The sequence below is a fragment of the Stenella coeruleoalba genome (genome assembly GCF_951394435.1).
Source record: "Stenella coeruleoalba genome assembly, chromosome: 3".
NCBI lineage: Eukaryota > Metazoa > Chordata > Mammalia > Artiodactyla > Delphinidae > Stenella > Stenella coeruleoalba.
In genome coordinates, this window is record NC_137148.1 from 41628778 (window position 1) to 41772956 (window position 144179).

Below are 144179 nucleotides of genomic sequence, written 5' to 3' on the forward strand. Positions count from 1 at the left end.
CTAATAATCATTTACTCAAGCTTAACAAAAATCTTTTTTTCAATAATGACCACTGTTCTCTTCAGAGGTTCTCAAATAATTAGTTGGAAAGAAGAATTAAAATGTTGGTTCATTATGCTGGCTAATAGCTTAGACATTATATTTTGAAAATAACTCTGTGTTAGCAATTGAGTTGGCTAGATGTTCTCCACAAAATAACAGAGCAGTATTTTAAATTTGAAAAGTAAATTATTCTAAGTAACTATTTTTTTCTATATTTCCTTAGCATTGTTTAATATATAAGAGCATGTATGTTTGCATGTATATGTTTATAAAATTCTGTTTATTAATGTTTTCTAACTTCAAGGACAAATACAAAAAAACACATTGTGGTAAGATAAAATGGTCTCTATGATACCATTCTTTGTAATTTGTTGAGACCTCTTCATGACCCAGTATGTAGTAACTTTTCTTAAATGCACTATGTATATATGAAAATAATCCATGTGTATATTTTCTATTTGAGAATATATATGAACAATCTCCTAAGGAAGGAGACAAAAGCAAAAATAAACAAATGGGAGCTAATTAAAAGCTTTTGCACAGCAAAGGAAATCATTGACAAAATGAATAGACAACCTACTGAATTGGAGAAAATATTTGCAAATGATATGACCACTAAGGGGTTAATATTCAAAATGTATAAACAGCTCATACAACTCAATATCAAAAATACCCCCCAAACAACCCAGTTAAAAATGGGCAGAAGACCTGAATAGAGACTGCAGTGAAACCTGAGACAGCGGGCATGGGAGCAGGGGGCAGGCGGACATCTTGGGATCCGAAGAGTGGCCAGGCCGGCTGAGCAGGGGGCTGCGGACACCAAGTCTGTTCTCAGAGAGATGGGCCATGGAGACGAGCTGCTGCCATGACTGGAGGCTTATTCATCTATAATCACAAGGGTGAGGTACTCATCGCCCAAGTCTACCAAGATGACATTGGGAGGAACGCAGCGGTTGCCTTTCGGGTCAATGTTATCCATGCCGGGCAGCGGGTACGCAGTCCCATCACCAACATCGCTCGCACCAGTTTCTTTCACGTTAAGTGGTCCAACATCTGGCTGGCAACTGTCACCAAGCAGAATGTCAGTGCTGCCATGGTCTTCGAATTCCTCTGTAAGATGTGTGACATAATGGCTGCCTACTTTGGCAAGATCAGCAAAGAGAACATCAAGAACAATTTTGTGCTCATATATCAGCTGCTGGATGAGATCCTAGACTTTGGCTACCCAGAGAACTCAGAGACAGGCGCGCTGAAAACCTTCATCACCCAGCAGGGCATCAAGAGCCAGCATCAGACAAAAAAGAGCAGTCTCAGATCACACTGGGCAGATTGTCTGGTGGCGGGAGGGCATCAAGTATAGCCAGAACGAGCTCTTCCTGGATGTGCTGGAGAGTGTGAACCTCCTCATGTTCCCACTGGGCCAGGTGCTGAGTGCCCATGTGTCAGGCCGGGTGGTGATGAAGAGCCACCCGAGTGGCATGCCCGAGTGCAAGTTTGGGATGAATGACAAGGCTGTCATTGAGAAGCAGGGCAAAGGCACAGCTGATGAAACAAGCAAGAGCGGGAAGCAATCAATTGCCGTTGACGACAGCACCTTCCACCAGTGTATGCGACTCAGCAAGTGTGACTCGGAGCGCAGCATCAGCTTCATCCCACCGGACGGAGAGTCTGAGCTCATGCCATGAGGTATGGCATCACCAAGGACATCATCCTTCCTTTCCGAGTGATCCTGCTAGTTCGGGAAGTGGGACGCACCAAGCTGGAGGTCAAGGTGGTCATTAAGTCCAACTTCAAGCCCTCACTACTGGCTCAGAAGATTAAGGTGAGGATCCCAACCCCACTGAATACCAGTGGGGTGCAGGTGATCTGTATGAAGGGGAAGGCCAAGTACAAGGCCAGCGAGAACGCCATCATGTGGAAGATCAAGTGTATGGCAGTCATGAAGAAATAGCAGATCAGTGCTAAGATTGAGCTTCTGCCCACCAACGACAAGAAGAGATGGGCTCGACCCCCCATTTCAATGAACTTTGAGGTGCCATTCGCGCCTTCTGGCCGCAAGGTGCGCTACTTGAAGGTGTTTGAACCGAAGCTGGACTACAGCGACCATGATGTCATCAAATGGGTGCGCTACATTGGCCACAGTGGCATTTATGAGACCCGCTGCCAGCTGCCTAGTGGCAGCTAGCCCGCCTCCCCACCACCCCCGTTCCACAGGTCTGGGTGCCCTCTACCACCACACATCAGTGTCTCCTCCCTCCTGCTTTGCTGCCTTCCATTTGCACCAGCCCGAGTCTAGGTCTGGACCAACCACACTGCAAGCGGGGCTCCCTGGGCAGGGTGGTTTCTGAGGCTTCTGTTCCTCCATGCATCTGCCTGCCCCAGCCCAATGCCAGCCTCTGAGTTCTGCGACCAAAGCCAGGTGGGCCCCATCTGCTCCCCTCCCCTGTGGCCACATCTCTCTGGAGTGGGAGGATTGGCTGCCCCTCACCTTAGAGCTCCCCCAAAGGCAAGAAATGGATCCCCAGCCCTCAGTTCCTACTCTGCTTTGGGATAGGGTGAGCTTCATTTTGTACACGTGTGACTTCATCCAGTTATAAACCTAATAAACTCTGTAGAATGGGAAAAAAACAACACCACCTGAACAGACACTTTTCCAAAGAAGACCTACAGATGGCCAACAGGCACATGAAAAGATGCTTAACATTGCTAATCATCAGGGAAATGCAAATCAAAACCACAATGGGATATCACCTCACACCTGTCAGAATGTCTATCATCAAAAAGATCACAAATAACAAATGTTGGCGAGGATGTGTACACTGTTGGTGGGAATGCAAATTGGTTCAGCTACTGTGGAAAACAGTACAGATGTTCCTCAAAAAACTAAAAATAGAATTATATGCTACAGCGATTCTGCTTCTGAGTATATATTCAACAAAAGCAAAAACACTAGTTTGAAAAGATACATGCACCCTAATATTCATAGCAGCATTATTTACAGTATCCAAGATATGGTAGCAATCTAAATGTCAATCAACAGATGAGAGGATAGAGAAGATGTGGTACATATACACAGTGGAATACTACTCATCCATAAAAAAGAATGAAAGTTTGCAATTTACAACATGGATAGACCTGGAGGGTACTATTCTTAGTGAAATAAGTCAGATAGAGAAAGACAAATACTGTATGTTATTACTTATATGTGGAATCTAAAAAATAAAACTAATGAATATAACGAAACAGAAAAAAAACCCTCCTTGTATTATCTAGTAATATATATTAAGATCCCATATTAGAGAATTAGAATTTGCACATACCACTTAGCAGTATCCATTTCAAAACATATCTGAATAACAAAGCTTTTTATATTTGACATCTCCCCTCGGTTTTCAAAGCTATTCTTTCCCAATAATTTTCATCAGAACTTAAGAACACTTGGGAGATGCTCTACCAAATGTTAAAACATATTGTCACGCTATGATAATTAAAACACTGTGTTATTGCACAAGAATAAATTAATCAATGGAACAGAGTTGGAAACACTGAACAGAATCCCATTATAAAAATTTAGTTTGATAATGGTAGCTGATAAAATAAATAGGAGTATAATTCAATATATGCACCTAAGATAACTGTGTAGTTATCTAGAAAAATTAAATTAAAAGCTTATCCTTGGGCTTCCCTGGTGGCACAGTGGTTGAGAGTTCGCCTGCCAATGCAGGGGACATGGGTTCGTGCCCCGGTCCGGGGGGATCCCACATGCTGTGGAGCGGCTGGGCCCGTGAGCCATGGCCGCTGAGCCTGTGCGTCCGGAGCCTGTGCTCCGCAACGGGAGAGGCCACAGCAGTGAGAGGCCTGCGTACCGCAAAAAAAAAAAAAGCTTATCCCTATTACGCACTACAATCAAAAAGAAAAATTACAAATGAATTTTAAAAGTACCAAATGTAAAACACACACAAAATGCCATAAATATCCACTGTGCTGGTTATTCTTTATTCTCTCACCTTTCACTGCCCTGTTCTGTGCCCCCAGGGTACAGCTCTCTGGTTTCAAGTTGGATTTACCCAACTGACAGCACCAGCAAGACAGCAGCCTATGGAATGACAGACAGATTGGAGTATTTTTGATCTTTGACTCTTGCTGTTTCTATTCCAGGTTCTGGCAGAGGTTGCCTCCGTCTGTCAGCAGCTCTGATGAGGCTTCCCTCTCTCCTCTGGCTCCAGCCCACAATGGACCAATAGTTCTGTTTCCTTTTCCCTATTCCTCAGGCTCAAGCGGGTAATGAGTTCCCATTGTTACTGGTCTCTGGGTGCCTATAAGTCTGCATCAATTCTGATGTGTGGGAGTTTTTCCCATATCACCAAGCAATTCTGCCATGCCAGCTGGGTATAATAAAATTCAACTCAGTTCTGACACTATCTACCCATAGATCCTACAAGTTAAGGGGTCAGCCCAACAAGATTGCTCCCCTAACCCCAACTTCAGACATCAGTTGCAATCCCAGGTTATTACCGGTGTTTCTGATCAACTGGCTATAGACTGGCGATTCCAATGACCCCTTCCTTGGGTTGGATTAATTTGCTGGAGCAGCTCAGAGAACTCAGAGAAACATTTTACTTATTAGATTACTAGTTTATTATAAAAGAGTATATAACTCAGGAAGAGGCAGATGGAAGAGATGCATAGGACAAGGTATGGGGAAAGGGTGAGGAGCCTCCATACTTTCTCTGGGTGCCTCTCTCCTTGAACCTTCACACGTTCACCAACGTGGAAACTCTCTGAACCCCTTCCTTTGGGTTTTTATGGAGGTTTCATTACATAGGTATGATTAATTAAATCCTTGGCCATTGGTGATTGAATTCAATTTCTAGCCCCTTTCCTCTTCCAGGGATGAGGACTGAAAATTTTCCAAACCTCTAACCACATGATTGGCTCCCCTGGCATCAGCCCCCATCCTAGGTTACCAAGGGGCTTTCCAAAAGTCACCATTAACCTAACAAAAGACAACTCTGTGACTCTCCCCACTTAGGAAACTCCAAGGATTTTAGGAGTTCTGTAACAGAAATGGAGACTAAGACCAACTATATATTTCTTACTAGAAATCCCAATATCACAGTGCCTCAACATTTATGTTGGTCCCTCAGCCCTGCCCACATCTCTGTAAATAATCACTTTATTATATATTTTTTTAAAAATCCAAGCTAAGTATGCTTTTTGTTTCCCCTCGGAACTCTGAATGATGTATCCACCTATATATTCTTCATTTGGCACAAAAAAGGCATCTTTAAACAAATAAACAGAAAGACAGCAAAAAAATAGGAGAACATAAAAGGAAATTTTTAAAAATTAAGGAATATTTGCAATTTTTTGGATTTTTTCTAGTCTATGTTTGAGACTAAAAAGTATGATGATATTCAGTGTTGCTGAGTATGGTAAACAATACCTCTTTGTTGCTGATCTGTACCATAAATTAGCACAATCTTTCTGCCAGATAGTATGTTAAGGCTCAGTATAATTTTAGAAGTAGAAGAGTAAGAATTAAAGAATTTACTCTAATGATACAATAAAAACTTGCACAAAAATTTGTGAGGCATTCTTTACTTTGAAGTATTGAAAATGTAAGAAATTTGTTAAACTCTATCCATATAATAAAACACTATACTGTCAATAAAAATCATCTTCCAGAAAAATACTGAGTGAAGTGGAAAAATGCTCACTAAATTTAAGGAGGGAAAGCAGTTACAAAAGGTATATAAAATTCCCACCTTTATTTTCAGTGGGCATATCTCCATGTCAGTAAGTTTTTGTTTAGGATGTGATTCTAATGGCAGTATTGTACTTCATAATATGGATATGCCAAAACTTATTGTACGCCGAGAAGAATCAAAGGTTAAGTTTAAAAATGTCAAAAGAGGAGAGGAATCAAGATGGTGGAGTAAGAAGACATGGAGCTCACCTCCCACCATAAACATATCAAAGATATATCTGCATGAGGAACAATTCTCACGGAAAACTAACTGGAAACTGGCAGAACGCCTACACAACCAAGGCTGCAAGAAAGATTCCCCCACATATACTGGGATCCCCAGTTCCAGCTGAGTAAATAAATGCATACCTATCGATAATTACTTTAAATGTCAATGGACTAAATGTTCCAATCTATAGACATAGGATGGCTGACTGGATAAAAAAAACAAGATACTCCAATATGCTGCCTATGAGAGACTCACTTCAGGGTAAAAGACACACACAGACTGAAAGTGAGGAGATGGAAAACGATATTTCATGCAAATGGAAACAAAAAGAAAGCAGGAGTAGCAATACTTGTATCAGACAAAATCGACTTTAAAAGGAAAGCTATAACAAAAGACAAAGAAGGGCATTACATAATAAAAGTGATCAATACAAGAAGAGGGTATTACACCCATTGACATACACGCACCCAGTATAGGAGCAAAACAAATACTAACAGACATAAAGGGAGAAATTGACAGGAATACAATTATAATAGGAGACTTTAGTACTCCTCTGATATCAATGGACAGCTTTCCCAGACAGAAAATCAATAGGCAACAGAGATTCTAAATGACACAATAGAATAGTTGGACTGAGTTGATATCTATAGGATAGTACATCTGAAAAACAAAAAAAGCAGAATACACACTCTTTTCAAGCATGCATGGAACATTTTCTAGGATTGACCACATACTAGTATACCAAACAAGCCTCAACAAATTTAAGAGGGTAGAAATTATTTCAAGCATCGTTTCTGACCACAATGGTGTGAAACTAGAAATCAGCCACAGAAAGAAAAACAGGGGAAAACAAATGATTACAAGGAGACTAAATAACATGCTGCTAAAAAACCAGCGGGTCAACGATGAAATCAAACAGGAAATCAGACAATACCTCAAGACAAACAACAATGAAAACACAACCTTATAAAATCTATGGGATGCAGCAAAAGCAGTTCTAAGAGGGAAGTTCATAGTGATACAGGCCTTCCCCAAGAAAAAAGAAAAATCTCAAATAAACAACCTAACCTGTCACCTAAAAGAATTAGAAAAAGAAGAACAAACAAAGCCCAAAATCAGCAGAAGGAAAGAAATAATAAGGTGAGGAAATAAATAAAATAGAGATAAAAAATAGAAAATATCAATGAAACCAAGAGCTTCTTTTTGAAAAGATAAACAAAATTGATAAACTTTTAGTCAGATTCGTCAAGAAAAAAGGAGAGCCCAAATCAGTAAAATCAGAAATGAAAAAGGAGAAGCTAGGACCAACATCACAGGAATACAAAGGATCACAAGAGATTACTATGAACAAGCATTTGCCAATAAAATGAACAACCAGGAAGAAATGGACAAATTTCTAGAAAAAATACAGCCTACCAAGAAGGAGTCAAGAAGAAACAGACAATTTGAACAGACTGATCATTAGAAGCTAAATCGAAACTGTAATAAGAAAAACTCCCGGCAAACAAAAGTTCAGGACCAGACGGCTTCACAGAAGAATTCTACCAAACATATAAAGAAGAGCTTATACTATCCTTCTCAAACTGTTCAAAGAAATTGAAGAGGAAGGAACACTCCCAAATTCATTTCACAAGGCCATTACCCTGACACTAAAACCAGACAAGGACACCACAAAAAAAGAAAATTACAGGCCAATATCTTTAATGAATATAGATGCAAAAATCCTCAACAAAATATTAGCAAACCAAATCCAACAATACATAAAAAGGATCATACACCATGATCAAGGTGGATTTATTCCAGAGTCACAAGGATGGTTCAGCATAGGCAAAAGTGTTTTACTCATTCAATGAACATGTCCCATCTCTATTCTATTGGATTATTCTGAAGAAATCAGCATTTTCAGGACCAAAAATCCTAAGAGGTTATGAGCTATAAAATGCAATAAGCACAGATCACTTTTATTTCTAAAAGCCTAGTTTTCAGTGCATTGCAAATTATTTTCCAATTTGAACTGAGACGCAGCCCAGAACTTCATTTAAGCTCAGAGTTTATTAGTGGGGGAGATCAAATGAGCTGTCTTGGCTGAACGGCAGGCCAGGAAAGCATGTCTCCTTTCCTCACTCCCCCTGGTGGATTTGACTGGATGGGACAGCCACCATCATGTCCCTCTGTGAAATGCTACACTGAGGTTGCCAAGCACATACATGCCATTCTCCTGAAACACTACTCTTCGAAAGGGTGGAATTTCCTTGTGCTCTTGTTTCATCTCCCCAAGCCCAGTATTCTCAACTTCTCCAAGCAATGCTCAAAGTCTTGGAGAACTCAGTGTGGCTTTAATTTTCAGTTGCTATCAAATGGGATACAATTAATTTCTTGTGGAACTGATTTTTTTTAATTTGCCAGGAATTTCTAAATAGGCTCTTTCGGTGCTAAGTCTATGAATAAACTTTATTCTTGGGGCAAGGAAGAAATATCTCTTAAAAAATAAAAACCCTCTAAGGATTGTAACTTAATGGCAAAAAAACAGAGTCATTAGGAAAGTAGACTTTGAAAGCAAACAAATATAGACAGACGGGGGTTTGAGTACTAACTTTGTAACTTTCTAATCTGGTCATTTTGGTCAGTTTGCTTAACCCCTCTATGCTTCAGTTTCCTCACCTGTAAAATGGGGATAATTATAGTACTGATCACATGTGTTTTGAAGATTAAATGAGATGAAGATATAGGGTGACCAACAGGCCTGGTTTTTGCCCAGGCCTGAGGGGTTTCTTGGGACGCAAGACTTTCAGTGCTAAAGCTGAGATATTCGCAGACTAGGATGGCTGGTCACCCTATAAGAGGTCAGGTACTTATATAATGCCTGGTATCCATAAATGATAGCCATTATTTTATGTATTACAGATATCTTTAAGCATATTCCCATGGACATGCTTGTTTTCTACATAGGTTAATTAGACACATCTCGACTTTATGCTTTATAAAAAGACTAAAACATATAACAAGAAAAAATGCTTCATTAGTAGATCAGCATCACTGTCCATTTTTAAGGTCTACTTGGTTATTTCTAAAATTCTGCAAGTCTATTTTTTTGCTTACTGACTTCAAGTCTTGAAAAACTTCACATTGCTCTGTGAAGTAGTATGTAAGTACACATTTCTTCAAAAGTGCACTGTGACAGGGAGGGTGGGAGGGAGGGAGATGCAAGAGGGAAGACATATGGGAACATATGTATATGTATAACTGATTCACTTTGTTATAAAGCAGAAACTAACACACCATTGTAGAACAATTATACCCCAATAAAGATGTTAAAAAAAAAAAGTGCACTGTGGCAAGATAAGAAGCTTTGTCACAATAAGAAATGACTTGTAGAATAATCTTTTTAGTACAACGAATAAAAAGTCATTTAGGGGACATCAAGATTTTGGATACAATATTTCCATGTGAAATATTTCCAGTTAAGATGGCCTACTGAGCATATTTCTTTATCAGTTCTCTCCTACCTGTCAGTCCTATTTAACAACATAAATTTCTCTTTTGTCCTTATTCTCAGGCATTGCAGAGACTAGGAGGGAGCTTATCAGGTGACCTCAGATCCTGGCAAACTCGTGGCTGACCAAAAGCTCTTGGGATCACATTGACAAATCAGGGGAAAGGGATGCAGAGCCATTGTTTTCTAAGTTTGTCTGGTTTTAAGAGTCACCTGGGGCTCTTATTAAACATACAGATTTCTGGGTTCCTCCAATAGAGATACTGATTCAGAGAGGGGGTGGAGAGCCCTTGAACCTGTAATTGATTGGTGTCCCCTGAGACGCTTATGATGGGGCAAGTTTGGAAATGGTTCTCAACCAGGGATTCTCATTATGCCTGGAGGTCTCCAAGCACTTAATGCCCTGGAACCAAGGATGCTAAACATCCCACAGTGCTTGAGCCAACACAAGACACAAAACAAACCCTGGAAACAGGACAACCACTGCATAGAATTTTAAATGGAACTCTACACTTCATTCAGACGCTCCATTAACGTTTGTTAATCTAACAAAATTACCAGTATCCCAAGGAGCTAGACTAAATATAGGCCGACCTGCAGATGATAACATCTCCCTCTTGAGGGATAAGGGAAAATTACTTTCATACAAGCAATTATTTTTAAACAGATTTATTCCTGTTCTTATTTTCTTCAAAGATTATATAATGCTATGTTTTATATGTAACACCAGGAGAGAGAGTACTATTCCTTTCAGAAGGGACATTCTGAAAGAAAAGAAATAACCACGTGTAAAAAGATATTCTTTAACAAGTCTTGTTCGTCATTTCCTTCCTACTTACTGCTCATCAACATGGCATGCATAATGCTTCTCCTCCTATTTACCTTTTTATTCTTTCTGCAGTGGTTCTCAAGTATAGTTCTCTATACCTGGAAGGTTTAATTTTCCTAGGGTTCTGTCTTCTCCTATTTTAAGTTTTCTTCTTGTATTTTCTTCTCCCCCAAGTGCCTTTATTTCCCGTGCTTACTTTCTGTCCATCTACTTCTCTTTCTTTCATTTTCTCTCTAGCATTTAGTCCCTCCTGCCTTATGATCTAGAACCTTTAGTGCCTGTATCATTCCTTGGAGGTTACAGGCCAGCTGCCTGATGTGGGATGACCAGCTGTCCCAGTTTGCCCTGTACTAAGACCCCTCTGTCCCAGGCCAACCAGGATGGCTGATCACTCCACTTAACCAGTAACCTGGGGAAATAATACACTGACACCAGGTGGAGGGAGGAGTAACTCTGTTATTGGTAGTACCCTGCTGGGTGGCTGTAGTTTTTTAATTAGGGATTGTTGGAAGAGCATGCAAATGCAAATAAACCAAATAGAGGTCAGAACCAATTATTAGCAAGAGTTTCTCTGGTCCTTTCTGTGAAGGACCAGAGAAACCAAGTATGTGACTAAAAGAGACTTGGAAGATCAGTGTGAGAGACTGAGTTGGTCATTAGAGCTGAAGGCTGTGAAGCTGATGTGTAGCCCTGCCTGTGGAGAAAAGAGGATAGTTTTGGCACTGAGATGTTTGAGCCGAGTAAAAACCACTGATGACGTAGTCTATTCCAGAGTAACCGACAAATCAGGAGGACGCATTGAAGAGGCAGAAATGGCTCTTCCTGCTTCTGGGAAGCATTGTGGAGGCTGAGTCTTACCAGTCTGAGTTGCAGGATCAGAGACTTCTCACCGGCGAGCTGAGTGGGCGTTCTCTCAGGGGCTCAGTGGAGCCCCGAACAGCCTTCTGTGGCTTTCTCCAGTATTCTGGATCAGAGCGAATTAGAGTAGTTAGGGGCTAAAATGTCTGACCGAAAACAAGCTTCACCACCCCTGTCGTTCTACCATGAAAAGGACCATTCCTCTTTTACCTTCAGACTGTCTTTGTATGTGCCAATATCCTTAGTCAAAGGCCATATACTAAAATATAACTCATCCCCACTGCGATGCTAACTGATGACCCAGGGTTTGTTTTATTTTTAGGAGCCATAGAAAGAGCAGCTCTGTCACCTCTTCACTTCCCCTGTGAGAGAGGATTCCTGCTTCCAGGCGCACACGATGCCTATTTGACAAATTAGACAATTTTGAATACATGACTTATTCTTCCCTAATTAATTCATTCTAGCGGAAAGCACAGAACTCTGAGATTCTTAACAGACGAAGGGAGTGAAATCCAAGACTCTCAAGTACTTCTGGGGGAAGTCTGACTCAACCATTGTTCCTTGTTTTCATTCAGCAAACCGTTTATTGAGCATTTAGTACATACTGAGCACTCTGCTTGGTGTTGTAGATAAAACAAGGAAAATAGTGTAATTCTTGACCTCAAGGCACGGACGCTATGGTTTTTAGAAAGTTACGTACATGTGAATAATAAAGGCGACAGGTGCTAGAGTCAAAGCGTATTCACGTTACAAGGTAAGGGTGTAGTCCGTTCTGCCTGGGCTGTGGTCCCTGTAGAGATCTAGCCTACCAGCTCTGGAGGAGAAGGTCTGTGACCGTGATTGATTTATTCATCATTGATCTCTACTGCCTCACACTTAGTAGGTGCTCAGTAAATAGTTTTTCAATGAGCAAAAGATGGTGTTGCCATAAAGCGTGGGGGATGTGCACAGAAACGATGCACGTAGTTCAGCCAAAGGGTCCAGGTACTGCATGATCGGGCCCTGCCTCCCTCTCCAGCTGCCATCTCCCATGCTCTGCTCCCCTTCCATCATGCTGAGCAGTTAAGGCTTTATCCTGAAAGCAATGGGGAGGGGGGGCCCAGAGTGTAGTTTTATGTCGGGCTCTGACATGGTCAGCTTTGTGTTTTAGAAAGATAATTCTGGCTGCAGTGTGAAGGATGGATTAGAGGGGGGAACTCTGGAGTAGGGAAGATCATTCAGATTAGCAGTCATTCAGTTGGGAGAATGCACACAAGAATTGCCCGGTAACTGTCCAGGGCCCACCCCAGACCATTTGAACCAGAATCTCTGGGTATGGAATCCAGATATCAGTAGTTATAAATTGTCCCAGGTGATTCCGGTGAGACATGAAGTTGAGTAGCATAAGATGGTTGCAGAATGGAAAAAGGGGGCATAGATACTCGGGCTATTAAAGGTAGAGGAACACCACCACTAAGTAACAGAGCAGGGGCCATGAAGACAGGGAGGAATTGAATTACTCACAGGTTCTGGCTGGAGTCATTGACATGGGAAGTAAGATGACTGACCTTTCTAAGTTCCCTGGAGTATCATGCTTTCAGTACAGATGCTCCGTCAACCCAGGGCAGTTGATCACCCTACAGGAAGGATAGTGATAACTTTTACCAAAATAAGTAATAGGCATCAGAGTGTGGTTGGGAGAAAGATGATTAATTTTAAACATGGGTGACAGCTGCTAAGTATTGGTGACTAAGGCTGCCCTAAAGCTCACAGCTGAGGATCAAATGAGCTAAATACCCCACATTCTAAATTCCTAGAATCACAGCTGTTAGGGCCATACATCCTCAGCAGGGCTTGCTAAGAGAAACCAGGAAGCAGAACAAGCACCGCCACATCCCACCCTAATATGAGGTTGAAAGGGAGAAGGCTGTTGCCTTTTGTAGAAGTACGTTACTCACGTAGAACTACTTATTTTCCAGAACAGGGCAGGGTGGCTCTGGGCTACCTCTCATCCTCAGAGCCAAGGGGAGGAGCTGACAAGAGAACTGCTCCCAGGTGTGTGGGTCTCTGGCTGTGCCGGTCCCTGTCTGGACAGTTAGAGGGCACAGGCTCACTGTGCAGCCCCCGTGCTACCAGGGTAGAGGAAATGCACATGGGGGAGAGATGCTATGGTGTGGGACTGCTGGGTGAAGCAGGCTGAACCTTCAGGTTTGGAAGATGGATCCCACATGTGCCTGAAGACGCAGGAGTGGGCTGTGGTGAGTAGATCATATTTGGAGCGCTGTTCTTACCTGGGAAAGCCACAGCAAAGAGGAATGGGGTATATGGCTGCCAGCTCAGGGGCTGGGCCTGACGCTGGGAAAGCAGCTCTCTCGTGAGGGACCCCTAACACCCAGAGCTGCTGCTTGGGAGCAAATTCCTTGTCAGATGAATGTGTCAGCCTCCATCTGCCCACACTGAGCACAAGGACAGTAAGCTGGGTCCCGCAAGTCCCCTCTCCCTTCCTTAACCCTCCTTCCTGAGCTCTATCAGAGGGGTATGTGATGGAAAGACATGGGCAGGTCTGTGTGGGCCAGACCGCATCCACAGCCCTGTTCTGCTGCGGGGTCAGGAGAGGAGATGGGAGAGAAGAGAGACAGTGATTGGGGATGAAACTAGAGCTTTGAGACACTGAATCTTGGGGGTAGGAAGTCATTGTTTTAACAGCTGGAAGTAACAGTTCTAAGAACTGAGAGGGCCAGAAAGTTGGAGCAATGGGCTGAAATCACTAAGGAAGCCCACTTTCCATGGGAAAGGGGATTTTGACGCAGCAGTCACTGACACGTGAGCAACCCCGAGGAGGGACCCAGGTAGTGAGAAACCGAAGCCTTCTGCCAACAGTGAAGTGGGCCCTTCTCAGATGACTGCGACCTCATGGGAAATCCTGAGACAGAACCTCAGGCACTCCTGCATTCCCAGCCTCCAGAAATGTGAGATAATAAATGTTGTTTTAAGTTGCTAGTTTGGAGGTCATGTGGCCATAGATAAGGAATAAGAGTTGTCCTGAGTTGGGCCAAGGAGGCCAGGCCTTTATCTCTGACTCGCTGACTAGTCATGGGGTGCAGGCCGCTCCTCGGAGGAGGAGGATTTGGATGAGGCCGCTTCCTTCAGCTAAGGCAGCCCCCGAAGAGGGCAGTCCGCTGAAGGCTATTTACCAACAATATTCTCCCCAGCTGGGTGATTCAGTCCTTTATTCCTCAGGAGGGATCTGGGCAGCTCATCACAGCGTTCACCATGAAGTGTTTAGTTTGGGGCTTCTATGGGCCTCCAGAAAGAAGCTTCTGGAGCACAAAAAAGGTGCTGGTAAGCTAGGACTCAAGAGTTTGAGAGTCTGGGAGTATCCGCCATGCATCCTATTCTCTTCGTTACCACTGCTCTCCTTTTAAATGTTGGGGTTTCCTGGGGTGTCATTCTTGACTTCCTCTCCATGTCTGAGTAGAAAAACCAGGGAGATTGGTGTCCATAAAGCAAGGAGGAGGAGAGAAATAGGAAGAAGGTGGTGGTCGCTGAATGTAACGGTTGGGGTCTCGGGAGAAAACAGACGACAGACTCAAGGGGAGAGACAGAAAACGCTTGATGAAGGGACTCTTGACAGAACTGTGGCCAGGGATGGGGGGAGCACCAGAGGGACCTTGAGGCACCACCTGCCACCAGGCCTGCAGGGGTGAGGGCAGGGAGGGCACGCAGGGGAGGCTCTTTGTGGAAAAGGCTGTCCATCGGGAGCCGTGGCCTTCCGAGGGGGACCCAGCGATCCAAGGATGCTTGGCAGGGCCAAGGGCATACCCGCTGGCTTCACTCTCCTCCTGCCCTCTGGGTTTCCGCCAAACCCACCTGGGAGCCAGACGGTCCAGGAGTCGTTGGTGCAGCCCACACAAGTCAGCTCCCTGCTGGCTGCCCCGGCGGCACAAGGCAGGGCGGAGGAGGTTGGAAAGTGGCTCTGCAAGGGCAAAAGTGAAAGGTGTTCAGCAGACAAGAATTAGATGTGCTCATGACCAGCTCCCTCTTAGAAGCGATTTAAAATAACTGCAAAGGTTGGGGTATACTTAAGTTTTAAGGATAGTATCTGAGAGAAACTACTCCTCTCTTCTCCCATAGTGTCCCTGATGCCACTAACAGATCGTAGATAAAGAGGCCACGGGTCTGATCCCCGGAGTATTACTTTCCTAGGAAATTATATTCAGCTCTGTATCTTGACTGTGGCATTGTACTAGAGTCCGGCAAGATGTCCAGAGGTAAACAGGAAAAGGGTACAGGAAAACTACTTTTTACAACTGCATGTGAATCTTCAATCATTTCAAAATAAAACATGCAATTAAAATCGCATTCCCTTATTCATATTCCACTCATTCCACTTAGATAATTGAACCTGAAGCTTTAAAAGTGATGCAGAGTTCCCCAGGAATCGCTGAGCTAGTTTGCATTCTCATCTCATCAGAATGAAAACTTTGAGTCACCTGATCTGCTATGATTTGGATCGTGCTTCTGTCGAACGCAGCTGTTGCTGCCTTGAATAAGGAAGAATGAATCTCAGGCCCAGGAGAGGGGCCTGAGGCCTCGGAATGCCAGTGACCAAAATAGACCATAACTGGGTCTGTTTCACAGGCACACTTCGGTCTACTCCTTGCACTGATATTGTGATAGAACAGCTCTGCACGGCAGGCCATGCTTCTACAGACAGATCTTAAAATCCTTAGATGCTGTATTTATGAGTCTGTTTTTGTTTGTTTTTTAGATTGCCAGAGGGTGAAGGGGATTAAGAAGAAACACACCTGCAGTTATAAAATAAATAAGCCACAGGGATATCATATACAGCATAAGGAATATGATCAATAATATTGTAATAATTTTGTATGGGGACAGAGGGTTACTAGGCTTATCAAGGTGATCGTTTTGTAATATATGCAAATGTCAAATCGCTATGTAGTACATCTGAAACTAACAGTATTGTACATCAACTATATTTCAATAATAAAAAATCCTTAGATGTTATTGCTTCCTTTCAGAGGCTCTTAGTTAATGGAATTAACTAGCTTATTTATCATTAGACTAAAGTAGTAATTTAAAAAACAAATCTACACTAACAAGCTCATTTGGGAAACAACAGCTGCTCCAAGATTCCAGAGAAGGGGGAATTAAAAACCTGATCCCAGCTGAAGACATTTCTAGACTGAAAGTGCCTGATGTCTAACTCAATTGAAATGTGTTTGGAATATGTGTGGAATGTATAAAGTTTCCATGAACTTTTTTTCTTCAGATTTTTTAGCTCTATGATGTTACATTTCACAGGCTAAATATGGAATGGCTTGGTAGCCTAAGATTACAGAACAAAAATGATAATTCTCGGCCCTGTATACAAAACAACTCTCACTGATAGTGTGTGCTCTTTGTTCTTTTCCTTGAAGATTAAGCAGTTTTATAGTTTTATCTCTCGGTAGGATGTACTTCATACAGGATGACTCTGGATTCCTTTTTCTATATATAATTGGTACAGTCAGGACTGAAATTTTATTTTCTCTCTCCTCATAGAAAATAATATAAGCACCTTATTAAACAGCACCTAGACCAAGAAATGCAAGGGCGTTATAATACTTCTAAGCTCATTATGATCTTAGTGAACAGGTTTAGATTCAGGACAATACCGGAAATGATTATAAAGTGCATGCCTGATCAATTTCAATGGAGTCATTACTTAGTGTGAGTTTATGAGTAAATTTATGCACATCACTGTCAAATGCAGCCATGCTTGTGGAAATATAGGAAGTCATTACAGTATCGCTTCATAACAGAAAGTGTACTATCAAGACCCATAGATGTCACCACTAAAAATGGTCCCTTTCCTAGGCATTTATACTTGTATTTTTTTTTTTTTTTTTTTTTTTGCGGTACGCGGGCCTCTCACCGTTGTGGCCTCTCCCGTTGCGGAGCACAGGCTCTGGACGCGCAGGCTCAGCGGCCATGGCTCACGGGCCCAGCCGCTCCACGGCATGTGGGATCTTCCCGGACCGGGGCACGAACCCGTGTCCCCTGCATCGGCAGGCGGACTCTCAACCACTGCGCCACCAGGGAAGGCCCCACTTGTATCTTGATCACCCAAGAAAGAGTAGCTGAGGAAGGTCAGCAGAAGGTCAGGTCTAAGGCAGAATACACGATTCCTTTATGAAATAAACTGCCTTGTTTTATCTGGCCCCTTAAACGATCCCACTAATTACATTCAAGCAAGCAGGGTGGGAACAGATTAGATTATGTGGAATTTAAAACAAAGGGTCTAGTGCATCTCCATGGCTGTTTCGTTAGAATCTGTTAGCTATAAATTACATTTAGCGTTGTTACTATCATTTATCTTCAACGCCTTATAACTTCCCATCATCAGAGTGAACCACCAGGTGGACGAAACTCTCTGGGCCTCTTCTCAGTTCAGGAAATCAGTCAGTGGCATCGTGGAAAGTCTCCTTTTGTATTCAATCCTGATTTAGGTTCAGAGCCTAAATTAAGTCACTGCTGTGCAATTGTGTGACCTTGGGGAAGTTATATGACTTTCCTGAGCTTCGATTTCCTCATCTGTAAAAGGAGGGTAATGTGAGATTCAGAAGTAATGTATTTAAAGCACCTAGCACTTCTGTGCTAGGCCATAATAGGCCCGAATCCATAGGTGTCTCCACTAAATAAAGCAGATCAGCGGCCTTGACTTGAAATGTATTCCTACTTTAAACGATTTCCCGATAATAAATCGGAGACAGATTGATAACAGCCTTTTACGGCTCCTCCTATATGTGAGAAACGTGTGGGAAACAAAGCAGAACACTTAGGGCTTGTTTCAGAGATAAAAGACTAGATAGTGCCCTCTAGTGGTAAACGGGTAAAACGTCTGAAGGACATCTATTTTTTTACTTGGATTCAGACTGAAGTCACAGAAATACCTAGAATGTAAAATCATGGGGTCAAATATAATTAATATTTGGATAGGGTTTTAACTTTCACACCATCCTATAAAACAATGAAATGAAGGAAAACCTCCTTACCTATTATAAAACAAATTGCAGTTTAATCATATGAGCGACAAAAGAATCAGAGCCAGAAACTATTTTCTTTTTCAATCAAAGGTGACCACTTTGATTCATTTTTGCACTCATGACTAAGTATTACATAAAGAAATTAGTTCAGTAGGATGAATTAACAGACTTCCTTCCCAGTTCACTGATCGTTTCACAGGATTTCTGGTAGTCTCTGACAGTTTAGAAAACAGGAATTGGGCTATATAATCTTCTCCAATGATTCTCTCTAAGCATTAGTTGATACAGAACTTCCCTTAACTGGACATTAACGAAGCTGCTCCCATCTAGCTCCTGAACTCTCAGAATCTCCACTTCTACCAGCACTATTGCCCTTGAAGTTCAATCAGGGCAGTGTCAGCTAGTAGTTAAAAGCAAGAACTCTGAGGCCAGACTGGGTTCAGCTCTATGACTCAGTTTTCTCATCAAGAAAACAGCAGTGTTAATATCAGCTGCTTCGTAGGATTGTTCTAAGGATTGATTAAGTTCTTATGTGGGAAGTGATTAGAACAGATCCTGGAATTACTATTATTGCACAGCTCTTATGTGCCCTTCCTTCTCAGTATTACAGAGAATGCAGCAGAAGCTTAAGATCCAGGCCCTGCCCACAAAGAGTTTATGATTTACATGGGAAGACCTTGTTAGAGGGGTGGGTCTTTCCCCACTTCTTGGTTTGCAACGGGAGGACTTTTCCTGAAACATATCCAGGGCCACTCATACTCTTGTCCTCCCCGCGAGAAGTGGAGTGACTCAGTTGGAGTGGGGTGACCTTGGGGACAACCCCATGAGGAAGAGGTGCATCTTTTTAACGCAGGTACAGGCTCATTTGACCCTCACTCTATAGCACATCCTCCAACTTAGCTTGGTCAACAATACAGGTGATGACTGGATTCTGCCAGCCAACCATTTGGTCTAGTTCTCCATTTGTTCAGAACTCAGTCTGAGAACTGGACAGCTATTTATTGAGGGGACCCCCTTGGAGACCCCAACAGAACACACTGATCCATAAAAGCAAGTCAATACTAACCTGTATGGTGTGGACCTACCATATAAACCTGTCCAGAACTGAGAATCTGGTGTAGGTTGAAGCAACAGAAAAGAGTTTCATGAAAACGGGACTTATGCTGGCTCTTAAAGAATGGGATAGAATTTGGGTGGGAGGAGGGAGGAAAAAAGAATCCTTCTGCAAGCAGAGCAATTTTTTCCTAAACCTTGCAGCAGTTTGCACTTCTATGCAATTGGAATAAAATATAAAATATTGGTTAAAATTAGAAAGTCATTTTCTGTTTGATGACTACATGGTACCATAGCCAAGCTGTGGCAGAGAAATAGGTGACGTAGTTCCTCGCTGCCTGATTTTCCAATCACGTGTGACCCAAGTGCCGGGAAAGTTCTAAGTACTTTACACATATTAGTCACTTATTCCTTACAACAACCTATGATCTAGATATTATTATGTCCCCCATTTTACAGCTGAGGAGACCAGAGCACAGAGAGTGGTCATTTGTTCAATATCAGTAAGAGATAGAACAGGGGTTTGAACCCAGGCAGTCTGACCCCAGACTCCATTCTCTCACCTCAGTCTGCTGTGTGATTTCCCAGTCCAAGGGAGGGGTTTGGGGTGAGCCTTCCTTGTGAAGGTGGTCAGTAAAGAGACCAGCCTGACCGGAGCGAAGGTTTGGACTTCGGAGGCTGCAACGGGAGGCTGAGAGGTAGGTGGGGCTGGTTGATAGAGGGGTTGGAAAGCCAGAGGTTTGGATGCAGAGATAAAAAGAAAAGGCAGGATTAACCCTAACATGCTCCGCCCACTCAAGAACAATTCTATATTGCTCATCATAGCAGTTCCAAAGAAGGCTTCAAGGGTTTCAGTTTGGTTGAATGGACATTACGTAGATATGAGGATATGGCAGAACAAAACCAGCACCTGATCCCTCTGTGCATGGGCTGGGCCACGGATGGGCAGGGCCCGTGAAACACATCCTCATTCATTCTTGCCTTCCAGCTGTCTGCTTAGAAGACAAGCAAGGCTGGAAGTATGAGTTTGAGATTTCATATGTATTTAAGAGCTGAAACCACGACATGTGAAGCTCCCTGAAAAAAAGTTGCCAAAGGAGGATGGAGAGAAATACCGATGGAAGAGGGAATTTGGGCAACTCAGCGCTGTGGAAGTCAGCCGATCTGCACAATGTAAGAAGATCCCGGCCGGCTACTCTGAAGGGGTGGTAGAAGATGAGTACAAGTATGAAGCCAGGAGATTAAACAGTGAGCTGAAAAGTACTGAAGAGAGGAAATGAAGCTTGGTTTCTTCCCTTCCATCACTAGTACGTTGGGTAAGGAAAGGAACACCTGGTTCCTGTCATGCTTCTGACTTCTCCACCCTCCCAGGGCACAGGGCATCTTTTAAGTTGGCTAAGATGATGTGGTGGTGGTGAAGGGGTACAGTTTTTTGTTTTTTTGTTTTTTTTTGCAGTACGCGGGCCTCTCACTGTTGTGGCCTCTCCCGTTACGGAGCACAGGCTCCGGGCGCGCAGGCTCAGCGGCCATGGCTCACGGGCCCAGCCACTCTGCGGCATGTGGGATCTTCCCAGACCAGAGCACGAACCCGTGTCCCCTGCATCGGCAGGCGGACTCTCAACCACTGCGCCGCCAGGGAAGCCCTGAGGGGGTACACTTTTGAGAGGCTGGGCAATAAAAAGAAATCAGGAAAGGGAAGCAGATTTTTCAAAGGTCTTTTAAGATAGAACTTAACAGAACACACAGCCCACGGTATCATAGGTGTTTGATCCTTCCTGTAAAATGCCGTGATTACGTTATTAAGATCTTTGTATCAGTATGGTTCCCACCAGCAAAGCAGAAGCCACTATGACTGCTTGAAACAGGGAGATTTAATGCATGTAATTTGTTATGTAGGTGACAGAAAAAGTCAAAAAGCCAAACTGAGGACCGTGAGGCAACCTAGAAATTAGCAACAGCAGGAAGCCACTTCCTTGCCAAGTCTATAGGGTCAAAGAGAAGAGGCCAGATCACTGGAACTCAGAGGCCAATTTCACCTGTAGAAACTGGGAATGGTGGGCCTGTTGGGAAAACTGGCTGAAGAAGAGGTGCAGCTGCTGCCCGAGCATCCCGGGAATAGCGGGGCAGATAGACTCTAGCTTTTCCCTTCCGCCCACTCCAGTCTCCCTCCAGCACCTCCCATGGCCAAGTCCAGCTGGGCATTCACTGACAGGGGAGCCTGGGAAATGCACCCAGGAGCGGTCAGGCCCCAGGACACAGGGCAAAGCAGGGGACTGGCCAGGGGGGCACCTGAGGGCAAACATGTATCAGACCTGATCGGTGCTCTTATAACATTTGACCCATCATGGGGATGGTCTCTTCCTTGTACAGAAGAGCCAAGATCCACCTGCGGGTGAAGTCATTTCTACCAGAAACCAATTAGACTCATTCTTCAACCTCAGTTCCAGAAGAATCGAGACGCCTAATGGTGGCTCTCGTGTGGTAGGCCACACGGTTTCTCCTAGATGGAGGGAGATGGGCTGAGAAGTAGAGAGTGAAGGGTCAAGGAGAGGAGCCCATGAGCACCTCCCAACACCCTTTAGAAGCTGCGAGAAAAATACTGAGACGGGGAGCAGAGTGGAACAAGGCCAGGTAGGCTGGAGGCTGAGTTATGGTAGGAATAGAGACCTCTACCATTTAAGCCAGAGGGTTTACATGTTTCATATACTTTCTCTTTCATTTTCTTTCAGTATTTTGATAAATTAAGAAAGACATTTGAAACCCCTGCATGTGACACTGGTGTTATGGTGTTGGGTGGGGTGAGTGGATTTCTGTCCAAGCTTATGTCACAGCTTTAGAGAGGAAGTGGATCCCTGGGGCTGGTGGTCATGGGGGGATTGACATGACTGAAGCCCAAGGGGAAGTGAAGCCCATAATAGAAGCTTCAGGTAGGGAAGCAGTTGCTTGTGTGCCCTGACTATATAACCCTAACAGTAAGCTTAGTGATCTGGAGTTTTAATAGCTAATAGTTATTGAACACTGTCTAACTCCATGCCCTCTTATATACACTGCCTGTGTCAATTAATTTAACCCACATAACAACCCTATGAGGTAGGTGCAGGTTATAGATGTGGAAATTGAGGCTTAAAGGTTAAGTAACTTGCCCTGGGTAAATTGTGGAGCCAGGAGTAAATTCCAGGCAGGCTGTTTCCAGAGCCTGCCTGTTTAACCACTATGGGCAAATCTAAGAACCTTGAAAAAAAGAAGAGAAGATGTCTTTCGGGAAAGAGAGAAGACTCTGGAAAAGATAAAATGAGGGAGGGAGCTCTTAGAAGGAGATGGGAAGGACAAGTGACTGGTTCTGTGAGAAAGTCTCTGCTACATTAACATGACATCAGCCAAGCTTGAACATTTCTGCAGGGAACACTGTGCTGTACAGTCTGTGTCTGATGATTCCAATAGCTAGATTCCCTGTGGATCTGTTGTCTGTTGTTTCTGTTGGTTCTTATTCAGGGCCTTGTCACCTCATGTTTCTGGCAATCATTGAGAGGTGGGGTTGTATATGAAAAATAAGTTATGGAAATATGTTGAAGCCTAGACTTGTGTTAATCATCCTCAAAAAAAGACTTTTGTTTGTTTCTGGGGAGTGCTGGCAATCTGGGATCAGCTTAATTCAAGTTCAAGGCCTGAGGTTTTCTGAACTACCAGGTGATGATAAACCAAGCCTGGTATGAGCTGGGTTATTTCTGATTTACTCTTTCTCCTCTGGTTGTGGGAGAGGACTTTTGGGTCTTAGGCCAAAGCAAAGGATTACTTACCATGGAAAAATGTTATAAAAATAATGAGAAAGCAACGAATGGATTGCTATTTTCATCACGAGTTGGTTCTATCAACTCTTGTGATTCTGGGCTATGGACCGAGGCAGGTGGCAAGGTGAAAGGTCAGGGTGAGAACACAACCAGTAAACTGGACAGGGAAGTACAGAAATGGATGAGTGGAAATTCAATGCTGAGCTTTTAGAAAGACCCTGAACAATCTAACCTCACTCTCTGCTTCAGAGAGTGAACATTAGTAATGAGGGTACCACAAGCTGTGACATCCTTGTCACATCACGAAGAGACAATGAGGGTGGGAGGAGGGTCCCTGCTCAAGCACAAAAGGGCCCAGGCCAGTGGGCTCCCTGACCTTGTTTTTCCCGCCAGACCATCTCTGGGCTGCTAAGGGGGCTCCCAGGAGATGCGGAGGGCAAACTGAGTGCCATGACTCAAAATTGCCAGGGGCGGGGATGGTCAGGGTCTGGGATTTGATTTGATCCTATTTTAATAATCGATTAGCTTAAAGAAGGTAATTTGGATAAAGAAGATGTGGTACATAAACACAATGTAATATTATTCAGCCATAAAAAAGAATGAAATAATGCCATCTGCAGCAACATGGACGGACCTAGAGATTATCATACTAAGTGAAGTAAGTCAGAAAGAGAAAGACAAATATCATATGATATCACTTATATGTGGAATCTAAAAAAAATGATACAGGGACTTCCCTGGTGGTCCAGTGGTTAAGACTCTGTGCTTCCACTACAGGGTGTGTGGGTTTGATCCCTGGTCGGGGAAGTTCCGCAGGCCGCGCGGTGTGCCCTTCCCCCCCCAAAAAAGACTCCATGCTCCCAGTGCAGGGGGCATGGGTCTGATCCCTGGTCAGGGAGCTAAGATCCAAAAAAAAGATGCAAATGTACTTATTTACAAAACAGAAACAGATTCACAGACATAGAAAACAAACTTCTGGTTACCAAATGGGAAAGGGGGGGAGGGATAAATTAGGAGTTTGGGATTAACATACGCACACTACTATATATAAAACAGGTAAGCAACAAGACCTACTGTATAGCACGGAGAACTCTACTCAATATTCTGTAATAACCTAAACGGGAAAAGAATCTGAAAAAGAATAAGTATAAATATATGTAGAACTGAATCACTTTGTTGTACACCTGAAACTAACACATTGTAAATCAACTATACTACAGTAAAAAATAAAAATTGGCAGGGGTGGGGATGTTCAGGATCTGGGATTTGATTTTGTCCTATTTTTAAGCTAATAAATTAGCCTGTTACTATTCAACGAATGCTGGCAGAAGACATCGACTTGTGCTTCAGAGAGAAGGGACTTTGACCACACTCATGGCACAGCATGACCACTACCACATTGACATGGACTCCTCTTGCCACCGGCAAGTCCCCTGGGGGTAACACAGGGGGCCTGGGATGGCCACCTGCGTGTGCGGTGAGTTGCGTTACAGGAGGGGACACTGAGCTTGGGGAGTCCAGTGTTTTCGAGCCAGCAGTAAACAGCCTCCCGCTTTGTCCCAGGGGGGACACATTATCTCATTCCTCAAGGTTGCCCTTTGCAGACACAACCCTGAGAAAAGACCCAGGAGAAGCGTGGCCCTGCCTTCTTGCCACACCCAGCAAGAATGCACAGGGCCTCTCAGGGCTCATGGTAGAATAACTTTCCCCACGGAGGTGGTGTTGGGGGATAACTTAAAATGTGTACAGTCTTAAAAAGATTATTATTTTCCATTTGTAGTCTCCAACAATGGGAGTCAAAGCCCCAATTGTTAGGGTTCTGCTATTTTGGGGGACCCAGTCCGGCTAGCTAGCACGGCTTCCACCACTGCTGTCTCCTGAAGTTTGCTGCCTCCTTTCACTCAGCTGTGCTTGTTTTCAATTATGCTCTTTTGCATGCTCTGCTGATTTTGAAAGCAGCGTGCACAGTGGCATGGTTGCGGATCTTGGCATTAAGAAAGCTGGGTTTAGGTCCAAGCTCTACCATTTACCAAACAAGAGACCAAAAAGCCCATCAGGTAATTCAAAGTTGGGCTAACATAGTACCTTCCCTTTGTTTATACACTTCAAGATCATCATTTTGCAAGTCACACTTCTCCTCCTCCCAAAACGTGTTCCTCTGCCTCCTGCATTCTTTATCTCACGTAGGGACACCATCTACCTGTCCAGATTCTTGTCCCCCATGCCTCTGCCTCCGGTTTGCCAGCTTTACCTTCTAAGTAGTATTGTTCTTATCATCCTCTACTCACTCTCCTCCCTGACATTGTTCATCTTTATCATGTTCCACCTGGAATCACTCAATAGTTCCCTCAGGAGCTTCTAGCATCAGGCTCACCACCCTTCAGTGGAACCATCTTACTGCCTGGTCTTTTCATTTCCCTCATTTCAAATACCTCTCATCCTCATCCAGTCCAGTCTCCTTACAGCATGATCCTTACATGATCTCCTTACAGCATGATCCTTAAGTCCTTCTACACCTCACCTTGTGTTATTATTACTTACTTCTTGTGTTTCTCAGCTCCCACCATGGTGTTTTACATCTTTGGGTCTCTTTTGCTCTTCCTACATGGAATGCCAATCCTCTCTGTGACTAAGCCCTACTCCTTTAAAAACTCAGGTCTGGTAATAGCGAATGATGCAATACAAGAAAAGGAAATTAGGAGTATAAAGTTGGAAATGGTATTATACTCCAGGAAAACCCAAAACAATCAAAAGAAAAATTACTATAAGCAATAAGAGAATTCAGTAAGGTAGTCTGATCAAAATAGTACCCAGAAACATCCATCAGATAGGGAACGGAACGTTTCAATACATTATGGTACATCCATACAGTGTGATGTTATGGTACAGTAAAAGAGAATGAGGACATGCTCCATATCCTGACATGGAAATATGTCTAAGATATGTTGTTTAAAAAAGTTGCTTTACAATGTATACAATATGCCACCTTTGTGTAAAGGTGGAGGAGGGATAAATATATTTGTGTAAGGAAACTCTTGAATGATAACAAGAAATTATAAAAGTTTTTGCTTTTGGACAGCAATAGTGGAGAGGGTTGGAAGTAGAGAGGACAGTATATGGCCAAGACTTTCCACTGTATATTTTATGTTGTTGAGTGTTGAATTAGATGAGTTATTCAAAAGACTTAAAACAAAAACAAAATAAAAACCAAAACCTCAAGCAGCACCTCTGTTCCTTTATGTCTCCTTCATATGAGAGGAAGTCCAGTGTGGTGGCTGGGAGCAGAGGCGTGGCATCCCGCAAACCTGGATTTAATCCCATGGCTCCACTTACCAGCTTTTTGACCTTAGGAAAGTCATGTATTCTCTGAGTCTCAATTTCCTCCTTTATAATTTGGGAATAACAACCCTCAAAACAACCCTTTTAGATGAATATTAGGTGTGATAATGTTTGTAATGTAATTAACACAATGCTTTATATAAAATCAGCACTTGACATTTTATACATACATATTTACATATACCTACATATGCGTGTTTGTGTATATACATGTATACACACACACACACACACACACACACAGTTGACCCTTGAATAACATGGGGGTTAGGGGCGCTGAAACCCCATGCAGTCATAAATCCAAGTACTGCTATCTCTGCCTCAAAAACAAAGGAATTGATAAATGTCTCACCCAGGGGCAGAAAGTTGAAACAGTTTGGATAGAACCAGGACTCAAACCCTAGTTCCGTTGATTCCAGATGCTGTGATCTCTAACTGAAAACAAACTTGTCCCCATACTTCATTTAGAGATCTTTAAAATGGCCATAAAAAACAAACTTAATGGTGACCAAAGGGGGAAGGGGGTGGTGGAGGGGTAAATTAGGAGTTTGGGATTAGTGGATAAAAACTACTATGTCTAAAATAGATAAACAACAAGGTCCTATTGTATAATACAGGGAACTATATTCAATGCCCTATAATAAACTGTAATGGAAAAGAATATGGAAAAAACATATATACATGTAACTAAAACACTTTGCTGTACATTAGAAACTAACACAACATTGTAAATTAACTATACTTCAATATAAAATTTAAAAAATAAAGATCTTTAAAATAAAAATACAGGTATTATATTTATTGGAAAAAACTCCATGTATAAATGGACCCTTGCAGTTAAAACCTGTGCTGTTTAAGAGTCAACTGTACACACACACACACACACACACACACACACACACACACACACACACACACACACACAGATACAGATATAAATACATACCTGTATGTTCCAGGAGAAGTATAGTTCATGCTCCAGCTTTACTTCACAGGGCTCAGATGCTCTTTCTCTCTTCAGGATTCAGACAGGTAAGAAGTAACTTGGACTTTCAAAACAGGTGCTGCAAACTGGAAGCCAATAGAGGAAATGTTGCCCGTGGAAACATGTTATCAGACTCACATAATGTTTTCAGAATCAGGACATTTTACATACAGATCAGGGTTTCTGGCTTCTTAGAAAAATTAAGGCATATGGCAATACAGGGCCCATATTCCAGCTTGTCCCCAGGGGACAGTGCTGTGTGTCAGTGTCCCCTGTAGACGGGGCAAACTCTCATTTCACCACAGGCCCCCAACTTCCTACCACTCACCACCGCCCCGTCCCCACCAGTCCCATTTATGTTACTTCTTTCCCACATGGGCATTTGAATTGATGGCTTCTTACTTAAAATGTTATTTTTCTCTCGTATTTAAGCATCTATCTTTCACATTTAAATAATAGGTCTGCTCTGAACCCACTTCACGTAAGTCAGATTACTGGATTAGCACATCGTTTTACCCTTAGATTGTATTATAAATGGCAGTGCTCTCCTAGAATGCTATATATTAAGTTCTCAGGGTGATGAATGTTCTGTCTGTTGCATGCATATTCATTTCCCTTCCAACTCATTTCCTTGTCTTAGAGACATTTGTTAGTGTGTTTTGATAGGTGTCTTGGGGGATTTATTAAGATGTTGTGAAAACCGATCCTGAATAAATTTTCACTTAGGTTTTGTTTGGCAGTTTCTTCTTTTAGGTTTGCTTGTTGGTTTACTTCTCTGAATTTTAGATTCTCCTGCAATTTCTGACCTCCAGGCAAAGGTGGATGAATGCAGTTCTGAAATGGTAATGAGATAAAGGCTTCATAAGAATTAATAGGCAAGAGAGAAGGACACAGCTGCTCCAGGGAGAGCCACCCTCGTCTGAGGAAATCAAGGGCTTCTCTCAACAGGATGCTTTTTTACTTTTCTCTGTTCCTCTTCTCTTCTTGATCTCATATAGTCTAACTTTAGAGATGACTTTTTTCTTTTCTGAGCTAAGGGATGAAAATGGAAGACTCTTCCTACTTCCATATCCAAGAACTGAAACTCACTGTATTTATCCCAAACATCTCCTTTGATTCTTCTCGCAACGTGGGCTAATGACCACTTTGTAACATGCTTATATTTCCTATAGCTGCTACATATTTGTTGACTTCCAACATGAACTACTTCAGTACCTCCTGTATTCCTGCCATTAGGATAGCCACAGAGAATATATGTGTGAACCAAGGATAATGTCAATCTGTAAGAACCATCACCTCAAACTCTTGGAATTTTCACTCTGAAATCCACGTAAAGGGGGCAGATTGGTAACAAATCCACAACACAATGGGACAGATGCCATGAAACAGATATGAACAGAATACTGTGAGAACACAAGGGAAGGAATAAATTATTCTGCCAGGTTTGCCAAGAGAAGCTTCTTGGGGGAAGGTTAACAGGATTTCAAAGTATGACCAACAGTTTTGCCAAACAGATTAAGAGAGGTGGGTACTCCAGGCAGAGGAAAGAGCCCATGTAAAAGTCCCAAGTCTTGACAGGCACGTAGCCTGTTGAGGAAACAGTGGGAAAGCTAGTATGGCTAAAGTGGAAAGTAAATAATACCAGGGCATTTGCAACAGTCCATTATAGTAAGAAATGAGCCTAAACTCAGGTGGTGGTGGAATGGATGGAGGAGAGGGGCTAACCTCAGGATACAGGTAAGAGAGGAAGGGGCAACAGGAGTTAAGGGTAACTGAAGTTTCCATCTTGGGAGTATCTCTGTACTCTAACACCATCACCAGAGGAGGAAAACCCAGGAGTGGGCAGGTCTGGGGCCAGCCAGCAGGGTTTGGATACCGTGACCCCGTTGAATGACCTCTGTGGCTAAATCCAAATGGATGTTCTTCATTTTCGTTTGCCAATGTGACTTTTTCTCTCTCTTCTGTGAATTTTTTTCTATTTCCTAAGACATCACTCTCTGAATTTCCTCTTACCTATCTGATCCCTCCTTCTCAGGCATGCAGAAGAAAAGGGGTGTCTGAAGGAGGTTATCTATGGTTGGCTACTGTTCCTATCTCTTGTCCACACTCTCTCACTACGGTAATTTCCCATTTCACAGCTCCTCAATTACTACCTATGAACTGGTGACTTCTAACTCCAAGTCTGCATCCTTCATCTCTCTCTGGGCTCCAGACCTTTTTGTGCAACTGCCTACTGAACATTTCCACCTGGGTGTCCCGTAGGCACCTCAAACTCAGTGTCTGAAACTACACTCTCATCTTCCCAAGCCAAACCTGCTCTCATGTATGTCTCATCTCAGCAAATGACCCCTCTATCCACTTGGTTACCCAGGCTCCTCTCAATTCTAAGTTCCACTGGACCATGTCCATCTTGGTTACCACTAACATAGTGAGTGGCCCACACATAGCAGACATGTATTGGTATAACAAATGAAGGAGGCAGATTGGCTCCTTAGGTTTCTGAGTTTTGTCAATCCTCCTGGAATAAAAGTCATTCTCTACCCTCCTCCCAACCCACTTTGGTCTGAATTAATCAAAGCAAGCACCATTTGCTTCAGAAAGACTTCCCTAACTACCACCCCACATCCCTCCAAGATCTGCTAAGTTCCATAATTTCCTGCATACATCCTAACCATAGCTCATAGCATACGGCTTCCATGCCGAGTTCATCCACCAGCTCCCTAAAGGATGAAGCAGGTACTTCGTAATATCATAGTGCCTACTTGCTTGATGGAAGGAAGCAAAGAAGGAAAGACAAACTGATAGGAATTCTGTGAGAGACATCCAAAACATATTTTAAAATGAGTGTGGGGCTTGGAAGAAATCTGTGACAGACAGGGATGTGAATTATCTATGGTGATGCCACTGGGGTGATTGCTTTTGCCCTGGAAGATGTGTGAGGGACGAACTCTCCTATGTCTATAGGAGCTGAGATGGAAGTTGGTCTCTGGTATAAGGTACCAAAGAGTAACAAGGACTCGCATGAACGTCCTTATCTAAAGGGGAAAAGCCAATAATTGCTATGTGGAAGTGCTGCCCAGTGTAGTCAGATCTTCTGATTTTTTTCCAAAAGAAGTCAGAAATCTATATTTTTGGATGAATGAAAAATCTCCTACATTTTAAATGTTGGTCAAACTAAACATTAGGCCAGATTCAGGCCTTGGCTTGACAAACTGTGACCTTTGGTACAAAACACTGAGGAATGTTGACTTCTAAACTATCAAACTGTGTATATATTGACAATGAAACAGAGGTCACAATTTGAAAGAGGACAGTAAAAAATCAAATGAGGAAATGTATCTATAAGAATGCCCTCATCAATCAATAGCTGAGTTAACTTAGGAAACACATGTTTGAAGAAAGTGGAAATTTTATAAAGGGAGCCATCAGGTAAAGAATATTGAATCAGGTTCTTGATTTGATTTTGGAGTAGGAATCACCTGTGTGTGAAAGGGGTCCAGTACTAAAAAACAAGCGATTTGTCCAATAGTGGCAGACAGTGTTTTAGGTCCTTGTGGTATATTCTCAGCTATAAATACCATGCAGAAGAAGCAAACATCATAGAAGCCAAATATGAAAATGTGTCTAAGTCGATGAGCTCTCTGCTCATTTCAGGGATGAAATGCACAACTTGGGAAATTGATTTTAATTAAGAATTGGACTGGATTTTGTTCAAGATGGAGGAGTAGAAGGAGGTGCTCTCACTCCCTCTTGCGAGAACACCAGAATCACAACTAACTGCTGAACAATCATCGACAGGAAGACACTGGAACTTACCAAAAAAGATACCCTACATCCAAAAACAAAGGAGAAGCCACAGTGAGACAGCAGGAGGGGCGCAATCACAGTAAAATCAAATCCCATAACTGCTGGGTGGGTGACTCACAGACTGGAGAACACTTATATCACAGAAGTCCACCCACTGGAGTGAAGGTTCTGAGCCCCATGTCAGGCTTCCAAACCTGGGGGTCCGGCAACGGGAGGAGGAATTCCTAGAGAATCAGACTTTGAAGGTTAGCGGGATTTGATCGCAGGACTTTGAGAGGACTGGGGGAAACAGAGACTCCACTCTTGGAGAGACTGAACCAGACCTACCTGCTAGTGTTGGAGGGTATCCTGCAGAGGGGGGAGTGGCTCTGTCTCACTGTGAGGACAAGGACACTGGCAGCAGAAGTTCTGGGAAGTACTCCTTGGCGTGAGCCCTCCCAGAGTCCGCCATTAGCCCCACCAAAGAGCCTGGGTAGGCTCCAGTGTTGGGTCACCTCAGGCCAAACAACTAACAGGGAGGGGACCCAGTCCCACCCATCAGCAGACAAGCAGATTAAAGTTTTACTGAGCTCTGCCCACCAGAGCAACATCCAGCTCTACCCCCCACCAGTCCCTCCCATCAGGAAACTTCCACAAGCCTCTTAGATAGCCTCATCCACCAGAGGACAGACAGCAGAAGCAAAAAGAACTATAATCCTGCAGCCTGTGGAAGAAAAACCACATTCACAGAAAGATAGACAAGATGAAAAGGTAGAGGGCTATGTACCAGATGAAGGAACAAGATAAAACCCCAGAAAAACAACTAAACGAAGTGGAGATAGGCAACCTTCCAGAAAAAAGAATTCAGAATAATGATAGTGAAGATGATCCAGGACCTTAGAAAAAGAATGGAGGCAAAGATTGAGAAGATGCAAGAAATGTTCAACAAAGATCTAGAAGAATTAAAGAACAAACAAACAGGATGAACAATACAATAACTGAAATGAAAAATACATTAGAAGGAATCAGTAGCAGAATAACTGAGGCAGAAGAACGGATAAGTGACCTGGAAGACAGAATGGTGGACTTCATTGCTGCAGAACAGAGTCAAGAAAAAAGAATGAAAAGAAATGAAGACAGCCTAAGAGACCTCTGGGACAACATTAAATGCAACAACATTCGCATTATAGGGGTCTCAGAGGGAGAAGAGAGAGAGAAAGGACCTGAGAAAATATTTGAAGAGATTATAGTCGAAAACTTCCCTAACATGGGAAAGGAAATAGCTACCCAAGTCCAGGAAGTGCAGAGAGTCCCATACAGGATAAACCCAAGGAGAAACATGCTGAAACACATAGTAATCAAATTGGCAAAAATTAAAGACAAAGAAAAATTATTGAAAGCAGCAAGGGAAAAACAACGAATAACATAACTCCCATAAGGTTAACAGCTGATTTCTCAGCAGAAACTCTACAAGCCAGAAGGGAGTGGTATGATATACTTAAAGTGATGAAAGGGAAGAACCTACAGCCAAGATTACTCTACCCTGCGAGGATCTCATTCAGATTCGATGGAGAAATCAAAAGCTTTACAGACAAGCAGAAGCTGAGAGAATTCAGCACCACCAAACCAGGTCGACAACAAATGCTAAAGGAACTTCTCTAAGTGGGAAACACAAGAGAAGAAAAGGACCTACAAAAACAAACCTAAAACAATTAAGAAAATGATAATAGGAACATACATATTGATAATTACCTTAAACATGAATGGATTAAATGCTCCAACCGAAAACACAGGCTTGCTGAATGGATACAAAAACAAGACCCATACATATGCTGTCTACAAGAGACCCACTTCAGACCTAGGGACACATACAGACTGAAAGTGAGGGGATGGAAGAAGATATTCCATGCAAATAGAAATCTAAAGAAAGCTGGAGTAGCAATACTCATATCAGATGAAATAGACTTTAAAATAAAGAATATTACAAGAGACAAGGAAGGACACTACATAATGATCAAGGGATCAATCCAAGAAGAAGATATAACAATTATAAATATATGTGCACCCAACATAGGAGCACCTCAATACATAAGGCAATGCTAACAGCTATAAAAGAGGAAATTGACAGTAACACAATAATAGTGGGGAATTTTAACACCTCACTTACACCAATAGACAGATCATCCAAACAGAAAATTAATAAGGAAACACAAGCTTTAAATGATACAATAGACCAGATAGATTAATTATTTATAGGATATTCCATCCAAAACCAGCAGATTACACTTCCTTCTCAAGTGCACATGGAACATTCTTCAGGATAGATCACATCTTGGTTCACAAATCAAGCCTCAGTAAATTTAAGAAAATTGAAATCATACCAAGCATCTTTTCTGACAATAACGCTATGAGATTAGAAATCAACTACAGGGAAAACAACTTAAAAAGCACAAACACATGGAGGCTAAACAATACGTTACTAAATAACCAAGAGATCACTGAAGAAATCAAAGAGGAAAAAAAAAAAAATACCTAGAGACACGTGACAATGAAAACACGACAATCCAAAACCTATGGGATGTGGCAAAAGCATTTCTAAGAGGGAGGTTTATAGCTATCCAAGCCTACCTCAAGAAACAAGAAAAATCTCAAATAAACAATCTAAACTTAGACCTAAAGGAACTAGAGAAAGAAGAACAAACAAAAGCCAAAGTTAGCAGAAGAAATCATAAAGATCAGAGCAGAAATAAATGAAATAGAAACAAAGAAAACAATAGCAAAGATCAATAAAACTAAAAGCTGGTTCTTTGAGAAGATAAACAAGATTGATAAACCATTAGCCAGATTCATCAAGAAAAAGAGGAAGAGCACTCAAATCAATAAAATTAGAAATGAAAAAGGAGAAGTTACAACAGACGCCACAGAAATACAAAGCATCCTAAGTGACTACTACAAGCAACTCTATGCCAATAAAATGGACAACCTGGAAAAAATGGACAAATTCTTAGAAAGGTATAACCTTCCAAGACTGAACCAGGAAGAAAGAGAAAATATGAACAGACCAATCACAAGCACTGAAATTGAAACTGTGATTAAAAATCTTCAACAAACAAAAGTCCAGGACCAGATGGCTTCACAGGTGAATTCTAGCAAACATTTAGAGAAGAGCTAACACCCATCCTTCTCAAACTCTTCCAAAAGATTGCAGAGGAAGGAACACTCCCAAACTCATTCTATGAGGCCAACATCACCCTGATACCAAAACCAGAAAAAGATACTACAAAAAATGAAAATTACAGCCCAATATCACTAATAAATATAGATACAAAAATCCTCAACAAAATACTAGCAAACAGAATCCAACAACACATTAAAAGGATCATACACCATGATCAGGTGGGATTTATCCCAGGGATGCAAGGATTCTTCAATATACACAAATCAATCAATGTGATACACCATATTAACAAATTGAAGAATAAAAACCATATGATCATCTCAATAGATGCAGAAAAAGCTTTTGACAAAATTCAACACCCATTTATGATAAAAACCCTCCAGAAAGTGGGCATAGAGGGAACCTACCTCAACATAATAAAGGCCATATATGACAAACACAGCAAACATCATTCTCAGTGGTGAAAAACTGAAAGCATTTCCTCTAAGATCAGGAACAAGACAAGGATGTCCACTCTCACCACTATTATTCAACATAGCTTTGGAAGTCCTAGCCACGGCAATCAGAGAAGAAAAGGAAAAAAAAAGGAATACAAATTGGAAAAGAGGAAGTAAAACTGTCACTGTTTGCAGATGACATGATACTATACATAGAGAATCCTAAAGATGCCACCAGAAAACTACTAGAGCTAATGAATGAATTTGGTAGGGTTGCAGGATACAAAATTAATGCACAGAAATTTCTTGCATTCCTATACACTAATGATGAAAAATCTGAAAGAGAAATTAAGGAAACACTCCCATTTACCATTGCAACAAAAAGAATAAAATACCTAGGAATAAACCTACCGAGGGAGACAAAAGACCTGTATGCAGAAAACTATAAGACACTGATGAAAGAAATTAAAGATGATACCAACAGATGGAGAGATATACCATGTTCTTGGATTGGAAGAATCAATATTGTGAAAATGACTATACTACCCAAAGCAATCTACATCTTCAATGCAATCCCTATCAAATTACCAATGGCATTTTTTATGGAACCAGAACAAAAAATCTTAAAATTTGTATGGAGATAAAAAGACCTCATATAGCCAAAGCAGTCCTGAGGGGAAAAAACCGGAGCTGGAGGAATCAGACTCCCTGACTTCAGACTCTACTACAAAGATACAGTCATCAAGAAAATACGGTACTGGCACAAAAACAGAAACATAGATCAATGGAACAAGATAGAAAGCCCAGAGATAAATCCATGCACCTATGGTCAACTAATCTATGACAAAGGAGGCAAAGATATACAATGGAGAAAAGACTGTCTCTTCAATAAGTGGTGCTGGGAAAACTGGATAGCTACAATGTCAAAGAATGAAATTAGAACACTCCCTAACATCATACACAGAAATAAACTCAAAATGGATTAGAGACCTAAATGTAAGACTGGACACTATAAAACTCTCAGAGGAAAACTTAGGAAGGATACTCTTTGACATAAATCACAGCAAGATCTTTTTTGATCCACCTCCTAGAGTAATGGAAATAAAACCAAAAATAAAGAAATGGGACCTAATGAAACTTCAAAGCATTTGCACAGCAAAGAAAACCATAAGCAAGACACAAAGACAACCCTCAGAATGGGAGAAAATATTTGCAAATGAATCAACGGAACAAGGATTAATCTCCAAAATATATAAACAGCTCATGCAGCTCAATATTAAAAAAACAAACAACCCAATCAAAAAATGGGCAGAAGATCTAAATAGACATTTCTCCAAAGAAGACATACAGATGGCCAAGAAGCACATGAAAAGCTGCTCAACATCACTAATTATTAGAGAAATGCAAATCAAAACTACAATGAGGTATCACCTCACACCAGTTAGAATGGGCATCATCAGGAAATCTACAAACAACAAATGCTGGAGGGGGTTTGGAGAAAAGGGAACCGTCTTGTGCTGTTGCTGGGAATGTAAACTGATACAGCCATTATGGAGAATAGTACGGAGATTCCTTAAAAAACTAAAAATAGAATTCCCATATGACCCGGTAATCCCACTACTGGGCATATACCCAGAGAAAACCATAATTCAAAAAGACACATGCACCCCAATGCTCATTGCAGCACTATTTACAATAGCTAGGTCATGGAAGCAACCTAAATGCCCATTGACAGACGAATGGATAAAGAAGTTGTGGTACGTATATACAATGGAATATTACTCAGCCATAAAAAGGAACAAAATTGGGTCATTTGTAGAGATGTGGATGGGTCTAAAGACTGTCATACAGAGTGAAGTAAGACAGAAAGAGAAAGACAAATATTGTATATTAACGCATATATGTGGTATTTAGAAAAGTGGTACAGATGAACCAGTTTGCAGGGCAGAAATAGAGACACAGATGTAGAGGACAAATGTTCAGACACCAAGCGGGGAAAGCGGTGAGGGGTGGTGGTGGTGTGATGAATTGGGAGATTGGGATTGACATGTATACACTGATATGTATAAAATGGATGACTAATAAGAACCTGCTGTATAAAAAAATAAATAAAATAAAATTTTTTTAAAAAAAATTGGACTATGTTTTAAATTATATTAAAATTACTTTTACACTTTGAGCATTATAAAATACTACACAAACTCAGTACTTCATTAAATACTACTGTAAACCCATGAAGTGAGTTATTTTTATTCCCACTTTGCAGACTAAGAAACTAGTGTTCAGAAAGCTTCATTCATTCATTGATTCATTCATTCATTTGACAAATATTTATTTGATTTAATATGCTGGGCATGCAGTGGTGAACGAAGCAGACAAAAATCCCTGCCCTCATGGAGCTACTAGTCCTGGTGAAACCAGGTAGACACAGAGACACAGTAAATAGCCTTCCTTTCAGACACAAAGCTGCCCTTGCACCCAGTCCTCCTATTAAATCTCAGCTACAAAACTTCTAGCAAGTGGTCACTATTGTTTCATAACAGCAGTTTTGAGGCGCCAGCAGGGGGAGGACCTGCGCCCCAGACAGTGGAAGTTCTCAGGACAACTGAGTAGCCGCTGGCCCTCTCCCCAGCCTCGCGACCTCGGCAGAGAACCCTCTCCGCTCTCTGTGACACTGCTCTGCCCATGGAAGAGCTGCTGTGAAAATACAGCAGCAAATAAGATTTTAAAAGATGGAAGTGCTTGTAAAATCCTATGTATATATTTGTGTAATTCTTGATACAGTAAACAAAGAGCTTTCAAGTAAATTGTAAATATAGTGCTATTTTTATAATAGTATACAAAGAGCCAAATATAAATTAGCCAACTGTGAAATTTCCAGTAATCTCAGAAAATATCGAGTGGTGTTCCGGGTGGTTGAGTTAGCTTTAAGGTCGTTGATTTTTTTTTTTTTTTTGCGGTACGCGGGCCTCTCACTGTTGTGGCCTCTCCCGTTGCGAAGCACAGGCTCCGGACGCGCAGGCTCAGCGGCCATGGCTCACGGGCCCAGCCGCTCCGCGGCATGTGAGATCTTCGCGGACCGGGGGACGAACCCGTGTCCCCTGCATCGGCAGGCGGACTTTCAACCACTGCGCCACCAGGGAAGCCCAAGGTTGTTGGTTTAGAGAAGTGTCATTTAGCTGTCCTTAGAAATAGTTAGTTATAACTGGCAGCCGAGAGGCTGAGGCAAATAGAGCCAGACACAGCAAGAGCTACTAAGAAGAGCTGACCTCCAGGGAGATAATAAGTGGGCATTCCCTCATTCATGCACGGAACAAATATTTGTGGGTTTCCTACCATGTCTGTTCTGTTCATTGCTGTATTCTCACTCCCCCAGACTTGCTGCCCTGAAAAAGGTTTACATTCTAATAGGGAGAGACTGTGAATATATCGATGTGTTTATATTAGGTAGTAAGTGCTATGAAGGAAAGTGGCACTGGATGATGGAAGGAGATGAGGAAAAGGGAGATGGTATTTATCAGAGTAATTAAAGCCCGCTGTCTCAGTAAACAAACCATGTAATCTCACTGGCTTACCAAACAAAGGCTTTTTCTCTCACAAAATCCAACTGGGGTTGGTGACTCAGGGGCCCAGGCTCCGTCCATCTTACTTCCGGGCTCTCCAAGGCAGGAGAAGAAGGGAGAGAGGGAGGAGCCACAGAGACTCTGAAGGGCAGGTGCAGCATGGTGGATCTCTGGGGGAGGAGGAATCCAGAAAGAGAAAACAGCAAAGACAGCAAAGCTGGGCAACGTGGAACATCAACAACTCTTCTTAGATCCATAAAAGAAGTGAGGTCACAGGACAAACCCTCCAAAACTGGAGAGACCCACAGGAGAATATAGAGAATCACAACTTACAAGAGGAGAAACCTCCACAGGAACCAGTGCCAGGGTAGGAAAACCTGAACTGTAATTCAGGAATTGCTGGAGGCTTAGCGTGGACAACTCCGAGAGTTACAAACTCCAGGGAGACCCAGTCATCGGGGGTCCCACACTTGTGTGCGTTTTGCCTCTTGGATCTCTACCAGGTTCTCACAGTGCATGCTGGAGGAATATTCTGGCAGGGAAAAAGGAACCATTTTGAAATATGCCAGAGTATTCTGTTCTTCTTAACAAGGCCCGCCCTCAGGAGAAACTATTTAACCAAAGCCTAACCTGTTTGGGCTTTAACAGAGCCCAGTTGACCTAGGGGAAGGGAACTGGCTCAACTCCAGTCCCCTCTAGCCATCCAGTCCCACCTAAGAGAAGAACACGTGAAGTTTACAATGCAGAGGTACAAGCTCATGAAACCTAATCGTAGCCTATATTAAAGCTTCCCAGCCTCCTACACCTTACCGTCTGTTGCTAACAGCTCCTTTTACCCAGTACATCATGCCTGGCTATCAAGAAAGTATGACAAGGCATACTGAAAGGCAAAAAAACATAGTTGGAAGAGAGAAAGAGCAAGCCACAGAACCAGATTCATGGATGGCCAGGATGCTGGAATGATCAGATCAGGAATTTAAAACAACTATGATTAATAGGCTAAGGGCTGTAATGGATGAAGGAGACAACATGCAAGTACTGATGGGCAGTGTAAGCAGAGAGGAGGAAATTCTAAGAAAGAACCGAACGAAATGCTGGAGATCAAAAACACTGTAAGAGAAATGAAGAATGCCTTTGATGAATTTATAGTAGATTGCACATGACTGAGGAAAGGGTGTGTGGGCACCAGCTTATAGGAGATGTAGCTCTTCATGCCCTTGAACTTGGTCTGCTTGGTGGGGTCATCTATGGTACACTGGAAAAAGGGGTTCTCCTTCCACTTGTGGCTGTAGACCCCCAGTACCACACAGCTTGTCCCTGTCCTTCCCCCTCTTATGACTGCTTTTCAGCATCATACTGGAAGTCCTAGCTAAGGCAATGAAGAATAGGGTATAAAAGTTATACAGATTGGGAAGGAAGAAATAAAACTGTCTTTGTTTGCAGATGATATAATTGTTTATGCAGAAAATCTGGAAGAGTCAACAACAACTCCCTCCTGAAATTCATAATACATTATAGCAGGGTTGCAGGATGCAAGGTTAATATACAAAAGCCAACTGTTTTCCAGCAGCAATGAACAAGTGGAACTGAAATTAAAAACACAACACCACTTACATTAGCACCCCCCAAAATGAAATACTTAGGCATAAATCTAACAAAATGTGTAAGATCTACATGAGGAAACAACAAAACTGAGGAAAGAAATTAAAGAACAACTACACAAATAGATATTCAATGTTCATGAGTAGAAATACTCAATATTGCTAAGATGTCAATTCTTCCCAACTTGATCTATAGATTCAATGCACTTCCAATCAAAATCCCAGCAAGTTGTTTTATAGATATCGACAAACTGATTCTCAAGTTTATACAGAGAGGTAAAAAACAAGAATAGTCAACACAATATTGACGAAGAAGAACAAAGTTAGAGGACTGACAGTACTCAACTTCAAGCCTTACTCTAAAGCTGCAGTAATCAAGACAGTGTGGTATTGGTGAAAGAAGAGACAGATAAATCAATGGAACAGAATAGAGAGCCCAGTAACAGACTCACAGAGTCACCTGATCTTTGACAAAAGAGCAAAGATAGGTTTTTCAACAAATGGTGCTGGAACAACTAGACATCCACATGCAAAAAAATGAATCTAGACACAGACCCCACACCTTTCACAAAAATTAACTCAAAATGGATCAGAGACCTAAATGTAAAAATGCAAAACTATAAAACTCCTAGAAGATAACATAGGAGAAAACCTAGATGACCTTGGGTATGCAATGACTTTTTAGATATAACTTCAAAGGCACTATCCATGAAAGAAATAATTGGTAAGCTGGACTTCATTAAAATCAAAAACGTCTGCTCTGGGCTTCCCTGGTGGCGCAGTGGTTGAGAGTCCGCCTGCCAATGCAGGGGACATGGGTTCGTGTCCCGGTCCGGGAAGATCCCACATGCCACAGAGCGGCTGGGCCCGTGAGCCATGGCCGCTGAGCCTGCGCGTCCGGAGCCTGTGCTCCGCAGTGGGAGAGGCCACAACAGTGAGAGGCCCGCATACCACACACAAAAAAAAAAAACCCAGAAAACAAAAAACTTCTGCTCTGTGAAAGATGATGTCAAGAGAATGAGAAGACAAGCCACAGACTGGCAGCAATATTTGCAAAAGACACATTTGATAAAGGACTCTTATCCAAAATATACAAAAACATTCTTAAAAATCAAAAATAAGAAAACAAACAACCCAATTTAAAAATGGGCCAAAGACCTTAATAGACACCTCACTGAAGAAGATATACAGATGGCAAATAAGCGCATGAAAAGATGCTCTACATCGTATGTCATCAGGGAAATGCAAATTAAAACAACAGTGACATACCACTACACACTTATTAGAATGGCCAAAATCCGGAACACTGACAACACCAAATGATGGTGAGCACGTGGAACGAGAGAGACTCACATTCATTGCTGGTGGGAGTGCAAAGTCGTGCAGTCACCGCAGAAGACCACGGGCATTTTCTTACAAAACTAAACATACTCTTACTATACAATCCAGTAATCGTGCTCCTTGATATTCACCCAAAGGAGTGGCTAACTTATAGCCACACAAAAACCCACACAAGGATGTTTACAGCAGCTTTATTCATAATCGGCAAAACTTGGAAGCAACCAAGATGTCCTTCAGTAGGTAAGTGGATAAACTGTGACATACCCAGGCAATGAAATATTATTCAGCGCTAGAAAGAAGTGAGCTATCAGGCCATTGAAAAGAAATGGAGGAACCTTAAATGCATATTACCAAATGAAAGAAGCCAATATGAAAAGGCTACACAGTATGCTTCCAACTACATGACATTCTGGAAAAGGCAAAACTTTGGAGATAGAAAAGATATCAGTGTTTGCCAGGGGTTAGGAGGGAAGGAGAGAGGGATTAATAGACAGAGGAGTTTCAGGGCAGTGAAACTATTCTGTATGATAATATAATGGTAGATACATGTCATTATACATTTGTCCAAACCCATAGAACGTACAACACTGAGTGAATCCTGACATAAACTATGGACTTCGGGTGATAATGATGTGTCCATGGGGAGGCTGTGTGTGTGGCGGGGAGGGAGCATATGGAAAATCTCTGTACTTTCTCCTCAGTTTGCTATGAACCTAATACTGCTTTAAAAAAAAAAGTCTACTAAAAAAAAGAAAAAAAAATGAAAGGCACGCTTGGCTTGTTCCAGAAATAGCAAAGAAACCACTGTGGTTTCTCTCTAGTGGAAGAGAGGGATGGAAAGAGAGGCAGGGGCCTGGCCACCTCTCAGGCCAAGGGAAGAAGTGTGAAAATGCAGTTGTTTGGAGCCATTTAGTGTCCCTTAATGACTTGTCTTTATAAAAGCGTAATAAAATAGAAATAGTTGATGGCTATAATGATGATTCTGTAAATTGAATTATGAATAATATGCTCCATTTTCTAGAGAAATCTTTTTAAAATGTTATTACTGTATCTACTTCTGTAAGTGAACAGTTTTAAGTTTCTAATACTGGAGTATATTTTCTAGATATCCAAGACCCTTAAGTGGTAGGGTCTTTCCTGCCATTAGGGTGCCACAGGGCCAGGTACCACATCCCTGTTCTTCATGAACCCCGAGCATTTGCTCGTGCACTGGCGCTGCAAACAACCTCCGAATCCCAACGGTTCCTCAACCACTGCTCTACAGAGCAGTCCAACCTGTCTGTAAATGCCATACTCTCAAACTCCTGGAAGTTTCACACCCAAAATAGATTTTCAGTCTCCCTCTCTATTTGAAAGCCTGAAACGTTGCAAGTTTCCTGCTACTTTAACTCTTTAACCTAAGGAGTAACTACCAGATGAATAGTAAGGATGAAACTAAATGTATTTATCTGAAATATTCTAGATTAGCTTCTCAGAAGTTACTAAGTAAAATAAATTGTATTCTAGATGTTTCACAAATGTTGCCTTCATGTTTCTGACCACATAAATTGTTGACGCCGAAATTCAATGACCTCTGTTACTTACTGTGAGAATTGTCCTAACCCAGAATTTTCAGCTACAAATGGTGTAATTCAGAATTTGCTTACTGCATTGAATTAAGGTTTTGCATTAGGGATAAACACTATGGGAGTGATTCTGGTATACTGGGTTGGTGGTTTTGTACAGAATGCTTAGAATACCACAGCTCTTACAATAATTGTATACTCTTCTGGCTTGTTTCCCAGATTTGCTTGAAAAAGGTCAGAGGACAGGATGAAATTAATGACATATGAATGCTAACACCCAATCAGAGGTGTCTTCAAAAGAATAATTAGGCTAGACAATAAGAGGGGGTTCTGAGAAGAAAAAGCTTTAGGCAAATTATACACTGAAGGAAAAGAAGATGTGAAACAAGGCAACTCTAGGAGACTGGAGTTGATTAATATTTCAGGAAGTGATTTTTTATCTACTTATCTTAAAAATAATATAAATATAGTGAGGCAGAGATGAATGGAGAGGGATGGTCACTGATCTCAGACTAGGAGCAGGGGTGTGAACACTGGTACCCTTCCTGGGGCATATACCCCAAAATTGTAAGTTAGGACGCCCATTATCTTTATGAAGGAGGACAGAGGTTTTGCTTTCCAAAATAACAATAACAACAGCAACAGCAGCAGCAAACACTTAAACTGTGCTTACCACGAATAATGCTAGTCATATATTAAGCTCTGTTTCATTTTCCTCATCTATAAATAGGGATTACATGATTATCAAATCCCCACAGCAAACCTAGGAGTCCAGTAAGTAACTTGCTCAAGGTCTTACAGATAGGTATTAACAGGAGGCCGATTGAACCCAGCAGCCTGGCGCGGAAGCTTAAGGTCTCATTCATGTGGCTTAGGGAGGGGAAGGGACACATGCAAAATGCTAGCTCTCTCTGCACACTTCTTTTAGTGTAAACTCTCCAGTGCCTCCTTCCCCACACCACCCTTAGCCTCTTAATTGGTCAAACACAGCGCCTTTCCTTACTTTGCTCTTGTCATTCTCCCTTTTTTGACAAAAAGCCTCCAGTGGGGAGAAGATGAAAGGGAGCTTCTCCGTCCGTCTACAGCCCCGACACAGGCATCCTGTCTCTCTTCTTAGCGCAACGCTAATATTCATTGAAAATCCTTTAACAGACGCATGGGTTAAGTCATTGCAGGAGTATTCAATGAGCGCTCAGAGTGGGAACGCTTATCAGCAATGCAAACATTTACTTACTTTCTAGGATACGTTTTTTAACTTAAAAGCCTAAAAAAGTCTCAGACAATTTACTTCTGAATAGAAACCTTCACCCGCAGCTCTCACCCCTGAGCCTCACTGCGCGTCACAGGCCACAAGGCGGCAGTGGCAGCTACGGAGTCAGACCCGGGGGCGGGCGCGGCGGCTCGGCCATCGCTTGCTCTCGCCTGGCGCGCGGCTCTCGGCCGTGGATTAGCGTAGCTGGGGACGTGGGAGGCCGCGGGCCCCGCCCCCAACCGGCCGCGGCGGCCGCCCAGCGCGGCAGTCAGCGCTACAAGCCGAGCGGCGCGGAGGGCGCGGAGGGTGCGACCGGCGGGCAGGGGCACAGGAGTGTGCGCCGCCTTCGGGGCTTCTCTCCGCGCGCCAGGGCGCGGGCACCACCGCGGCCCCCTCGGGCCGGCAGCAGGCTCGGGGCGCCAGGAGTCGGGGGCAGCCCTCCGGGGCGCCGGGACCATGGCGCTGCGCGCCCGGGCGCTGTACGACTTCAGGTCGGAGAACCCGGGCGAGATCTCGCTGCGGGAGCACGAGGTGCTGAGCCTGTGCAGCGAGCAGGACATCGAGGGCTGGCTCGAGGGGATCAACAGCCGCGGGGACCGCGGCCTCTTCCCGGCCTCGTACGTGCAGGTGATCCGAGCCCCCGAGCCCGGCCCGGCGGGCGACGGCGGCCCGGGCGCCCCGGCTCGCTACGCCAACGTGCCACCCGGCGGTTTCGAGCCCCTGCCCGCCGCGCCGCCCGCCTCCTTCAAGCCGCCGCCCGACGCCTTCCAGCCGCTGCTGCAACCGCAGCAGGCGCCGCCGCCGAGCACCTTCCAGCCGCCGGGCGCTGGCTTCTCGTATGGCGGGGGTGCCCTGCAGCCGTCGCCGCAGCAGCTCTACGGCGGCGGCTACCAGGCCAGCCAGGGCAGCGACGATGACTGGGACGACGAGTGGGACGACAGCTCCACGGTGGCTGACGAGCCGGGCGTGCTGGGCAGCGGCGCGTACCCGGACCTCGACGGCTCGTCGTCGGGGGGCGTCGGCGCTGCGGGCCGCTACCGTCTGTCCACACGCACCGACTTGTCGCTGGGCTCCCGCGGCGGCTCGGCGCCCCCGCAGCACCACCCGTCGGGGGCCAAGAGCTCGGCCACCGTGAGCCGCAACCTCAATCGCTTCTCCACCTTCGTCAAGTCGGGCGGGGAGGCCTTCGTGCTGGGCGAGGCGTCGGGCTTCGTGAAGGACGGGGACAAGCTGTGCGTGGTGCTGGGGCCCTACGGCCCCGAGTGGCAGGAGAACCCCTACCCCTTCCAGTGCACCATCGACGACCCCACCAAGCAGACCAAGTTCAAGGGCATGAAGAGCTACATCTCCTACAAGCTGGTGCCCACGCACACGCAGGTGCCAGTGCACCGGCGCTACAAGCACTTTGACTGGCTGTATGCGCGCCTAGCCGAGAAGTTCCCCGTCATCTCGGTGCCCCACCTGCCCGAGAAGCAGGCCACCGGCCGCTTCGAGGAGGACTTCATCTCCAAGCGCAGGAAGGGCCTGATCTGGTGGATGAACCACATGGCCAGCCACCCGGTGCTGGCGCAGTGCGACGTCTTCCAGCACTTCCTGACCTGCCCCAGCAGCACCGACGAGAAGGCCTGGAAACAGGGCAAGAGGAAGGCCGAGAAGGATGAGATGGTGGGCGCCAACTTCTTCCTGACCCTGAGCACACCCCCCGCCGCCGCCCTCGACCTGCAGGAGGTGGAGAGCAAGATCGACGGCTTCAAGTGCTTCACCAAGAAGATGGACGACAGCGCGCTGCAGCTCAACCACACGGCCAATGAATTCGCGCGCAAGCAGGTGACGGGCTTCAAGAAGGAGTATCAGAAGGTGGGCCAGTCCTTCCGCGGCCTCAGCCAGGCCTTTGAGCTGGACCAGCAGGCCTTCTCGGCCGGCCTGAACCAGGCCATCGCCTTCACCGGAGATGCCTACGACGCCATCGGCGAGCTCTTCGCCGACCAGCCCAGGCAGGACCTGGACCCCGTCATGGACCTGTTAGCGCTGTATCAGGGGCACCTGGCCAACTTCCCCGACATCATCCACGTTCAGAAAGGTAAAGCCTGGCCTTTAGAGCAGGTGGTGTGGAATGTGTTGTTCAGGCTGAAAGGGTGACTTTGACAGAACTACCATCGTCTGTTTCAGATTAATATCCCACAGGTCGGGAATACAGCAGGGATGTGGACAGCCAAGCGGTGCCCTGAGCATAGGGCGGATTGGGGGCCGGTAGCTTCCTCCTTAAAATATTTGCGGACAGGGCGCGGGTACTCTTCAGAGGAGTTTCTGAGAGTACTTTTGATGACAATGCTGTCATTTTAGAGTTTGAATAGTCGGGCAATGAGCTTCTGGAATCTGTAATCTTGTGTCTAGGGTAGAATTAGAAGGGGACCCAAACCATGTTAGGCATCCATTTGGACACTGGTAGTGTCACTTAGTCGTGGGTTTCCGGAAGTGTGGAAATAAGGGGGGGGAATGGATATCTGCAAATAAAGGTAAGTTCTGCTTTCGCCCTGCACACCACTCAGTCACTGCGTTGGTAGACGTTAGGGTCAGTTCTCTGAGGTACTGGCTGGGGCAGCTTAGGAATTGTCTGCACAGGCTTCTTGCTTGCAACCTTTGTGAGATGAGGTAAAAGACCCACTCTAATTTCAGGAAGTTTTAAGAAAATTAATCTCTTTAGGTTCGGTCATTTTGAGTTTGGAGTCTATTAACAGACTGAAATTAAGAACATTATTTAGGAGAATGATGCAGGGAAGCTATGTAGAACGTATAGAATCTCTGAGTATTGTGTCTGAGAGCAGTGTTTCTGGTATCCCAGTGAGTTAGCTGCCTAGCTGCCTGTCAGAGCTTGTTTTGTTAGTAGCTGTTAGAGTCCCCAACTATTGTTAAAGCACTGAAGTTTGCAGATTGTTTTTTTACAATCTGCAATAAATAAATTAGTAATTCCTGTCTTAACATTAGTCACTAACTTCTGATAGCATGCCTCGAGTGAGGGAGAATGGGGAGGGGGTGGAGTTAGGGAGGCAGCCTTGCCTGTGAATGTCTTCTGTTCAGTGTGGAGAGGGAAGAGGGAGTCACCTAACTACCTTCCTGAGGTGGTGGAAACCTTGGGCCACCAGGTCTCGCCTTCAGTAATGAGATGCTCACTGCCCTGCCATGTGGGCCAGTCCCTTTACCAACAGCCCTGATCTTTGACCTATTCTTCCTGGTATTGAACTAAAACTTGCCTCTCTTGATTCTCTTTCTGTTCCCTGGAACCACACAAAATAAGTCTGTTCCTTACCAACATGTCAGCCCTTCAGACCTTTGGGGACAGCAGCTTCCTTCCCCTCTGCAGCAGTCCTTCCCCTTCCAAGTATGTGACAGTCTTCTAACTTACCAAAGGGGGGGTCCTTCAGACACGTTGATCTTGGCTTTGCCTCTGATAAAATGCACCCCAAACATCTGCAGTACTAGTTTTAGTAGAGAACAGTAACTTTCTTGGCAATTTACATTTTGTAAGTGCAGTGTAAGGCTGAATTAGCTATTTGAGCAGCCATATCGCTTTGGACCTGCATTGAAGCTGCATCTACATTCCTTATGCTTTTTTGCATAAATTGCTGTGAACCCTTGACATTTTGGATGGTGCTGGTGCAACTGGCTCTTTGAGCCTTTAATGCAGGACCTTACATTTAAATTCCATTGTGTTACATCAGTGCTGGCCGCCTTTTTAACTGTTTCTGTAAGTTTATGCAAATTGTTGGTAAGTAGTTGAAAGGGTGGAGCCAGGACAGACTCCTGCAGCCACACATGGGTGACTGGCTACTACAGGGTTTCATCCATCCATTCACTGGTTTTACTGTCATCAGACCACACACTCAGTCTTGTCAGGTGCTCTGCCGTTGAAATTATTTCTTAGAAAAGGTGTGATGTTTGCTCTAAGGTCTATTTTGAGTTTATATGTAGCCTGTTAAACCATATACATAGTTTATTTTTTTAACTCTAGAACTAAAATTGTTTCCTGCTGGGATTTGAGAAACTTCCTTCATTAAAACCAGTACCATTTTTACATTGTTTAAACAATTCAAGGGCACTAAACATAACCTTTAGGAACTTCGGAAAAGAACACCAGTTGATGTTCAACGTAGTTTGTTTCTGGGGTATCCTTGGTGTGTAACGTACAGGGAACCTGTGTCCCTAGATGACGTGTCTTTAGAATGTACTGCCATTTAAAGCTATAGTGTGCAGTACATAAGGCTAAAAGCATTTGTTTACAGCCAGCGTTTATCAAGGATGCTAGTGCTGGCATTTTTAGGAATGCAGATGAGCTTTAGCCAGGCTAAAGCTTTTTGAACATGTTCTGGATGTTCACGTGGTTGTAAAGAGCAGCTCAGACACCTCCCCCCACAGCCCCGTACACAGTTGCTGTTGGAATGAATCGTTCTTAGTCTGAGCACTTGGGGATTTTGTTTGCAAGTTGTTTTTTCCTCCAAGGCCTCAAAGTGTAATCATATCAGAGGCCTTACTGTGACTTTTGAGAGGAGAGCCAAAAAAAAAAAAAAAAAAGTGAAAATCTTTAAGCAGCGTATACAATCTTTTGTTGTAAGTATTTGGTCCAAAGTTTATATTTCAACTTGGGAGAAATTTAAAAATTCAAAATAGTTATTTCAAGTCTGAAGTCTTCATTGTTTATAGTAAGAGAAAAACAGTTTCACCACTTTTACATTTTACATGTTCTAATCATATATTAAGAGACCCACATTCAGTTGAGTCAGAAAATGATTAGAAAGTGCTTTTTAATTACTAAAGCAGTTAAGAAGGAGAGTTAATTAGTTTTTTCCCCCCTTAATTCTGGGGGAAAGGACAGGAACAGTAGGCTCCTCTGAGCCCTTTTCTTATCCAGGAGACTGCTGCCATCAGCCAGCTTTCCTAGCGTCCTGAACCTGTGCTGTTCCATGCTGGGTCTGCAAGCCACGTGGGACTGTTTAAGTTAGTTAAAATAAAGTTCAGTTCCTTAGTCACACTAGCTATATTTCAAGTGTTTTATAGCTAGCGGCTACCATATTGGACAACAGAGGTGAGGAATATTTCCATCCCCACTGCAGGTTCTAATTGGAGAGTGTCGAGCTGGACCGTTGGCCATAGTTTAACTGTCAGTCCTGTCATAAGTTTGCCCGGCAAATTGATGATCTTTTCACATACTTTCCAGATAGTTTGCTTTTTTCTTGGTCATCGCCTGGCATCTCCTCTCCATATAGACTTAGGTGATAAAAAATGGGAGGGGAAACAGGTCCTGCTAGATCCCTCTCTACAGAACTTCCCAGGCACTCAACCAGTGAGTAATATTTCTGCAGTGTGAGGATGTCCACCTGCTTTGCAGCCTGCCTTCATGTCCCATTAAGAAAATGCAACTGGTCTCAGGATGGACATCTGAGGCTGGTGAGGAACCAGCTCCAGAAAGAGGGTGGAAAACTCAGATACTCTCAAATGTGGTGGACTGGGATTTTCTGACTCTACTTAGTACCGAAACCATTGCTTAAACTTAATAATGGTTTTCGTATAAGTACTTTCTGCAAAAGTGAAAAGAGCCTTGTGTTTCCTTCAGCGAAAAGGGAATGGTTAGAATTCTGATTTTTTTCATCAACTGATGAAGTCTTAAATAAACAGACCTATTTCTGTTAATGGAGTTGAGTGTGGGAAGAAGGCGGTTTGCTGTAGTTTGAAGTACAGTAGGTGGAATTCAGAACCTGTTTGAATTTTCTTCATATTTTGCTTTGTCTTCACAGGAGTCCCTTAAATTCTTTGTTCATGGGCAGTTCATTGTTCGCTGACTAAGCAGTCTACACAGGTCTTATCACTGAGCTTTGTAACCCTGTGGTCTTGATTGTCTTTTCTTGAAATGGCAGCCTTTTATCCTTTCCCTCTTTATCGCCCCTGCCTGCAGTATGTCTTTATAATGCCGGCCTTGCTGAGTTTGGGGTGGTACATAGAATATATTTCACTATCAGTTTCCTAGCATATTCAGTTCTGTTTCCAAAGATACAATTAACCTCTAATATTTAATGAAGCTTAATCTGAATGGCAGTGAGTTGTGGTGGTTTAAAAGCTTTAGGCTTATCTCTTGGGGAATATTGCGAAAGGGAAAGGCTGTAATGTTAGATGATGAGAAATGTTGGTTTCATCTTTGTTTATGAATCTGGACTAGATAGCCAGAGGGAGGCATTTATGAAATTGTATTCCAGAGAAAAGGTATAAAATCATGTAAAAGTGATTGGTTGGTAAAATGTAGTCTTAGTGTGTGAAGTGAGGATGCAAAACTAGATATATAAACAAGGCAGTGCTGTTTTCTGTACTTGTAAATTAAACATGCAGGCAGGGTCTACTTCACTGCCCTCTGTAAACGTTCCAGATGGAGCCTTCTTTTGAACAGAAAACAGCCCCGGGACCTCAGGAATGGTACACCAGTAGTGGGCCTATCAGTCTTGTGGGGTAGAATTTCACCATTGTGCTTCCTTTCAGCACAGGGAGGGTCGGTCTTATGTCCCTCAGACATTAATTAAAGATAGCCGGAGTCCCGGCAGGGCACACGAGGTGAGGCTGGGCCACCGTGAGCCCTTCCCTCTCTGCTCCCCTTTCTCCTGTAGCTAAAAATAGCCCTGAGAGGGTGGTGCCAGGAATACAGAGAAAAGGTCTAATAGGCGGGCTGTTTACAAGCTCATCCTTATTTTGAAACCTCGGCTAGAAACCGAGGTCATTCATCTTTTTTGCTTTAGCCCCGTCTTAACTGCACCCATTTCTCCTCTCCTGTCCTTCCATCCCCAGCTCCTTTTTTTTTTTTGCGGTACGCGGGCCTCTCACTGTTGTGGCCTCTCCCGTGCGGAGCACAGGCTCCAGACGTGCAGGCTCAGCGGCCATGGCTCACGGGCCCAGCCACTCCACGGCATGTGGGATCTTCCCGGACCGGGGCATGAACCCGTGTCCCCTGCATCGGCAGGTGGGCTCTCAACCACTGCGCCACCAGGGAAGCCCTCCCAGCTACTTTTTAAGGACACTTCAGTTCCAGGCCTTAATCTTTGGTCCAACTATATTTTCTTAGTGAAGATGAGGTTACCTTTGGGGCTTTTGTTATAGATGACTGAATTCCTTGGTTAAAATGTCAGCATGGGGCTTCCCTGGTGGCACAGTGGTTGAGAGTCTGCCTGCCGATGCAGGGGACACGGGTTCGTGCCCTGGTCTGGGAAGATCCCACATGCCGCGGAGCAGCTGGGCCCGTGAGCCATGGCCGCTGAGCCTGCGCGTCTGGAGCCTGTGCTCCGCAACGGGAGAGGCCACAACAGTGAGAGGCCCGCGCACCGCAAAAAAAAAAATAAAAAATGTCAGCATGACTGGCCACCAACAGTCTTGGTCACGATCTAGATGGGGATACTGCTCACATCACCCTGTCATTGGTTTCTCTGACTTCTTTTTTGAGCCACGAAGCCCTCGTGAGAATCACACCGGGAAGCCCAGTCTGTTAGGCTGGTCACCACAGAGCCCAAAGGAGGCGGGGACCCACACTCCCACCCATGGTCTTCTGAGGACTCTTGGACTCAGCTGGACTTTCCTCTTTATTCAGAAGTATCCTCCTCACAGGCTCCTGTCTGGTCATCTTTGGATTTCCAAAGACTGTGTGGAACCCAAACAACCGATACAAACATGACATTTTTCTTAAACTACATTCCCTCTTTTCAGGCTGAATAAAAATCTGCTATATTGTCTCTCAAAGTGTTTTAAAACCAAAGTGTAATATCAAGTTAGATTTGATTTGCCATCAATTTATGATGATCACACACACACACACACACACACACACACACACACACACACACACACACACACAGCACAATAATGCTTAGATCTGTTTAGAGAGACAGTGCCCGGAAGACCTGTACTGTCTGTCATCCCGCGTTTACAGAGACTCGATTCGTGTCTGCAGGAGGGACAGACAGGACTCTGATCCTCATGAATTTTGTTTGTTTGTTTGTTTGTTTTAAATTTTATTTCTTGGCCGCGCCAAGCAGCATGTGGGAGCTTAGTTCCCCGACCAGGGATCAAACCCGTGTCCCCTTCAGTGGAAGCATGGAGTCTTAAACACTGGACCACCAGGAAGTCCCCTCATGGAGTTTTTTGACTAGTGGCGGAGAAGCTGTGTGCCAGGTTGCTGAGAGCCCTCAGGGCTACACAGAGGAGATGGGGCTGGCCCAGTTCTGACAGGGAGCTGAGTCAGCTCTAGAGCCCCACAGGCACAGTCTCACCACTGTGGGCCAGCCTGGCATCTGGGCGACCAGTGTGTGATGTGAGCGGAGCTTTGGGCAAGCTGTTCTAACCTCTGTAAGCCTTGTTTTGAATTGACAAAGTGGGAACACTTCCTCATAAGGTTATCATGAGGATCAAATGTTATGGTTCTTAGTAACTGCTCACTTAAATGCTTTATTTTTGCAAAGTAAAATGGTACCTTTAAAATGGGAGGTACTGTCCCTTAAAAGGCAGTTCCAGGGATCTTATCATCCCTCCTGGTGGCCTTTTACCACCAGAATTGCAGGCAAAAGGATGAAACGCCAAGGGAGCATCGGTATAGCAGTTGAGCGTTGTATTTTAACTCAGCTGTTCTCTATTGCACACCAGAAGAAATGGTAACAGAGGAATAAACGTCAGTGTTAGTGGGGTCACCAGTTTGCTGTCGCCAGTCCCTCTCCTCCTCCAAATTACTTGTGGCCTACACCAAGCACTGGCATTTCTGAGCTTCAGTTCCCTCATCTGTATATGTGAGGTTCACGATTTCCTAGGTATCGTTCTGTTGGTTGACTTTAATAGCATCGTTCCTGCATTGAAAATAAAATACTCCTAAGTATATGATGAACATTTCGACATTGTTTCAGGCTAGTTTCAGTAGCGTTCTATTTGCTTACGAGACTGTGCAATCTAGGAGTGTGAAAATCCTTTATCAGTTGACGTGAAAGAAGAGTCATGCGTGTTTAGTTTGGATCAGCAAACGTGCATGCAGGGCTTGCCCTGCCAGGTGCTGCGGACGTGAAAGTGATGACTACCTGGCCTCTTGCCTGCGGGCGAGAGCTCCCAGGTGTTCCGAAGCCGAGGCGAGCTGGGTGCCGGAGCAGCTTCCCTCCGACCCCAGTGAGGTTGTAATTAATAGGGCCACGAGAGAGAGAAGGTGTGACGGGCTTTTTCCCTCCTACAGACTGTACTTCACTTTGAGTTCTAAGTGCTGTCTCCTCTCCGGAAGTAGAACCAGTCTTGCATTGTTGGTCTTGGATTTGTAGCTTGGTTAAACTTCAGTGTGGACGAGTTTTAGTCCACGTCATTTCTGCTCCTTTTCTTAGAACTTTACATCTCTTACTGTGATGTGACTTTTCTCTTCTGATAAAGAAATTTTATGTGTTATTTAGCGGGTCGGAGACAGTGGTTACGGAGGGGAGCTTAACATCATTCGATTTATTCATGGGATCCTCTGAAAGATAAACCTGATTTTACTTAACAGATATTGAAGTGCCCATCATAGGTCAGGCACTATAAAGATGCTAGGGTTGCATCAGTAGTCAAAACAAAGGTCACTGCCCTTGTGGCGTTTACATTCTAGCAGGGTGGAGCCACAAGGGGAAACACACAGTACGTAATTACAATGTAATTATAATGTACGTCAAAGGATGATATGTGTTAGGGGGAAAAATTAAAGTGGAACGGTTCAAGTGGGGATGGGGCAGAATGAAAAGGGTGATCGTTGAGGCCTCCCTGAGAAGGAGAGATTTCAGCCGAGGCCTGCAGGAGGTGAGGGCATTAGCCAAGCAGGTATGGGGCAGAGCTTCTCAGGCAGAAGATAACAGCTAGAGCAAAGGCGTTGGCATGGGTGTGTGCTGGCCAGGCAGGAGGAGGCCAGGTGCTTGGAGCTAAGAGGGTCTGAGTAGGAGATGAGGTCCCGGAAGGTTCGGCTTACAGGGCTTTAGAGGTCATTGTCAGGATCTGGAGTAAAAGCTCAAGTGAGAAGGGAGCCATTGCAGGTCTTGAGCGAAGGAATGATGTACCAATAGGCCTTGGAAGAGACCTAGTCCAGTTGGTGTGTTGAGAATAGGATGGGGAGGTGGGAGGGGGCCAAAGGCAGGAGCAGGGAGCCAATAATCTAATAATCCAGGTGAGAGATGATGAGACAGTGAGGAGGGGTCCCACTGCAGGTATGTTTTGGAGGTAGAATCTGCAGGTTTTCCTAAGGGATCAGATGTGGCACCTGAGAGGAAGAGGAGTCATCAAGGGTGAATGGTTTTTGGCTTCACCAACACTGAGAATGGAGTTTCCGTCAGCTGAGATGAGGAAGGCTGTGAGTGGCACAGAGGTGGGGATGGGCCGTCAGGACGTGAGTGTAATGCTTGGAGACTGACAGGCTCCTGTGTTCTGTTCCACATCTCCCCCACCCAACACGTGCACAGTCAAGCCTCAGGTCGAGTTCTCTTCCTTGGAGTATCCCAGCCCTTTTCCAAGTCACCATCGCTGATGGAACGCTGACTGGTGTGCCAGAGACTATACATTGCTTGGTTAGTGTGTGGGGATCAGAGTTTTTACGTTCCTCTAGTATGAAGTTCCACCGTTTTGTGCATGCGTAGTAAGTACTTAATGAATGCTTGTTGAATTAATGAAGTAGTCACTCCCGTAAGTATTTTCTGGTTGATTTTAAAATAGATTTCTTCTGTGATTCATAGAATGTTTTTGTTTTTCAATTTATATGATGATGGATAACAGGGTTTAAAAGTGTACAGGAAATAAAGATAGGATCTGGTTATGGTTTATGGATGAAGTCATTAACATGTGAGCGATTTAAACGTCTTAGACTTAAGTATCTACGAAATGACTTTCCATAATTCATTGAGACGGTGGGGAGGAAGTTTGAAAATGCTTTATGTGCCAGAAAAATTAATATTATGTACCTTGGGTTTCACTTTATATTGATTCCTGGTGTTTAAACTTGTATATCATACACTTCTTTCCTCTTCGGTAAGCCTTCATGATAATACTGAAGGTCCCTTTTGCTTCATTCGAAGCATATGATCCAGAGTGAGTGCATTCACCTTGTTGAGTGTCTTGGATACACACAGCACTGAGCGTCTTAAGCAGGAGGTCCTTGCCCTCAGGGAAGATGCAGTTCCATGAGGGAGGGAGGATGTGTGTGCAGAAAATTGAAATAGGAGGTAGATCTAACTTAGTGCCTGTATAATAAGAGTGCGTGGGAGTCAGGAGGATGGAGAGTTGCTGTTATTTGTGTTAGAGGTTTGGGTGGTAGCACTGGTTTTCCCTTTGAAAGATAATTGTATTTTGACTTTTGGAGGAACATTGATGGAAGGTGCATGGTTGATCTTGAGAATGCTTTAGGCTAGCTTTGATAAGCATATGAAAGCTGATACGCTGCAAGCGCAGGGCTCAGGTCAGTGAGGGAGGCTGACAGGGTGAGTTAGCTGTCACTGTACAGCGTGACTCATGCAGTTGTGGGCACGTGCCATGGTGTGAAGTAGGACAGAGGAGGCAGGCATGGTTAACTATGCAGAGTGAACGGGAGAGTTCGGGGTGGCTTCTCCCAGTCTCAGTCTAAGAAGAGTTTTGAAAAGCAGTTGGAAGTTTGCCTGGTAGGCAGAGCAGGGAAGGGCATTCTGGGCAGAGGGAACCATATGTACAAAAATCAGGGATTAAATTCTGGGTGCCTCGCACAGTCAGCCTTGGGTGGTTGCAGCTAGCTGTACATGGGCCCCACCCTGGATCTGTTGAATCTGAATGTCAGGAATGTGTGGCCTAGACATTGATGTTCTTAAGAAAGGTCCTCACGTGATTTTGATGTGCTGCTGGAGTTGATGGGGGGAGCATCATGGAAGATCAGACAAGGGTATTGATGTGGTCGGGCCGGCACTTTAGATGCGCAGGTCCTGGAGACAGGTGTGAAGGGTGGCTCAGGGTGGGGCAATATGGGGAGTTCTTGCAGTGATTCAGGCAAGACACGTTGCAGTCCTAAACTGAGGCAGTGTCTGTGGGAGTGGGGAGGAGGAGACACAGGGGCTGTGTGCCAACAGGAGTAGGGCAAGGGACAGGAAGGAGTGTAAAATGACCTGCACACTAGGGCCTGTGGAGCCATCAGTGGAGATGCTTGGAGATGGAGCAGGGGTCTGCAGACTACAGCCTGCGGGTCCAGCCCACCCAGGTGCCTGTCTGTTTATAGCACTTGAGCGAAGGATGCTTTTTACATTTTTTAAAGGTTCCATTTTTAATGGTTATATAGGCCTCGATTTTGCCTCGTCTTGCAAAGCATCAAATATTTACTATCTGACCCTTAAAGAAAATGTTTGCTGACCCTTGACTTGGAGGTCCAGCAGGTTAGGTAGCTGGTGTATGTGTAGCTGTGGCCGCCAGTTTGGCCTGTTTGCTTTGTGAGCAGCGGTATTGCGGGCAGTCGCATCCATTGTGTCTCATTCTGTTCAGGAGTGGGTATAGCAGCAGGGTGGTAGTGCGCCTGGACGCACAGCTGCGTGGGGCTGAGTTCCCACCAGCAGCTCCTCTCAGCCTCCGTTTCTTTGGGTGGACCATTTGCCATTTCTATGGCAAATGTCTTTAAGCATTAACTATTAGCTGTTGTATTTGTTTGCCAGGACTGCTGAAACAAGTTACCACAAACCGGGTGGCTTAAAAAAAGTAGAAATTTATTCTCTCACACACAGTTCTGGAGTCTAGAAGTCCAAAATGAAGGTGTCGGCAGGGCCACACTGCCTCCGAAGGCTCTAGGGGAGGCTCCCTCCAGCTTCTGGTGGTTGCCGGCACTCCTTGCTGTTCTTGGCTCCGGTCTCTCTCCGTCTTCACCTGGCGTTCTCCCTGTGTGTCCCTTTGTCTCCTTTTCTTTTAAGGATGCTAACTAATCACGTTGGATTTAGGGACCATCCTAACGGAGTACAACCTTACCTAAACTAATAGATCCAAATAAGATCACAGTCACAGTTTCCAAGTGGATGTGAATTTTGTTGGAGCGGGGTGGGGGGGTAGATACTATTGAACCCAGCACAGCTGTTAACTCCCCCGCTGGGTACCTGTGGGAGCTGAGGCTCAGGGACGTAAAGTGAGTTCCAGGATCACACAGCTAATAAGGAGCCAGCATTTGAGTTCACTTTTTGCCTTGACCTTGGTCAGTACTCTTTATGCTACAGTAAGTAGTACATCTGCTAGAAAATTGAGTTTTATCCTGTAGGCAGTCAACAGCCACTAAAGGTTTGAAACTGAAGAGTGACATCGGAATTGTGATAGAAGTAGGGAACATACTTTGGGGGCTTCCTGTGTGCCAGGCACGATGCTTCACATTTTCTATGCATTATATCCATTTAAACCTCATGGGAGATTTTGAGGTATATTCTCTCTTTATCCCCACTTGGCAGACAGGAAGTGAGCCACAGAAACCTAACTGTGAGCTCTTGCAGGCATCCCTCAGTGAGTGCAGCCTGGTCCCCAAGAAGCTGCTCCTGGGGGCTGAGTACAGGCGGGCAGAGGCTTATTAGTAGACCAGGCTCGAGGCGGGCTTTGAAGTTTTCCGTCTGGGTGACAGAAAGTAGTGATACCAGGAATAGAAAGAGGCAGGTTAAGAAAAGGAGAAGGATTAGAGGGAAAGAGAAGGAATGGGGCTGAAGGGAGTCTTAGAAATCCTATTTTCTGTTTTTTTAAAATTATACTTAGTTATATTGACATCTGTGATTTTCACAAAAGCCCACCTATTGCCTGCAGTGAGACCTCTTTAAAAACTAGTAAATGTCAACATGGGTAATCTATAAGTTTCCATGCTTTTTGAGTTGTATTTCATGTCTATCTTAAAATGATATATTTCTAGCTGCTTTGTTTTGGCTTCAGCTGGTTATTTACAACTAGTTCAGGAAGTCCAGATGTGGCCAGAGTAAAGACTCAGAGCCAGTGGAAACCTGGTCCCTGCCAGTGTCAGGAAGCAGGAAAACCCCAGGGTCAAGAGTGTTCCTAAGTTTACAGCCGCTGATGTAGAAATTGTCTCCAAAGCTTAGTGATTATAAAGCCATGTGAAGTTCCAGTCATAAGGGCCACAGCAGACGGCACTAAGGAAAGCGATTAATGCTGGCCTAGCTGCTCACCACTGGTACCACCATAGCTTAAATAGCAGTTGGTTAACACCAGGGTTTACAATTACAGTTCTAAAGTTAAAAACTAGACATTATTTGAGAAGAATACTTGAAGGAAAGAGTCTTTGAAAATATTACTCTAACTGTAGTACGAACTGCAGCCCTCTCAGAAGCAGTCGTGGCAATCAAGGATCCTGGCTTTGGGCGGGTAGCTCACATCTCCCTGGTTTCCATTCTAAAGGGCCGGTGCCACCTCACTCTCTTCCTGCCCCATATAGAGGGGCCTATCTGTTTAGCAGCTTCTATTAGATTTATTTTAGCTTGGGCCTCCCTTTATCTTCTGGAAAGAAAGAAACTAAGGTTTACCTTTGGTTAAAGGTAGTTTCCAATGTTCACTTTTCTCTTAGGTACATGTATGTTTTGTTGTATGTCAAAGGCCATTTCAATTCAAAGTGCTGGCAGCTTGCGAACATATCTAATGCCGCTTTATTTGTACAGACCAATATTCATGCATGTATATCAGGAAACAAAAGAATTAGGAAATTAGGAACTGTGAACAATGGACCTCAGTCATCAACTGTATTCTCTGAATTTAAACCATTATATGGATTCTGTTTTACAACATCAGTTGTTTTTTCAAGTTTTATTGTATGTTCATGATTATCAAGGATATTCTTTCTACTTTATATTATTATGATTTTCTGGGTATAAAACCTTTAAGAAAAAAAATGATACATGCTTTTCTTATTCTCAGATTTTAAAGTCTTTATCTATGTTTGCTTGGCCATGGGCAAATCAACATTTTCACCATTGTATCCAGACGCTGCTGAAATAAAGACACTGTTTTGCAGAATTCTCTTGAATCTATCACCCTAGTATCTTTATCACAGATTTAATATTCAGTATCAGCTGAAACATAAGAACGTTTATTATATGTAAAATTTCCTACGATGAACAGCCTGTTTTACCAAATGAGCCACAAGAGATACAATCATGTGATTTCCCTCTTCATTTTTGGAACAAGGTGAGCTGTGTGAATGTATGTACATAGTGAGTAAAAGTAATCAAATGTTTTAAGATGCGGTGCACTCAAGTGAATGCTTTCATTCATACGAAATGTCCTTCTGCCCTTACACTTGTGGTGATTGCTGAATGAAGCTGTAAGGGCTGCTTAATTAGGATATAATAAGGCTTTTACCTAGAACAAACGACTTCTTCTTGTACCTTCAGGACCAAACCAAGCCTAGAGGCTTGAGTTCTTTAAATGATTAATTTTTTCATTATCAAGCAACCAGGTTTTTGTTGTTATTGCTTTTTGCAATTTATGATCCTTGTCCCGAGAGCCTCTTCCCTCCTTTTAAAATGACTCAGAAGTTCTCTTTGTGAATTGAAAGTGAATCTTAAATTAATTATATCTTTGCATTTTGATAGTTCTTGGCTCTAAGGACACTTAATCCCTTCAAAAAATTGCTGTCACTGTCTTGAGTTCAGTAGTACTATTCGTGCCCTCCAGAGTTTACTAATGTGGTCCAAATCTGGAGCCCACTTAGTAGGATGTGATTCAGGAATAGAATTTTGAGGGCCTGGAGGCAGGTCAGGGGTTGCTTATCCCTGAGATGAGGCTTCTGGAGGACTTGGTGTGGCGTGCTGTGTACCGGGGCTGGTCCATGGGGCTTTGAGATCTCAGGGAGGAGGCAGCCCCCATCGGGCAGGTACAGGGAACTGCTTGGGCTGGGAAGTTGGGCAGCCCAGGTTCATGTGCAGCTGACACCTCATAAAGTTGCTTACCTTGTCTAAGTTTCCTGGCCACCTCTGAGAGAAGAAAACGAGACCCCGCGAGGTGCAGACCACAGCTTTTGCATAGAGCAGGTGCTCACGTGGGACTGTTTTGCCTGGATGGACGGCCGTCCTGTCTCTGTTACGTAATGCCAGCCTTTGTTTTTTGAGCCGTTTTACTCAAAAAAAAAAAAAAAAAATCAAAAAGTAAATATTGGAGCAGAGAGGGGAAGGAGGAATCAACAAGTGGGTGGGTGGAGACCAAAAGGAGGAAGGAAAGGGGAGGGGAAAGAGTTAATGGGGAGTTAGCAGGGACCCAGAGGGGTGGGTACCAGTGATGAGAGGATAAGAGCAAAGTAGGCCACATTGACCAAATTAGCATTCTCTTTCAACATTTTACGCATACGAGGGAATGAAGAAAAACAGGTCTAGTCCAGTCTCAGGCAACTTCTGCGCAGCTGTCCCTGTGCCCTTCAGCCCGTCTCCTGTTCTGTCCCTCACACCAAAGTCTGGGTTTTCTGGGGCAGGGCCCTGGGAAGACAGAAAATCTAGTTAATGTTTCTGGCACAGTCATGATTTCAAAATTAAATAAAATGCTTGCTTTTTTTTTTTTTTTTTTTAAAGGGAGAAAATGTAGCTTTTGGATCCCTGTTGCTTAGTGACTGGGCCTTTTGTATAATTGGTCTGAGGGGGGACAAAGCATACTGAGAATAAGAGATTTGGTTGAAGAAAGGAAGGCAAAGTTCAGGTGCAGAAACTGGTGGGTTGGGAGCGTTTGGAGCAGCCAGCAAGCCCTGGGGGGCCTGAGGGAGGTGGAGGAGAGGCCTTAACCAGGGAAACTGGAAGGAAGCTGGACAACTTCTTCAGCTGAATTTAGGGCCTCCCTGGTTAAAATGCCTGAGGCACTGCAGTGGTTTTTTGCCCCTGTCTAGTTTTGCTGGGTCAGAAGTTGCCAGGAAAGTGCTTTCTCTCTGCAAATCAGAAGCAAACGATACAGCAGAGTTTAATGTAGTGTGACTGTATTTGCTAATGTGCTTTAGTTCAGCTGGTAGTGGGTTCTTAAAATGTGCTAATTGACTACATGACACCAGAGCTTCACTGCTCTCATTGTAGAAAAACCAAAATGGCAATAAAATGCTTCCTAAACAGTTTTACTGATGTACGTAATTTAATGGCATGCTGTGTAAATAACATGATGCTTTTGAAAATGGTGCTGGGACTTCCCTGGTGGCGCAGTGGTTAAGAATCCGCCTGCCAATGCAGGGGACGTGGGTTCGAGCCCTGGTCTGGGAAGATCCCACATGCCGCAGAGCAACTAAGTCCGTGCACCACAACTACTGAAGCCTGCGCGCCTGAAGTCCGTGCTCCACAAGAGAGGCCACTGCAATGAGAAGCCCGCACGCCACAATGAAGAGTAGCGCCCGCTCGCTGCAAGTAGTGAAAGCCTCTGCGCAGCAGTGAAGACCCAACGCAGCCAATCAATCAATCAATCGATCAATCAATAAATTTAAAAAAAAAAGAAAGAAAAAATGGTGCTGACTTCCTGGATTGTAATTAATCTATAAAATGAGTTTGTTTGAGTTTGAGCCTTTTAAGGTTATAATATTAATGAACTTTGTCATATGATTGATTTCTTTATGTTTTTATGTTCACCACCAACGTGTAATATTCCTCTGAAATTGAGTGCATGCGGATTATGAGGCAGGATGCTCATTCCAGCCTGAGCATGCTTTAAAACTGTGCTCACACTGTAAGATACCAAGCGGATGGTAGGAGAGGGCTGGGAGTGAATTTAGGACATGAGTTCTGCTGGGTTTGGTGATGGTGAAGCAGGCAAAGTGCCTTTCTCTGAGACTGGGCAATTGCGATAAGTATACAGATGAACCTGTTAGGAATTTTGCATGTACAGAGTCAGCTAAGAATGCCAAAGGAGTCTGGGAGATTTTGTTAATAGCAGGTCCTAAAGCAAAGTTGAAATACTGGTTTAGTTTTCCTTTTACCTCTCCAAACATGGAAAAGGAAGGACCCTTTTCAGCAGAGTGGAGCAGAGGCCCTGCCTGGTATGTTGAGTGGGAAGTGGCAGGGCTGGCAGGCAGGTAGGAAGGGTGGGTTCTTTGCCAGGAATTAGCTGTGGGACTTTGGACAAGTCACTTAGCCTGTTGTTAGAGAGACTGAGAAAACTGTACCAAAAACTCATCTAAAACCCCTATTGTGCATTAAAAAGAAAATCTGGGACCCAACTCTGCCCTTCTCACTGAGGAATCAGCTCTCCCGGCTTCCCCAGTGGGTGCCTTGCCAGGACAGAGTGATGGATGAGAATGAAGTCCTCAGGGTTCCTTCTCCACCCTTTGGAATAAAGGCTTAGGGTGATCAGTTCCTGGGTGAACCTTCTATCCTGTGGAGAAATTTAAATAATTTGTCCAACTGATTTAATAATTAGATTGAGTGCTCAGCTGAGGGTTCCCTCTCAGCTTGTAAGCCTTTTTAGGAGGGGCTGTCTCTGTGTTCCTTTCAGCCACCCTCTGAGGAAGAAACACCTGAAATGTGTCCAGCTCAGCCCGGTGTCCTGAACGGGAGCTGGGTTGCTTTTGCCTGTTTGGAAGCAAAGTCCTGGGTGTGGTGGAAATATATTGCCCCACTTTCATTAATACTTTTTCCTGTACTTCAAATACACTTTAAGAGTTTATTTTCAGTTGTGTAACTTGGGGAGGCTGAACCGTTTTTCATTTGTTACCTTCTTGTTATTTTGTCTTGTTATTTTTTTTTAAATGAAGAATATAATACTGCTTTGTGTTGTCAGCCCCTTCTTATTTAATGTCAGAATTTAATACTTGCCTCCACCATTTTCTTTTCATAGTAAAATCTTATTTTGCCCATATATTATTCCATATAATGTCTGTCTTTTAGCCTGAGAGACAGTTTTACAGTTATGTACTTAGGTTCCCATTCTAAAATGTGTTTCCCTCTGATCTCTCCTATTTTTAATTTTCTTTCATTTTTTTAAACATCTTTATTGGAGTATAACTGCTTTACAATGGTGTGTTAGTTTCTGCTGTGTAACAAAGTGAATCAACCATACATATACGTATATCCCCATATCCCCTCCCTCTTGTATGTCCCTCCCACCCTCCCTATCCCACCCCTCTAGGTGGTCACAGAGCACCAAGCTGATCTCCCTGTGCTGTGTGGCTGCTTCCCACTAGCTATGTGTTTGACACTAATTTTCTTTCATTTTAAAATCACTGCCCTACCCATGAGTGTTTTGGGGACTTCTGTTTAATACAACAGCAACTACTTTTCCTCTTAGGCTTTATTTTATCATTTCTCTCCCTTAATTCTTTGTTTTTCCTTTTCTGTTATGAAAGCAAGATAGCAATGTGATGTTTATGAGAGGAGAGACCTGGCAGGGGATAGATACCTTCTAAATTAGCCACATAAAAAGTACAGGTTTTGAAAACCCTTGCCTGTTTTTTTATCAATTGCATGATAAAAATGTGTGTTCCCTCTGCTCTTTAGATTCTGGGCCATGGTTTTAGCTTTTATTTACACTCCTCTTGGGTTTGGTAAAAAATGCAGTACGGCTGAGAGAGTACTTAAAAATATGCTGTAATGCTTTGTTACAACTCTACAGCTGGTTATATTGTACCTCTGCAGTTGTTTCTTAAGCTACAAATTAATTTTTTAAGCTATCTTAGAAGTAGCAAGTCTGTAGTGATCTAACTCTGCTCCAGTAGTTTTCTTTCTCCAACTCTCACTCCTTAGAAGCTAAACCTGATTGAAAATGTGGCTATCTCTGCCTTCCTTGTGATACTTAATATTTTAAGTATGAAAATATGTGAAGCGTAGAAGTGTGTACAGATAATTCCCAGTTTGAGAATCGGCAAACTGCGAGAATACGCCATTTGTGACAAAACCCAAGTGCTAGTTCTATTACTTAAACTATTTTTCTTACATCTAAACCAATGTTTGTAATATAATTTCTATTGGAAAAGTATGTACCCACTTTGATCTTGAGAGAACCCAGAATTTAGAGATGCAGTGGGTAGAAGGGGGGTAAGAGGGAAGCTTCAGGGAAACTCCAGAAAGTACTGGATTGGCCAAAAAGTTCGTTTGGGTTTTTTCTTAAGATGTTACTGAAAACCCGAGTGAACTTTTTGCCCAACCCAATAGTTCTGTTTGTCAATCCCCAAGTGTTTAAACACCCATGCTGTTTGTTCAGATGGATAGCTTGAGCTGTTTAAAGGATGTCACTTTTTTTTTTTTCCTGTTCACTCTCAGACAGTAAACCAGTTAATTAACTTCCATAATTAGCTTTACTGAAGGACTTGACTTTATCTTTCTCATAAGAAAGCAAACACACTAAACCCTTAGTGTTTAATGTATAGGAAGTGTTAATGTATAGTGTTAAAATGTATAGGAAGAACTAACCAGAGGATTGTAAGGTGAATATTTAAAAGCAAAATGGTTTTCTTCTTAAAGGAAATAATTTTTTAAACTTTGAATAATATTTTACAAAAGATAACTTCCTTTTTGGGGGGTTTGGCGTTGAAGGTCTTTGGGGTTGTCATCCTGAACTTTAACAGCCAGCTGCTTAGAGAAGAACTGGACTGCTGTCTCAACTCAGGAACTCTTATGATTTTTCAAAAAGTATATTGCTGGGACTTCCCTGGTGGTGCAGTGGTTAGGAATCTGCCTGCCAATGCAGGGGACACGGGTTCGAGCCCTGGTCTAGGAAGATCTTACATGCCACGGAGCAACTAAGCCCGTGTGCCACAACTACTGAGCCTGCGCTCTAGAGCCCACGCACCACAACTACTGAGCCCGCGCGCCTAGAGCCCGTGCCCCGCAACAAGAGAAGCCACCGCAATGAGAAGACCGCGCACCGCAATGAAGAGTAGCCCCTGCTCGCCACAACTAGAGAAAGCCCGCGCGCAGCAACAAAGACCCAGTGCAGCCCCCCCCCCCCCCACAAAAAGTATACTGCTATCAGCCTGTTTTATTGTTAATCATTTTTGTTCTGAAGGTGGATCTGGGGGAAAATCAGTTTAGCTACATTTTAGTTAAAAGAGGTTGTTGCTGTTGTTATTTTAAAACTTGCTCTAAATTCGTGGGTCCCGTTTTGTGGAGACGTGATCTTCTTTGATTACACCTAGCACTCACTCTTCTACCAGAGTTTGTACATTCATAGAATGCTGTTTGATACATATGCTGCCTTGTATAGCTTTTTAATGGTTTCAGGCATGTAAATCTTGTCACATCAAAAAATAGTCCCTAAGATAGGAAGTATGTCTCTTCTTAAAAAACATATCTTATATCTCCTCCTATTTCCTTGCTACTTGCAATCCTGATGCATTATGCTAATGGATTTGAATTGCATTAAGTGCGTTAACCCAAAATTCCAAGTAAAATTGGCCTTTGGGTGCTTACTCTCCTCAGTATTTTTTTCTGTCCTTCCTAGTTTGCAAAATAATTTTTTGCTGGGATGTCCAACTGCACTAGAGCAAACAAAGGCAAAGCCCATCCAGGGGTTGTATGTTACTATTTTTGGTGGTAGTTCTTAATTTATATAACTTTCCAGTAAGATCTAAGTCGGGGGGGGAGAGAGGCAGGGGAAGAGAGGCCCCCCTCCCCCATGTAGGTCTGAGCTTACATTTTCAAAATAATGAAATATGTACTGCTTTTTCGATGTTTTGTGGCATCCTAATCATATGCTACAAAGATAAGAAAATCAGACATCTTATAAATATTAAAATCAGACATCTTATAAATATTAAAAGGCTTTGCAGGTACAATTAGTGAATTGAATGAGGTTCGTAAGATTCCAGAGGGAAATTTTCAAAACCTATATGGTTTATTTTACATACTCACAAGGTCTTCTGACTTGCATGTCAGAATAAAAGTCCGGGACCTGCAAGGAAGGTGGGAAGGGAGAAGGGCAGTGCGGGAGCCCCAGCTCTGGGGCAGGGGGTGGGGAGACCTGGGGTCAAGGGGAGGAGAGGGGATAGCTGATCCTCAGTGGCCCAGCCCTTATCCCCTGCACCCTGCTCACCAGCGCCCACCTTGCTTTTTTGCCTATTCAGGCTCCAGTTTCTTTTCTGAATATTTGTAGTGTTTGCTTTGAAGTCATTGTACACTCAGATCCCATCTCCTCTGCCTCTTACTGGGTTACCGCTGACTTTGAGGCTCGAAGAGGTTGGGTGGCTTTCTCAGTTCCCTTGTCATAAAATAGTAGCAATGTCTGTTGCAAAGTAGCAGCAGGGTGAGAGTTGGTACACGGAAAGTGCCTCGCCTATATTGTGACTATTTTTGGCTGCTACCATTTACTGTTATCTACGCCTGTTCCCTGCCTCTCGCCCTTCCTCCCCCCTTTGTCCACAGCACTGCCTGGCACGTAGCAGGCCCTCCGAGCATTTTCCCTTGTGACACGATCACGTTATCTTGGAGAAAGCCATATTCAGCTCCTATGCAGAATTCTGTGCTTTGTGGTCCTGTTTCACTTCATGTCATGGTTGTGTGCCTGTCCTCAGTGTGCTTTGCAAGGTGATTTCCTCGAGAGCTTCCGGAGGGTGGGGACTTGGACATTTCTTGTGAGTTTCTCCGTGTGCCAGCTCTGTGCTCTACACTAGACCCTCCATAAATGTTGGTAAAGCTGAGATTCTAGCCCCAGAGCCCAACTGTTTGGGGCTCTGTGTTATTTAGTAAATAAACTTATAGTTGGGAGAAAAGTGAGTCTTAAATTCTCGGCTCCTTTAGTATGTACACTCAGAAAGCTTAAAGGTGTCAAATGCCAAAAGGCCTTCAGACCTTGCAGAGATTTAATACTCGTACCGTGTCCAGGAGTTTTGAAAATGTATGCCGATGTGATTCAGGTTGTGAAAACTTCAGTCTTGTTCATTTGTAAGTTGGTTTCATGGATGCACGTCTGCAGTCTGCAGTTCTGTGTAATAGAATGTCATTTCTGAGAATATGGCGATCTCATCTGGAGTCTGACAAGCTGCAGGTTCATTGACATTGGCACAGCTCAGGGCCAGGTTTCTGAGCTCCTCTGTGCTGGACTCTAGTGACTAGAACAAGTAATACCTGCAGCATATTCGCAGGACAGGCCACAGCTGCTGCACAGCTGCTGCACAGCTGCCCGGGGGTCTGCGGGAGCAGGGCGCCGGCGCCTGTCCTCTGTGTTCGCACGGTGGGCCCCGCACCTCGGCCCCGAATCACATGAACAGTCAGATCTCCTGAGACTTGGCTCTCTTGACTTCTTGTTCTCACCCTCAACCATTTGAAACATAAATTTCATATTCTCAGCCATCTTTTTGAAATATTTTTCTTTTCTTTTTTAGTTTTCTGTCTCATACTTTCCTGGTCTCTTCAATTTCAATTTTTACATATAAACCGGGACAGGACACTTGTACAAATATAATGAACATAAGTTTGCTACAAAAAATTATTTTCTCTCTCTGAGGGGGAGCACCCTTTCTCTGTTTAGTATTGAGACCACAAGCAGGCAGGTTTCACTGCTTCCCGAGTCCCGTCCGCCATGGGGAAAATGTTAAGAGCGCTGTATTTTCAGGGCGATGGCTTCTTAGGGGAATGGGTCAGGGGTCTTCCTGTAGCTCTGCTAACACGAACGGCATCTCCGCTGTGTGGTCACAGGGGAAGCAGGGCATTTTCTCTACTCCAGGACTCACCTGCTTTTCAGGTAAAGATCTTCTTTAGAATAAATAAATGAAAATATACATACATACATACGTAGCTATAACATTTGTTGTCGGTGGGTTTTAATTTCTCGGGTCTTTGAGCTGTGCCAAAAAAAAAGACGCTGTTTAGGCTCTGAAAGGCGCTGTATTTAATACTAGGTTTACTCTATATTATTTTGTAGATTTGAAGAAATTTAGATATAGGGCTTTTCCCCTGTGTATTTCACCATCAGCTAAAACTGAACATTTCCACAACAAAGTTGCTCAGCTTTCCCACTGCCTTCTAAACAGGCTACCTTTCCCCCCCTGTAGCATCACCATGTCCGCAGACCTCCAAGCCAGGTGTCCTAGACGTTTCTCTCTTTCATCATGGTTTAGTAGAATGGGTGCCAGGTGGAGTCAGGTATTCTGAATTCTTGAGCTGGCTGTGCTCAAGTGATCTGAGCTTTATCATTTTTACGAACCCATGAATAGTCTTTATTTTTCCTACCCCCTAAGCATCCTCAACCTTTTGTGTTTTCATATGACTATGCTTCTAGGGGAGGGTCTGCCCTCATGTGGCACCTGCCACAGAGACCGTGCTTTTCCCTCCTCCTTGCACACACCCTCTGGTGAGACATTTCTTGACTGGAGGCTATGACACCTTCTGGCTTCATTCCCAGATCATCACTAGGGCAGACTCAAAACTCACTGATCTTTACAGCTCCTAAAGAAAAGGAGGCGAGGGACTTCCCTGGCGGTCCAGTGGTTAGGACTCTGAGCTTCTAATGAAGCTCAGAGCACAGGTTTGATCCCTGGTTGGAGAACTAAGATCCCACATGCCACATGGCCAAAAAAAAAAAAAAGAAAAGAAAGAAAAGGAGGCAAATTTTTACTTCACAGGGCCATTATGCTGCAGGTACGGGTCTCCTGATAGAATGTGGAGTCAAAACCAGGCATGCATGCAGTATTCTCCCCTTTATAAATGTCTCTCTTAATATATGCATATATAATGGTGTCACACCTTTTCTCTTAAGAATGTTAAAACTGCAAAGTTGCTTAGTTTGTCTTTTTAGGGACAATTCCTTGGAGTTTGATATCTGTCATTTATAGTTTCTCTGCCTGCAAGAGATGAAACATGCTATAGCTACTTGGTCAATGGCAAAAGCTGGTTTTGATAACTGAAGTTGCAGCAATGGAGGTGTTTTCAGGAACTTTACCAGATTTCTTCTTTTTTAATAAGTGATTATGGCCAACCCTTTAAACGCCAAAGGACTTTAAAATAGTTCAGGCAAGTATTTATAATGCCCAGCATTCTGTTTACTATGTAGCTGAACCACTGGGATACATACATATTTTTTAATTAATTTTTGTCTTAACTACAGGAGCTCTTACCAAAGTAAAGGAGAGTAGGCGACACGTGGAAGAAGGGAAGATGGAGATCCAAAAGGCTGATGGCATTCAGGATCGCTGTAACACTATTTCTTTTGCCACTTTGGCAGAAATTCACCACTTCCATCAAATTCGAGTAAGAGACTTTAAATCACAGATGCAGCATTTCTTACAACAACAAATAATATTTTTCCAAAAAGTGACGCAGAAGTTGGAAGAGGCTCTTCACAAATATGATAGTGTTTAATGACTGGAGGTTGGATTATGGACTTTTTTTCAGTTCAAGGATAATTTCTACAGCAGAATAAAAACTGCTATCAAAGAGCTATTGCCAACTGTCAGCAGTGGTACAAGGATGGTTTTGTGTTCAACTGAAACTCGGCTGAATATATAATTATGTAGGAAAGAAGCAGTTAATATGGTTATATAATAGAAACAGTACCACACATTGTAACTAAATTATACTATGTATGCCTACACTACCATTGTAACTTTTGGAATAATGATTATACTATTTGCCTTATTGCTTTTTGAAGTATGGGTATTTTAGTGCATACTTTGTAGACCTCAAAACCCATGAAGGGTCTCAAAGAAGCTGGCTGGATAAAAGCCTGCTGCGGATGCCTTTTTACTCTCACAGATTGGGATTACCTAAATTCAACTTATTCTCTGTTTACAAACTCCAACTAGAGCAGCTATGCGACTTTGTGCCTTTAGACTCTTGGTTTTTTCATTTCTCCACCCCCCCACCCCCTTTTTAAAGTAACCACAACTTTTCTGACTGAAAGAGTGAAAGGCCAGTGCACATAATGACAAACTGCTGGGAACCTCCTGTTGATGCTGGGGGGTGGGGTGGGAGGATCAGCTGTCATCAGTTTGCCCAGCAAGTTTTGTCTCCTGATACATGCTGGTGAGCACAGTGGAGGGACACGCATGCTCATCTTTGGATGTGGTGTCTGTTAGGGAAGAAAACGGTGCCACTCTGTTCCCTTAGATGCTACAGTAGCATAGCCTCTTCACTCAAGTGTCCTGGAAACTTGGTGTGGAGATTTCATCGAACATGTCTTATAACCCAGAGAAGGAGTCTAATCAATTGGAGACACGAGCACAGAATCAGTGACAACACACACTCGGTTTTAATTCTAAGGAGGGTTTTCTTTTCTTTTTTTTAGCTTGAAGATTTTCTTTTAACATTCAGTGTAATTTTTGTTTTGTTTTGTTTTGTTACTGGATCTACACTGTTAACTGATGGAGACTCCACTGTGATTCACTCGTTTACTTATCAAAAACTTTTCAGGGATGTCTGTAAAATTCAGTGTTATACGTGATGAAAAGTAGTGTTGGTTGATCTAAGGAGGGACCAGAAATAATTTCTACTATTCCAAATGCTGACGGAAAAAAGTATTTGTTTTTGTTTCTGTTTTTAAGTATTGATAAGCCCCCAGAACATTTAACCTTAAAAATTACCTTAAGTATATTCTTTTATTATTATAAGGGAAATACGATGGCTGATAAATACCAAAACGATTCAAAAGCAGCTTAATTTAAAAAGCACAAAGAGATTCTGGTTAGAAATGCCAAAATCTCAATGTTTTTCTAGTTGCTGAGCTCAATAATGTGATTCTTGAGTTTACAGATTTAAAAACTGTCACTGAAAGGTTAAAGTATTTACTGTTTTTAATGAAGTCAAACTTATGCTGCCTCAGAAATCCCTGGGTATAAAAATGGTAACATAGAAGTAAAGAGGTCAGTTTGAAATGCTGGTGAGTCACATTGATTAAAGAAAAGGGTCAATTTGCAGATAGTCATACAAAGAGAAGGTTATTGAAATGATTACTCAACAGCACATTTACTCTAAAAAGTAATCTCACATGGGTTGAATTTTTAAGATCAGAGTATCATAATTTTGATCAAAATTTTATACCTTAGGTAACTTAGAGCCAGATTTAACATCATGTGGCTTTGTCTCTACTACCAACATGTGGAACTGTAACCAAATATATTGTTCTTTAAAAAATAACTTTCTCTTGTTGATTGCAAAATACAGTTCTATAAACAAAACCCATATATATATATATATGTGTGTGTATATATATATGTGTGTGTATATATATATATATATGTGTGTGTATATATATATATATATAAATGTTAATTTTATTGCAGAAGTTTGGAGATTATAATGATAGCATTTAATTTAAGTTTGAGTCTGTATTGGACAAATAAGCACTATGCTTTTCAAATGATTGGAAAATCAGTTTTACTTGCCTCCTTTTTTGGCAGTGGTTTGATTTTGTTTGTTTGTTTAAGTAAAAATCACTAAACTTTGCAATGGTAGCATTGAAATTATCTGAGGTGTCTTGTATGATTGTGCTTTGGCCAGGGTGGACATAGCTTAAATTATAAAAACTAAAGATTAAAGAAAAAGGAAGTATAAGTTCATGCTGCCTATTTAGAAGAAAACTTTCATCCTTCATAACTATATAACATTATAATGCCACTGATTCATAAGGGGTTTAAATTAATTCTGTGGGGTAGGACACCGGAATTATTAGTGTTCATTTTCATCTAAGATCTTTATATCTCTAACGTTCTTGGTCCTATTGAAACATTTCAGTATACAAAAATACTGCAATGTAAATACCCAAGAGAAAAGCCATCATAATGTGTATGCTGGTCATTATGATCAGTGTGGTACAGTTTTTTAAAATAAACTATCATGCCCTTCATGCCATTATTTGTCTTTATTTCTATAATTTATACTTCAGATATATGATGTATTTAGAACAGGAGGGCATGCACTTGAGCTTGGCTTTGCTATTTTAATTAGAGACAGAGTCGTTTATATGCTGCAAGTCTAATGCAGCGAGACTGGTTCTACAGCCGTGCATTGGAACCCTGTTTCTCTTCGAGGCTTTTGTATCTGAAGGTACAGTTTAAAACTGGAATAAGGGAACACATTTGAAAATGAAACGGAAAGTCAGTGCTCCTTGGCTTGAATAGAGTCATAATTGGGATTTTCTTAGGCTTCACTGATACAGTCGTCTTAGATTTATTCACGACAATACAGCAGATTCTTAAATGCCGATTTTTAATTGTCTTGAATTTTGCTGCTGTTCTCATCATTAAGGACTTGAAAAAATGTTTTAGTCTCTCAAGTCAAGCATGTAAAGTTTATTGTATAAACTTTTAAATGTCATTCTTTCCTAAGTTCATTTTTTCTATTCATTTACTAAGCCATTTTTTCCATTTATGCCCTTATTTCCTCAGAATCGAATACCATGTCTGATACTTTTAAATCCATAAGCATTATCCAGTTTTCTCATTTCCAACCTTATCTTTGGCTAACAGAATAAGTAAAACAGGATACTATTTATTTACAGGCTAAAAATCTTGAATATTGTTTTTTTCCTTCAAAATGTTACGATTAGTGCAGATCAGCCATGTTTATCTTTTAAAAATAAACGAAGGTTGCTTTATTTCTCAGCTTCAATGGAATATTATAATTATTTTTTCTCCAGTAGTCAAGGAGGCATTTATTTAATGTGAAAGACTTAAACAGAAAGATAGAAGAGTGAGTTCACTGTCTTAAGCTTCCATCTGCAGTTGCCATATAAATTGTTCATGAAATTCTGTAGTAAATTTGATTAATTTAAATCTATAAGCCATTTGGGCGGTCCCACTGAGTATCTGCTTATGTTAGTAACTTCAGTAACTATTAAGCTTATAGCAATAAATTGTGAGTGAGACGTTTTGAAATAATAGTTGTCGTGAGCCCAGCACCTGACGCATAGTAGGTACGTAAGGAAAGCACTTCACACGCTGTCTCCATTGGAAACTGATGCTGTTGGCTGCCAGCTCAAACCAGCCTGATCCAGAATGTAAAGGGTCACGGGTGGGTACCGGAACCTGGCGAACCCCACACGGGGCCAAAAGTCCCATCTTTTGGGACTAAGTACTAAGAACAAGAACTAAGCTTGCCCTCTACGTGGGGCTTTTTAATTTGTCAATTTCTTTTCTTTATGGGTCTATTTTATTCTTCTCCTGTGGCTAGGCTTTCTCAGCACCTTCTAATACATCTAAAACGGCCAAGCCATCTTGCAGTTCATAAGTTTCCTTGGGCCAGTGGCGGACACCTGACCCAAGCTGGACAAATCAGCTGTGGCCTGGGATTAGGGGGTGGGGCATGAGAAGGAGAGGTTCTCTTAGAGGGTGTTTGAGGGAAGAAAGGAAACCACAGGAGCTAATGTCAAGTCAAAGGTTTAATTCCACTTGGTCAGGGTCAGAATCAGCCATGACAAGTTCCCCTTGGTCACAGGTTGCTTCTACCTACCACGTGGAGCATTGTTAGAATTCTAACAATGCTCCACGCGGTAGGCTCTGGTGAGTCTGAGGTGGGTGGAGTAGATTTCTAGGCAGAGTGCAGAAGGGTGCCATGCTAGGGGTCTGGGGGCAGGAACATGGGAAAACCCAGCTGAGGATTCACGTCTATCCCAGGCCTTTGAGTTGGTGGGCAGTTAATCTAGGATTGGATCATAGCTAAAGCCTTTCTAGGGATCATCAGTTCCTCCTACTTGGTCCCGACCCTAGGATGTCCCAATCCCATCATTCCAGTGGCAGAGATGGAGCTTCCAAAAGTGGCCTCTTTTATTAAAGGCAGTTCAACTTGTAAGAGGCTTAGAAACACACAAGGTGTGTGTATGGTATTCCTTTGCTGTGGGTCCCATCAGCCTATCTGGAAATGATTTCTAAGTTTGAAATGGTCAGACGCATCAGATCTTATTTTTCTAGTAGTTTAAATTTTCAGTCACTCGAAATGGCTTTCAGGACTTAACCAACTGCTGAGTTGCTGGACTTCTCTGTGAGCATAGTGGGGAAGCTGACCCAGCATATCGGTGAGAAAGGCAACACATTGGAGCCAGGGGTCATAGTCTAGCTTGTCTACTCTCTGAATGACCTCAGGCAACTCACCAACCCATCTCTGAGCCTCAGTTTCCTCATTTGTATGATAGGCCTACTTAGATTTTATTAGAGAGTATTAGATTAACTAGTATGTACAGTCCTTAACTATTTGGCAGTACTCCCTCTCTGAATAACCATAGGAAGTGATAAAAATTCCAGAAGTAGGTACTTAATAAATGATAGCAATGTTCCCAAACGTTGTGTGATCTTGAGCTAGTCACTTAATCTCTCTGAGCCAGTTTTCTATCCATAGTGGGATAGAGTATCTGCTTCTCAGAAATACTGCAAGAATTGAATGACATATGAAACGCCCTGAGCCCAATGCATGGCAAGAGTAAGAACAATAAAGATCCCCTGTGATTACGTGAGAAGGGATGAGATGAAGGGTTTAAATAATAAGAACTTCTCATCAGCTGTAAGGAATCCACGCTCCAGTCCCCGTCAGGCGGGAGGTCCCACTGTCAGCCACGGCGCTCTCACCTTGGCACCTGTCTTGGCCAGCTCTCCCCATCCAGCCCGGCCTCAGGTCCAAACCCCCATCCTGGTTCCAGAACCCTGGCACAGCATCCTTGCATATTCTGACTCGAAGCCTAATTCACTGCTGCTCAGACCGACCAAGTTTCTCCTGCTGGGGTGGGCAGGGGCTCAGCTCTCCAGAGATCAGCCCTTTTCCATAAGGCTCCCAACTTGCTCTTAAAGAGTTTAAATACCAGTATGTTCAGGAAGTTGTTCTCTACCAGAATATCTGAAGACAGCTTGGAATTCTGTTTTTGCTTACCAAATTAATAATGATTTTATTGACGTCTGCTGTCCTGTATTTGAACAAAAATACCCATGAGGAAAGTGAAACCTGTAATCCTGGGGAAATAGGCAGTTTTCTTAACATGTGGTGCTTTGTAATAGCTCCTATTCTAGAATCCATGGGAAGAAAATTTGACTTTTTAGGTACCCATGCTGACAGGTGATCCCATGATAAATTGCACAGTTATCTGAAGGATTAAAAACTGTAGGTGTCAATCATCTAAAAAAAACCCAAAGATTTTCAGATACCAATATAGAATTTTCCCAAGAAAAATTACATGACAAAAAGAAAAGGGCAGAATCATATTTTATATGCTACCCTTTGAATAAAAGAGAAAACAATTATGTTTGCTTATATATGCCTGGATTATTTCTAAAAGTAGAGACAAACAATTAGTAACAAGGTAACATTGTTTGCTTTGGGTTCTGGGAACTGGGCAGCAGGGGGTTAGGGGTGGGAGGGAGATTTTTATTTACATGCCTTTGTATATGTTTGAATTTGAATGATTGAATGTATTTTTTGTTTTAAAAATAAAAATAAGGATAAATTTTAAAATTGACAGAGGGACTAGCCAAAAAAAAAAAAAAAAAGATATACAAAGGAGGATAGAGCCATAGCTCTGTGCCAGCGCCTCTGAGACCCGGAAGCAGGTTATCCAAACGTAGAACGAACGATCGCATGTGAACAGTGGACTCACAGTAGTGAGCAAATCAATCTTCATTGTGTTATTCCTTGTTGAAATCCAACAGCATTATTAGGAAGTGTACTGTTACCAGAATGGGTAAAGTTGACTGTCGAGAAATGTATGACCAAACCGTAGTCTTGTTTTCTGTGGTACAGGTTACTCTTTTTGTCTTCCTCCCTGCCCTGTGAAACCTTCCACGATGCTCTGATCCCTGTGTCTGGTCCCTTCTCTGCACCCCTGTCACTTCTGTGATGACATTTAGCAACTAAGCACGCATGGATCCTGGGCTGAGATGGATTTCTTTTTCCTACCACTTAGATTTCAAGTGTGTATTCTGCTCTAGGTATGGTACTATAACTGGCCGTTACGTACATTATTTTATCTACAGAACTCAATTACAAAACCATTTCACAAACAAGGAAACTGAGGCTTCCAGACATTCCGTGACGGTCGCAACAGCCAGAAAGAGGCAGAGTTGGGATTTGAACCCAGGTCAGCTGACCCCACAGCTTGGGTTACTCCTATTTGAGAACAGAGGCACAAGTGCTTGAGCCGAGGAGGAGGTGGCGGTGATATTCCCTCTGAGAACCAGCCCTGTCCCCTGTCCTCACTGCCTCGGGACCTGGCTGTGATCGAGGCCTGGGAAGTTAAGTGCAGGAGGACTGTGCTTGGAGAACAGGACCTCTGGGACTCGCCAGGTTTGTGAATCACACTAAATTGCATCTTATGAAAGAAAGGAAAGGCCAAAACTCTGCGTTCGCACCACCAGCGCAAGCAGTGGGCCTTCTTGTGAGGGCTGTTTTCCACAAAGACAGACCTGTGTTCTGGTTCCAGGAGAACAGAGGTGTCGGCCGCAGGCGGACCGGCTCTGCTCAGCCGCGGGCCTGCTTCCACGCAGCCCGTCCAATTCGAATCAGCACCTGGGCAGCAGGACCCATGGTCGCATGTCACTCCCTACCCAGCCCTTTGTGATCAGCCATCGTTTTGACTCTCAGATCCACATATGCCAGGTTGCTGCTGTGTGTTCTCCCTAAACACAACTGGCAGAGCTTGAAAGGCACAAGCTGAGCTCCAGGAATCAAGAGGAAAGCTGTCCTCCGAGTGGATGGCCAAGGGGGTCTCACAGGTCAAGACCAGGAACTCACCATCATGGAAGCTGTTGGGAGTCTGAAGCCCTAAATAAGATGAACAAGTCACCAGTTGCCATGCTGGTTCTTTCACTCCTTCAATACGAAAACTTTGAATGGAACCAGACCACATGCCTTCTGACCAGCACATCCTCTCTCCTTTACTCTGTGGGAAACCAAATCATCATCAAAAGGTTGCTGTGAAAAAGGTAGTTACCCCAACATCAACACACCTTTGAATCACTTACCTTCGAAAACTTGATGAAGCCATTGGTACAATAGAGATATCCTGGATGCTTATTCATTTGTTTGAACAAATATTTACTGAATGCCTATTTTCCAGGCACTGTTCTAGGCGCTGGGAATACAGCAGTTAACAAAAACCATCCAAAATCCCTGCCCTCATGAATTTACATTCTAGTGGGGGAGACATAATTATCACATGTATTAGTGAAATATAGGATATTTAGATGATTATAAGTGGCATGGAGAAAGAAAAAGTGGGGTTGGGAATGAGTCGTGAGAGGTGGGAGAATTTGTTATTTTAAATATGGGTGGCCAGGACAGACCTCCCAACCTGAAGCAAAGACCTGAAGGACTTGAGAGTGAGCCCTGTGGATACGTAGGGGAAGAACATTCCAGAGCATCAACAGGGCCTCTTACTGTTGTGGCCTCTCCCGTTGCGGAGCACAGGCTCTGGACGCGCAGGCTCAGCGGCCATGGCTCACGGGCCCAGCCGCTCCGCGGTATGTGGGATCTTCCCGGACCGGGGCACGAACCCGCGTCCCCCGCATCGGCAGGCGGACTCCCAACCACTGCGCCACCAGGGAAGCCCTGTTGGGAGGACTTTGGCTTTTACTCTGAGTGAGATGGGAGCCAATGAAGGGTTTGAGGGGAAAAGAGCATGATCCGCCTCATGTTTTGACAGGGTAACTTAGCTGCTCGCTGGGGCCAGCAAAGGCAGAAGCAGAGAGGCCAGTTAGGAGGCTTTGTGATAATCCAGACACACTGGGGGCCACAGTAAAATGGAGGCAGCGGAGGCTGAGGACAGTTGGGTTGAGTCTCCTGACCAGGGCGCCACATCACCAGTACAGAGCTTAGCAAGCCCAGGAACAGTGTCTTCCTTGTTTCCTATGCCCCCATATGGTGGATGACCACCCCTTCTAATTAGATAACTGCTTACTCTATAATTTCACCATCTGCCTTGCTCTGATTTCAGGACCGTTCATTCTCCTTAGCATGGCTCTTCTATTAAGCATTGATTTTGTAACTCAGCTCTCAGAGAACACTCTTAAATAAGAGTGTTAAAGTATAAGATTTAAGTATAAGTATATTTATATTTATATAAATATATATATAAATATATATATATTTATATTTAAGTATAAGTATATCTTAAGTATAAGATTTAAGTCCCTAGGGGCCCCTCCATCACTGTCCCCAAGTATAAGAGCCTGACTAGAGGTCTGACACAGAAAATTGACTTCCATGGTTCTGGGTGCATGCATCTGTATTACAGCAGTAGGTTGGCTATCCTGGTCACGGCCGGAGAATCTTGTCTCTCTCGGTACCGTGATGTCTGCCTGGTCACCATGGTGGCTACCTCTGACCAGTGCTGGTGTCTCCAACATAGGGGTTGAGGACCCAGCGCTTGCCTCTCCATCCACCCTGGGGACCTCCTAACTGCCTGGTCAGGATGCTGTCACGTGATATTTGCAAACTGAATTGACAAACTTTAACAGACTGTTCACAATTCTTTTGGATTCCTTCCCACTACGCAACTATGTGCAAACACTGCGTGCATTGCTCTTCATGGTTGGGCCTGCACCGTGCTCTGTGCTCTGCCCACCGGGTGCCCAGGGTGCCCCTGCAGTACCACTGTCTGTCCTTGGTGAGCCTTTTTACTGAAGCTTCCTTTGGCTCCCATTTGTTCCTTTGTCTTTTGTTTTCGTTTTTTACCATTGTTTGTCTTTTAATAAATATCTGTACATGAGTTGATAAAACTTGAAGGGATTCCTGTCTCAGTCTCTCCTACTTTCATTTATGGTATTTTTTGACCCTGGTTTTACATTATCATCACTTGAGGAACTTTAAAAAGTGTTAAGAAGCCTGGACCCCACTCTAGACCAAATGAATCAGAATCTAGAGAGTGGGGCACAGGCTTCAGCCTGTTTTAAAAGCTCCCCAGATGATTTTGATGCACAACTTGGCTTTCTTTCTTCCCGTCAACATAAACAGGGCCTGGCACCGGCAGGCTGTTGCAGCTTCTCATTCACCAAGGCACTCAAAGTTTCCCTCTACATGAGGTCTTACAGAGTCATAACCAGGGAAGGGATTGAAGGAAGAAAACCTTCATTATATAAATTCAAATCTCTGTTTCAGTTCCAGAACACATGCTCTGTCCTGAACTTTGAATGAATACATAATTTTATTTCATTGTATTTTGTATGTGTTAAAAGGAACGATCTGTTAAATATAAATGATTAAAATATACCACAAAATGGTTTTCCTTCTTTAATGCATCAGGGCTTTAAAGAACCAGAAGTGGCTCCAGCCTACCTGGGGCTGAGGGGCTTCGGCCTGGAGGGAAAAGGACAGGGCAGGGACTTCCAGGAGCCAGGTCTTCCTTTTCTGGCCCTGAGACGCTGATCCCTTCATTCTCTCCTGAAAAGAAGATGTTATGATTCTATGATGAAGGTGGGGAAACTGAGGTTCAGAGAATGTAAAAAAGCTAATTACGTAAAAGTCCTTGTGTAGGGTTTTAAAGTTTTCTGGTTTTTTCAGATGCTACCCCACCCACATTGGACATCATACCAACTAGCCTAGTGTAAGCTGTTTCTTCCCCCCGGACGGCCTTCCAAGTCTTCTTTGTCTGGCTGAATATCCCGCTTCTCCCCTGAGACTGGGTTCAGGCATTTCCTCCTGGCAGCTGTCCTGTCCCGCCTTCCCACCCTGACTTCCCGCATGAGAAGCTCCCTGTGCGAGGTACCCATGCTTTCCTCTGCTTTGCCATGTCTTGCACTTGGTATACTTCTCTTGCTTCTTCTCCTCTAGTCAGTGAGCTGCTTTTCTCTATATTTTCCAGTGTTTAGCACAGTGCTTGGCATATTTATAGGTTGATGGTGAGAAGGAAATAAGACTGGGTGACCCCAAAGTACTATAATCTCAGTGTTGTGTTCTATTTGCTATGCATTTATAATTTATTGACTGGAATCTCTTTGCTATATTTTCCCTCCCTTTTACTTTAAATTGATTGGCAAGCCCTCACGAAAGCAGAAAGAGAGGTTATCTCCCGCAACTCTCTCTTTGATGAAAGCCTAAAGTCTTCAACATCCGTGGTAATGATGCAATATTTTGTCAGGCTTTTATTAATGGGTGTTTAGGTGGTTTACAGTTTGGGGGGGGTAGTCACAAATGATGCTGCAGTGAGCTTCTTTAGTCATTGCATTAGTTTCCTATCGTTGCTGTAACAAATTTATCGCAAACTTGGTGGCTTGAAACGTAAATATATTACCTTACAGTTCTGGGGATCAGAAACCCAAAACAGATTTCATTGAGCTAAAATTAAGGTATCAGCTGGGCGGCATTTTTCTGTGGAGACTCTAGGGGAGAATCCTTTCTCTTGCCTTTTCCAGCTTCTAAAAGTTGCTTCCTTCCTTGGCTCCCGGCTCCCTTCCATTCTTCAAAACCAGCAAATGTTGATTGAGTCTTTCCCACACCAGCATCGAATCACTCCTACACTGACTGTGCTGCTGCCGCTCGTCCACATTTAAATGACCTCTGGGATTTCATTGGGCCCGTCTGGTATCATCCAGGAGCATCATATTAAGGTCAGCTGATTAGCAACCTTCATTCCATGTGCAGCCTTTATCACCTCCTGCCGTGAACATGAGATATTCACAGGTACTCAGGTTCTGGGGATTAAATTGTAGGCATCTTTGGGTGACCATTGTTTACCTTACTACAGCTACATATCTTTGAACATTTGTATGACTGTCTTTGTGCAATAAATTAACTAGAAATGAACTTGCAGGGCTGGGGGGAGCAAGGTGGGGGGAGAATGCACAAAAATTTTTAATTGCCCTCTTAAAGGTTTAGATTTCCCCTAGCATGCCCTTATTGCCCTCACCCTAACCAGTACTGGTTTTTGTTTTTTTTTTGGCTGTGTGCCATGTGGCTTGTGGGATCTTAGTTCCCTGACCAGGGATTGAACCTGGGCTCTTGGTAGTGAAAGCCTGGAGTCCTAACCACTGGACCGCCAGGGAATTCCCAAGGCCTGAATATTTTGTTTTAAATATTTGCCAATCCTACTGTTAAAAGTCAATTAGTACTACAGAATTTGAAAACTGAGCAAATCTGGCATGTGCATTGACATTAAGAAGCTGATGGGGAGTTCCCTGGTGGTGCAGTGGTTAAGAATCCACCTGACAAGGCAGGGGACACGGGTTCGAGCCCTGGTCTGGGAAGATCCCACATGCCACCGAGCAACTAAGCCTGTGCACCACAACTAATGAGGCTGAGCTCTAGAGCCTGCGAGCCACAGCTACTGAGCCTGTATGCCACAACTACTGAAGCCCGCACACCTAGAGCATGTGCTCTGCAACAAGAGAAGCCACTGCAGTGAGAAGCCTGTGCACTGCGTGAACAGTAGCCCCTGCTCGCCGCAACTAGAGAAAGCCTGTATGCAGCAACGAAGACCCAACACAGCCAACAAATAAAAAAAATATTTTAATGAAAAGAAGCTGATGGGACACAAAAGTGTTTTTGATCCAAAAGTTGATTGAGTTTGCATTTCAAAGGACTAATGCAGGTGTTTTTCATCTACTTCATCTTTGTAACTGTGTTTTGCTTAGGTTAATATTTAAATAATTTTGCATTCTCTAAGTACCATCAGTCAGTGAGTAAAGATGTGGCACAGAATCAATGGGAAGGGAAATACCCTATGATGGACATTTTCTTGCTAGCAATTCATAAAATAGGATCTGAAGCCATTGGTTTATTAATTAGTCCATTAGTATTTAATATACTCTTAATGCATGCCAGGTACTACCTGACTTCCAAGAATTTCCAAAACAGTAAAAAGGATAAGACACAAGTGCCAGTACATGGTAGGAGATTTGAGAATTGACTGTACTTGTGTAAAATTCATCCATTGCAATTTATATGATTTAACATTATAATAGATCACCTTTATTTTGGAAAACTTTATGATTTTACCTAAATAGTTAGATATTCAGGCAATGTATCAATATTACATGCAGTTGCCAAAACTTTTGTTTCTTAAAAATTTGTTGTCTCAAAAAATAATCTAAAAACTTGATTTTCTAATATAAGCCGGTCACAAAAAGACAAATTCCACTTATAGGAGGTACCTAGAGTAGTCAGATTCATAGAGACAGAAAGTAGAATGGTGGTTGCTGGGCTGGGGAGAGGGGGAAATAGGACTTGTTTAATGGTTATGGAGTTTCAGTTTTGCTAGATGAATAGAGTTCTGGAGAACAGCTGTAGAACAAGGGGAAGGTACTAAATACTACTAAACTGTACGCTCAAAAATTACTGAGACAGTAAATTTTATGTTATGTGTATTTTACCACAACTTTAAAAAGTCTAAAAAATAGTTATCTACTAAGCAGTCATAGGAGAAATTTACTGCAAACATTTATTGAGTGCCAACTCTGTTGGGCACTTCCATGCATCACCTTGTTTAATTCTCCCAACAACCCTCTGTGATAGGTATTAATTGATCTATTTCATAGGTGAAAAGACTAAGTAACTTGCCCAAAGTCACACAAGCTGGGATTTGAGCCAGATTTATCTTTCTCCTGCGCCCTCATGCCCAATAATTAAAGATGCGTGAGTGAGATGAAAGTGTTTTGCACTGTGAACACCATCCCAAATATTCTCTAAGGTAGACATGCCCATATTAAAAGTGACACAAGGACACAATTACTTAACTGGAATATAAAATTCCTAGAAACATTCACTGGCTTCCCCAGCTGAGGTTTATCTTACTAAACAATTAGGATTTTAATTCCCTTCCTTTCTTCCCTCCTTCCCTCTTTTCATTCTTTTTTTGTTTCAGTATGTCTACATCACGGTCACACAGAGCAGTACAACCTATGTTGAGGTAACTTATCATTAAAGTTGCCCCTGCTCGTACCATTCTTTCATTCAGAGAGGGCTGGAAAGATCTGTAAGGGACAAAGGGCTTGCCCTGCCCATTCCTCCCCTAATGTGGGCCCTGGATGATATCACATAAAAAGTCATTTCCTGCTTGGTCCTTATCTCTAATTCTGACTAAATTATTAGCCTTACTTCCTTTACTTGTGTGTAATGGAATTTAGGAATAAAAGTAAAATCACTTCCTATTGGAGTTTACACTTAGGTCCCTTAAAGTTCATGTACTTGGACGCTTTTTTTGTCCCTGGGGACCATGAGATTGTGTGATGTAGAAAAAGAACAAGCCATTAAACATGACATGCTGAAATTCAGTGAGAATCATGGATTCCTTACTCATGAATCTGGAGCTGCCTCTCCCAAAGGGAGGCCGTGGCGCCGAATGACAAACCTCTATGTGAAAGTGTGAACCATCAAGCATCTTCCTTCAGGGTCCCTGTCCCATAAGGAGGGAGAGTGGAGCCCGAATTTGTGCTCTTCATTAGGAGACCAGGCTGCTTATTCAGTAGCCACTACCAAGAGGGTAGCCTCTAAGAAGTTTACATTTAATCAGTTATAAGTGTCCATAGTTAGATGGCTCTAGGATCAAGAGTCAAACTAGTAACTCAACCTTCACTGAAAACCGATCATCTCCTTTACCCCCTTTGATTATCAGAACTTTTCCCTTTGTCCCCCAAAACTTATTCATTCATTGTCAAATGCTGAAATAGGCTGCTTTTAATGCAACAAACAGAGAGTGACATTTGTTGGATAGAATTAATGGCCTTGAGAATGAAAATACTCAGGGTCTTTTGAATCTTGACTTTTAAATAGACCTTGTGTGTCTTTATTATTCCCCTTATCAACAGGAAGCAGATATACAAAGGAAAGAACCTGATACAAGGCAACAAGTTTTAAAATTTATGTATTTTTTTCATCAGACCATGATTATTTGGGGAAGCTTAACATCCAGCTTGGATTTTTCTGAAATGAGGTTTTTGTTTTTCTGATGATAAAATTAATACATGATAAGTAATACCTGATAAGTATAAGTATTATAAAGACAATCGCTCCCATTTATTGAGCAGTTTTCCTTTACGGATGAAGCTCCCTGCTAAGTGCTTGGCAACAATGAGCTCATTCCCTCCTGACGGCCCTGCGGGGTAGGCACTGATATTACTCCGTTTACTGGCAAAGGTGCTCAGGCACCATGAGTGAGGTAACTGGCCAGAGGGATTTAAATCCAGGTCATCTAACTCCAGAACCTGTGTTCTTAATGATAATAGAGTCTCTGGTGTTTCTTTCTGGCTTGTCTTCTAAAAATATTATAAAGGCAGAAAAATTTTGCGTTAGATTTAAATATTCTTTATACCATTTGAGTAGAATGGTCATGAGAAAGGGAGCGATAAGAAAAGGGACCATCTCCTCTCCCCTGCCTTTTTAAAAAATATTTATTTATTTATTTATTTTTGGCTGTGTCAGGAGGTCTTAGTTGTGGCACGTGGGATCTTTCGTTGTGGTGCATGGGCTCCTCTCTAGTTGTGGCGTGTGGGCTTCTCTCTAGTGGCACGTGGGCCTAGTTGCCCCGCGGCATGTGGGATCTTAGTTCCCTGACCAGGGATTGAACTCATGTCTCCTGCATTGGAAGGCAGATTCTTAACCCCTGGACCACCAGGGAAGTCCCTCCCCTGCCTTTTGGCTGCACGATCTCAGGCTAGGACTCTACCTGACGCTCCCCCTTTGTGATCCATGTCGAGGTAGTGCTAACCCTGGCAGGGCTGGTTTGACCTTTTAGGAGACCCCTTGCAAGTCCACTCCTACAGTTTCCCCCATGATTTTGTATGGGTCTGATTCTTTATATTTCCCTTTCTGTTTGAAATAGCTTGAATAATTTCTCTTTTCTGGAGCTGAAGCCTGGACTTATGTGACATATCTATTATATGCATATATAATTTTTATACTTGAAAGCAGATACAGGTTTACAAATTGCTTTTTTCAACTTACTGTTTTCTCATAACTTTTAACAAATTTTACAATTAAGTGTTTACTAGTTGTATGATATTCCTTCATATAAATGTAGCATCATTTATCTTCTCTTCCTTTATTAATGGACATTTAGATTCTTTTCATATTTTTACACTTATAAATGAGTACTTTTTTTGACATAGTGCATTAGTTTTCTATTGCTGGTGTAACAGATGGCTATAGACCTGATGGCTTAACACAACACAAACTTACCTTGAAGTCTGGGAAGCCAGAAGTCCAAAATGACCCTCCCTGGGCTGAATTCTAGGTGTTGGCAGGACTGCATTCATGCTGGAGGTTCTAGGGGAGGATCTATTTCTTTGCCTTTTCCAGCTTCTTGAGGCTGCCCACATTCATTGGCTCCTGGACCCTTCCATCTTCAAAGACAACAATGGCTGGTTGAATCCTTCTTACACTGCATAACTCTGACACTGACTCTCCTGTCCCCTTCTTTCACTTATAAGACCCTAGTGATTACACTGGGTCTACCTAGGTAATCGTTGATAATCTCTCTGTCTCAAAGTCATCTGGTCAGCAACCTCAGTTCCACCTGCAGCCTGACTCCCTGCCATGTAACATAACATATTCACAGGTTCTAGGAATTAGGATGTGCGGGGACCATTTGGGAGAAACATGATTCCGCCTACCACATGCAGTAATTCTGCTTTGAGGAGTCCATCCAGCAGAAAGAAGCAGAGATGCAGATAAAGGAAAATGTTAAAGCTTCTGACATGTCGAATATAATTGTACCAACTTATATCCCATTTACAAATTTAAAAAATTCCTATCTCATTCTCACCACAGTATTGCTAGCATGGAGTATTACTGTTCCTCAACGTCTTTCCAACATCGGAGATTAATAAATACAACACCCGCATGTGATAGAAAATTCAAACGCTACAAAAGAGTACACAGTGCAAAGTAAGACTCCTGCTCACCTGTATCCTCCAGAGGCAACCACTGATGCCAGGTTTTTATATATCATTGTAGAGATATTCCATACATTTATAAGCACATGTGTAGATGTGTCCCTCCTTTTTACATAAATGGTAGTATACTGTGCACGTTCTTCTGATCTCCTCATAGGTTTTCGAAATAGGATTGGTGTGGGTAAATAAATATACTATCTCTGATCTAGAAGTTCTATATGTTCGAAAATAGCCACAATTAAGGTTTATTTTATTTTAGTGAATGATGGACCATATAGAGACCCTCTCTTTTTTTACTTACAAGCATGAGTGCATTAGGATTCCGTTTTTTGTAGGTGCAAAGGCATACTGAAAGAAGTTCAGTCTCTAAAGAGATATGCAACTCCATTATTACATCTTAACGTTGTGTTTACACTATGAAAATGGATGGTGTGTTCTGTAATAAGAAAACAGTAGCTGTTTCAAACTCAGAGAAACTTATAGTGTAATGTATCAAAATGTGTAATAAAGCAGATTTTTCTACTATGAATTCATATTTTTATAAAGAATTATACTGTCACCACATCTAATAATCTCTTTCTGAAACTCTCTGTAGCATTCCCCAACTGTGGTTTGGAAGATAACAGTTGTGATGGAAAAAAACCTATTATCAAAGAAATTCAACACAGCTTCCTTATATTCAAATAATAATCAGTTATAAAACAGAGAGAAAAAATACAGCATTCACAATAGTAGCAAAAATTGAACACATAGGAAAAAACATTAAACACATAAAAATAAGCTATGAAGTTTTATGAGACTATTACAGAGGGTGAATAAATGGAGAGATATAATTTTTTTTAAAGTATAGACTCTTAAAAATAATACAACTTTCCTCTGGTCTCTACATTCAATATAAACACAATCAAAACTCCAGTAAATTTTTGAAGAAAATTATTAAAGTGATGCTAAACTTTATCTAGTAATTAAAGTGTGCTATCCTAGAGGAGTACAAAAGAAATTTCTTCGACTTCTAGATATCGAGCCTTATTATAAAATTACACTAATTACAATAGTATGATATGGAGACAGAACTAAACAGATCAATGGAACAGAATATGAAGTCTAGAAATAGATTTTAATTTTAAAGGAAACATGTAGATGCAAAAGAAGGTCCTCAAATCATTGCAGAAAAGATATCATTATTCATAAATAAATTGGGACCAATTTGCTTCCTGTTTGAAAAAAAACAAATTATAATCCTTAAAAAATTATAAATCCTTACGATCAGATTTATTTACAAAACATAAACCATCAACATTTAAGATGAACATTTATTGGAATGTTGTTATACTCTTGGGAAAAGAAATAATTTTGCTTCTCTAGTTTTCTTCTCTAGGATTTGACAAAACATTCCATTCCACCCCACACTCTTTCTTTAGATTTGTCAAACTTGGGCAAGTACAATCAAATTTTGCTGACTTGGGAACAAAGGTGACTTAGCCTTTTTTAAGCAGAAGCATGGATTTTATTGTGTGTGTGTGTGTGTGTGTGTGTGTGTGTGTGTGTGTATGGTGTGCTTTGGTCCTCAGGAATTGTGTGTGAGGACAAAGGTCACTGGGAAATGAACTATAGTGAGGTTTTTCTGGCCCAGGAAAGGTTGGGGAAGAGTAGAGTGTGAAGGATCCTGTCGGAGCTGTATGTACAGTGAAGGCCAAACAGAGGGAGACCTGAAGCAGGCAGAGAGTATCATATAAATTTTGAAGTAGGCAGATTTAGGGCTTTCCCCAGCCCTAAACTGCCTTGGCTGGGAGATGAGGATGTTTCCCTTTGTTCTTATGAAAACGTCAGGGCAATGTGATGAACAAAAGGAAAGGCAGGGAAGAACAAAAGGAAGGTGCTGGGAGGATGTGTTTTGCTTTGCACTGCATGTCCTACTCTCTTTATAGAAACCAGAGCCACTTAAGTAGTTCACTCTAAACCACCAGAGTATCTGCTAATAGGCAAGTGAGTACAGACAAGATCACAGATTTAGCAGAAGCGGCTATTGGCTGTAACAGAGTGGTGGCACCCTGGAGGATACTCGGGAAGTATCCCATGCTGGCCCAGCCTCTCAGAGCACCTTGGCGCCCACTTCTTGCCTGGTGTCTTGGGGCTCCCTCCACGTCTGTGGAGGCCGCTGGGTGCCAGTTATGCCTGGGATCTCTGCGTGGAATATTCTGTGGAAGTGGGGAGTTGCTGCTGGAAGGGAATGTTGGTCCCTGGGTTTGGGAACTTCTCCTGTGTGTAATGAGTGCCTTCCTCCCTAATGTACTATTTGCTTTTAAAGTTTCCTTAGAAACCATGCATATAATACTGAACTCACCCTTGGCCCCATCCTGACACATTTTTTGTGGAAGTCACAAGAACTCTTCTTTTTAATTGTGGCCTTTTGCTTCTCCCCGCATTCCCTCGGTCTCCAAAGTGTGACCATTCAAGAGGGCCAAGGCCTCATTTGTCAAGCCAAGATTTGTGTCTGTGCTCTTGGCAGGACTTGTTGTTAACCTTTCAATACTACATCTCTGAAGGAAATGGATGTGCTCTAGTGACACACTTTATGTTAGAGACTTTGTTGGCGGTGGCAGAAATAACAGCAGTACACAGGCCCGGTTCCGTGGCATGTGTGGGCAACCCCATGCCGAGCCATGGAGATGCATGAGCTGTGCCCTTGCCACATCACCTGGTCTCCATCGGCAGGCCCTCAGTGGACACTCCCACTTCTCTTGTTGTCCTTTCCACCTTCTCTCCACCCCAAACTTCTGCACAACCACTGCCCTCCCCATTCCCAAAGGAGGGGGAGCTGTGGGTCTGAAGGAGGACAGTGCCCACGAAAGTGCCCAAACCTCTTTTTTAGTTCCTGCTACCTCCGTATAACCCAGCCCTGAAGAGACTAGACTTAGCCGCGGGAGTGCCAAGTGACTTAGCTAAAACGAGCTTTGGTTGCAAAATAATTTGGGTGTTGATTATGGTTATGGTACAGAGAGGCCTCCACCTTCATTACTTGTGGCTGGAAACACAACCCCCATATTTAAGTGGTACATTTTTTCTAAACAAAAAGTGTCTTCTTTTTTCCTGATTGTCTAAGTAATATGAACTCATCGTAGAAAGAATTGAGAAAATACAGAAGGGTGTAAAGAAGAGGGTATCCATCCCCACCCCTGCCCTCAAATAATCTTGGTTAACAATTTGGGGGTCAAACTTTCTAGGCTTTTCCTATGCATGCACATACATTCATACTTAAAAAAAAAATGTGACTGTACCATTCATGATGTTTTGTAAACCATCTGATCTATTGCCACACAAAACCAACCTAAAACTTAGAGGTATAAAAGAGCAACCAGTTTATTACAGCTCATGAATTCTCTAGGTGAGGAGTTTGGAGTGGACATAGCTGGGATATCTTGCCTCTGCTCCATGAAGTCCAGGGCATCAGCTGGGAAAACTCAAATGGCTGGGCGTAACTGGAACATCTGGGGTCTGGAAATACCTAGAGGCTTCTTTCTTCGCTCACAGAGCTAGCACCTGGTTTGGGCTCAGTGAGATTTTGAACTCAGCTGCAATTGTTGACAAAAGTACATGCATGTGACTTTTCCATGTGGCTTGCGCTTCCTCACAACATGATAGACGCAGGGTAGTTGAAGCGAATGACTAATCTAATGATTGATGTCCTTATGAGAAGAGAGAAATTTGGACCCAGGCACACAGCCACAGGGGGAGTATGCCATGTTAAGATGGAGGCAAAGATGGGGGTGATATATCTATTAGCCAAGGAATATCAGGGATTGCCAGCAACCACCCAAAGCTGGAAAGAGCCCAGGAAAGACCATCCCCTAGAACCTTCAGAGAGAACAAGCTCCTGCTGACACCTTGATTTTGGATTTCTGTCCTCTAGAGCTGTAAGAGGATAAATGTCTGTTGTTTTAAGCCACCAAAGTTTATGACAAGTACTTTGTTACAACAACCCTAGGAAGAAAATGCAGTTACCCATATCGACATAAATCTGCATCATAATTTCATAGTTGCACAGTAACCATAGAACGCTTAATCATCATTTACTTAATCAATCTTTGATAGGTCTAAGAAATTTCGTTCAATAATTAGCATGGGGCTTCCCTGGTGGCGCAGCGGTTAAGAATCTGCCTGCCAGTACAGGGGACACAGGTTTGAGCCCTGGTCTGGGAAGGTCCCACATGCTGCGGAGCAACTAAGCCCGTGCGCCACAACTACTGAGCCTGTGCTCTGGAGCCTGTGCTCTGCAACAAGAGAAGCCACCGCAATGAAGAGTAGCCCCTGCTTGCCGCAACTAGAGAAAGCCCGCCTGCAGCAACAAAGACCCAACGCAGCCAAAAATAAATAAAAATAGAAAAAAAAAAAGACGATGAAGTTAAATAATAATAATAATAATTAGCATGAGATTATAGTCTATGCAAATAAGTGGGTGACATAATCTCTCTCACAGACTTACTTTGTTTCCTCCACAGGGACCTAGCATTCAATACATATCAATTAATTTGTAATCACCAGCAAGAGAGTACCAGAAAATACAAAGTTTGATCACCTACAAGTATTATATCAAAGGATTCCAAATATTAAGGATATTAAGGATTTCAGGAAAGTCCTGTCCCTTCTGGAAAACTGCTCGGTTAGGTGACTGGAGGAACAGGTTAAAGCTTCAACCTAACAGAGCACTCCTATAAAACATCAAATATTTTGAAGTGAAAGTGATTGTAGTACGAAAAGGTTAAATCCCATTGCTCTTTACTGATGTGATCCTTCCAGTTCCCCAGCCACAAAAGGAGTTTTAAACATCTAAGCCTCTTTGCCAAGTGTTAAGAAATGACTCAAATGTAATCCTGGCAGACGACTAAAGAAAGGTACCCTGTGCGTTCTAGACCTTTTCTGCTGCTTCTTTATGACTTCTGGGTTGGATGAGGCCTCCTGTGTTTTCCTTCTCGAGTTCAGTTCTCTGTTTGTTTCTTAGCTCCATTTGTGACTTCCTCTACGCAGAAGGGCGGGCACGGGGCAAACCTGGAAGGGAACCACGGTGACCCTCCTTGTCCCTCACGGTGTCAAGTCAGAGCAGCAGGTGGAGTGCTTATTTCTGTAAATTACGAGGCTGCATGCCCTTCCAAGCTCCTCTTTTCTTTTCTTCCATAGACCACGAGTCTTCTCCAAAAGTGCCTGTAGGGAAAAAAAATAAAGCCTGTTTTAACTCTAAGATGCTTGGCAGTGCTTTTGCTATTTTCCAGAAGTCTTTAGCTTCTCTGAACACAACGGTCTGGACAACTGTTTGGAGCACAACAAAAACTGCCCTGAATCCTTAGCTCAGTATGGAAATCCAAAGAAAATCGTGCTGCACACGTAGGTGCTCATTGAGGGCTACCTGATTGGAATGGGTTGAAATGTTCACATTTTCTGAATATCTGGGAGGTGGTGTCCTCGGGAAATGCCCCCAGAGAGACCTCCCCATTTCCCTCGGGGCAAATGGAAATGTATCTGCTACCTGGATGGAGAGTTCTTTTTGCTGCTCCCAGAGGCTGAGTTCTGTGTCTGGTTGGGCAGGGCCTCCCCTGTGGCTCACCACTGTGCTGGCTCCCAGCAGGCCGGAAGTCCCTCCTTGTGAGGCTGTGTTTGGGTGGGGTGGGAGGGTGAGGAGGGAGACTGGGTGCTGCACACTTGCCCTTTCTACTCCCCTGCAAATGATAGCTGAGTGTTTGTTGGGCCCCTACTCTGTATCACACCCTAGGATCAAACAGTTAACCAAGCCGGCTGGAGGGAAGTCACTAAGTGCCTCCCCAAGATCTAGTCTCCTTTCTTTGCTAATAGAGCCCTAATTTGTGTGTGTGTGGGTGGATGGAGATGACAACCTGTTCAGCCCTAGGTGATTGATTTATTCATGTTGCCAGCCTCCTGTAGAGGTGGCCATGTAACTGTTCAGAAGAATCTTGATCTTAAGGATAGCAGATTGTAGTTTATGAGACTGGTCTCAGCAAGACTTTCAGCCCTATCTGCTCCTCAAGCCCCTCACCGCCCCCGCCCCTCCAACTTTGTCACTGCTTGATGAACTGAATGTGGTGGACGTGATCCTGTGTGACTCCTGGAGCAGGGTCATGAAAGGTGCTCTGGCTGCCACCTGGCTCTGGTTCTCCTGGGACACATGCCTTTGGAGTCCCGAGGTGTCCTGTGAGCGGTCCAGCCACCCTACAGCCGCTGTGCTGGGGGGAAAGAGAGGGGTGCCCAGTGAACCCAGCTGTCTGAGTCTCCCTAGTCCTGGTGCTAAATGTCTGAGTGGACGAGTCCTAGGATGATTCCAGCCACCCACCCCCCTGCTTCGAGTCTGCCAGTCGAGGCTGTAGACAAGGTACGTCAGAGACAAGCCACCTCCCCACGTGTATAGTCCTGGCCCATGGACTCCATGGGCCTCATGAGTGGTTGGTCCATGCCACTAAGTTTTGTGGGGATGGGTTATGTAACCATAGTGACTGGAACACAAGGCAACTGTGGGTTGCAGGTATCCCTGAGGCTTGGAGTCCTTGGGATGTAGTGGTTTGGACTCCTCTCAGCAGAGTGGCCAGTGGGAATGAAGTCCCTGGAGAGTTTCACAGCCTCTGATTCCGCATCTGGACTAGGTGGCTGGGTTCAATCAGAATAGACCTCAGCCCGCTGGGATCATTAGCCTTTGCCCTGATGGTACTGGTGAGGACCAAGGACAGAACAGTTTGTTGACGACTTTTGGCTGCTTCAGCACCATCCTCCCTTTCTGATCCTCAGAGTAGCATCTAATTCATCAGAGTAGCAGCATGAACTTCAAACCATGGCCGAACGACGCAAGGATCATTCCCCTTCCTCCTAATGGGGCCACAGCAGCCCTGGAGCCTGGTGTTTATTTGGTGTGGAGCAAACAGCTGTGTTGTTCTAAATGAGGATTCGATTCTGAGCTTGATTTTAAACCTCAGTCCTCTAACTCCATCAAGGCTAAGCCAGGACACCTTGGCAAGTCATTCATCTTCTCAGAAAGTGCTTCCCATCTGTAAGAAGGGAGATGAGAAAACCCGTGCGCAGAATTAGTATGAGGATGAGGAACATTTAGATGTTTCGTGAATCCATATTAAAATAGACTCTGCCCCTCTCCCACCTCCTACTGCTCTAGCAATGGCAGGAGAAAACTTAAGAGGCAATGTATTCTGGCAAGGGCAAATCGAAACTAGCTCAGGGGAGACAGAGCAGAATCCTAGGGCTAGGACTTTGCTTTTGGTAGGGCCTCATTTTTATGGAGAAGAAAATTGGAGCCCAGAGAGATTAAGCAACTTGCCCATAGTCACACAGCTAATTTATGGGAGGGCTAGGATTTGTATTTAAGTCCTTGTTGTTCTTTCAGCCACATTAAGCTGCACAAAGTAATTCAGGAGAAGGGATGCAAGAGGTTAAAGCAGATGTAGGGATGAAGTGGGATCCTGTAAGAGCTGAGGGCTTGGCCTTCCTGAAGGCAAGTGCAAAACTGAGACAGGGTGGCTGAAGTTCTGGAAAGGCCAGGAGGAAGGGAAGGAGTTACACATAGTTGTTTCCTTCCGTCTCCTTCTGAGTTTTGTGTGCAGGAACTGAGCAAGCGGCTACAACACCATGTGTGCTTGTTGAAACTCCCATGAATTTTGAGAGCCCATGGTGTGAAGTAAACTGGGTCAGATCCAAGCCTGACACAAAGCAGAAAGAATGCCACAGATCTGCAAGTTGTTACACAAAATGCCCTGTTTTGCTCCCAGGCTTGCTGGGTCCCACCTCCTTCCCATCTGTAATTAAAGCTCTTCAGGAGGGGCTGGGTCTATGGCTGGTGGAAAATCAATGCGGTATTTCTGGATGTCAGGTGAGCTCCATGCCTCTCAACTCTTCAACCTAAGCCCATTAATCAAGTCTGATGACTTAATTTACTTTAGGAACAAACACATCCGTTGCAAAGTGATACATCACAAACATTTCCACTTCCCAAGTGCCAGGGGAGTTAGCCCAGAGAAGAAAGGAGAATTAAGCCTTTCTCTAAACAGAAACATTCTCCCTTGTAAAACCGGAGACAGAAGATAGGATCTGAGAGTGTTGACTGGCTTCTGTGCTGGAGATGCCAATCATTTCTTCTCTGCTCCTAGGACCCACAGCAGAGGCCCCAAGGCCCCGACCACCCTGCCTCCAAAGCAGCAGCTGGTCAGCCCTTGGGGAGCCCAGCCGATTCTCCAGCTGTGTGTGTACTTGGGAATAGGAAGCGATAAGCAGTGAGCTGAAAGCCATGTAGACCAAGGAGCTGAAGCTGCATTTTTGACTGATCTCCGGAGAGACCAGAATGAATCAGTTGTACAGCAGCAGCGAGAGGTGCTACTGCCCCAGGGCGAGAGACGGTGATGGAGAGAAGTTACCTGGTTGCAGATGCTTCCCTCGAGGCTTGCTGTACTTCCTGCTCTGTCCTGCAAGATGTCCCTGAACGCTTAGAATAATTTCCTCCTCATTTCTATGAGCTTGAGAGGTTTCTATCTCCTGCAACCAAATGTTTTTCTTTACTAAGATGCCTACTGCGTGCAATTCCAGGCTCTCTGGAGAGAGTCAAGAATGATCAACATCGGGCTTCCCTGGTGGCGCAGTGGTTGAGAGTCCGCCTGCTGATGCAGGGGACATGGGTTCGTGCCCCGGTCCGGGAAGATCCCACATGCTGCGGAGTGGCTGGGCCCGTGAGTCATGGCTGCTGAGCCTGCGCATCCGGAGCCTGTGCTCTACAACGGGAGAGCCCACAACAGTGAGAGGCCCGCGTACTGCAAAAAAAAAAAAAAAAAAAAAGAATGATCAACATAAGGTAGCTAATTGATCCCTTTGAAATAACCTCCATGTCTTTTGTTCCTTCATAAGTACACCCACACTTATCTACCGTCCTGTTTCACTTACAATATCATTTAACCAGTTTATTATTTACTAATTATTCAAAGTTTGTTCATCTTTACTCTCTAACTGGACTGAAAATGGCCTGATGTCAAAAACCATGTCATATATAATTTTTGCACCCCCTAATGGTGACTGGGACAGTATCAGACGTATTTTAGCCAATAATTATAATAACTTTTTTTTTTCTTAAATAGCAAAAAAAGTGATTACAGAATCAAGAGCCAATCCAGTTATTTAATAAATGCAAATTTTACTTATTCCCTCCTTCATTCATCCATTTATCAGTCACTGGTTCACTTAATCCATCTGGTTTGAGTGGCTTGGAGTTGGAGAGCTTGGGAGAAGCTAAACCAATTCAAGCTTCCTGCAACTCCCCAAATGGAAGGTGATATAAGGGTCTAGTTAGTAGGATGCAGAGGAAGGTACCCATGTGAGGATTTTAGGAGTGAAATCAATGATACTGAGAAACTAGAAGGACTCTGGATTGGAAAGGGAAATTAATCAAAGATGGGGAACAACCTTAGATTGTTCCCAAGAGGACTCACTGGTAAGGTCCTGGGTGTAGCTAGGGTGTATGTGTGGCTGGCCTTAGGAGTATTGCAAAGTGCATTTTCCTCCCTTTCAAGAAATTATTTTTCTTGAAAAACAAAGAAACAGTAGTTTCTAACTATAGGAGTTGAACAAAAGAAATATGTTGTCCTTCTGAACAAGATATGATTTTGCATTTGCCAGATGGACTCAATAGTCATCTGTCAATAATGCATTTGTTTGTCCACATGTAGACACATTTAATTATTTAACGAGTTCATACAGTCTGGCTCAGGTTACACTGGCTAGAACACACATACACACAAAACACACACACACATACCACACACACACAGAGTTCCAAGGTAGGCATTTGCCTGATGGGGATTATAAAACTGGTCAATAAAATAAAAAGCATTTACAGAACAGCTCTGCAAAGTACAGCTTTAACAAATGCTAGCCTCTGTCATTTCCCCTTCTTAAGCTTGGACTTACATTTGAATTTTATATTCATTTTTGAAGGATTGCCACATTTAGCAGAAGGTCTCAAAAGGGTTTTTTTTGATGGTACTTATAAAAAAAGTCTGAATTTATAGATTAAGAAAGTGATGGGCTAATTGGCTTTTCAGCAGGAGTGCACTTGCTCTCTTGCTCTCTCATTTTTCTTAGGAGCCTACTTTTACAATTTATGATTTATGTTCATGATTTTTTTGTGTGTTTTATTTTGTTTTTGTGGTACGCAGGCCTCTCACCGCTACAGCCTCTCCCACTGCGGAACACAGGCTCCAGACACGCAGGCCCAGCGGCCATGGCTCACGGGCCCAGCCGCCCCGTGGCACGTGGGATCCTCCCGGACCGGGGCATGAACTTGCGTCCCCTGCATCGGCAGGCGGACTCTCAACCACTGCTCCACCAGGAAGCCCCATGTTCATGATTTTAAAGCTCCTAGAGCCAAGCACTTCTGACTGCAGGGAACTCATGAGCAGGGCATTCTGACAAGGTAGAAGTATGACGTGTTTCTTGGGGACATTCAAAAACCAATTTCCCATGACACAGTAGAAGATAGCTTAGAACTTTTGACTTTTGCTTTGGGGGAAACTTTGCTCAAAAGTGAGTACTGACTGTCCTAAGCGGTGTGAAGCTGGGGCCAGCGGTTCCCCAGGAAAGGGCCATGCAGGGGGCTTAATGGAGGAGGTGGAACTCAGAAAGGATACTAAGGAAGCATTGGAGCTAGGAAAGCAGAGAGAAAGGGTAAAGGCCTATCAAAAAAGCTGACCCCCTAGTCCCAAGGAAGCAGAGGGTTGTTTAAAGAGTATTGTGGGAGATCAGATTAGAGCGGCCTGTTCGGCCAATGAAGGTTGTGGTGTATCTTTGTATTCCATGGCCTAGAGTCCACTTCAGTTCTCTTCTATATCCTCTCTGTGCCAAGGTGTAATGTGAATAAACCCTGAATAAATAGAGTTATATTTGGGAAGACGAATCTGGTTTCACTGTGTAGGAAGATCAGAATGAGAAAGACACTAGAGGTGGGCGGTGGGGACCATCTAGGAGCAATTGTCTAGGAAAGGAGTGAGTGTTTTAGGAAATTGGCTGGGATTGCTTTCTCACTCTGGGGTTATAGATTCCAAAACAACATCATGCTGAAAGGGGAAATTTAAAGAATATGGCCTGGCCTGGGTCCACTTGGGTGTAAATGAGGATGGATGTCTCGTCTGCTTCTTCCCAGGCTCTCCTCTGCGCTGTGGGCTTACCCCCTGCTCCCAGGGCTCCCTTCTCCCTCCCTTGTACAGGGGACTGGGGTGCATGGGCACCTTCCTGCTTACACCAATCAACAATCAACAAAAAAAGATCCCCAGTCTGGTAAAGGCTAGCAAGACTTGTGGGCAGCTGGCCATTTGGGGATCTCTTGTCCAGACAGATCTCTTGTCCATCTTCCCTATCAAAGTCCTCCATGCGGGTGGTGGTGGTTTTATTTATTTATTTTTAAAATATTCATTTATTTATTTATGCTCCTCCAGGTCTTAGTTGCGGCATGTGGGCTTCTTAGTTGTGGCGTGCAAACTCTTAGCTGCAGCATGCATGTGGGATCTAGTTCCCTGACCAGGGATTGAACCCGGGGCCCCTGCATTGGGAGCGTGGAGTGTTACCCACTGCACCACCAGGGAAGGCCCGGGTGGTGGTAGTTTTATTTAACCCAATCTCTGTTCAGTTACTATCGCCAACATAGCAAAACATCCAACTGTCAATGCCTGTTTGGATCTAAAGATGCAGAGCATGCTGTGTTAAGAGACAAACCCAGAGACACCACCACAATCACCTCCAGCCAGCACTTACTCACCAGACTGAGCTCAGGGCCATTGCCAAGGCAGTGCCATTTCCGGCTCTTTGTAGGGCATCATTCAGGGATCTGAGAGCCAAGAAAGCCAACACATTGTTCAGGTTGCCTGTGAGAGTTTGCCGAGGCCTGGGCACAGGGCCTCCATAGAAATGGGAAGTAGAGAGCTTTGTGGAGTAAAACTCAGGTCATGGCTAAAACTCTGCTTTCAAAGCTTTCAAAGCTTCTGGTCTTCTTGTTAAAAATTAGGAAAGTGAACAGGCCCCTGGAACTAGACACCTTAATCCTGTATCATTTATTATGTTTTAAAAAATCTCTTAGAAGGCAGCAGTTGCCTGTGTCTTAAATTGAAATTATTTGTGACTGGGTCAGAAATCACAAGACATCCCATGAGCATTAACTAGAAAAGTTCAGGACACAAAGTTATATGGTTTCAATGGTAACGTGTTTTTTAAAAATTTTGTGTTTATATCATTTTGTTCTAAATGTAGAATCTACTTAGAAGTTGAAAAAAGAAAAGCAAAATACATAACTTATTATCACTGGCTTTAAAAGAAAAAACCAGCCATGATATCTGGTTGTAGGGGAGAGGGTTAGTAACGGTGCTTATGTTTCCAATCCTTCCAAATCTCATCTGTCCTTGAGAGTTTGGTTCAAGTCTCTTCTTTATAAAGCCTTTTCTAAAACAGCCAAATTCACCTCTTTCTTTTCTGAACAGCTATAAAAATTATAGTCAGTACCATACAATTTAGTCCTTCCTTGTAAACTGTATCATTTACCATTATATGTGCTGCTCCTGTTTCCCCCAACCAGATGGCAAGGTATTTTAGAAAGCATGGATCCTGTTATTTCCTAAAAGCTGAGCATGTTCCTGAGTGCATCAGCACTCAGTGTATTTGATCAGCACTTTTTGAAAGAAAATACTATTGAGCATCTAAGTGGGGCTCATTTCAGGAGCCAGGTCTGGCTCTGGGTCTTCCCTTTACTGCAGGGGGAAGCTCGGGCTCAGTGTGGTCCAGCTGGACATGTGGAGGTAGGTCATGATGATGCCAATCATTCCTTGTTGACAGCCACAACCGGCAGGGGGGCATACTGGTTAAGAACAGTCAGCAACCTAGGCTCAGATCTAATTTTGCTCACTTATTAGCTGTGTGGCATTGGACAAGCTACTTTACTAAATTGTACTTTCCTTGTGTATAAAATGGGAATAAAAATAGTACCACCTCATAACATTTTTTCAGGAATAAAATAAATTATGTAGAACCATATGTCCCACTTCACCAGTTGGTATGTAGGTAATGCAATTCCACCCGCTGCCTCTGGATATGCCACTTGAGAGCCCACATGTCCAGATTAGGAAGTGGACATGTGGGTTTGGGATACAGAAATATCAACAGAAACAGCAAGAACAACAATAAAAAGCTGTCCCTAGCTTTTCCACAGGTAGGGGAATCGTTACAGATTATATGGCACTTAGGAAAAATGTTTCTCTTCTTTAGAACTGGGAGCTTTATGTGTGTGCTCCAGTAGCTAACCACCAGAAGAACGAGGGTGCCCAGCTTTTCCTCACACGAGTGGGTTGTTTTGGAAGGTGACCAAACCCCAAGAACTAAGACCCATCCCAGGCTGTGCTGTGGAAATGCCTCAGTTACTCGAGACCGTATTTCCTGGGCCAGACAGGCCAGGCTGGGAGGCTGGCACATTTCTTCGATTATGTACCTGAGCCTTTGTAAGAAGGTAAAGCAGTCATATGATGATCTACATTTCCTGACGAGCTTCCTGCTTTCTACTTGGGAGACTGCCTGGGGAATTGGCCACACAGGATCAGGCAGCAGAAAGGCTCAAAGGTTGTGTATCCTTTTGTGCTGGGTGGTTGAGGTGGGGTGGGAGCCAGAGGCCTCGTTCCACGCTCTTGGTCTTCTGTCACACTGGCCTCTGTGATCTTAAGTAAAAGGGACATGGAGGCTTCCCTGGTGGCGCAGTGGTTAAGAATCCGCCTACCAATGCGGGGGACATGGGTTCGAGCCCTGGTCTGGGGAGATCCCACATGCCGTGGAGCAACTAAGCCTGCGTGCCTAGAGCCTGTGCTCTGCAACAAGAGAAGCCATCGCAATGAGAAGCCTGTGCACTGCAACGACGAGTAGCCCCTGCTTGCCGCAACTAGAGAAAGCCCATGCGCAGCAACGAAGACCCAACACAACCAAAAATAAATAAAGAAATATTTTTTTAAAAAGGACATGGGACTTCCCCTGAGTTAGATGACCACTGTGAGTGATTTGCTGAGCCCAGCTTGTGAGGGATTGGTAGGAGAATGTCCCTAGAGTGAGGGACAAATTATTTAGTAAGGATGTGAGTGTAACAGGAGCATAAACAAAGGTCTCATGACCTGGGACTCTGGAAATGGCCAAGTTTTGTGTCAGGCTGTAAGTTCTTTTACACTGTAATGTCCTTCAGCCACTCCCAAACCCTTCACTAGTAACTATCTACATCTACAGTCTGGCTGTGGGGAAATAAGGGACAGAGCTGGTCACGGGACGTAGCTTGCCCATGTCACCCGTCTGTGAGGCCAGCAGCAAATCCAGGGGAAGCCAAGGCTGGAAGGAGCCTATGATATAGAAGCGTAGTTGTGTGGCGTGTGAACAGACATATATGCATGTGGCGCAAATAGAGCGGAGGAAGGGACCCTTGCTGGGGAAAAAGGAGGGGACTTTGTAAGGTGATGGCCAACTATTTTGACTGCAGCGCCTCTTCTAGTGGGGAAGCGTGTTCCAGGTAGTAGGGTTGAAGCCTCCCCCATCCAGACAAATGGTCCCCTTGGGTATCCAAATGCTAGTGGAACAGCCAACCTACTCATCCAGTCAACCTCTACTCTCATAATGAATTTTTAAAATCTGATAACCCACTGCCTTACCCTGTCATCAAGTTTTGGTCTAGGCTATCGTAGTCCATCCAATATTTTTAATAATTTTAAGTCTCAAAAAAGAAAAGAAGGGAATTGTTTGTTCTTATGTTAAAACTGGCATGTAAACAAGTGGTTAGAGAAGCAGTTAATAGTAATAGCAAGCCTGGTCAAACCAAAGATACAATCTATTACTGTCTTGCCCTAAAAAAGAGAGTAGCTCTTATGAGAACAAAGGGCTGTTCTCCAAAATGTTCTTACCTCTGTAGATGGAAGACTGTTTATAACTTCTAAGAGACAAAAAACAAAACTAAAACAATAAAACTCTTACTGTGCTGTCTCTACACGGTGCCTACTACCTGCACCTGCACGCCGTGTGCCTTCTTCATTGGTGTTGCCAGGGTTCCAACCTGTTTTATTGTGCCCTTCCTTGCTCCCAGAGTCTCCTGCTCTCTTTCAGACCAGTGAGCGATGAATATTACTGTGGGTAACAACACCACTTATTGAGAGAGAAGGAATACAGCTCCGTACTTTCCATTCATGTCAGAGCCAGAGGCTGCAAGTTTATCCCCTATACTCATTCTCTGCTTCTTGTGCACATTAATAAACCCCCCATTGTTATCTGGCACATGGCCCCTAGGGGACAGTTTGCATGTCCCTGCTTCCCTTGCAGCTAGGCATGGCCATGTGACTTCATTCTGGCCAATGCATTGGGAACAAATGTGATGAGCCATCTGCCAGGATGTGCCCTTAAAGAGAAGGAGTACGCCCTCCTTTGCCCCTTTCCCTTTCATGGTAGAGGACCTCTTGGACTATTTGTAAGAAGGCAACCTGCTAGGGATGCAAAGCAGCAAAATCCAGGGAACTGAGTTTCTGACACCAGCACCCAGTGTCCTACACTTCCCCTTATTTCACAGCACACTGTCTCAGGGATTTCTTCACAGTATCCCTAGGCCAGAAAGAAAGGCTTAAAAATTCGATTTATTAAGTAGTTGTATCCAAATAATTTAATATGTACTTAGGTCCTAACAACATAGACACCACCTGAAAAACCAGTACAAATAAAGATACTCTTATTTCATTCTTAAATAACTACCGTCACTTACTAGTGAGATGTGTGTATCTGTGGGGCACCACACAGCTTCTCAAACCTTGGATTCAGATTGGGCAACGGTACCATCTTTTACTTGTATTTTATCAGAACAACCGATTACCACAATCTGGGTGGCTTAAAACAACAGAGATTGATTCCCTTATAGTCCTGGAGGCCAGAAGTTGGAAATAAGGACAAAGTAGGATTACGCTTCCTCCAGAGGCTTCTAGGGGAGATTCCATTCCTTGTCTCTTCCAGTGTCTGGTGGTTTCCTGGATCTGCCATTGTATCACTCCGATCACTGCCTCCATGGTCACGTTTCCTCCTCCTCTTCTCTGTGCCCGTCTCTCCTCTGTGTATTTTAGAAGGACACCTCTCACTGGACTTGGGACCAACTCCTGGTTGAAATTCAGTGACAAAGGCTGGAACTGTTGGTCAACTTTATTCCTGTCTCACATTTGTTGGCAACAGGTGATACTAAAATCATGGAGAGTTTAATAGCAAACCTCGTGAGGCAGTTTGAAGAAAGAGCAAAGAGAACTGGCCCATGGAGCAGGCAGCAAGGGACCGTCAGGCTGGCCTCACTTGCGTCAGGGGCTGACACTGTCATCTCAGGCTTGCGGGGGCAGGTAGCAGGGGCCGGGGGAGGAGCCTATCCCCGGTGCAGGGCTTTGTCCTAGGTCCAAAGAGGGGCTTTTCTCAGCAGTATGCATTCCACCCAGCTTTGGTCAGGAGTCAAGAATTGTGCAAAGCAAGCACTGTCTCTGGATGCAGGGAGAAGAGATAAGACACAAGCAGACAGCCTCCAGAAAACTGAAGGTGAGGAGGGGTGAGAAAGAACCTGTGGCTCGTCAGCGATTCAGAAGAAATCAGTTAACGGCCATGTTCCTTTTTTTTTTCCTCTTAACTGAATGTTGTCAGCTTCAGTTTTGATTTCAGAAAGCAAGATAGATCCTCGGCCTTCTCTCAAAGTGTTTTTGCTCCACTCCACCTACCTCCCACCCCAACCAGGATGCATGTCAGAGCGATTAAGTTGGGAAGGTGACACTCCCCAGTGCGATGCTTCTATCAGTGGGCGCCCTCTTCCCCTCCTGCTTCCCAAAGCTTTGGGCTGCTAGACTGGCCTTGTGGTTGGAGTAGGTGGCAACCAGTAGCTGGAAAGGTCTCTGACCTCCACCTCTGACCTCTGTCCCTTCTCTTCCCTGGGTCATGCCTATAGCACTGCTATTGGAGAAGGCCATTCCAGAATCTTGGTCTTCCGCTTTTGAAATGCAAATGCCTGTGAAAAAGAGGATACAATCATTTACCCAGTTTAAGACTTCTCTTAGGATGTTGCCTAATTTAAAGGAAACTGTGCAGCAACATGAATGAGTTTATTAGAGGCATCTCTGCCTGAGGGCCAGTGCTCTCTCTTTCCTCCACTATCTCTACCAAAAAGACTCTTCAGGAATTAGGAGAGCATTCCTGATGGACATGAAGGGTCCTGGGACAGGCTGAAAGCCAGCCAGCAAGCAAACAAAGGCCTTCGCTTTGGAACTTTGTTCAGGGCTGGCCTGTTTGGCTAATTTGGTTGTTGTTTGCCCTCCTTAGGACAACAAGCAGGAAAGAGCTCTTCCCCCAACAGTGAGAGATAGTGGAGGCTGGATGATTCATAAGTGAAGTCAAGTTCACATTCGCTCTGTCCCATGGCAGTGGAGGCCGGCTGTGGGAGAGTGTTCCAGCTTAGGGGCCAGATGTCCTGGGTTCTAAGACCTTCTGCAGCCACCAACTGCCTGTTCTATGGTCACAGCCTACTTTCTGTGTCTCACTTTTATCTGCAGTTGGGGCAGATAACACCTACTCTATCCTCTGTACAGGTTTTTATGGGACTGCTGCCATCACAGTGAGGAGCTTCTAATAGGAATGGCTGTGCCCCTTCCCCTCCCATTCCTGCAGTGGCGACCTGAGTAGTGTGTACTTGGGTATGAATGAATAGCTGGAACCGGTGACTGGAAACAGCCCTAGATCAGACTCAAGTGAGTAGGTCAAAAAGGGATGAACTATGGAAACTTCCTATTATCCATCCATCATCTCTGTATCTATCTGCGTGTGTATGTATGTATGTACACATGTATGTATGTATGTATTGGGTTGGCCAAAAAGTCTGTTCTGGTTTTTCTGCTCTTACAATGCTATGGAAAAGCCGGAACGAACTTTCTGGCCAACCCAATATGGCTTGTCTCTCTCAATGCATTCATCTGACACATATGAACTGGGTACCCAGGCACTCTGAGGCCCTTTGTATCTCTCCTCTGGGCCTGAGCACTTGCTAGGCTCTAGCAGTGAGAGAGCCTGAGGACAGTCTTTGTTTTAGCCCTTCCTTTGGGACATCCTGGCAGGCATTTCTGTCCTTATAATTTGACCAGAACCTACATGTGGCCTGGGGGCAGGGAGCAGCCTGGCCTGACAGGAGAGTTCTGAGCACCCTTCTGTCCTGTTCCTATTAGAGAGCCTTTGCTCCAGGACACTTAGTAACCAGTAACTGGCAGCAGCAGAAAGGACTGACAGGGGAGGAGAGACGGCAGATGAAGTTCACCTGGGGTCATGCTCCCACTTGGTTTCCACCTCTGCCTTCTGCTCCTCTTGACTTTGACCTTCTCACTCTGCTCACTTCCTTCTCACTCATCTGTCAGCTGAGACGTGGTCCACTTCCCTCTTCCCTCATCTGCCTGCTCCAGCAGGAGGTAATAAAGGTGACACATGATTGGGAAAAAGTTGCACACCAGTTTTTATTTTTTTGGCTGCGCCACTGGCTTGCAGGATCTCAGTTCCCCAACCAGGGATCGAACCTGGACCCTGGCAGTGAAAGCCCCCAAGCCCTAACCACTGGGCCACCAGGGAATTCCCTGCAAACAATTTTTTTTTAAAACATCTTTATTGGAGTATAATTGCTTTACAATGGTGTGTTAGTTTCTGCCGTATAACAAAGTGAATCAGCTCTACACATACATATATCCCCATATCCCCTCCCTCTTGCGTCTCCCTCCCACCCTCCCCATCCCCCCCCAGGTGGTCACATAGCACCGAGCTGATCTCCCTGTGCTATGTGGCTGCTTCCCACTAGCTATCTATTTGACATTTGGTAGTGTATATATGTCCATGCCACTCTCTCACTTTGTCCCAGCTTACCCTTCCCCCTCCCCGTGTTCTCAAGTCCATTCTCTACATCTGCGTCTTTATTGCTGTCCTGCCCCTAGGTTCTTCAGAACTTTTTTTTTTTTTTTTTAGATTCCATATATATGTGTTAGCATACGGTATTTGTCTTTCTCTTTCTGACTTACTTCACTCTGTATGACAGACTCTAGGTCCATCCACCTCACTACAAATAACTCAATTTCGTTTCTTTTTATGGCTGAGTAATATTCCATTGCATATATGTGCCACATCTTCTTTATCCTCAAACTATTTTTTTAAAGAAAAAAGAGCACATTGGAAACTAGGGATTTGGAGACAGATTTTGGGTGTGGTTTCAATGCACGGCTGGAGTTTTATAAAACTCCCTATTCTCTGTCTAACTGTGAGCCAAGTTTCTGAATCCAGCATTTCCTTTGGTTAGACAGTAATCTTACTCACCCTCCTCACACCCAAGACTTAGTGCTCCTCAAGTGAGCAAAGCCCCCCAAGAATCACGGCCCCACTAGAATGGCCTTCACCTGAGGCAGAGCCCAGGCAGTGATAAAGCCTTAAGAAGTTTTTTAATGTGGGGAGATGCAGAAATGGAGGGGCGACTGAGGATCTATAATCGAAGGTTGACCTGAGGCCGCCTGTCTGGGAATCACGCAGGCAGCAGACTATGGAGGCAGGACCTGGGTGAAGGCCAGTGGCCCCGATGCAGAGGGCAGGAGAGAGCTGGGAGGGTTGGTGGAGCCACTGGGAAAATAGTTGTAGTCTGGCAGCCTTTTGGAGCCTACTGTTGTTGGGATTCTAGGAGGTTTCTCTTATCCTCCTTTGTTTCGAAAACTGCTGGCTGAAACAAGAGTGTTCCTAATAGTAAAGGAGGCTGACAGGATTTGGGGAGAAAATCCATGGAAATGGTTCCCGGTACCAGGGGCGTTTTTACTTGGGTTTTGCCATCCCCATGTAGTGACCCATTATTATACATAAAGTGCAATGTGCAGTGTGTGTGTAATTTATTATATATTATACAGAGTGGTAAAATGTATTAGTTATCTGTATATGGCATATATAATCAGAATTACCAGGCTCAGAACTACTTGGAAGTCATTACAATTTTTATTCCAAAGAACGTTACTTGAAATTTTAGGAAGTCTTGGGATATCAGAACTTGTATTTTATCTGAACCAAAGACTCAGCCAGCATGCCTCAATTCTCAGAGGCAGATGATGTAATTTAATGGATTTCTCAGTTGATCCTGCTTCCTTTAGTCCTGGCTCTGGCAAGTGCTAGAATCCAGAAATCAAAGGGAAAAGGATGAGAGAAAAAGTGAGGCAGAGAAGCCTAGGAGGCACTGGCATGTGGGCCTCAGTGGGCCTTTTCTTTTGCTCCCTAAAAAGCCAGGGGAAAGCCTTCCATTCCTCCTAATCCATAATCATCAGCCTGAATCTAGAGAACTCAACTGAGAAAACCAAACTGTAAGCAAATAATGGGGATTTATCGATACTTCAGCTCTACAAGTATTTATTGGGTGTCTTCAGTGTGTTAAGAGCTGAGGTCACACAGATGATGAGACCTAGCCCTGCCCTCAGGTAGTTTGCGATTGATTTAAGAGTATAAAGGAGACAGAACACTAACAATTGCTGAGGACCTACTTCATTCATTCACTCAGCAAAAGCTTCTGAGTGTCCGTTGTGTGCCAGAATTATTTTAGGTGCTGGGAATGCAGGGAGGGAAAAGACAAATGTGATCCCTGCTCTCATGAAGGTTTCATTTCAGTGGAGCAGACACACAAATGCATTTTAAATATGCCAGGCTGACAGTATGGTGGTTTCTCAAAAAGTTAAACATAAAATTACCATGTGATACAGCGATTTCGCTTCTAGGTATAAACCCCCAAAGAATTAAAAGCAGAGACTTAAACAGATATATATGCACCCATCTTCACAGCAGCATTATTCACAGTAGGCAAAAGGTGGAAACAGCACAGCGTCTTTTGATGCATGAATGGATAAATGTGGTATATACATACAGTGGAATATTATTCAGTCTTAAAAAGGAATGAAGTTCTGACACATGCTACAACGTGGATGAACCTTAAAAACATTATGCTAAGTGAAATAAGCCAAACACAAAGGAACAAATATTGTATGATCCCACTTTATATGAGGTGACCTAGAGTAGGCAAATTTGTAGAGACAGAGTGCGTAACAGAGGTTACCAGGGGCGGGGGAGAGGGGTAATGGGGAGTTACTGTTTAATGAGTGCAGCAATTCTGTTTGGGAAGATGAAAAAATCTTGGAAATGGATAGTGGTGATCCTTGTGCAACACTGTGAATGTGCCTAAGGCCACTGAATTGTATACTTAAAAATAGTTGAGGGCTTCCCTGGGGGCGCAGTGGTTAAGAATCCACCTGCTAATGCAGGGGACATGGGTTAGAGCCCTGGTCTGGGAAGATACCACATGCTGTGGAGCAACTAAGCCCATGTGCCACAACTACTGAGCCTGCACTAGAGGCGTGAGCCACAACTACTGAGCCCATGTGCCACAACTACTGAAGCCCGCATGCTTAGAGCCTGTGCTCCGCAGCAAGAGAAGCCACCGCCATGAGAAGCCCACGCACTGCAACAAAGAGTAGCCCCCGCTCGCCACAACTAGAGAAAGCCTGCGCACAGCAATGAAGTCCCAATGCAGCCAAAAATAAAATAAATAAATTTTTTTTAATGGTTGAAATGGTAAATTTTATATTATGTATATTTTACCACAATAAATAAACTAACAAAGAAACAAAAAAAATGCCATACTGATAACTTAAAGAGGGCAAGAGAGTGACTGGATATTGACTTTAGGTTGGGTGGCCAGAGATGGCCTTTCTGAGGAGGTGCTATCTAAGCTAAGATTTGAACATCAAGAATAAGAAGCAAACAACGGGCAATCAGAAGGAAAAGCATACCTGGAAGATGGAAACAACCATCGTGTTTCTAAACTATTAGGCATGTACACACGTTCCTTCTGAGAGTTACTTGTGTACCTAAGTGGGAGGATAACAACTAAAATAGAGGTAGGTTTAAGGATATAGAGAAGGGGGAAATACATTCTGACTCAGAAAGTTTGAGATGGATTTATGGAGGTAGCGTTTTACTTGGGACTTAAGCCATAGCTAGAGATTCATGGGGAGAAAGGCTGAGGAAAGTGTTCCGGATGGAAGGAGTAGTATGAGCAAAGACTCAAAGTTGGAGTTCAGACATTTTTTTTTTTTTTTTTTGCGGTACGCGGGCCTTTCACTGTTGTGGCCTCTCCCATTGCGGAGCACAGGCTCCAGACGCGCAGGCTCAGCGATCATGGTTCACGGGCCCAGCCGCTCCGCTGCATGTGGGATCTTCCCGGACCGGGTCACGAACCCGTGTCCCCTGCATCGGCAGGCGGACTCTCAACCACTGCGCCACCAGGGAAGCCCTAGACATTTTTTAAAAAAGATTTCATTTGAAGGTCTTAGAAAAATGTGGCTGTACTTTTCACAGCGAACCAATGATGGATGTATGTATGAGTCATATAGCAATCATCATCCAAGAAGTCGATGGTGTGTGTGTGTGTGTGTGTGTGTGTGTGTGTGTCTGTGTGTTTGGCTTGTCACATGGCTTGCGAGATCTTAGTTCCCAGGCCCTCAGCAGTGAGAGCGCTGAGCCGTAACCACTAGACACCTTGGTGTTGTCACTATTTTCTTTTTTTTAATAAATTTATTTATTTATTTTTGGCTGCATTGGGTCTTTGTTGCTGCGCGTGGGCTTTCTTTAGTTGCTGCGAGCTGGGGCTGCCTTTCGTGTGGTGCGCAGTCTTCTCATTGCGGTGGCTTCTCTTGTTGCAGAGCACAGGCTCTAGACGCGTGGGCTTCAGTAGTTGTGGCACACTGGCTCAGTAGTTGTGGCTCACGGGCTCTAGAGCGCAGGCTCAGCAGTTGTGGTGCACGGGCTTAGCTGCTCCGTGGCATATGGGATCTTCCCAGACCATGGCTCAAACCCGTGTGCCCTGCATTGGCAGGTGGATTCTTAACCACTCCGCCACCAGGGAAGTCCATTGTCACTATTTTTCATTTTAGTCATTCTGATAGGTGTGTGGTGATATCACACAACCTCTACGATGGTATTAATTTTCAAAAAAGACAGAAAGAGCCACGAATCTGTTCTGTCTGCCCCAACCTGCAAAAGAATCAAACTCAAGCCGCTTGAGTGTGGATTGTTACAACGCTGGGGGTGAGGCAGCGTCTCTGGAGCAGCCCATCATGAAATGTGGATCCTCAGCTTTGATTATCAGAGACAGTTATCACCAGGAGCCACTATGAACAAGGAGTCTGCTTGTACTTATTCTTTAGTCATTACTTAATATTGTGATTATTACTATTATTGGCAGTAATGAGACATTTCTAATAAGGACAGTCCAGGTTACTGTCTTGGTGGAAGAGCAATTGATGAGAGGATTCTTTTCTAACTTCTCCTCTTGGAAGCTGGGATTTTAAACTTGGGCCTTATTAGCAAATGCCCTGGGGTTTATGTGTGTCATAAATACCAGAAAACAAAACAATGTCCTCTTAATTTCAAGGGTGCAAGGAGTGGTGAATCACGTTTCTGTTTTTCCCAGAGCCCTGTGCCATGGTCCCTCTTCCTTCTCCTGTCCCTGAACACTGGCTATGACAAAGGCTGTCTTTGTTACAGTTTTCGCCAGGGCAAGCAGTGCCTCTGGGGAAGGTGATGGAAGCCATCTGTCATCATTTTGCTCAGTCAGTGACATTCCACACACCAGCGTTTCTCGGGCCCCAGCCACTGGTTTCCCTACCCGAGAGCTCCTAATCCAGGCCTACAGTCAGAGAATTTTGTTCTTCCCCTTATCATCTCCCCCCACAAAGAAACTTCCATTATGGGATGAACATTCCTGGCCTTGACAACTAACTAGTTAATGGGGTAAGGGGCCTGTAATGTGGCAAGGGTTATAATGACTAGAGCTTGGGATGGGGGTTGGTCAGATGCCTTCAAGAGCAGGTGGGTAACTGTGTGGTGCAGGGCTGTACCAGAATTGGGAGGGCTGAGGAGAGCCAATGGCAAATTGAGGAGCAGCAAAAGCCCTCAGAATTTAAATTTGATTCAAAATGCTTGTGGTTGCAGTTTGCTGCCCTGGATTAAAGTGTTAATCTCTTTAAGGAAAGCAGAAAAGTGGATCTTTAAAATCCTGCTCAGAATCAGATCAGTAAGAGAAAAGGACATAGCCCTGTTTCAATCATCCAAGTTTGTTTTGTTGAGGGGAGGGGCTGTAAGCGATGATGAGACTGTGAGTGGGGGAAATTTCTGACCTTCTTTTGAAAGTCCTGTTAGGGCTAATGAGGTGTCCTTAGAAAATGAGATGCTCCTCCTGCAGGAAAAATTGCCAAGGGCATTGAGGTTAAACTTTGTTAAGATAGTGGAAGGCAGCCCTGCCAGCCCACTGGCCATCATGATTCTCAAAGCTTAGAGCTGTTATATATATGAATAGACACAAAAACAGGAAGGAAAAAGAGCTTGAGAGCTGGTATCTGTGATCTTCTTTTGCATTTGGGACTAGAAATAGAAAATAGTTCTTGTTGTTTTCTCTGGAAACAACAAGAGAGCCTCACCCTGATAAGACCAATAGACAGATAAGAGAGGTTTATGGAATTTAGTAGGGTTGGGAGCCTTAGGACTAATTGTCTAGATTTTAAAGGGTTTAGAGTGAGATTTATGGCACAAGGTCAGTGAGTGGTAATCTCCAGTTATACTGAGATAAAATACTACTTGTATAACATAGATCTTATTCCTTCTAAGAATTCATAAACAAGGAAAAATAATGATAAAGATTTAAAAGACATAGACACTAAAAATAAAATTACTTGAGCATCTCCTCTCTATCAGGCTCTGTCTTGATCTTCATAACAATCCTTAGAAGTAGGTATAATTACCCCCATTTTACAGATGAGGACACTGAGGGTCAGAGAGATAAAGAAACTTGCTCAAGTCACCCTTTCAACCAACCAGTAAATGACTCTAGGGACCTGGTCTTTCTACTTGGATTTTTATGGAAAAAAACAGTATGGATGGAGTAGATATTCAGGCCTCTGGGACTTCAGTTAGAAAGGCTTGGGAAGAAGCCTGACCCATGTTGGATCTATGCTGGTCTCAACCAACCAGGTTGATTCTATGTTCTGAACCAAAGGTGGAGTAGGTAAGGGGACTTCCCCTGCAGTCCAGTGGTTAAGACTCTGCCTTCCAATGCAGGGGGTGTGGGTTCTATCCCTGGTCGGGGAACTAAGATCCCACATGCCGTGCAGTGCAGCCAAAAATTTTAAAAAAACAACAAAAAAACAGAACAAACTTGGAATAGATAAGAGATTGCTGTCTCACATCTGGATGCCCACTAGGCAAAGAGCAAACCCGGAGCAGGATCTAGAAGGTTCTTTGTTGTCTAGTTCCCGGCTACAGTTCTAGCCCATCTTCCCCATCAGGTGCCCCATGTGAGGTGTGTAACTTCTCAAGACTCTGTGCTAGGCCTGCGCTGTTTCCCTTTGCTGGGTGTACCCCGAATCTGCCTGATTGATACATTCCTACCCATTTAAACAAACTCAGCTTCAGCCATCTCTTCTGTGAGGATATTCTGTCCTTACCCCCTCACTTCCCATCTGCCAGATAGAATTAGTCACTCTCTTGTGTGTGTCCTCAGAGCTCCGTTACATACTTCTCCCAAGAGGCATTGTTGCTTTGTACCGCGATGTGTGTGTGAGTCTGATGCAGTCTTAAGAGATCTGTTATTAAAGACTTCTGAATATACAGTGCTGTCTTATGTGTGTGCCACCTAGTTTAGGTTCTAACCAAATGTTTCTGGACTCTAATCAAGAATGTATAATACAGAGGCATAGAACTTCTGTTATTCACATCTCCATCAATATGGGTACTTTGCCAATTAGCATAGTTTGTGTCAGAATTTTTTTTTTATTGGTGAAATTGGTGGCATTTGATTAACATGATGAAAGTTAGAAACGGGATCTCCTTGACGAATATAAAGATATTCAAGATAAGTGCCTAAGTTAAAATAGTTTAGAAACCTTCCACTCGTGCATGAACAGGATATACACATTCAGCTAGAATTATAGCCTGTACCCTTAGAATGCTGCCTGAGGTAAGACTTTACTTGGTTTTGGGTCCAGCCATGAACTTTGGAGGATTCTAGTTGCCCCATGGTGGCTATACTGGTGACAGGATCCCGCCTCTGGAATTCTGGTAATTGTTTTGAGAGAACCTTGCATGCGAGGTTGCATAATCTTATTAGTAAGTGTCTGTAGTGCAGCGGAATTTTGCCGGTAGCTTGCTTTGATCACGATCAGGTAACACAGTTGTAGAGGAGAGTAGCTGACCCTTGATTGAACAATTCCTGGATGGCTCCCATTTTAGCACCAGTAATCCTGCTCAGGTCAGTTTGCAAGACCCACTCACTAGAGTGTGAGTTTCTCAAGGGCAGAAACTTACCTAATTTATGGAAGTATCTGTGAAATGTCTGAAAGTGAAAGGCATCTGGGAGATGGAGTTTAGATGTCAAAATATGAGCATTTCAGGGAAAAATGGCAGAGCATAGCGGAACTGAGAAAATGCAGGACCCATGCTTGCCATGCTTAAAGGGCGGCTCTCTCCCCAGGGCCTGGTTCTGAATTGCACGCCCAGTGACTGAGGACCCAGGCAGCCTCCATAGGACACACCTTACGAAATACTATGATCCATAAAGATCGTATTCTTTGAACTAAGGAAATGACTGGGGACTCTTGAAGCAGGGCTCCCTGCTCAGAATCACCTGGGGCGCTTGTCGCAAATGCAAATTCCTCATCACTTTCCAGACCTCCTGAATTGGCACCTGTTCCTGTGGGTCCCAGGTGTCTCAAGTTTTAGCAAGTTTTCTAGAGGTTCTTATATATTTAATAGCAATGAACTTAACAATTCAGGGGGACTAAAGAAGAGCTACTACATTACAGAGTCACAGCGATTGTAAAAACGCATCTCGATGCAGAAACATTAAAATGTGGGTGAAATGTGCATCATGGAATAAAAACAAAACAGTATCACGTTTTCCTAGATGACACATTTGTATTTTAACCAGGCTCTCACTGCCTAAATGGAGATGAGGTAAACGTGAGGCTCCTTTATCTGTCCTGGAGCGAGCCAACGGGAGATATTTGGGGGCTGGGAAATCTCTCCAGGGTCCTTCCGATCACATTAAGCTGGCTGTATTTTTGAGGAGCAGACTCCCTTTGCCCTGCACCCCATGTCCTTAGACAAGAAGGAGCTCTCTTCATTTCGAGATTCAAATATTGAGGCATAGAGTGAGAGTAAACGACCCTGCCAAAGCCCCCTTCTAAGAAAGTCAGTGATCAGGCAAAACACAGGAGCAGCGTTCTGACTCCTGATGAAGCCACAAGGCCTCTCCTTCCCGTAGGCTGTAGCACAAAGCCTTTCAACAGGTGAATTCCCGGCCTAAAGGTTTCCTTTCCTTTCCTTTAAAATTCATAAAGCACAACAGACAGACAGAACAGAGCACTGAGTGCAAATAAATCTCTCCGCCAGCAGTTCTGACAGCTCCTGTTTAGTTCCTCAGGGAAATCACAAGGGAAAATATCACAAGGGAAAATACAGTATTCTTCAGAAAATATTTCTTTAAAAAGCAGGGGAGGAATGGTGTACTTCCCCTTCACAAGCAAGACTTTTCGAAATTTCCAGTGTTTTAATTCTCCGGTCAGTCAGTGGCATCTGTTGAGGATGTCCTGTGTGCAGAGGACCGAAATAGATTGTGGGGAGGGTGAGGTGGAGGTGCCCAAGAAACAGAAGTTCTAGCTTAGGAGACAAAAATACCCCACAGACAAGATGATTATATCTCTGAGTGAATTCTGGAAGGCATTTGTTCGTATCTCTGTGTATTAATCTGCCAGTAGCCATGCCCCACCGTTAGGTAAAGTCAGCCATGGAGGAAATGCTGGAGGTAAGGTCTAAATCAGGGGGAGGGGAGGATCACGGTGGGCACAGCATTCCAGGTGAAGTATTACAGATTCAGGTGAAGGTACATGGTGGGAGGAGTGAGCGGGTCAAAGGGCAGCAGGCAGCAGCAGAATCCCAGGTGGCGTGGATCATGCTCTCAGCGATCACTTAGACCTGGTGCCTTCCCATCCTTTGCCACTCACAAGTTGGGTCATATTGAAGGGATCACCTTCCTAAGCTTGTCTCCTTGGTTATAAAAATGGGATGATTAGATGTGGCTCATAGGGTTGGTTGCTCTAAGAAGGAAAATCATGTGCAGTGCCTTGTAGATAGTAGGCATTAAACAAATGGGCAATTTGCCTTTGAAGTACAGAATGATTAAATGTGAAGCTGGTGAAATGAGAGAAGGAGTTGAGGTCACTGGCAAAAGGAAAGGGAACCCCAGGAATCCCAAATTTTTAAACCTTGTAGTGCTTCCCCAGGAGATTAAATCCTCACCACTGTAGAGAAGACTTCTTTACTTTTCAGATATTAAACTCTGAAAAAACAAAAATAAAAGCATGACACATTGCTGACCATGTCACAGATGGAAATCCTGAGCAGTCAAAATTATGGACAGCTTTTTCGCAACGGGTTTGCTGCCAGGACACAGGTGTCGTGAAAACCACCGCTAAACCTAAGCAAAAATGGGAAAGGAGAAGACCCACATCAACATCGTTGTCATTGGACACGTAGATTCGGGGAAGTCCACCCCTACTGGCCATCTGATCTACAAATGTGGTGGGATCCACAAGAGAACCATTGAAAAGTTCGAGAAGGAGGCTGCCGAGATGGGGAAGGGCTCCTTCAAGTATGCCTGGGTCTTGGACAAACTGAAAGCTGAACGCGAGCGTGGTATCACCATTGATATCTCCCTATGGAAGTTCGAGAGCAGCAAGTACTATGTGACCATCATTGATGCCCCAGGACACAGAGACTTCATCAAAAATATGATTACAGGCACATCCCAGGCTGACTGTGCTGTCCTGATTGTTGCTGCTGGTGTTGGTGGATTTGAAGCAGGTATTTCCGAGAATGGGCAGACCCGTGAGCATGCCCTTCTGGCCTACACTCTGGGTGTGAAACAGCTAATTGCTGGAGTTAACAAAATGGATTCCACCGAGCCACCCTACAGCCAGAAGAGATACGAGGAAATTGTAAAAGAAGTCAGCACCTACATTAAGAAAGTTGGCTACAACCCCGACACAGTAGCATTTGTGCCAATTTCTGGCTGGAACCGTGAAAACATGCTGGAGCCAAGTGCTAACGTGCCGTGGTTCAAGGGATGGAGAGTCACCCGTAAAGATGGCAACGACAGAGGAACCACACTGCTTGAAGCTCTGGATTGCATCCTGCCACCAACTCACCCAACTGACAGACCCATGCGTTTGCCCCTCCAGGACGTCTACAAAATTGGTGGTATTGGCACTGTCCCTGTGGGTCGAGTGGAGACTGGTGTTCTCAAACCTGGCATGGTGGTCACCTTTGCTCCAGTCAACGCGACAACTGAAGTGAAGTCTGTTGAAATGCACCATGAAGCTTTGAGTGAAGCCCTTCCTGGGGACAATGTGGGCTTCAATGTCAAGAACGTGTCTGTCAAAGATGTTCGTCGTGGCAATGTGGCTGGTGACAGCAAGAATGACCCACCGATGGAAGCAGCTGGCTTCACAGCTCAGGTGATTATCTTGAACCATCCAGGCCAAGTCAGTGCTGGCTGTGCACCTGTGCTGGATTGTCACACAGCTCACATTGCCTGCACGTTTGCTGAGCTGAAGGAGAAGATTGATCGTCGTTCTGGGAAAAAGCTGGAAGATGACCCCAAATTCTTAAAATCTGCTGATGCTGCCATCTTTAATATGGTTCCTGGCAAACCCATGTGTGTTGAGAGCTTCTCTGACTATCCTCCTCTGGGCCACTTTGCTGTTCATGACATGAGACAGACGGTTGCTGTGGGTGTCATCAAAGCAGTGGACAAGAAGGCAGCTGGAGCTGGCAAGGTCACCAAGTCTGCCCAGAAAGCTCAGAAGGCTAAATGAATATTATCCCCAATACCTGCCACCCCAGTCTTAATCAGTGGTGGAAGAACAGTCTCAGGACTGTTTGTCTCAATTGACCATTTAAGTTTAATAGCAAAAGACTGGTTAATGATAACAATGCATCGTAAAACCTTCAGAAGGAAAGGAGACTGTGTTGTGGACCATTTGTTTTGTGTGTGGCAGTTTTAAGTTATTAGTTTTTAGAATCAGTACTTTTTCATGGAAACAACTTGACCAAAAATCTGTCACAGAATTTGAGACCTATTAAAAAGTTTAATGAGAAGCCTGTGTTTTCTTTTGGTCAACACTGTAACTTCCTATAGTACTTACTACTTAGGTAAGAGTTGCCCATAATCTGTTTCTGGTATTAAGTCTGCTGAAACAAAAGAATTTTATATTTCTGGGTTGGAGCTTCAGGTTTCTTACCCTTATGTAAGGAGAATTCACCTGTTTAAGTACATCATAGAAAAGCGTTGGTACAACACTTCACAGGTTAGGACAGATAAGCAAAGTAACTGTTATGTAAGCTAGTTTGTAAGAAGGTCAAATTCTATAATATGAAAGCTCATGTTGCGTATAAAATTTTGCATGGTTACGTAAGTATTGAGTAAATGAGTTACGTCAAATTTTAGTTTCCCAGTTATGGGAAAGTGCATTCACATTTACAATATTCAAGTAATTAACCTAAAATGTGAAGCCTAAATAGTATTGAGCACCGCCCTGCTAGAGTTATTGTATCCAGATTCTAGGAAAAACAAAAGATGCTGGAAACTAAAAAAAAAAAAAAATTACGGACAAAGATGGGTTCCAGTTAATGAGCTGACCTCAATACTGCGGCCACAGATTCTAAGATATAAGTATAATTAGAAAACAAAGGTGAAAAAGACCCCCCAAAGCAATTAAAATGCCTACATTATTATTTAAGTAAGTGATTTCTGATGACAGATGGCACATTTAAAAAATTTTCTCATCTGACATGAACTTTATGTGTTAGGGCCCAGTGTACTGTAGACACTATCTGTGATCCTTTTCTGGGTGGAGGGGAAAAGAAGGTTTTGTCCTTCAGTTTCTCCACCTCTGTTTTATAGAGAGCTCTATCAGTCTGAGAAGCAGATGTCACACTCAAATTAGGATGATTTGGAAAGGGTTTATTTGCAGAAGTGTGGTCACAAAAAAAGCAGAAGAGATAGTACAGTGTCCCAGGGCTGCTACCAGCAGAGCTGTTTCCATCGTAAGCCTGTGGCTTTGAGGGGAGGAGAGCGTCATGTAGGAACAAACTGCCTTGAGAGAAGATGTAATCTTTGGTTGAGGGGCACAGTCAGCCTAAGGTGACCTTGCAGGAAAAGAGTTAGGGGAGTAAATATTGAAGGGTAGCAGAATATGCCTCTTTGGCCTAAGGATTATTTTGAGAAACAGCAAGCACAGAAGTAAAAGTTAGCCTTTTGTAAGGAACATTTGCATTTATAAAGGAACTCTCCATTGTAAGGGCATCTCCCTCTCTGTGTTAGGAAGAGAAGGATGACTGAATCACAGGAGAACCTTATGGATGGAGAAGGTGTCTGCTTAAATCTGTACAACAAACTATTTCCTGTTGACCTTGCTTTTCCAGATAACTTCCCAGAACTGGCCTCCTCCCACATCTTTCTTTCTTTTGTCGTTAGATGAAGATGGAATTTAAGCTGGAGTTCTAAGCCACCTTGGAGAGTTACTCCTTTTTCACTGGGTATCTCCCACATATACATGATGTATACAAGTCAATAAACTTCTGTTTGTTTCTTCTGTTGTTCATCTTTTATTACAGGGTCTCAGCCAAGAACTCAGAAGGACAGAGAAAGTTAAAGCTTCAACAGATGAACGTTGTCGGGGGGGGGCATAATTCAATCCATAACAGTTGGCAATATGCTTTATACCAACTTTTTAAAAAATATATTTATTTATTTGGCTGTGCTGGGTCTTAGTCGTGGCAAGCCGGGTCTTCGTTGCCATGTGGGGGATCTTTTTAGTTGGGGCATGCAGGATCTTAGTTGTGGCATGCGGGATCTAGTTCCCTGACAAGGGATCGGACCAGGGATTGAAGCTGGGCCCCCTGCATTGGGAGCTTGGAGTCTTAACCACTGGACCACCAGGGAAGTCCCCTATACCAACTTTAAATGGCTTCTGTGAACATGTAGGTAATTGGAATAGCTCACAGAATATCCAGAGCCTCTCATTTTGATTTCATTGCTCATCACATTATTCTTCCAAACACCTTTTTCTGGCATTGGATGTCCATCTCTGCCCCTCTGACCACAGGCCTTGAGACATGGAGACTCTGACCTGGGTCCTTGATTTCCAGGTATCAGATCCAGTGAACTTCTTTTTTTTTTTTTTTTAAAGTAAACTCATTCCATACCAGTGAACTTTATTCTAACCTAGAGATTCATTCAGTCCTGTGAGTAACTTTCTATTCTTATAAGTAGTACATGTCAAGTTCCCTTTTTACTGAATTTAAGTTGGGTTCCTGCCATTTGTGTCCCCAACTTCTGACTGGTCCTGACTAGGGTTATAGGGCATTTATTTGTGAGAATTTTGTTCTAGTTACTTAGGAGCAGGAGAAAATTAGAAATCTCCCTTTCTTTTCTTTTTTTGGTCACACCATGCAGCTTGCAGGATCTTAGTTCCCCAACCAGGGATTGAACCTGGTCCCCAGCAGTGAAAGCGCTGAGTCCTAACCACTGGACTGTCAGGGAATTCCCAGAAATGTCACTCTTAATCAAGATTTGAGGCTAGTTTTATGAAACAGCAACCAGCCTATCTCTATCCCCAGCAGATGTGTCCACCCCTTGAAGGGATCGACAGAGCCAGGGAGGGACACAGGGCCCTTGTTTAGTGACCACTGCAGCCAGTCATGCTGCTTCTCAACACTGACCTTTAGAAAAATATTATGTACAACATCACTGTTCACATTCGACATTCACAGGATCTCTCAGGTATCAGAGAAGGATTAATCCTACATCCCCCAGGCTTGCTTGTTTCCCCACTCTCTTTGTTCTTCATGAGATGGGTGGGTTGCAGCCAGGAGGCTCTGGAGACAACAGTGGCTTCCTCTAATAAAATGCCTTGAATGTGTTACCTCAGAGGCTGCAGACAGCTACTGTGCTAAATTATTCACACTGACTTTTATTGGGTACCTTCCTCCCATTTCAATTACTTGGGATTTTTATAGAAAATTGGCTGTGGGAATTTGACCACTCTAACTGCCTGGTAATAATCTGGTCTGAATAGTAAACTCAGCAGGTATTGATTCTGGGACAAGCCAGAGCATTCTCAGAATTTGTGAGGAGCTGCCCTCCACTGCAGAGAAAGCTAGGAATGTTTATACAAAATGAGGCTATTTATTTGTGGGAATTTTGTGCTATTTACAGACCAGCAGGAAAAATTAGAAATGTCACTCTTCATCAAGCATTGAGGTCGGTTTTCTAAAATAGCAACAAGCCTTTTCATAAATACTTTGACCTTGTGGGACTATGAAAATGCTTTTAAACGTCTGTATTATAATATAAAGACATTTCGATGTCCACACACAAGCCATACACATAACAGCTGAAAGCTTGGCTGGGTGCTTACTCTATGCCATGTGCTGTGCTCTGTTTATGTTCATTAGCTCACATAATCCTGATAATAATACAATGCGATAATGGCTGTGTTATCCCCATTCTGCAATTTGGGAAACTGAGGCTCTGGGAGATTACGTGACAAGGTGAATTTACATAGCTTCCCAGTGGTGGTTTGATTTCATAGCCTGGTTCTTCGTGACAAGCTAAAATACTTTAAAGTTAGGCCATGTTTGTAGCAGAGAAAAATAAGTATTAAATTCTTTAATTAGTTTGCTTATACTCCATAGTCAAGGCGAATTGTTTCCTGAGTTTTCTGTCATTAAGATCAATACCAGAAATATAAGAAAATGGTTTGGAATACCCCCAAACACACTGTGTTATATTTCACACGTGGGCTCAGTCTTACTTAACTCATATCTACAGTGCTTACCACCTGGTGTGAGAACTTGGGGTGTCTAAGCTTGTATCTTAGGTTTGCAGACAAGTCTGGATGGCCAGTGGGGTGGCAGGACTCACGCTTTAGTGCAGAGAGAGTCCTCTACACAAACTTGGCTCAAGGATGAGAAGTCAGCTTCAGGAGAAAGCTCAATTACAACTTTTGGGATTTGCTCATTTTCCAGATCCCCCAGAACATGTGCCAGAGTCCTAGGGAGATGAAGTAGTAAAACTAAAAGAGCCAGGGGCCTTTTTGCTCGTCTCTGTAGGAGCTTGAAAGCAGAAGGCACTGCTGTACTTCAGTGAGGGGACCGCTGGAGCATATGACACAGAGGCCAGCATGTCTCTGGAACGGGGCAGGTGGGATCTGTCCTATCTGACACTGAGGCAGCAGTCTTCAAAGCAGGAGAGAAGGAACCAGCAGGTTACACGCTGCAACTACAAAAACTTGCAGGGATAACCAACAAGGACCTATAGCTCAGGGAACTATACTCAATATTTTGTAATAACCTATAAGGGAAACGACTCTGAAAAGGAATATAGCTATCTCTATCTATCTATCTATCTACCTACCTATCTATCTATCTATTATCTCTCTATTTATCCACCTGAATCACTGTGTTGTACACCTGAAACTAACATGATATTTTAAATCAACTATACGTCAATAAAAATAAATAAATAAATAATTTAAAAAAAAAAGAACTTGCAGGAGGGAATGGTTCTTTCTATTCATAATCAAATCATCTCCAGTCCTACATTCACTTAATACACCCAGGAACTTCCTCAGCTACTTAGGAGAATTCAGAGGGAGCTAGACTCCCCAAAAATGTGTGAGTAGGTTGGAGCTAGAGAAATACTGTCCTGCTGCCATTACTGAGATTATGATGGTCTTGGGAAATGCAGATCAGTGCAAATTAAGAAAATACACTTAAAAAAAAAGTTTTTCAGTTTTTTTTTTTTTTTTGAGAAAGACAAATAAGACTCTTTCTTACCTGGGCCTTGGATGGAAAGCTTGGCACTTCAAAGATCTCATCTGATACACCTTTCTTCTCCCCGATTTTTAGCATCTGGAACTTTCACTAAAGTTATGTCATAGGAACAGAACAGAATTTTTTTTTTTTAACCTCATCTATGAGTAAGCAGATCTTTATAAGTATGCTCAGTTCATGGGACTTCCCTGGTGGTGCAGTGGTTAAGAATCCGCCTGCCAACGCAGGAGACACGGGTTTGATCCTTGGTCCGGGAAGATCCCACATGTGGCAGAGCAACTAAGCCCTTGCGCCAGAACTACTGAGCCTGCGCTCTAGAGCCCACGAGCCACAACTACTGAGCTCTCATGCCTAGAGCCCATGCTCCACAACAGAAGCCACCGCAATGAGAAGCCCACACACTGCAAAGAAGAGTAGCCCCCGCTTGAGGCAACTAGAGAAAGCCCGCCTGCAGTAATGAAGACCCAACACAGCCAAAAAAAAAAAAACCAAAAAACTGCTCAGGTCATTATAAAGAAATGTGGTTAGTAAAAATCTCAATGTTAATGGAAGGATTACAGACATCCAGTAGCCCATTGAGCAGCTATTAATCTGAAAACACACATTGACTAAATCCCTCAATGTTATGCTCAGCATTTTACTAGATCAAACTATCCAAAAATAAATTAATCATGCAATATAGTATCAATCAAATACCACACTCTGTAGAAGCTACATAAAATAATATACTTCGAATGGTTCTAATAGTACTTGACATTGAGTTCTCCCAGTATTCAAGTCACTTCCTAAGCTCTCTCCACTATGTGACTTTTCTGGGCAATTTAGAGAGTCTTGGGCTCCAGTGGGTTATCATTAGCCAGTCATTGTCTCCTTAGTACTTTATTTAACTTTCACTCTTACTGTGATCAAATGCTGGACAGGGGGGTTATTTTTTCCAAGGTATTTACCATGAACCAGGAATGGTAAACTAGGACATAGAAGTGAGAAAAGAAGAATTCTGTTCCACATATCATGTTTGCTGGAGAACCTGAAGCAATTCAGAGCCTTACAAGTAACTTCTTTTAGTGCTTCCAGGACATTTTGGAAGAAAATTTTCAATCAAGACCTCAATGCCACTATTTCAAAATTGAACTACAAATGTACGATACTGTGGCAGACGATTCATCGATATGTCAGCTTCTTCTTAGGCTGTTCAATTTCCTGTTTAATGGGAACAAAAACTGTCTTTGTCAACAGGGAGACTTCAGAGCTTATGTGATAATGGAAACTAAAAATCCAGAACAGACAGGTCTAAAACAATAGAAAAATTCCACTTAAACTTTCTCTCCAGCAGTTTCCATCTCCAGGGTTAATGGAGGAAAAAATAGCTGTCAACACTGGGCTGCCCCTGCTGCCCCCAGGACATGTGGCTTTGCAAAGTCTCTTGTGAGCCAGGTCAGGACAAACTGATTCCTGATAGTCATTTGAAAGCCTACGAGTTTTCCCTCTAAGGCTAGGGGGTTAGAAGAGGGCTTTCTTTTTCTATTTTGAAGCTTGTATTTTCAATCAACACAGTCTACGTTGGATGTTATAATGAATATGTATTTTTGAGCACCAGAATTCCTTTGGAGCTATGGTCTTACCCAATCTCAGGCCACGGTGTTTGGTGAAAAGACCCCTATCGTGTATTCCTAGGGGTGTGTATGTGTGTATTAGTTATCTATTGCTATGTAACAAATAACCCAACTTAATGGCTTAGAACAAAAAACACTATCTCATAGCTTCTAAGGGTCAGGAATTCGAGTGTAGCTTTTTCTGTCTCTCTTTGCCTCAAGATCTCTCTCAAGACAGTAAGATGTTAGTCAGTGTTAAAAACAGCTTAAGGCTCACCTGGGGGTGATCTGCTTCTAAGCTCACCCACATGGTTGCGGGCAGGTGTTGAGTCCTAGATGACTCTTACAGCCATCAGTTTCTTGCCACTTCAGCCTCTTCATAGTGCAGTTCACAATGTGCCAGGGTGAGTGAGACAGAAGTCGGTCTTTTTGTAACAATCTTGGAAGTGACATCTTATCATTTTTGCTGAATTCTATTCATTAGAAGTGAGTCCAGCATATATTCAAGAAGGGGAGAATACATGACGTCAGGAAAACCAGGAGACAGGAACCAATGGAGGCCGTCTTAGAGGCTGTGTACCACAGTGTGTGCTTACAAGCCTGGGAAATCATGTGGAGTGTTCTATTTCTCTGGCCACAATGATTGGCTCATCGATGGATACCTGATCTAAGTCAGGCCAATGAGACTTTTAACCCTGGAATTTTGGCCAGAACACTTGGGAAAGAGACCTTCTCTCTCCACTGGCGGTTTCTAAGAGAAACCACCTTCAGTGGCTGTCTCTGTCACCATCTTGGGAAAGCATCTTGAAAATAAAGCCAACACAGAGAAAAATAAAACTAAAAGATGAAAGTGAAATATTCTTGGTGTCATTGTTTGAATACCTCGATCCAGATGTATTTAAATACAATTCTATCCCTGGACTTCGTGTTACATGAAACCCAATGAAAAGCTTCTCTTTTTTGCTTAAGCCGCTTTGAATTCGGTTTCTGTCACTTGCTACTAAGACTACTGATAGACAGATATATTATGAAAAGACACTATAATTGTTTTTAGAAATTTCTACCTGGTAAAAAAGAACCAGCAAGATCTTAGAGTTGGGCAGTGTTGATAGATCAAATCACTTCTTATATTTGTAGTAAACTATTTGCTCAGTACCTTAAATTTATGGGACCTGGACCAATAAGAGAGTTTTAACTCACTTGTCCTAAGTCCTTGTCATCACAACAGCAAGTAGAGTAGTTCTCTGTTGCTCTTCAGATGCTCATCTGGCTCCTTGCGTCTGACTGAACTTGGGTTTGAGAGGTAGTGCTACTCTGAATGTGTTTCTCAACCAGGGGTGATTTGGCAATTCTAGAGACATTTTTGGTTGTCACAACTAAAGGGGCAGATGTGCTACTGTCATCTAACGGGTAGAGGTCAGGGATGCTGCTAAACTTTCTACAATGTACAGGACTACTACCTCCCCCCAACCCCAACAAAGAACTACCTAACCTAAAATCTCTGTAGTGCTGAGGTTGAGAAATCCTGCTCTAAACCATCTGTGGGTGACTTAGCAAATTACACTGAAAGATGGTGTTAGTTTTTTCCTGGTTAAATAATAATACAAGAGGGTTCAAGCTTGAAGATGTCAGAATGTATTGACTTGGAGGAGAGTCTATCTTCCTCCTGCCTCCCATGGTGGACCCTAAAGCTTGGAAAGTAATACAACAGAGAATGGGTTCTAATGTTTTTTTCAAAACTGTTTAAAAATGGAGTCCTTAGGCATATATTTGCATGCTCTGTTCTGTTCTAACAGAAAGATTTCCATTTCAGGATGTTCTGAGATGCTGAGTAATGACAGAAAATTATTTAGGATTTCTGGTGGGATCTGGTTCCACATCATGCTTACAGACACAAATCTACGTCGAGATCCTGAATTTAAAGATTAAGGGCTTTTTCTTCTAGCTGGAAAATGGGGCAATTAGTATTTTAATCTATGACATTAGGATTTGAAGGGAAAAACCAGGAATAAAAACATAACCCTACTCTTTGTACTAGTAAGAAATTTAGTTTTTGTATGATCAGATGGTATTTAGCTTCTCTGCTTCCATCCCTTCCCAGGGATGTGTTTTAAGCCCCATATAGGACTGCCATAAATAGAGACATGTTCTTTCGTTTGTTATTCATTAATTCAGTAAATGCTTGCATATTCCCCAAAGTGCCTAGCACACAGTGGGTATTCAATACCCCTTACACCGTGCTTTGTTATAAGAGATTCTGCAATGGCCAATAATATGTTCTCCTACTCCCTCTTGCAGGCTGGGGACTGTAGGAGGGTTAAAGACAGTTATCCAAGGTTCCAGGGCTGCCTTGCATGGTGGTGGCCAGTTGTATCAAGCATCAGGGTACACATGAGGGGACCAATGGGGCTAGAATCCAGCCCAAGCACTCTGTCCCAAGCTATGTGCTTGACCCAGAGCTATGTTCACCAAAGACACTGACAATTAGCCAAGCCATGCTCCCTGTGGAGCTACATTCTGATAGCAGGAAAGCCCCTGACTTCAACAGAGGTTAGCAGACATCATGAGGTCTCCTACCTAAGCTGCCTTAAGGCTGTCTGATAGAAATTTTTCAACCTGCATGCAGATGTCCCTGAGCTCCTGGAGCCCAGGCCTTATTGCAGGTTTCCATTATCTACACCTACAGTCTGGGTTCACAGGCAGTATAATTTTCATCTCAGCAGGGTCCTGTTAAATCCTACTACCCAACCATAAAAATATAGCAGGTGCTTCTTAGGCCTTGACATGTACTGAAATACAAATTACGTGGACACTTTGCTAAGAGCATGCACCTGTGTCTTCCACTTGAAGTTCATGTTGCCTTTGGTTTTACTGCAGGTTAATCATTTGGAAAATAGAGCTGAGATGTTGTGTTTCCCCTCTTGCAGTTAATTATTACTTAAGATCCTGGCAAGGTGAGTGAAAGGAAACTACCCTGAATCAAAAAGATGAGTTCTGAGAAGTCATCCTTAATGTCTCAGTCCTAGGAAAGCTACCTGAGGACATTATTGAGCCAACTATATTATGATTTTCCCCTCCTGGGATTTCCTTCTTAGTGAATGACACCACTAGTCACCCATCTTCAAGCTGGAAACCTGGATGTCATCCTTGACCCCCATGTCTCTCTCCCCTCCAAGCTTGAAGAGTGACCAAATTCTGTCAACTCTACCTCTTAAACACCCTCTTTTACCATCTTTGCCTCCTCACCCTGAAGACCTCACCACCTCAGTCCAGTGGTCACCATCTGTTGGCTGGTATATTACAGTGAAGTGTAGCCCTGCTTTCAATCCCTTCTCTAGGCAGCTGCCCCAAAGAATATGAAACCATAAGTCTGATTATGCTGTTCCCCAACCCATGCCACTCCTTTGCTCTGATGCTCTTTTCCTCCACCTTGTCCTTCTGATGAACATCTAGCTATTCATCTTTATGAGTCAGCTCATGTGAGGGTTTTTCTTGAGAAAACCCTCTACTTTCACCTTCTAGAAGCGGCCACTCCCACCTCAGCACCCTGCGGTGTCCTGAACACACTTCTTCAGTCCACCTGTGTCCTCTACACTGGAAACTTTTTCAAGGCCAGGATGTCTTCAACCTACAGTGCCCAAATGGCCACTAGGGCAGAGTAGCTGCTTATTAAATGCCTGTGGTTTACAAGATGCTGTTTTGTACTTTGCTGCTCGCAAAGTACTTTCAAAAACATTGCCTCACTTAAAACACTTTTTTCTGAGACTTGCATCCTGGCTCAAAGATATGGAGAAAGTCCCTCCATATCTTTGAACCTAGTGTCCTGATATATCAGGGTATAATCATACTTATTTGTGAATTAAAGTCCATGTTCTTCTTCCTGTCTTCAAGCTGCTTCTCTAACAGAGAGAGAGAAAAATGACTATTTACATAAGTAACAAGTGCAAGTGCTATGTGACAAAACTTTATATCACCATTAACCAAATTAAAATTTCAGTTTCCACTTTTCCATTCACTCAGATTCAGGTGTTGTCTGTGTAGAATGTACATCACTGTACTGTTTGAAATGAATTTGAATGTATCACACTTATACAGTTTAACAAAGCCAAAGGACAACTGGATTCTTGTCACTGTGTTAGAATCTTTCACATAGATAAAGCCATCTATGATGTGATTATTATAGCCACTGTGCCCAGGGTGCTACATTTACCTTTGGTGAGTCTCCTTCTTGTTGAAACTAGGAGATAATTTAATTAAAACATTGATTAAATGCTTATTGTGTGTTTTCCACAGCAACTAACACAGTGGTTTGTGTTATCCAAGTTGTATAAAGCTTGGCTCTCCCTGGAATAGTTTGTGAACATCTAACCCCCCTATTATAGTAGGACTAAAATACTAGTCCGAATCACTAAAAGAGATGACTAGAAACTAGGAGCATAGAAAGGCAAGATCACTCTCAGTTGAGAGATCAATCCATCCTTGCATTATGGAGGAAAATTAAACTTTCCTTTAAGACCAAGTAAGAAATAACATAATTCAACATTTATTAAGCTCTTTCCATGTTAAGCACTTTACAAGGAATACTTCATTTAATCCTTTAGAGAGTCCCATGAGGTTAGGATTTGTAATCACATTTTATGAAGGAAGAAACTAAAGCACAAAAAAGCAGAATCAGAGGAGTGGCAGCAGCAGGATTTGAATTCAGAGAGTTGACTTCCTTTTCCACTCAGTTAACCCATTCTGTAAACCAGGCAGTGTCTGATGATAGCATCATCAGGTCTTACCTTGGCAGATGAATGTTTTGCCAAATCTGCCCCAGCTCTGCTTTGCTTTGAGACCCCCAGTCCCTGTTCTGTGAACATGGGTGGGAGAATTGACGTGATAATCTGGATTAGCTCTCCTTCTAACGTTAGGATCCCCAGACTGCTTACACAAGATGGATTTGGGTTTTGGAGAGAGGTGGAGTAGACCTACGTGTATGTGTTGGGGGGTGATGAGTAAGAAAGGAGATACTTTGGGGGGACCCTGCACCCTCACTACTCTTCTTAGAGTGTCTTCTCATTTTGAAAGCTGACCTACCATTTCTTTAGTCACTAGAAATACTGAGTTCTCTGGTCTGGATCCCTTGACTCTGCTGAGAACCAAGTGCCACCTCTGATTTACCACACTTGAATCCAGAACCTCATTGCCTTTTGAAAGACATACCAGTCAAGATATGGTACAGGAAGCAGGGCTCAGACTGCGAATCTATTGCTTCACAGTCATTGGTGAGCACTCTTTCCAGGCACCCAGAGGAGTACAGGTTTCCAAGCTTCTCTTCATGGAACTTGGAGTCCATTGGACAATTCCACCACCTACAGAGGTAAAAATGAATTTTAGAAAGCTGTAGTAATTCAAAACAAAACAAAACAACCCATCTCCCTGAGGGTATTTGAATTTAGCTTCTGATGAAAATAAGGCCATTTCAGTGACATCATACAGCCATGTTTACCTTTTCCTGCCCTCTCCGATTGGAGCCAGCTCAGTGCTTGTCCCCGGCCAAAACTAACAGCTGGACTTCTTTTGCAACTTTAAGAAGCCACTCTTTTATTTAGTGCTGAGAAATCTCTCTAAGGAATGTTTCACGGAACTGTGCTCAGTCTCCAGCTCTTCTGTAGGGAAACAAATCCAGGATGGTTTTAAGGGTAATCGGTTATCATGGAGTCAAAGTTCATTATCATTAAACAAGGTTATTGTTTCAGTGGATGTTTCACTTAGTATATGTTTAGAAGGGCTCCAAATTAAACAATCCGACCAATTCCTTTTTCACTTGTCTCTCTGCCAGTAAATAAATGCTGGATATTATAGTGCACATGACTGAGTCTCTTCTCCTCTACACAAGGCTGTTATTAATGTAACTTTTATTGAGTACCTACTGCATGTAAGGCTCAATTTTGGATGCTATGGTGAATGGAAAGGTGAAAAAGACACTCCTTCTCTTCTGTAGAAGATATTGGGAAGGTACCACCACATATAAAATATCTGAACAAGCCATGCGATAATCACTGCTAGCTGAAGGAACCTCTAGGGGTCAGAGGAGGTATCTGAGAGGAGAGAGATTGGAACCAGACTTAAAATGACGTGCAGGACTTTCCTGAGTAGATGTGACATCTGCAGAGCCGCACATGATTGATTATGCTGTACAAGCACTTGGGGGAGCAGCCATATTCACCGTAGCTATTCATTGTCAATGAAGGCTGTGGCCTGTAAGTTTCAGCTCCCACTGCAGAACCCAAACAGAGTCAGCACAGACTGCACTGTACATTGACCCTCTTTAACAGAGACAAGAAGACCCCTCACTCCTACCTCTCTCCTGTTGCACAGGGAGAAGTTAACCAGAGATCCCGAGAAGGCTGGCATGTCCTTGCTCTGGCCAGCAGTCCGGTCTCTGAAAAGGTTGAGGGAGGCTCACGGTAATCTTGGGAAGATGCTGGTCACTGGTCCAATGAGCACCTGGTCCCTGGAGCACATTTCCCTTGTAGGGTCCTGCATTCAAGCAGACAGTTCCCCCGCACCACCCCTCTCCTTCTACCTCCTGGGTCATGTTTCTCTTAGCTCAGCTTCCCAGAGACATGCAGAGGCCAGGGTAGTGGATCCAGCCAAAACATGTCCTTGGCGGAGATGCCAAGATAGAGCCTTGAAGAACAAAGGAAGTGTAGTAGATAAGTGGCTTCCTCTGAATGAATCCAGAGGGTTATGACTACAGTGAGCTGTTGGCACCAGTGGGGGATGGAAACCGGGCCTTGCAAACTGAATCCCAGCTTGTCTGGGATGCATTCAAACCTGGCACATGTGTAGGATGAATGAGGGCTGGATGCAGGATGCTGTGGGGCTCCCTCTCAGTGGTGTGGCCTTTCCCAGGAGCCCAGCCAAACGATGGAGAAGGGGACTGAGTCACAGGGGGAGCTGAGCTGTGTGCTGCTTCAGGCCAGGGAGGAATAAGGAGACTTGTCCTGGTTTCTTTAAAAAGAAAACACACAAGTTCTTTCTATTTAGCCAAGCCTTAGGCAGATAAGAAGTATCCCTTCCAAATTCAGGGCAGTGTCTTTCTGATACTGGAATCACTTGGTTTGCTAGCTAAAAAGCTAAAAACTTCAGGCCTGGTGAACTTGAATCTGAGATAATTTGGGAAATTTGCAAAGTTTAACGCGTGCCCCATGTGAGTCCTTTGCCCTAGATAAGTAAAAATCCTGCCTCTAGTTACAAATAGAAGGACTGTGAAGCTTGGGTTTTGTATACCAAGCAGTGATGGTGGCTTCCAGAAGACCTAAATGAAATTCAAGACATTCATTCACTTCCCCAAACATATTTAGATCCTGAAGCTGAGACCCTGTGATAATTTAGATACTAAATAGTTGAGTGACTGCAGTGGTACCAGCCTACCTCAGCTAGTTGCCTGACAAATTGTTGCAAGACAATTTATACATCTGAGCTTCTGTTTTTGCATTTTCAAAAGGGTAGAGTTGACTGGTTGAATGCAATTGGAACCAAGAATTCTTCCGGTTTTGTCTGGGTTGAACAGAGGACCCCCATCAAGGGAAATGGGCTCCAGGAGCCAGTGACCAGCATCTGCTTTTATTTTGCTGAGGTTTAGTGGTTGAGAAACTAGGCTTTGATGCAAGACCTTCCTGTTTGAAACCAAACTCTGACACCCATTAGCTGTATGACTTTGGGCAAGTTACTTAACATCTCTATGTCTCAATTTTCTCATCTAAAAGGGAATATAATAATTAGATATTCCTCCCAGGTGTTACAAGCATGTAAAGAACTTAGAATCTCACCTGCCTGGTAGAAACACTCAACAAATGTTGGCTTTAGTATGCATTTCGCGTTTTACAGATGATCCTTTGGAAGACCTTCCAGCTTAATCACTGAGACCTTCCCTAGGGCTTGAAAGTACATTTTACTACATGTGCTGGGATAGTATGCTATGTTCTTTTAGAGTCAACAAATATTTACTAAGGCTTTACCTGGTACAAAGGTGCAGAGGAAAGGCATATACTTTGCCTTCACGCAGCTATTAGTCTTGTCGGGAGATAGGCATTTTATTGTTGGTTTCCTTGCCTGTAATTGTACAAAGAACTCTGAACAAAGGAAGAATCTGTTAATCCTTCGAATCCTTTTTCCTTTGCTTTCATGGCAGAATCTCATTTTGATCCTGACAACAGTCCTGTGCAAAAAGCAGGCAGTATTTAGGAGAGTGGTTTTCAATACTCAGTGACTTGTGGGGTTCTCTGGAGGCCCTTAGAAGCCAAGCGGGGAAGTGAAATGAACATAAGGGTCTCCCTGTCCCTCCTCCAAGTACACATGAACACACTTCCTCCAATCAGAAGATGTCTATTCTAACTATTTGAACTTCCTCAGGAAGCTGTCATTAAATCAGGTTCTGCTGGGTGTAGAGGGTGGTGTGGAGGAAGAAATCCAAGATCTGGCTTTTTCCTGCAAATTAGGACTTCTGAGAGGATGGCCTTGGCATAGAATTGAGGCTCAAGAAGGAGAGGCAGAGCCTCGGGGCTCTTTCTCATGGAGGTACTTGTTTCCCTTTGTTTGTTTGTTTTTAGTAGATTGGAGCCTGTAAACAATTTAGGCCACAGTCCCAGAGGGTAAAACCGTTTCTGAGCACCTACTTCACTCAGCAACTTCACTCAGAATTACACACGTAAAACCTGCAAACATTGGGATGAAAAAAGGGAATCAAACTTCAGACTGGAATAAAATGCACTGCAATTCTGAAACACACATGATACATTGTAACCCATTTTATAAATACACTCCGTTTAGGAATATTAAAAAAATTATTGACTCATTCATAAAATAAGCTGGTCTAAGGGAAGCCTGTGTTTAGACTTTCTAGGTCTTGGAGCTTTTGCTGATGGCCCAGGCTGGGGCATGCTCTGCTCCCAGCCTTTTGCACCAGCATGTACACTCACACGTGGGCCCGCACTAGGATGTGGATTTCTGAATCTACCCATTTCAACTTCATACTTTCACACTATAACAGCACCTCGCCTGTTAAAGAATGGGGCACGTGACATTTTGATGAGGTCTTCTTGGTGCAGCCGTTTTGACTCTGGGACATTTTGGCCTGGGGAAAAAATCAAAAAATCAAACTTTCAGGGAAAAAATTCTGAGTAATGTGCACGACAGAAAGATCAACTCATGTCTCATTTTCTCTCCTAGGAGCACTTTGACAAAACTACCGAATAAACATGTGCATCATTCATACCTCAACCCCGCACCTTTCCCCAACTCTACTCTGCTGCTCGTCCCAAACCTGCCTCTGTTGCCAACCACAACCCCTGTTCTTAGGGTTACGGAAAAAATAAAGACAGAAAAGATAAAACAACAGTTTATTATTACTTAAGTGAAGTGTCCATCTAAACAGTGCACTAAACAGACAATTTTAAATTGACAAAAATGATGGCATATATATGTATCTCACTTGAGAGAATACCTGACACATGTGATAAACATGTGTAATGTATTTGTATTTGTTATATATAATGTGTAATATATTTGCGTATGTTAACTCACTTAATCCTCACAACATACTGAGGCACAAAGAGGTTAAACAGTTTGCCTAATATTACTTTGCAATGCAAGTGGGTTGGGGCTATGCTTCAGACCCAGCCAGACTGTGTTCCTAACCACTGTGTCACCTGCACATGTGTCCTCAAATCAGATGGTGAGGATGTCACCAGATGCATTATTTTTTATTTATTTATTTATTTTGCGGTACGCGGGCCTCTCACTGTTGTGACCTCTCCTCTCCCGTTGCGGAGCACAGGCTCTGGACGCGCAGGCTCAGCGGCCATGGCTCACGGGCCCAGCCGCTCCGCGGCATGTGGGATCTTCCCGGACCGGGGCACAAACCCGTGTCCCCTGCACCGGCAGGCGGACTCTCAACCACTGCGCCACCAGGGAAGCCCCAAATGCATTATTTTTTACCTTAAATATAGAGTTTAAGATGGATTAATGAAAGGCAATGTCCAAATATACAACTTGATTAAATCTACTCACTGATAGATGCAAGTGGAATTCACTGTGGAGCAGCTGACATGGGGCAATTAATAAATGAACTTTATTTGTCCAATCTGGAAAACACTAAGAATATGAGCAGAACATCTGTGGAGAAGAAACACCATAGAGAGTGCTTAAATGTACGAGGACTGAGAGAAGAAATCTGAGACTTTTGAGCCTGGAAATGGAATACAAAGGCAGAACTATCAGAGAGGAATCTCGTTATAATTTTCTTATGAATTCATCATGAATAAAATGTTTGATATCAGAATTTGTAACTGAGCAGGACCCTATGGTGCCTTCCCACAACTGACCTCCCCCCAGGCCCTCCTCCGCCTGCCTTTTGTCTGTAGAAAAACTTTAGTCAAAGAATATATTTAAATAGAGAAGTGAGAAAATGCAGAAAGAAAGGAAAGCAGTCAGAATACAAAATAATAATAATTCAGCCATTTAAAAAAGTCAAGGACCTTTCATTCCTCCTCGAGGACTATAGAGAAAATTCTGAGTCATGTCCTTTGAGCTGTCTGATAGATACTGAACCTCACCCTCTGCCCCCACCAGGTAGAAGAAGTTAACTGTATGCTGCCCACAAGCATGTAGACCCCAGACTGGTTGGAACCAGAAGATTGATGATGCTGACTACCGATTACCTCACCATCAACCAATCAGAAGAGTGTCCACGAGCTGACCACACATTCCACAACCTCCCTCCCTCACCCTGTCTTTAAAAATCTTTCCCTGAAAGCCTTCAGGGAGTTTGGGTCTTTTAAACACTAGCTGTCTGGACTCCTTGCCTGGCGCCCTGCAATAAACGCTGCCCTTTCTGTCACCACAACCTGGGGTCAGTAGATTGATTTTACTGCAAGTGGACAAGCAGACCCAAGTTTGGTTTGGTAAGAAACCCACTTTAATCAAATACCCCTGTGGTTCAGAAGAGTGGGTTTTCAGATAATTTACTGAAAGAAGTTTCCTAATACATTTAGATTTTTCTGGTTGACACCAGCAATGAGGAATGAGTGGGGTAGGGGGAGGTGGGCTAGGTTCAGGGATAGGGAATGGAGGAAGGGGAGATGAAAACTATCGTACAAACAGCACATACTAGGCCCCAGGTTTCAACAAAAATGACAAATGAGGACATAAGCAGGGGTAGAGTGAGGGTCAGGACAGGACAGTTGACATTACCTGGTAATCTTTTTAAAAAAGTAAAGATTTCTTTTTAGGAGGAAATCTATCCACAAGACTGGCTCATGGGGAAGAATTATTGATCAGTGGCTGGCATTGACAGGTAATATTTATTACACATTTACTGATGCTTTAGATAGATGTATTACTTCATTTCAGCCTCATAACAATCTTGCAGGGTAGGTATTTTTATTTCCCACCCGTATAGCTCAGGAAAACAGGAGCATAGAGTCAGCAACTTGCCTAAGGTCATCTGGGAAGAATGGCAGAAGCTGGGATTTGAACCCCGTCACATCCCTCTAGGGCCTGACTTCATAATCGTGAGAGTCCCTTGAAGGCCAGGAGTGGGGACTCTCTCCTCCCCCCAGACCAGCTGCCAGAGCAGTAAATCTGTCCAGATATAATGTCTGTTTTTTAAATATCTTTTTACCTTTTATTTTTATACATCTCATTTTAGACAGTACTCATCTCAATAGAGGGGAATATAAATGTGGACAAAAATCATGTCTACATTTTGGAAAATCTAATTTGGAAACAAAATTTTAAAAGTCCTGCCATGAATTTCCTAACTCGGTCCTCTTGAGGCTGACAGTGAAAATTTGCTCTCAGAAGTCATGGTGGGTTGGCTACCAGAGGCTTTCCTAACCAAGGAAATAAAACTTTAAAAGCAGGAAACTGAGAGGTGAGCATTTTAAAACTCCAGGTTTTTTGCAGGCCTTATCATGTTAAAAAAAACCTTCAGAAAAACTAACACTTTAGAATCTGTATATGTATTTATAATTTATGTAAAATGGCTGTCCTTAATTTTTGGCTGATCGTAACAGCTGGCTTATCGTAGGTGCTCAATAAATACATTTTTTTGGTTTTGTTTTTCGGCCATGCAACGCGGCTTGTGGGATTTTAGTTGCCCAACCAGGGATCGAACCCGGGGCCCCCTGCAGTGGAAGTGCCGGGACCAGGGAATTCCCTAAATACATTTTAAATAAGCAGATGGATGAATGAGTTTGGCAAAGCCAATGTCAATACCAGCACTGGCCAAGACAGCAATATCTAATATTTATTGATGACTTGTTATGTGTCAGGTATAGCTTCAATATATAGCACACTCACTCATTCAAACCCTCAAGCAACCCTTGGAAGTAAGGACTACTTTTAATCTTTATTTTGTAGAGAAGAATACAGGGACCAAAGATATTTCACACTTACTCAAAGTAAGTTGTATACCCACGATTTAAACTTGGGCCCTATAGCCTGGGGCTTATCCTGGGATCCACCGGGACAAGTCCCCTCCAAGAAACAAAGCTCATCTGGGCCTGATTAAGCTCTGTTTAGTCACTCCCAGAAAAAAAGTGGTCTGCAGGCATTCTGGAGGGGCCTCTTGGAGTCTAGTGATGAGGCTGGCCAATGAGGTTATGCAAGGGCAAAATGACGTTGGGCCATGAGTGAGGATGGGCTGTGGCCAGGCTGGGGACTAAGGGAGTTGTCACTTCCTGTGGCTGATGGAGGTGGTGCTCCTTTGTCAGAGTTCTGTAGGGAATCCAATTGGAAATATGCTTTTAAAAGTGGATGAGGGGAGGGGAAAAAAAAAGTGAATGAAACTTGGAATATGGTGATTATGGGCCTCAGTTGTCAGTATCTAAATTCAATATGGTGTCCAATATGTACCCCGGCAGAATGAGAAGGTAAGAGAAGCCCAACCTCAAACACCTCCTTGAGTTACAAGGCCCAGCCTTGGGAGAAGAAGGATCACCACTGTCAGTAGAAATAGGGTGTCCTATCTTAGGTACTGGCCCTCTAGGAGGTCCTGGATTGCCCAGAACAATCCAGACACGGCAAAAGTACCTCCCAGCAGGAAACCATCTGGATGGACTTTAAAAAAGATTCATAAAGTCTCCCAGCTTCTCCTTGACTGTCATAATGACAGAAAGGAACTTGTGGTGGCAACCCAAGAGAGGGTTCTCCCAAAGCCCTCCAGGGGTGGGGTGGGGATGTGTAATTAAAACCTGGAAATCTGTCCATTCAAATCAGGTTGATTAAAAAAAAATCAGGCAAAAATACAAAGCAGTCCCAGAGCCCAGTGTACATCCACCACTCTGCTTCTTGTCATGAGGCTTCATCCAGGGGTTCAACACCACCTTGCTCCTCACCAGTGTCAGGCCAGGGCAGTGCAGGTGGGTCCTTCCACAGGTGTGGCCTGCACAGTGTCCACTTTGGCTCAGAATTACTGTTGTGTCCTGATGTATTATTATAAATAACACTATTGTTATATATTATGTACAATATTATTTATATATTATATATAATATATATAATACATTAATAATACTATTATTTATATATTATATATAATATATTAATAATACTATTGTTTATATATTATATTATCTATGAAAACACTATGTGTGTATATATATCCCTCAAATCCAAGGGTTATAAAAAAGACCAGAGGCTTTCAATAGCATATTTTTTTAAAAGACATTTCAGATGATCTTTTTTTTTTTTTTTACAGTTTTTAAAATTTATTTTAAGTTTTGGCTGTGTTGGGTCTTTGTTGCTGCGTGGGGGCTTTCTCTAGTTGTGGCAAGCAGGGGCTACTCTTCGTAGCGGTGCGCAGGCTTCTCATTGTGGTGGCTCCTCTTGTTGCGGAGCGTGGGCTCTAGGCGCACGGGCTTCAGTAGTTGTGCATGCGGGCTCACTAGTTGTGGCTCGCGGGCTCTAGAGCTCAGGCTCAATTGTTGTGGCACACGGGCTTAGTTGCTCCATGGCATGTGGGATATTCCTGGACCAGGGCTTGAATCCGTGTTCCCTGCATTGGCAGATGGATTCTTAACTACTGCACCACCAGGGAAGTCCCTCAATAATATTATTTAAAAGCAGAACATTTTTTTTCCCTGAATGAAATCATGTCTGAAACCTCAGCACAGAAAGTAAAGGGGAGCTCTCTAGATGCAAGGGCGGGGTGGGGGGCAGGGGAGGTGGCGGGAAGGGGAGTTAGGCAGGGCTGGAATTGGCGACATCCCAGGAGGGTCATCCCTGAAGAGACAGCAGGGAATGAAAATTCTCTGAGGGAAGACCCATCCTTTGTTTTGGGCTCCTGTATCCCCAGGCCTAGCTCAAGGCCTGGGCTGTTCAGCACTTGTTGAATGAAGTGGGGAAGAAGAAAGGAATGGGGCAGTTACATCTACATTCTTTGGCAATAGGGCGGGGACTTCAGGGTGGGGATGAAGAATGTCTTTAAAACATATATACACTACCAAATGTAAAATAGCTAGTGGGAAGCAGCCACATAGCACAGGGAGATCAGCTCGGTGCTTTGTGACCACCTAGAGGGGTGGGTTAGGGAGGGTGGGAGGGAGATGCAAGAGGGGTGAGATATGGGGATATATGTATATGTATAGCTGATTCACTTTGTTATAAAGCAGAAACTGACACACCATTGTAGAGCAATTATACTCCAATAAAGATGTCAAAAAATTTTTTTAAAAAATAAAAATAAAAAGTGAATGTCTTTAAGTATGGGAGAAGCTAGTGGGCAACAAATCTATTTTCTATGAACTGTTTGTCATTCTTCCTTCTATGGTTGATGACTGATACTGATGTTAATTAATGGGCTGGTCATGTATTTGTCCCTGAACCTCAAGTCTTTCTTCCTTTCTTTCTTCCTTTCTTTCTTTCTTCCTTTCTTTCTTTCTTTCTTCCTTCATTTCTTTCTTTCTTTCTCTTTCTTTCTTCCTTCCTTCCTTTCTTTCTTTCTTCCTTCCTTCCTTTCTTTCTCTTTCTCTCTCTCTTTCTCTCTTTCTCTCTCTCTTTCTCTCTCCCTTTCTTTCTCTTTCTTTCTCTCTCTTTCTCTTTCTTTCTTCCTTCCTTCCTTCCTTCCTTCTTTCCTTTCTTTCTTTCTTTCTTTCTTTCTTTCTTCTTTTCTTTCTTCCATTCAAGAACCAGCTCTCTGGATCCTCTATCATCCCAAAATACCTCTTGGAACTCCTGCCAGGAGTCCCCATGTGGTAGAATGTAGGATAGTTGCCCCAAGTCACTGCTCACTCTGAAAGGCTCTCATGGACTTCCTCACAAGACCCTATGGGATATTTTTCAAAGTAAAATGTCTGTAGCAAGTTTCTGAGAATAAAGGTGAACTTTTTAAAAAAATTAGTGTTGTCTTCAGAAATGAATATTTCATCTGATGGTGTCTAACGTCATTCTGGAGGGGGGTGATGAGATTTCCAGTGATTCTAGGTGTTCAGAGTTAGTTTTATTATTTTTTGAGGGATAAATGAATAAGATGACAGCTGGCTATCGCATGCCAAGATTTAGCAATGGGTTTGCAGAATCCTTCAGTCATGTGTAAACATTTTCTGGTCCTAAAGTCTTCACCTTACTGCCAAAGTTGGAGAGGTGATTTAGCTGGGAAACATCATATGAAGAGTGCTTGGTTAGCATTTTTTCTCACCTACCAAGTCATAAAAAGACTTTATCCTCCAGGAATGTAGGCATTTTTGTCTCTTTTATTCCCTGTTGTATTCTAGGCATCTAGAACAATACCTTGTAAGTGGTACACACTCAATAACTAGTTTATGAATGTATGAAGTATGCTTCTCTGCAAATCCTTTGTGAAATTCAGGCCCATGGGCCAAAAGGAATCAGGTATCAACTTCTTTGACTTTCCAAACTTTAAACATTTTTTTTTCTCAGCTGTAGATACCTTTACTAGGGTCCACCAATCTACTCCACATTCTTTGAGATGAATGGGACAGAAAGACCAACTTTTAGATCCAACTCAATACAAAAAAAAAAAAAAAATCCCTAAAATGTGTAGAGATGTTAATTCCCTGATAGTACAGAATAGAGGGTCCCAACATGTCCAAGTATAAGGATGTCTGTTTAATATTCAAAGTTTGGCATATTGTCACATAATGGTTGTTGTATGTTTAGTATCCAGTCATTGCTTTTTGCCATAATATATTTTCTCAATTAAAAATTCAGTCACATTTAAAAATAAATTTGCATTTTATTACTCAAAACTACATCTATAGCACTTGAAAAATAGTAATAAGTATATATGAAAAACATTTGATTTATAACAATGCTTGACACATACATAGATTCATGGACTACTCTCTTCCCCTCTCCCATCCCCCACCCAAATCTGATGGTGGAACAAATACAGATAGATCATATTACATTTATAAATAAAAGCTGCTTTTGGTTAATTTGCATAAATTATTTTTAAGGAATGAAGTCCTAGTAACACTAGTAGTAATAGATGAACACACGATAGCTATTCACTATCCGAAGACTGAAATTTTGGAGGAGTTAACTCCTTGAGATAGGCATCTCGGAGAGCAGCCCACCTGTGTCCTCTATCGTTGCCTTGAGCCATCAACAGGTGGCATCATTTTATTCACACAAGAAACCTCCCTTTCAGGAATGTATATATTTTTTTGTTTTTTGCTTTTGTTTTTGTTTTTTTTGTGGTACACGGGTCTCTCACTGTTGTGGCCTCTCCCGTTGCGGAGCACAGGCTCCAGACGCGCAGGCTCAGCAGCCATGGCTCACGGGCCCAGCCGCTCCGTGGCATGTGGGATTCTCCCAGACTGGGGCACGAACCCGTGTCCCCTGCATCGGCAGGCGGACTCTCAACCACTGCGCCACCAGGGAAGCCCAGGAATGTATATTGCTTCTTGGCCCCTGCCTTCTCCCTGGAGGTCCTGGGCAAAGAGTCAGGAAAAGAATGTGATTGCTCAGGTGAAAATCAATGGCCTGGCATTTCTTCTCCTTGGGTGACTCTACTCAAGGAATGAACTGCATTGGCACTGAGTAGGGAAGACGGCACATCCCCTTTGGATTCATTCCTTGATTTATAAGCCATAACCTCAGGGACAATAGCTGGAGGGCCTGACAGTATCCTTGAGCCAGCATCTCGGCTGATGTCACAGTAACAGTGCTTCCCTAGCACCTGAGAACCAATGTAAAAAAAGGCTGAACCAAATGAAACATTGAATATTAATGTTATTCCAAAGGTGAAGCAGCAGAAGTATGAAGAGCTGATTCCCCCCAACTTTCTTCAAGTTTTAGAGCCAAGCATGATGATGGCTTCAGTCAAGAAGTGAAGTCAGGGAGCATATAAGGCAGAACTTGCCACAAAGATAGCTGACTTTTCATGTGTACCTGAGCAGGGTAACAGCAGAGGTTAAAGCTATGGGTGACTAACAGGGGATCCATGATGATCTCATATGACTTTAGTAGAGGCTGCTGCTACCTGCCTGGCATCCACTTCCCCTCCTTCCTTACTAAGAGAACCTCAATTCAGTGTTATCAGCAGTGTACGCAGCTGATAAACCACATTTTGATCTTCCTCTACACAGGTGGCTACGCTGTTTTGGCCATTGACATGTAGGTGAATGTGATGTTGTGATTTATATTAAGAAATATATATATTTGGTTTTCATCCCCATTTCTGGCACAGAGCTCCTAAAACCCTTGAAATTTCCTAAGTGATAAAGGTGTCTTGATATTCATAAGAAACCCCCTTCAACCACACCTGAGTTTATGTGAATGAGGTGACTTTTGGACCACACCTAAGGATGGGGGCTGGTTGCAGGGGAACAAACCCTGTGATTAGAGGGTTGGAACTTTCAGTCCCACCCCTAACCTCAGGGGTGGGGACAGGGGCTGGGAGGTTGAATCCATCACCGATAACCATCACCTGTTTGTCCTTGGTGCTTCCTCTTCTCTCCTGGTTATAGTATTAATGTGATGGCCAGAGTGGCAGCTGCCATCTTAGGACAAGAGGAGACCTTGGGGTTGTAAAGCACACCGGGGATAGTAAAGGAGATAGAAGGTGATAACATAGCAGAACCTCCAAAGCAGCGTCAGTTGCTCATCTCTGGACTTAACTTGCAGGAGTGAACAGTAAATTCCGTCTGGCTCAACCAACTCACTGTTGCCTTGTGGACCAAGAGCTTTGGCATCACCTGGGAGCTTGTTAGAAAGGCAGGATCTCAGGCCCCTCCCCAGTCCAACTCAATCAGAATCTGCATTTAACAAAATCCCCACATGCTTTGCACACACACTGAAGTTGGAGAAACACCAATCCAGATGTAGTTGGTATATGTACCCCAGTTTCTCTGTTTATAAGAGATATAAGAATAATGCATCCTACTTGCTAGTACTAAAACATAGTTAGAATTACATAATCATGGGGTAGAACAACTAAAGAGACTTGAGCTCTTTGCATACAAAGAAATGAAGCTTTTGTGTAAATTAGTTAATTCATGTTCCAGCCACTACTTTTGGCACCAGAGATATCTAACAATGGATACATGTAAGCATTGCATTACAATAACTGTTTACATGCAACAAGAGAGATATGTTTGGGGAAAACAGACTAGGAGGCTAAGCCTTCCCTCCTGGGCCATGGAGCATATCAGAGAAAACTTCTTGGAAGAGAAGTCACCCAAGTAGTTATGGGTGATCTTGCTTCTTCTCCCAGCTTCAGGGATGCAGAGGCCATCCTCTTTGGACTTAAGGCAGCCTACCAGCCTCCCCAGAGGAAGAGTTGATGCTTAGAAAACACAAATTCCAACACTAATGTCTTCAATGTATGCCACCTTTAGTTTCTCGGTTGGTTCATAATATGGACTCCTTGACTCCATTTTACGGTCGAGGAAAATGCAGACACTGAATAGTGAGTGTATTTCAAGAAACTCAGAGTAGGTGACGGATTAAGCCCATATGAGGTTTCAGCGTTCATTGACCACTGATATCATCTCAATTTTGTCAACACTGGGTTTTGATTTCCATTGTTGATTAGCTATCTCTCTTCATCTGTATTTCTGTATAATCTGAAGTTGGAAATCCTTTTAACAGGTATTTAGAATACATTTTCCCCTTTTCTTTATATTTCTATTTGATATTCTTCAGTTCATTACATTTTTTAAAATGAAATCACATTTTTGGATATTTGTGGTTTGGCTGGCTAGCTGGGAAACTGTTTTCTGGCATTCATTAATGCTTTTTTTCTTTCCATTTAAAGAACATTTACTGGATTTGGTACTTGAAGAAACAAAATGCCAAATTAAGAAATGGGAGGGAGAATAAATGCCCTGTGCATGCAAAAACCCAGAAAGATTTTTTTTTCTCCCAATTTTTATGGATTTGACAGTATTGGGAAAGGGAACATTGTTTCTAACAAAACCCAAATTTTTATTTCTCTCTCCAAGAGATGTGACTTTAATCCTTTTTTTTTTTTTTTCCTTTTTTCCGGCTACTTTTCTGAAATGGTTTTCTAGGGTCTGATTTTCTTCTTCCTTAAAATAGACTAAAATAGCCTTGTTGGGGAATACCATCATGGAAGTGAAACAGACAAGGACTCAGCTTGCCTCACACTCATGGTCTGTCTACTTCTCTAGAGAGTGCCTGGGTCCACAGCTCACTGCTTCTCACTGCCCTAAGTTAACTGCAACGAGGGGAAGACAGGAGAGCCTTGGGATATTTTTATATTCTCCTCTCTTCTGAAGAATTCACAAGTTAGCAAGTATTCAACCAGTGCTAACTAGAGGGTATTGCCAAGCATAACAGACTATACACAAGTCAACAAGGCCTTCCTCATATTGCAATCCCAGCAGAAAATGGTGTAGCAAAAGCAATCCCCAATCCTTGGTTGTCTGCCACACAAGTTCTTGTTCCAAGCTACGTATTCAGCCAGTTCTAGGACGGTGCCACCTTTTCCTATGTCCAGCACTAGGTTTACACCCGCAATCCTTTCTACCCAGAATGTGTTATTTGGCTCTAACAAATGCAAGAGGAAGTGCCCTTCCCTGCACAGAAATCCAAACACAGGGTGAAACCACAGCTCGTTTTCAACAGGCCTCCTGTTATGAGTCCTCCCGGCTGTGCTGCCTTTCTGAAAGTGAGCTGGGGACTGGTGGTTCGAAGCCGTGGCCTCTGCCTCTTCCCGAGGATGCCTCTAACGAGGATCTTGAGATCATTAGTCACGAGCTGGAGATTTACCAACATGGCTCACTGAACCAGGTCGTGCTTTGTCAGATGTGAAATTCTAATGTTCTAACACATTGCTTGTTTGCAGATTGTGCCTTAAATAAATATGCTGATAAAATATAAAACAATACAGTGCTCTGAACTAGTGCATTATTTATGGCTTCATTTACTCAATAATCGTTTATTAAGGGCCTAATATGGGCCAGGCTCTGTGCTACGTGCAGCAGTTACAAGTCAGAAGAGAGATGGCATTGTCCTAAGTGGGCCAGGGATTCAAATCTCTGTCTCCCCTCTCTCCACTAAACTACAAGTTCAGTGAGTGACAGCTGGTATGTAGGGAGTATAGTGGGAATGCAAAAAAGGGAGTAGTAGATTCCACTTATGCAGAAGGGTTGCAGCTAGTACATACAGTACTTTTTTGTAAATCAGACCCACATCCTCTGGGCTCAGGTATTCTCTACCCCAGAACATGGGATTTGGTGAGTGGAGTATGGGCTGTGTTGACGCCACACTCACCTCTGCAGCAAGTCCTGATCAGGACAGTTTTCTTCAGGGGTGGTGCTTGAGCTCAGTCTTGAAAGATATGGAGGTGTCTGCTGAGAGGACAGGTATAAACAGCATGCCAGGAGGAGGGGACCGTGGAGCAAAGGTAAATAGATATGACACCACCTGGCACAGTCCTGGTACTACAAGCAGTTGAACTTGGTGGGACGGGGCATAAAAGGAAGGAGAGGTAGGCAGAGGCCTGGTTGTAATCGACCCTGTGTTCCAAACTAAGAAGAAAATCCTTCATTCTGAAGGTTGTAGGGCAACATTGAAGGGGTTCCCAGAAAACAAGTGAGATGATCACATTACTCATCTTCATGGCAGCATCAGAATGGGTTGCAGGTGTTGAAAACAGCAGTAGGAGACCATGAAATAGTCCAGGTGATGGAGAGTGTTTGAACTTTCAACAGGCAACAGGGCTGAAGAGGTGAGAATAGATTTGAGAGAAGAAAAGGTGGTAGGATCTGCAGAAGGTGGTAGAATCTGGGGATTGGTGGGATTCTAGAAGAGGAAGAGATTTGGGTGTTAAGGATGAATGGCTCCAGGGCGTCTTGTTTGGGATCCTGGATGGTTGCCGGTACTTTTCACTTAAGAGGGATGCAGGGGGAAGAGGTGCTTAATGGGGGTACTCTCAGAGGAAGAATGCTGGGCGCTGTCTTACCAATGGCTACCGTCTGTTTATGGTACTGTTTTGGCAGCAGTGGGAGGTGTGGCAGGCAAAGTGCAGAGGAGCTTATCAGTCCCCACTTCATGTCACAGATGACTGAAGAATTTTTACCCAGATCAGACCCAGAACTTGAGCTGCCTACTCTATCATCACACAGAGAAAAATATCCTTCCAAAACTATGGCTCCGTTGGCTCTGACCCAGTCTGGAGAAGGCAGTGTCTGCCATTGCTCGTAGGGGGCAGTGGGTTGGTGGGTCAGCCTGACATAATGCATCC

General features: G+C 43.4%; 2 protein-coding genes, 1 long non-coding RNA gene and 1 pseudogene across 5 annotated transcripts; 3 read left to right on the forward strand and 1 right to left on the reverse strand.

The window, feature by feature from the left end:
* Window positions 1-907: 907 nt before the first annotated feature.
* LOC307184838 (AP-2 complex subunit mu-like) lies at window positions 908-2227 on the forward strand (annotated as a pseudogene). Its single transcript has one exon. The product of its transcript is annotated as an AP-2 complex subunit mu-like (transcript).
* An 8018-nt stretch (window positions 2228-10245) lies between these two features.
* LOC307184765 lies at window positions 10246-44231 on the reverse strand. Its single transcript, XR_013827823.1, has 5 exons — window positions 43868-44231; window positions 27355-27479; window positions 15050-15155; window positions 12748-12816; window positions 10246-11306 (listed from the first exon to the last, which is right to left on the reverse strand). It is a non-coding gene; the product is annotated as an uncharacterized lncRNA (long non-coding RNA).
* A 191-nt stretch (window positions 44232-44422) lies between these two features.
* SNX18 (sorting nexin 18) lies at window positions 44423-71576 on the forward strand. The gene is made up of 2 exons (XM_079916611.1): window positions 44423-46196; window positions 69107-71576. Exons 1-2 carry the CDS (start codon window positions 44573-44575, stop codon window positions 69358-69360), a joined length of 1878 nt encoding a protein of 625 aa, XP_079772737.1. The 5' UTR covers window positions 44423-44572; the 3' UTR covers window positions 69361-71576.
* A 42833-nt stretch (window positions 71577-114409) lies between these two features.
* On the forward strand, window positions 114410-116090 carry LOC307184586 (elongation factor 1-alpha 1-like). Of its 2 annotated transcripts, XM_079918201.1 has the most exons (2): window positions 114410-115069; window positions 115202-116090. In XM_079918201.1, exons 1-2 carry the CDS (start codon window positions 114449-114451, stop codon window positions 115835-115837), a joined length of 1257 nt encoding a protein of 418 aa, XP_079774327.1. In that variant the 5' UTR covers window positions 114410-114448; the 3' UTR covers window positions 115838-116090. The 2 variants fall into 2 exon arrangements, with proteins under 2 accessions (XP_079774327.1, XP_079774326.1); XM_079918200.1 differs by having other exon boundaries at window positions 114410-116090.
* The last annotated feature ends 28089 nt before the right edge of the window (window positions 116091-144179 follow it).

Coding starts and splice junctions, on each gene's coding strand:
- SNX18 (XM_079916611.1), top strand. CDS start 44,573: ATGGCGCTGCGCGCCCGGGCGCTGTACGACTTCAGGTCGGAGAACCCG. Junction 46,197..69,106: donor CATCATCCACGTTCAGAAAG/GTAAAGCCTGGC, acceptor TCTTAACTACAG/GAGCTCTTACCAAAGTAAAG.
- LOC307184586 (XM_079918200.1), top strand. CDS start 114,449: ATGGGAAAGGAGAAGACCCACATCAACATCGTTGTCATTGGACACGTA.